The sequence below is a fragment of the Gossypium hirsutum genome, chromosome D06 (assembly GCF_007990345.1).
Source record: "Gossypium hirsutum isolate 1008001.06 chromosome D06, Gossypium_hirsutum_v2.1, whole genome shotgun sequence".
NCBI classification, from domain to species: domain Eukaryota; kingdom Viridiplantae; phylum Streptophyta; class Magnoliopsida; order Malvales; family Malvaceae; genus Gossypium; species Gossypium hirsutum.
The window spans coordinates 6,895,585-7,039,103 of record NC_053442.1 but is presented as its reverse complement, the minus strand read 5'-3'; the positions used below and the strand labels follow the sequence as shown (position 1 = coordinate 7,039,103).

Below are 143,519 nucleotides of genomic sequence, written 5' to 3'. Positions count from 1 at the left end.
TTCGTGAGAATTACAATTTTATACATTTATTTGAATTATTTACTTATAATTTTAAAAAATAATTAAAAAATATATGTAATTTATTTTACAAATTATAGAGGGTTTATCACTTATAAAGCGTTTCAGTAATAAATATTTTTATAAATAAAATGTTCAAATATTTCAAAAAAAGAAAACCAGCTATTTATGTTTTTTAAGAGTCTTTATACTTTTATTATTAACCCAAATAAACTCTCATATTTTTACTTGTTTTCAGTTAAATCTTTATATTAATAAAAAAAATATTTATATTAGATGCAGGGGCAGAGCCAAGAGAGCTGGTAGGGGCCCCGATCCCTCCTAAAATGGAAAATTTCATCTTTAGTCTTTTTATAATTTTAAAAATTGTAAATTAGTATATAGAATGAGAAAAATGATGAAATTTCACTTTTGCTATTACAAAAATATATAACTTTATTCCAACCCCTCAAAAAATTTTCGCTCCCCCTTAGTTAGATGCTTGTCTGAATACAATTAAAAATTAGAGTTTTATTTGGATTTAAATAAAAGTTATTTACTTAGTTAATCACAATAAAAATAATAAATTTTCTAGATAAAATATTAAATTGTTTTTTTATAAAAATGAAAAAGAAAATTCTTGCTGTAGCAAATGTATGTAAAGTAAATATTATTCAAATACTAACTTCCATTAAAGGTAAATATTTGAAATGGGGGAATTCAGGTATCAAAACAAATACTAAAAGCCAAACATGGAAAGCTTATTGCATCATGGAAGTTTCCTTGGAATGAAGGCAAACAAAATCCAAAGTGTACCCGCCGGCAATGACAATGAAAATTTAAAATTACCTATTTTATAATTATTCGATATATAAGTTATAAAATTAAAGCTATGACGATAAATTTAGCCCTCAATTTTTTTTGAATTAAATTTGGTCTTTCAAAAAGAGTCAGTTTTGACTTTCAATCTTTCAAAAAGAGTCAAAAAATAATTTAACGAAAATACTAATTAAAACATTAAATTTTTAAATATGGCAGCTCACGTGGAAAGCAACATGTACTTCATGCATTTTCTTAATTTTTAATTTTTTTTTATTTTTTGAACATTTTATAAATTTTATATTATTTATTGATGTGGCATATAAGTCACATATTATCATGTCAGCATAAAGTACACGTGGACTGTCATGTGAATTGTCACGCTAATATCGTTAAAAAATCAATGTTTTAGTTAACATTTTTGTTAAAATATTATTTTACTCTTTTTGAAAGGTTAATGGTTAAATTTAACTCAAAAAAAAAGAATAAGGGTGAATTTGAACATTAAGGGATAAATTTATCACTATGCCAATAAAAATGTATTTATAAATGGGCGTAATAATAAATTTAGCCCCTAATATTTGTCATTTGTGTCATTTTGGTCCCTTTTTTAAAAATTACTTTGGCCTTCAAATGTTTAAATTTAGTGTTTTTTTATACAAGCCTAGAACTAGGTCTAACCCTCCTCATCCTTAAATAGGATGATAAATATATTTCAATACGCTCGAACCCATGTCTTCTTGCACTGAAAACAATGTTGATGCCAACCGAACTAAGACTTAGTCGACAACGTCTAAATTTAGTTGAATTGATATTTTTAGATAAAAAAAACTGATTGAGTAGTTAAAATTTCAACAACTTTAACGTGCTATTTCGTGTTGCAATCCACCCATGTTTATTTCATTACTAATGTAGATACATTTTTTTTAAAAAAATTAAACTTTTTTTGAAAATTTTACTATATTTTTTAAATTTTTTATGAAATATACATGGATTATCACGCGAACTATTAAGTCTAACACCATTAACTTTTTAATGTTGCAATCAGCATTTCCATTGAAAAATAGCAGTTTGACTAAATTCGAAAAGTTAAAGACTGAAGTGATGGAAGTACCAATCTAGAAAAAAAATAAATTTAAGTACCACTTCTGACCAAAAAAAAGTTAAGTATCAAAATGAAAAAACAAGTATAGTTTGGGGGCAATTTTTATATTGAGCTAACTTAGTTTTACCAATTAAGTCTTAGTTTACAACAACTAGAAGAGTTGAGACGAGAGTTCAAGTGCGATTAAGGTCCCGTCCTTCATTGTGTTTGGGGTTTTAAAAGTGATTTTGTACCGCAAAAATAATGAAGAACACTTGGTTTTTTTGGATTAAAACTGCGATAGAAAAGTGTTTTTCCACCCAAACACAAAAGCTGAGATTTAGATGTTTTTGACTTTTGACTTTTGTGTTTAAAAGTAAAAATTATCAAAATATCCTTATTAATATTAATTATTTAAACTGTATATAAAAAATTAGATTAATTTATATTTAATGTACTAATTTATTAGATTATTTAAATATCATGTATCATTATATTAATTTTTAAAATATAATTTATCATCATATTTAAGTTTTTAAAATATTTTTTATATAATTAATTTTATGAATAACTTATATTAATTAATTAAAAGATATTTAAAATATATACATTATGTTCCATTATATTAAATTATTTAAATAGCATATAACTAAAATAATTTTTAACTTTTTACCATCATATGCAAAAATGATATTTTAACAGTTAATCTCAATTTTTTTTTGTTCAAAAAGAAAACATCAAAAGTAAAACAGAAACTTATCCGTTGTGTTTTGTCATTAAGTTGGGAGCCTCAGCCACCATAATATCCTACCCACTCAGCAAGGTTTGTAAAAAACTTTCCGTTCAACATTCATTCTCATGGCAAGGTTGGCCATATTGTCCGCTATTCTATTCTTCTGCCTTGATACATGTATCACTCTAAATTTCTCCATCCATTCCAATAAATTCTTCACTCTCTTCTCTAACAAATTTTGATCCCGAGTATAACCACTCAATAAGTTAACTGCTTTTATACAATTCATCTCTAAAATAATCTTATTAACTCTCTTCTCCTACACTAGCTTAACTCCCTCAAAAGCCCCCCACAACTCAACTTTCAACATCGGATAAATCCCTATTTTACGAGAAAACTCCCAAAGCCAACGTCCCATTTTCCCTGGCCACTCCCCTACTGTAGTAACAAACAAACTCACTCCCACAGCTACATCAATATTTAATCACAAGTTTTAACAAAAATAAAAAAACATTAAAATTCACAAACTACGGCACTTTTTTCAAAAGCATTTTTCAATTACAAAAACTAGCGGGCAGAGATAAGAGTGGGCAGAGTGGAGCGCCCAAGTACGTAATCCTTGTATAAACTTTCATTTATTAATGGTTAGTTAATGCGTTGAGCCCCCCAAGTGCAACACCATGTTTGGTGATAGAGACACCAAGAAGCCGACAGGCAAGCATGCCCCCCATATCTGTTTACAAATCAATCATTTGCCAATGGGACTAATTAATTTCAACATTTCAAAATTTTATTAACAAAGTAATTTATACTGAAACATTGTGTTTGTCTCATTGAAGAAGCCAAGAGTTAATATTCCAAACCACAGCTACATTAAAAGACAATGCTTGGGAGTTCTTTGGGACTCTCACCATTTTCAAACTAAGGCAGGATTTCAAAATATCAACTCAACCATTCATCACTTAACATGTGTTAAAATGCTGTACCCAAAAACAAATTTTTGTTAAATGGGGAATTGCATAGTGATTAGGATGCATATCTATGAAAATTACTAGATTTTTTTGTTCAATTTTGTTTAAGTACACCACCAAAATTAATTATTATCAATATTAAACTAAACAATTAATTCAATACACCAATTCTATTTATATAAGTAAGACTCAAATTTAAAATTTTAAAATTTTTAAAACTTTAATTTTACATTAAGACAAAGATTCTATTAATTTACTCAATCAACTTTATAAAATTTCAAATAACTTAATGTTCTTGTATAAATTATTTATGTTAATGTATTTGTTACAAAACATTATTTTTTATATTAATGTTCTACCATAATAAATTTGATTCGAAAAAAGTACTCATTTCTAGTGGAATTAAAGTTAAAAATGTTATAGTCAATGAATCCTTGGTTTGTTGGTTGTTTTGGGTTTTTGAGTATTTAGGTTTGAGTCTTGCCATTTCTAATTACGATGTATAGGTCTCAATCCCACCGCATTTGAATGCCATGTGTAGGTTTTGTTTGATTCTTTTTGGATTGATCCGATTTTATCCGATTCTTACACCATTTGTTATTGTAATTAATCTAAAGCAAAAAAAAAATACTGTGATAACTATCTAAAAATAGAAAGTACAAAAACTTAAGAGTCCACAATGTTATAGATGGAAAATGTTGAAGCTACATATGGGGACTAAACTAATATAATATAAAGCACTTATCTAATACATGTGAGTGCGGAACTTCTGAATTATTGGTGAGGAAAATCCCGAACACACAAATAAAACATAAACATTTACTCAAATAGAAAAACCAATCAATAGGGCAATGCTCCAAGACATGTATCAAGTCACTATCTTTAAGGTTCTATTCACCTCACTTATACTTAGTGTGCAAATGAGTTTCAAGCAAGTGAACCTCAAGGATACAATGAAACTCAATAACTATTTGCATTTTGCACTGGCAAAAATAATCTACAAAGCATTGAACAGAGCATAACAGGGAAATCAAATTCTATTCTTTATAGGACAATCTAAGAATTATAGAAGACGGAGGAAAAATAAAAATAACTTTTTTAAGAACTTTTTAGTATATCATTGATGGTCACAAAACTAACTAAAAAATTTGTTGAAAATTTTGTAATTTTTGGAAAACTTTGAGACATATTCTCAATTGGTAAAGGTGGAGAGTTGAAACATAAAATTATGGTTTTATATTCTACTCCACGAGACCTTTACAACTATATATCATATGCTCAAAATGGTTGAGTGATGAATGAGAAATTGATGCTTAAAGTAAGCCACTTGTGAATATTTGTTGAGGAAAAGAAAAGTTTAAATCCCACATTGGTTAAATATCAAGTGTAAGATATGTATGTATATGAGAACTCACTTGAAAGATGATTGAATGACTAAACTTGAAATCTTGTCTCACGTGCAAGGGTTGGGCCCAAGAACAGCTTGTAGATATTTTAAGCCCAACACGAAATTTATTTTTTCTCTCAGCAAATATTATATAAAATCTGTTTTAAAAGGACATATATCTTAATTTGATTTGATTCAAATTGATATAAAGACTTCTTTAATGCAGATTTTAATCTTTACTCATGGAAATTTTCAAAATTTCACCATATTGAATGCCTATAAAAGCCTAAAGAATTCTACAGAATTTTTTGGGGACACACATCAAACTTATTTTGCTCTAAAAAATTCTTCTTTTTCTCTCCATATTTTTCAAACGTTTCCATGATAGAGGAAGGCAAGGTTTGTTCGTTGATAACTGCAGAGGTGCTACTGCTTCGATCATCTTGTTGTTGTATCCTGGGAGACAGTTGACCAACATTTCTCCAAGTACCATAGGAGTGGTCGAATCTATCTTAAGGAAACTATGTAAAATAGGCCTCAACATATAGTAAAACTCGATTCTTTTATTTGATTTATTGTTTTCATAATCTTATTGGTTTTTCGTATCTAATAATTTAAATACAAATATTTGTTTTATTTTGTTTTATTTTATATAAATATTTGTTTATTTATATTTCTAACAGCCCGTTTTCAGTGAAATCGGAACAGTGATTTCGGGATCACAAATCTGAGTCTGAAAAAAATTATTTTAATATTATTTCATGGTTTGAGTTATGATAGGAAAATCTTATGAAAATTTTGTTAAGAAAATTTTACCGATTTGATGCTTAATTAGATGAAAAGGACCAAATTGCATGAAATGCAAAAGTTGAGTTCTAGTATCTATATGTATCAAATAGCTATGGAATTCAAAGTTTGGGGTCCTTATATGGAAATAGACCATTAAGAGAAGTTATTAGATAAGGATGATGATTCATCCATGGAAATTTAATTAAAGAAAAGGATGAAATTGGAAAGAAAAAGATGAAAAGATGATAAATAATTAAATAACCAAAAATATCATCATTTATCATCATCTTTCCCATTTTTTTATGAAAACCCTAGCTAAGAGAAAAGAGCTCAAGCAAGCTTTCCTGGCTTAATTAGGTATGAATTCTTGTCCCGTTTTTAGTAATTTTTATATTTCCGAGATCGTAATAGCTTAATTAAGCTATTTTGGAGATTAATTTGCAAAGTTATCAAAGTTATAGGATTTTTCCATGGATGAATATAGTTGAATTATGAAGTTTTATGGTAGAAAATGAAAATTTGTTGATAGATAAACATCTTTTGTTAAGGGAATTTTGATGAAAACATGATTTAGGGACTAAATTGATAAGTTGTAAAATTCATGGAAAAATTTTAATTTTTTAGAAATTCATGGACTGCTATTGTTATATGTAAAAATCAACTAGGCTTGGAATAAGGACTAAATTGAATGAATTTCATTTTTTCCGAGCCTAGGGACGAAATCGTTATTAATTAAAAGTATAGGGGAAAATGGTAATTTTGCCTAAGATGTGAAATGGATTGAATTGATTATGAATTGTATTAAATTAAGTTAAATTTACTTGTATAGATCTAGAAAGACAAAATACGGAATTGGATCGAGGAAAGGAAAAAGTATCGGATTAGTAGATTACGATTCACAAACATTTGTCAAGCTAAGTTCGTGTAACTTAATTGTGTAATTATATGGTTGAATTGATTTGAATGATTTGTATGTGAATTGTGTATTGACCATGTATATGAAATCTAATCAGATATTCGAAAAATACCCAATAAATGTTAAATCTCGTTTGAATGAATGAAATTCGATTGGATACAGGGTTCTGTTTCCCGAAATGGTAGTGGTCCTGCATATGTTGTGGACATACCATAGCTCGAAAGAGCGTCCCATTACAAGCCCTCTCAAGCTTCCCATTAAATGGTTCTTGCAAGTTTCTCATTAATAGCTCTTCGGAGCACCCCAATCGATCATGACCCTACATGTGTTGTGGGCACGCCGCAGCTCTTATGAGCGTCCCATATATTGCTCTTTGTGAGCTTTCCGATTATAGGCTCTTTGTGAGCTTCCCGTTATTGCTTGCTTGAACTTCCTGCTATATGGCTATCTAGTGCTTCCTAATTAAGTGCTCTTCAGAGTTACCCGTTAAGTGCTACTCGGAGCTACTCGTTAAGTGCTCTTCAGAGCTACCTGTTATATGCTCGCATGAGAATTCTGAATATGGCCCTTATGAGCTTCACGTTATTAAGCCCAGATAAGCTTACCGTTATATGCTCACATGAGCATCCCGTTATATAGGCTTGAGAGAGAGCTTTCTATTTATGTGCTTGTAAAAGCACTCCCTAATATGAATTGACGGATTTATAGTATTGTACACTTCATGTGTACTACCCAAGTATCCATCAAGATTTCAAACGATTCAACGAGTGAAATTTTGACATGAGAACATATGAAATCAAAATGAAATCATTATCTGTATATACATGAAATACTTGGAAACTCGATATTTGATGAGCTCATCATTGTTATTGATATTTACATGAAATACATTACTAACATGTTTGTTGAGGTTATGTGTGTTAGGCTAATGGCTAAATTGCTTTGGATGTATTCTTGTATGTTTACTATAAATGTAAATAAATTATAAGTAAATTTTCCATTATACGGGCTTACTAAGTACTAAGTGCTTATTCAGTTGTATGTCCTCTGTTTTATAATTCTCGGAGGCTCATTGGGTTGGAAGCTTGGCGAAGATCACTCACACGATCCACCGGCCCATTTTTGATACAAATATGAAACTAATTTTGGTTATAATGGCATGTATAGGTTAACTTAGCCATTGATGGCATATACATTTTTTGGTTGTAAATAGCCATTTAAAGGGCTATGTTTGGTATGTTTTGATGTGTAAATAGTTTTAATATACTTGATGTGTGTTTGAAATGGTCAAGTGATGGTAAGTACATGAATGAATGGATCAAGATAGGATATTTGATAAAATATGCTATCTTGATCCTCTGTTTTATACGAACTTACTAAGCACTAAGTGTTTATTCAGTTGTATTTCCTCTGTTTTATAATTCTCGGAGGCTCATCGGGTTGGAAGCTTGGTAGAGATCACTCACACTATCCACCGACCCATTTTCGGTACAAGCATGAAACTAATTTTGGTTATAATGGCATGTATAGGTTAACTTGGTCATTGATGACATATACATATTTTGGTTGTAAATAGCCATTTAAAGGGCTATGTTTGGTACGTTTTGATGTGTAAATAGTCTTAATATACTTGATGTGTGTTTGAAATGGTCAAATGATGATAAGTACATGGATAAATGGATCTAGATAACATATTTGGTAAAATATGCATATATGTGAATTTGATCAATTAGGTAAGATAGAGTTTATGAATACATGTAATGAAAATATCATGTATATGACTTGGTTTTGGCTTGATTTAAATGTCTTATATTGGATTGAGAATGTGTTTAAGTGTTGATGTAGGTGGAAGACAAGATTGGGTGAGAAATAGGGCTTAGAAATGACCTTATTTTGTCCACACGGGCAAAGACACGGGTGTATGTCTCAACCGTGTGTGACACATGGCCTAGCACATGGGCGTGTGTTCTGGCTGTGTGTCCCTTGTATCTTAAAATTTCAAAACAGAATCTTCAGAATTGATCACACGACCTGGCACATGGGCGTGTGACTTGGCCGTGTGACCCCTGCACTTAAAAATATTGCAAGTCAGAGAGTTACACGGGTTGGGGACACGACCGTGTGCCTTACTTCAAATACCACACAGTCTGACCACACGGGCGTGTGACCCCTACACCTTGGAAAATTTTAAAATTTTGTGAAAAATTCTATGAGTTTCCGATTTAGTCCCGATTTGTTTCTAATGTATGTTTTGGGCCTCGAGGGCTCTCATAAGGGACTTTATGAATAATATCCAACATGAATGTTAAATAATAATATGAAACGTCTGTATTTAATCTGTTTATTCTGGTAATACTCCATAACCCTATTCCGGCGACGGATACGGGTTAAAGGTGTTACAATATTTATATATTTGTTTGCCAACGTGTTTTGTCCAACAAAATTTTACTAAGGTAAGTGCACTTTTCAATTAATAGTATAATTACAGTGAGAAAATATATTGTTCCCACGAGGACTACAAGTACCGAAAATTATCGTCTTTCTATTATTTAACCAAATAATTCAGATGATAAATTAAAACTAAAATTAACTAACGAACGCGACAAAGAACAAATCATGAAAATAATCTAATAACAACCAAGAAACGAAATAATACCTAGGTAAGAATCCGCATAGATTTCATCTGTCACTATCAATCTAAATTACACAATTTATTTACTTAACACCTTGATTCGTATGAATTCCTAAATTATGTTAATATCTGTAACACCCCTAACCCATATCCTTCTCCAGAATAGGGTTATAGAGCATTACCGGAGTTTACAAATTAATTTCCAGACATTTCATTTCATCAAGCATTCATATTTATGACCAATTAAAATCAAAACATTTATGAGCTAACATTAACCAATTTAACTTATACAAGTCATTATAACTAGAATCAAATCATCCAAAATTACCAATAGAACCAATGGATAATGTAACACCCCTTACCCGTGTTCCTTGCTGAAACAGAGTATGAGGTATTACTAGAACTCAAACACTTATATTTTTTTTTTATAAAAATTTCGGTAGCATTTCTGCTTATTTTTTCATAAACCCCCTGCAAATTTTCAAAGACAATTTCAAACAACTTCAATATCTCCAACCAATTACAGTTATATGTTCAGACATAATTTATCCATTAATAAACACCAACATATTAAACCAAACAATACTGAATATATACATATTTATACCACATTACATAAAGTCATCTATACATGCCATGTTTCCAAAATATTAATTGCAAAATACCCAAAAAGTTGATGATAGTGTGGATGATTATCTGACGTCGTCCAAGTTCCGAGCTGATGTCACTATAATCAAGGGAAAATAAAAACGAGTAAGCATATAGCTTAGTAAGTAAACATATGACAAATAAATAAATTTCCCACATGATTTCATAGCAACATAATTTTAATCACACATAAATTTCAAAGTTCGTTTAGTTTCCAGCAAACTGTCTTTCTGCGTCATAGACGCTAATTTATTTTTATCTGGAGCTACAGGACTCCAAATTAAGTTCCATAAATTTTCCCAAAAACTAGACTTATGTAGCTTTCTACCATAAATTTTTCAGAATTTTTGGTTTATCCAATTATTACAGTTTATTCTTTAAACTTTCCCCTATTTCACTGCCTGACGGTTCTGACCTCCATTTACTAAAATTTACTTAACTCTCTGTAAAAAATTCAAAAAATGGTCTCGTTTGTTTCTATTAAAAATATACTAAATAAGGAATCCAGGCATATAAATTTCAGGCCATAATTATTTTTTTTCAATTTTTGGTTATTTTCCAAAGTTGGAACAAGGGATTTCGAAATCAATCCAGCCCTGTCTCAAATAAATTCAAATATCCCTAAACATACAACTCTTTTGTTTGCTATGTTTCTTTCATATGAAAATAGACTCACTCAGCTTTAATTTCATATATTATTCAACCTCCAATTAATTTTCCACCATTTATGGTGATTTTTCAAAGTTGCTCAACTGCTGTTGTTCAAAACAGTTTTATATTTAATTTGCTCTTTTGTAGTTTTTGATACTTCCTCCCATCTTATGCATGGGTTGATTAAGTATCAAACCCACCATTCCTCCCATAAAATTTTCCACCATATATAAATATTCACCTTTCCAATTTCCTCGTTGAACACTCGGAATATCAACCGTTATCGGTGGATTCAGCACTTAGCAACCACCAGTGATTCGGGGAATCAGCACTTAGCAACCCCTTTCACATTCAAAGATATGGTGGAATCAACACTTAGCAACCACCAATGATTCGGGGAATCAGCACTTAGCAACCCCCTTCACATTTAAAATACGGTGGAATCAGCACTTAGCAACCACTAATGATTCGGGGAATCAGCACTTAGCAACCCCCTTCACATTTTAAATACGGTGGAATCAGCACTTAGCAACCACCAATGATTCGGGGAATCAGCACTTAGCAACCCCTTGGGGGAATCAGCACTTAGCAACCCCCTTTATATTCAATGTACTCCGGCTTATCCCGAGTGTTCAACCGGAACCCATATTTTCAACACTTTACCACCTTTCCCAACTTAACCACATTTTTAGAATTTTTATCAAGTATTTATTCTATGTTCAAATAAATCTCAACATATATCAAATAATGTCAAAATAATGCATTAAATCACATGTTTACTTACCTCGGTGCAAAATATCAAAATTTTGCAATTTACTCCACTATCTTCTCTTTTCCCCGTTTGAGGTAGTCTTCTCATTTTTCTTGAGCTATAATGGCAAATTTAACTCATTTAATGTTCACATTTATTAAAATAATCCACCACCCAACTTTTTGAAAAATTATAATTTTGCCCCCAAACTTTTGCATAATTACACTTTTGTCCCTAAGCTCGGAAATTAAAATTCATCACTTATTCTTATATTTTATGACATGCTGAACATTTTTCCCTTCTATGACAACATCAAATTCTCACTCTAACACACACTTTTGAACATTAGGTATTTTTACCGATTATGCCAATTTACTCGTTTTCGTTTAAAATCGCTTAGCAAAAATTTTTTAACATAATTTCTAGCTTCATATTCCACCTTAAAACAACAAAATAAACACTTTTCACCTATGGGTATTTTTCCAAATATGAACCCTAACATGAATTATTGATAAAATAAGCTAAATCGAGCTACGAGGATTTCAAAAATGCGAAGAACATTAAAAACGGGGCTAGGATGCACTTACTATGAGCTTGAGAAAGCAAAGAAACCCTAGCTATGGTGTCTTCCAAAATTTGGCACCAACTATGGAGAAGATGACACCATTTTTCCATATTTTTCCCATTTTATTTCTTTTTATTACTAAATGACTAAAATGTCCTTACTAAAAAAATTCTATTTCCCTAATTCTATGCCCATTTTTGTCCATCAATTAACTAATGGTCTAATTACAACATAAGAACCTCCAATTTAGAATTTCATAATAATTTGACACTTCTAACATGTAGAACTCAACTTTTGCACTTTTTACAATTTAGTCCTTTTGATTAAATTGAGTTCCCAAACGTCGAAATTTTTGAACGAAATTTTTACGAAATTTTTCCACAAAATTGTAGACCATAAAAATATAATAATAATCATATTTTCCCTTGTCGGATTTGTGGTCCCGAAACCACTGTTCCGACTAGGCCAAGAATCGGGCTGTTACAGATAATGTGATATATCTCCAACAAGCTTCCAACCCAATCGAGCTTCCGATAATCATTTAAATGCATCAAATAATTATACATATTACCAATAATAATTCGATTCCAATAATAAAACACACACATATATATAATATTCATTACCAAATAGCATTCACTTCAATTAAAATTATATAGAATATAGCGCATACGAGCTCATCGGACTAAATTGCAAAAATACCAAAATTCAGGGACATTTTGAAAATTTTCTATTTTTCTCATATTTCCACCTAATATTGTTCTAAATTCCATTCTATTTTGTAATTTAGATAAATAACCAATCCATTTCATGCAATTTGGTCACTTTTTGACATTTTTACAAATTTACCCTTAAAGTTTCACATTTGTTCAATTTAGTCCCTGGACCTAAAACATGTAAATTGGTCATTTTTAATGAAAAATCATGCTATTTAAATAATCATATATTTTCCTCCTCCTCTCCATTCCACATCCTTAATGTATATAACATGCTTATAAGTAACATTATCTATAATTTCACCATTTACTTATATAAATTCATTCAAAGCTGTCCACTTGAGTTGTAATCACTAAATTATTTATATCTTGAGATACAGAACTCCAAATTAAGATCCGTAAATTTTATCTCAAACTAGACTCACGTATGTTCTTACCATAAAATTTTAAGAATTTATTGCTTAGCCAATAAGTATATTTTATTCTTTAAATTCATCCCTATTCTGCTGTCTAACAGTTCCGAACCTTCTTCACTAAAAATTAATTATCTCATCGTACAGAATTCTAATGATGTTTCCGTTTGTTTCTATTGAAAATAGACTCATTAAGGATTTAAAAATATAAATTTAAGCCTCTAATTATTTTTCTAAAATTTTTGATGATTTTCCAAAGTCAGTACAGGGGAACCCGAAATCATTCTGACCTTGTCTCACAAAATTTATTATATCTTATTATTTAAAATTCTATTGCTTACACCGTTTATTCTATAAGAAACTAGACTCCATAAGATTTAATTTCATATTTTATTCATCCTCTAATTAGATTTCCACAATTTATGGTGATTTTTCAAAGTTAACATACTGCTACTGTCTAAAACTGTTTTAGTGAAAAATATTGATTACTAAGTTTATAACACTCTTATTTTCCTTCTCTACACTATTTCTCATCACTTTCTCTTATTTTCTCTTCACTAACATATCAAGAACATAAAACCTTATATAATAAAACCCTACAATAACATCAATTTCATACTTTTTCAATAATATCAAACTCAAAAATATATTGAAATCTTGATGCTCTTACCTTGCTCAATTGATTTCAATCTTTAACTTGATTTTCTCTCTCCTCCAGCCTCTATTTCTTGAATCTAACTTGATATTCTAGCTCCCCATAGTCTCCTTGTTATCTTCCTCTCTTGATGGATATGGAAATTCTTTTGATTTTTAGGTGAAAATGGTAATTTTTTGAAAGAGAGACCAAATTGTAAGAAAGCAAAACTTTCTTTCTTTCTCTCTTCTCCTCACGTTGGATGCATGGAAGATGATGGTTGGTTGGTTTTTTTTCATCTTTCTTTCCACATATATACACTAAACAATAAAATAATAAAATATTATTTAAAAATCAAATTAAAATATTAATAAACTAATATTTATTTATTTAATCTAAAATATATCCAACATCATCATTATCTTCTAGATTTCTCTCTCTTCTAAATAACCATTTTGCCCTTTGTGATCTTTTAAAATTCCATCCTTGAGTCATCACTTAATTTGGTAAAATTACGATTTAGTCCCTCAAAATTCTTCACCTTTTTCAATTTGGTCCTAATCCATCCATTTTTCTTAGTTTCTAGATCATTCCACCCTTAAAATATTTACACCTTTGGTCCTTCAACTTTTTTGTATTTACACTTTAACCCCTCAAATTTTGAATATTGACTCTTGACCCACAAAACTTTTCTCACTTTTGCGATTTAATCCTTTCTTGAATTAATATGTCATAATATACTTCCCAATGTTGACATAACTCAATATTACCCTTTTTATCACTTTATTTCCTTATTTTACTATACCAAGGATAATATCTTACTGTAGAAATTTTCAAAATATTACATTTGTGGTCCCAAAACCACTGTTCCGACTAGGCCCAATTTCAGGCTGTTATAATATCTCTTTTGAGCATAATAACAACTGACTCTAGGTTGATTAATTAAAATTTCTTTTTAATTAAAACCCTTATTATCGCATTAACTCGTGCTATGGATTTCCCTATTATATTTGACTCTAATCTAGCTTATTTATGTCGTTCTATTTCTAGGATTGCATGCAACTCCACTCAATTATGCAAAATCTAATCTTAAACAGGGTTTATTCAACCACCGATTTAAGCACATCGAACATGCATGAATTAATACCCTAGAAAAATCAAACCAACAATTAAGCACACATATAATTGAGAACAAGAAACTAAGTATTTATTGCGTAAAATAGAAATCAAACGACATAATTTATCGTAAAGTTCATCTCCCCTAAGTATTTAGAAAATTAGTTCATACTCAAAAAGAGAAAAATCAAAGATACAGTATAACCGAAAGAATAAAAGAAACTAATGATAACTTCCTAAGAAATCAATTGGGAATCTTCAATCTTAATGGAAACCTACTTCAAAGTTTGTTTCAATGGTGTTTTTCAAGTTACTTTCTTGAATATTCTCTGACGGGTCCCTCCTATCTTCTTATTTTTGTCATATATATGTCTTAGAATGCCTGAAAAACCTAAAAATCATGATTTTCTGTTGTTCAATGCACAATCCGTCAAAATCGACATGACCATGTGGTTCACACGGCCGTGTGAAAAGGTGTAGCCTGTATGGCTCCTTCAGCTTGCTCCGACGCTCCAATTTTTGCTCTTTTTTTGCTCCTTTTGCTCCCAAATGCTCTATTAAGTAATAAAACATGAATTTAAAGGATTAGAAGTATAAAATTCATAATTAAAATCAGATAATCACCAAAAACGCATTAAGAATAAGGTTAAAACATGTTACTTTTAACAATTATCAATCATCCAAATAAAATCTCACTCCTATTTATAGGAATTCTCATGTCTCTTCAGAAAGACATAATTTTTCAATAAGTGTTTCTTCTAAATAATCACATTTGTTATATAAACATAACTATTCAAGTAATTAATTCTTTGTTAAAAAAAATGAAGTGATTTAACTTTCATATTCAAGAAACATAACTCATTATTAAAAAGTCATAACTCTTTATTAATAACCATAAATTATAACTTTTAGAGTACTTACACATTTTCATTTATAGTTATTGGAACACTATATATATGTTGAACATTCCATTAGTGCAAAAATACTTCAATCCTTTTATTTTGGAAGTGTTTTTAGAACAGTTTTAAACCGTGAAACTGTTGAGGAAGAGAGAGTGTATGATTGTGAAGTTAGTTGAGCTTAAATCACTTATGCTATGTTTGATAGGATTGTTATTTTTTTACACATATTTTAGTATATAGGTTAGTAATAGATTAATTTAAATGGTAATATTTAGTCACTTCCATAACTTGTTTTTAGCAAAGTGCACGGAAAAATTTCGTTTATTTTGAAGATGTCTTATTTTTATAAAAAAAAGTTCAAACTTATCTTTCTAATTTCAAGTTTAAATTTGTACTAATTATGTCGATTGAATCTTAGCTCGATTGGTATAGGCATTGTTGTCAATGCAGGAGACGTGAGTTCAAGTGTGTTGAAACGCATTATCCTCTTATTTATAGATTAGAAAAGAGTTATAAGTAGTTGTCACAAAATCCCCTACTCTTGGGGGATGTCCTCAGCGCCGAGGAACATGTACTAGGGTGTCTGTGCGACTTGTTCAGATCATGGGCTGAGAAAAAAGAAACAACTTTTTCAGTATCAACGATCCATACTAGTGAATAGAATGGGGTTCGTCTGTTCACTATCTAAAAAAGATAGATCTACCATATCCTTCTATTGTGTATGAAATTTATGGTTTCCATTGGAGCAAATCCAATCTTGGAATTTAAAATGAGAAAAAATTCTCCATTGGTAGCAAATGTTTATCCATTAAACGGGGAAAATCCTATTTAAAAAGTAAAAAGATTATGCTTCGACTCTTGCAAAGAACGGACTAACAGGGTCAGTTGCCCAATTAATCCTCATCCTTACATACCGTTTGTAGCGACCTACAAATTTTAGCATGGGGGCTAGTCGAAGTGATTATGGAAAATTTAAAAGCAGAGTCTCGATTTTATTTGAAAAAGGAGTCGCCACCGATCTTTTTTCTAGGTGTGATCGGACACCTAATAAATTCTCTTTTTTAGAAGAAAATTTTATTTTTAAATTTTTCTAAAAAAGAGGTAATTTTATGTCTACGTGAAAATCCAGAGAAAATTAGAGTTCGGGAGTCGGTTACGCGCGAGGAAGGTATTAGCACCCTCGCGACGCCCAAAATTGGTATCTCGTTAAACGCGCGTTGTCTTCATTTTCAAAAATACGAGTTCAATTTAATATTAGTCGTGATCCGATTGAAACACGAGAATTTTAAAGCACAACGACTTTTTCTTTTTTTTGAAAACACGAATTTTTTTTAAAAAATACAAGAATTTTAGAAACACGATTTTAAAAAAAAACGAAAATTTTGAAACACGAGAAATTTTTTTTTGAAAAGATGAAAATTTTTGAAACCCGATTTTTTTAAGAAGTACCGTATTTAACACGAATCAATGATATTCATCCCTACATGGCGATGAAATCATCGAATTAGTGCCAAATCGATTCAACTTAATATTTAATCGTGATTCTATTAAAACACGAGAATTTAAAAAAAAACACACAAGAATTTTAGAATATTTTCGATTTTTTTTAAAAAAAGGGCGTATCGTGTTTAACACAAACCGATGATATTCACGCAACATAGCGATGAAATCAACGATTTAATGTTAAATCGATTCGTTGCCTTATTTATTGAAATTATTTAAATTTAAAATAAAATTGAAATTAAATTAAATTTAAAATATAAATACAAAAATATAAAAATGCATAAAGTGCTATTAATATTAAAACGAAATAGCATAAAAATACGAGCATTAAATTAAAAATGAAATAAACGAAATTACCGAAAATATCCAAAACACGAGCTTGGTTGAACGAGTTACACAAATTGAACCCTTTTTCCTTCTTTTTTTTCTTCTTTTTTCCTTTCTTTCTCTTTTTCTTTTTTGCTGGATTGGCTTGTTGGGCTGCCTACTGTTGGGCCTGCGCAGGAATAGGCCTGCTGGGCTGCAGGCAGATTGGGCCTAGGCTGGCTGCTTGCTGGGCTGCTGGAATTGGGCCTACTGTTGGCCTGCCCCTTTTTTTTGCTTTGTTTTTTTCTTTTTTTTGGGCTGCTTTGGGCTTAACTAATGGGCTCGCTGGGTCGGGTCTGCTGCTCGGGTCGGGTTTTGGGCCGGACGGGTCGAGTCGGTTCGACCCGACTATTTTATTATTTTTATTTTTCCTTTTTCTTTTTCTTTTTTTTTCTCTTTTTCTTTTTTCTTTCTTTTTCTTTCTTCTTCTTCTTCTTCCTTCTTTCTTTCTTTCTTTTTTTTTCTCTTCTTCTCTCGGATCTAGCCACCTCCACCGCCGTCAACGCCGCTGCTGCTGCCCGGTGATGTGCTCCCGACGCTTCCCTTCTCTTCCTCTCCTTTCCCTCCTCTTTTCTCTTTTTTTCGAAGCTTTTTTTCTCTTTTTTTTGAAAAAATTTTGGTGATCGGGCCTCATTTTTGGGGTTAAAACCCCTTTTTATAGATTTTTTCCTCTTCTTTTTGCAGGGAGCAGGTGGCTAGGGAGGAGGGAGGCCATGCCCTAGGCCGACGATCGAAAATCGCGGGGATTAGGTGCGCAAATCACGTTTGGCTGCCAGAAGGACCAGATTGCAAACGCAGCAAAACTTTTGGGGCCAAAACATAATTTCAAGAAAATTTAGGGGTCAAAATGTAATTTCAAAAAGTTAATGGGTCAAAATGTAATTTAAAAAAGTTTAGGGCTTAAAATATAATTTTAGGAAAATTTAGGGGTCAAAATGTAATTTTTTATTTTTGTATTTTTTTGAATTTTTTTAAAAAAATGAAATCGAGCCGGACAAAATTCAGTGATTACAGCTGCCCCTCTTTGCTCATCGCTGTGAAACAGGGATAGAGCAAAGAGTTAAAAGCACTGAATTTGTTATACTATCCAAAAATTTTCTTTTTATTTGAAAAATAGAAATTGAAAATACCTCGGCGTGTGGCCCGAGGCTCAACTCACCTCTAGCAATATGAGTTGATTTTTGAAAAACAGAAATTTAAAAGAAATTCCTCAGCATGGCCCGATGCTCAACTCACCTCTCGCAATATGAGTTGATTTTTTTTGAAAAAAAAACAGAAATTTAAAAGAAATATCTTAGCGTGACCCGAGGCTCAACTCACATCTCGTATTATGAGTTGATTTAAAAAAGACATAAATTAAAAATACCTCAGTGTGACCCGAGGCTCAACTCACCTCTCGTATTATGAGTTGATTTTTGAAAAAAAACAGAAATTAAAAATACCTCAACGTGACCCGATGCTCAACTCACCTCTCGTATTATGAGTTGATTTTAAAAAAGACATAAATTAAAAATACCTCAGCGTGACCCGAGGCTCAACTCACCTCTGTATTATGAGTTGATTTAAAAAAAGACATAAATTAAAAATACCTCAGCGTGACCCGAGGCTCAACTCACCTCTGTATTATGAGTTGATTTTTTTTAAAAAAAAGACATAAATTAAAAATACCTCAGCGTGACCCGAGGCTCAACTCACCTCTTTATTATGAGTTGATTTTTAAAAAAAAAAGACCGAAATTAAAAATACCTCAGCGTGACCCGAGGCTCAACTCACCTCTGTATTATGAGTTGATTTAAAAAAAGACATAAATTAAAAATACCTCAGCGTGACCCGAGGCTCAACTCACCTCTGTATTATGAGTTGATTTTTACAAAAAGACATAAATTAAAAATACCTCAGCGTGACTCGAGGCTCAACTCACCTCTGTATTATGAGTTGATTTTAAAAAAAGACCGAAATTAAAAATACCTCAGCGTGACCCGAGGCTTGACTCACCTCTGTATTATGAGTTGATTTTAAAAAAAAGACCGAAATACCTCAGCGTGATCCGAGGCTCAACTCACCTCTCGTATTATGAGTTGATTTTTTTTTAAAAAGACAGAAATTAAAAATACCTCAGAGTGACCCGAGGCTCAACTCACCTTTCGTACTATGAGTTGATTTTTGAAGAACAGAAATTTAAAAGAAATACCTCGGCATAACCCGAGGCTCAACTCACCTCTCGCATTATGAGTTGATTTTTTTTTTTGAAAAACAGAAATTTAAAAGAAATACCTTAGAATGCAACTCGAGGCTCAACTCACCTCTCGCAATATGAGTTGACTTTCGTAAAAATAGAAATTGAAAAATAATTCTTGAAAGAAACAAAGTTTTAAAAAACATCAAGTAAAACTAAAAGCCTCCTTTTTTATTGATTCTATGCAGCTTTCTCCCAAAATCCTTGCTCTGCTGGGATACCTGTATATGTCATGTATGATGTCATTATGATATGCACATGTTTGTCCTAAATGCTTTCGTGTCTACATGATCATGCCATGCACCCTGGGCTGTTTGTCACATGCCCCACTTTTGATTTTTGTGAGGGTCCGCATTCATTTCCTTAATTCTTGACTTTTCTCTCCAATTTTGTACTCATCCTCAAGTTCTGTGAGTAATCCACATTTTCGTACACCACCTTCCTGCCCCCTGTTGAACCTTTTTCTTGCTTTGGGGCCCTCGTACTTATTAAATTCTCATCCAGGTAATGCTCAACATTCCTTTTGCTTAGAATATGTCATCTTGCTATTTATCATTTAAATGAAACAAACACGAGGTGCATGAAAATATGGCAAAGTAGGCATGAAAGAAAGATCTCACATTCATTTTTTTCTCAAAAGCAACAAACAAAGAAAATTGACAAGGAAAAATTCAAATAAAAAAACATCATAAAGAAAGGAAAGCGAATTCAATGGCCACAAATGCTCTAGATATCCAATGCATAAACTTTCCACGTTTCTTCATCCTGGATCTTTTCAAGCACGGCTTCTTGTGTAGAAGATTTTGAGCTTCTGAGAATGCTTCAAATATTGTAATCTCGCCATTCGACTCTCCATTCAAGTCGTCTTGCTCCTTTAAGCTCGAGCCCATTTCATTAAGACGCCCTTTCGGGTTTTCATCCTAATCCTTTTTGTTTATCAAGACGCCCTTTTTGGGTTTTCATCTTGATTATTCTTTTTCTTTTCTTTTCCTGTTTTTTTGTTTTTTTTTGTTTTTGTTTTTTTTAGGCATAATATTTCTTCACAACATCTGAGTTCACTGGATTAGGTAATTCTTTCCCGTCCATCTCAGTGAGAATCAGAGCCCCTCCCGAGAATGCCTTTTTCACAACGTATGGCCCTTCCCAATTTGGTGACCATTTCCCTCGAAAGTCCTTTTGTATCGGGAGGATCTTTCTTAGTACCAGTTCCCCTTCGCGGAATTCTCTTGGCCGCACCCTTTTATCTTGGGCCGTGATCATTCTTTTCTGATACATCTGTCCATGACAAATTGCCTTCAAGCGTTTTCTCTCTCAATAAGATTTAGCTGATCATATCGAGCTCGAACCCACTCTGATTCTTCTAACTTTGTCTCCATCAAGATTGCAGGGATGGGATCTCTACTTCGATAGGCAGAACGGCCTCCATCCCGTAGACCGAAGAAAAAAGAGTTGCCCCTGTAGAAGTCCGTATAAAGGTTCGATATGCGTACAAAGCGAATGGTAGCTTCTCATGCCAGTCTTTATATGTCTCAGTCATCTTCCCGAGAATCCTCTTAATGTTCTTATTAGCCGCTTCTACTGCTCCGTTCATCTTCGGGCGATAGGGCGAAGAATTATGATGCTTTATCTGAAATTGCTCACATACTTCTTTCACCATCTTGTTGTTCAAATTTAAAGCATTATCTGAAATGATTCTTTCAGGCAGACCATATCGACATATGATCTCCTTTTTTAAGAACCTACAGACTGCAGCCTTTGTCACATTAGCAAACGAAGTGGCTTCTACCCATTTTGTGAAGTAGTCTATAACCACAAAGATGAATCGATGTCCATTGGAAGCTTTCGGAGAAATGGGCCCTATAACATCCATGCCCCACATAGAAAAAGGCCACAGAAAAGTCATGACATGAAGGGGAGACGGAGCTGCATGAATTTTATCGCCATAAATTTGACATTTGTGGCACTTTCGTGCGTAGCCAATGCAATCCCTTTCCATCGTCAGCCAATAATAACCAAGTCTCATAATCTGTCTGGCCATGGTGAAACCACTAGCATGCGTTCCACAAATTCCTTTATGAACCTCCTCGAGTATCTTTCTAGCTTCAACAGCGTCCACGCACCTCAGGAGCACTTGATCTTTTCCCCTTTTGTATAGAATATCCTCGTCAAGAACAAATCCAATCGCCATTCTTCTGATTGTTCTTTTGTCTTTCTCGTTTTCTTGCTCGGGGTACCTTTGATTCTTGATGTACTCTAGGATATCATAGAACCATGGTCGTCCATTCGACTCCTCCTCAATGCTAAAACAGTGTGCGGGGGTCTCATATATGCTCATTTGGATAGGCATTATTTCAGTTTCTCTGTTTGCTTTGAACATTGAAGCCAAGGTGGCCAGAGCATCAGCCAAGTTCTCTTCTCGTGGAAACTAGTTAAAAGTCACTTTCTTGAATTCTTTGACCAATTTTGCAACGAGATCGTGATATTTGACTAATTTCAAATCCCTCACTTCCCAATCTCCACGGATTTGGTAAATGACTAATGTTGAGTCCCCGTGTACTTCTAATATTTCAATTTTCCTTTCGATAGCTGCACGAAGTCCCATGATGCAAGCTTCATACTCTGTTATAATATTGGTACAGAAGAAATTCAATCTAGCAGTGAACGGGTAATAATCCCCTTCCGACGACACTAAGACTGCTCCAATCCCATGCCCCAATGCATTCGATGCACCATCAAAGCTCATCTTCCATGATTTCTCTCTTGATGACTCACCCTCTTTTTCTGAAATGCACATCAAGTCTTCATCTGAGAAATCAAATCTCAAAGGCTCGTATTCTTTGGCTGTTCGACTTGCCAAGAAGTCAGCTATCGCGCTTCCCTTTATCGATTTCTGGCTCACATACACGATGTCATACTCAGTCAGTAAGATCTGCCATCGTGCCATTCTTCTTGAGAGTGCAGGTGACTCCATCATGTACTTTATTGGATCCAATTTTGAAATTAACCATGTCGTATGATACAACATGTATTACCTGAGCCTTCGAACCGTCCAAATCAATGGGCAACAAAACTTTTCAATTGAAGGGTACTTTGCCTCATATTTTGTGAACTTCTTGCTGATGTAGTAAATTGCCTTTTCTCTTTTCCCCGACTCATCATGTTGCCCTAGTACACAACCCATTGAGTTTTCAAACACGGTTAGGTACAATATTAAGGGTTTTCCAGGGGTTGGCGGTACTAGTACCGGAGATTAGATAGATACTGTTTTATCTTGTCGAAGGCCACTTGGCACTCCTCGTTCCATTCTCCCGGATTATGTTTTCGAAGGAGTCGAAAAATTGGATCACACTGATTGGTAAGTTGAACAATGAATCGAGCGATGTAATTCAACCTTCCTAAAAATCCTCTGACTTCCTTTTAGGTACGCGGAGGTGGCAGTTCTTGTATAGCTTTTATCTTGTCTGGATCAACTTCGATACCTCTCTCACTGACAATGAAACCTAGCAGTTTTCCCGAGGTAGCCCCAAACGTACATTTCGCTGGGTTAAGTTTCAACTGGAACTTTCTTAACCTTTCGAACAGCTTCTTAAGATTCCCAACATGCTCTTCTTCTCCCCGGGACTTGGCAATCATATCATCGACATAAACTTCTATTTCTTTATGCATCATATCATGGAACAATGTCACCATGGCTCTCTGATATGTTGCCCCAGCATTCTTTAATCCGAATGGCATTACCTTATAGCAGAAGGTCCCCCACATTGTTATGAATGTAGTTTTCTCCATATCTTCGGGAGCCATCTTTATCTGATTATAACCTGAGAAACCATCTATGAAAGAAAACAAAGAATGCTTTGCCGTATTATCCACTAAAGTATCGATGTGCGGTAGAGGAAAGTTATCCTTGGGGCTTGCTTGATTTAGATCACGATAATCTACACACATTCTCACCTTGTCGTCTTTTTTCGGTACCGGGACTATGTTAGCCACCCACTCTGGTTATTTGGAGACTTGTAGGAAGCCAGCGTCAAATTGTTTCTTGACTTCTTCTTTTATCTTCAACAGCATTTCAGGTCTCATCCTTTTTACTTCTGTTGAACAGGTTTGTATTCTGGTTTCAGTGGGAGCTTATGGACCACAATATCTGTGTTCAACCCTAGCATATCCAGATAAGACCAGGCAAACACATCCTTGTACTCATGGAGCAAAACGATCAAGTCTTGCTTGGTATTTTCTGCAATAGAAGTCTGAATCTTCACTTCTTGTTTCTTTTCTTCACTCCCCAAGTTCACTACTTCAACAGATTCTTGATGGGGTAGGATCTATTTCTCTTCTTGTTCTACCATTCTCAGTAAGTCAGGAGACGAGACACAATCTTCAACATTTTTGTCAGCTTCAAATTCTCCTAAACAAACAGTCTTCTCGAAATTGAATTCAGGACTCGTAACGGGACTGTTCATGCCATTGATATCTGAGCACCTGAAAGGTGGATGGAAATAAAACTATAGAGGAGCATCAAAGTATTGGAATCAACATACACAATGTTATGGAATGTTATGATATATGTGTAGGAGAAAGCTATGAGAAGCAGGAATAATTGCGACACTAATTGAAATGAAAAGACCATGACAAAATGCATCTTCATTAATGTTCATTGAAATGATAAAGAGCAAACATAAGCTCTTACAAAAGGAATCCCATTCTTAATGGCACACAAAATAATGGAGAATTAACATTGGGCATTACTCTGGAGAGGACTTAGAAACTACAAGGAGGTCCACAGCAGTCCAGTTGTTCAAAACATATCCTGGAGGACAAGGGTGTATCATTGAAGCCTTCTTAATTTCATCATTCTCATTGTCAATAGCATTTAGACTGATATTCTGAAGACTCTTTTCGATCAATAATGTGACTTGCGGATTGTCCTGCCCTGGGTACATCACTCCTGCTGATGTAAATATTCTTGACAAATGAGGATACGCCAACGGCTCCCATTCTAATTCCCGGCCTGAAGCTCTCGCTACTCTTCTTTCTCGATCTTTTTGCAATTGTTTTCTTCTTTGATGTATATCTGGCTTGAACCCCAAACCGTATCGACCCTTGTGGTGCGTTGGTTTCAAAGCTCTAACCATCCCTTGTTGATATTTTCCCAGGCATTTCCTCGCTCGAGCTCCTTTTCCCACAGTTAGCTTAATTCCCATATTAGTATTCCTCGGCAGTTTAGGAATGGGGATCTTATTCCCTTCAACAACAAATACAGCATTAATAAATTCTAAGGAGCGAAAAGAACATTTTACAGCATCTTTAATTATTTCGATGTAGGGTGCATCAGCAGAGATAGATGCGACGATGTCTTCCTCACCAGCGACAGTAATCAAGCGGCTATCCATGATGAACTTTACTTTCTGATGGAGAGATGAAGGAACTACCCCAGTAGAATGGATCCAAGGTCTTCCTAAGAGGCAATTGTATGAAGGCGTGATGTCCATGACCTAAAACTCGATATCATATTCACATGGCCCTATTTTTAGAGGAATTTGAATCTTTCCCATGACCTCTCGTCGTGTCCCATCAAATGCCCTTACTATAGAATGACAAGGCCTTAGATAGGACATATCAACCGGCATCCTAGAAAGCGTGGCCAAAGGCATAACATTAAGTGCAAATCCATTGTCGACGAGCACATTTGGTACTATGTAGCCCTTGCAATTGGTTGTAATGTGCAATGCTTCTGTAGAGCCCCTACCATTTGGTGGTATTTCGTCATCACTAAAAGAGATAAAATTATCTGCATTCAGATTATTTTCCCACCTATCAAGCTTTTTCACAGATACATTGTTCGCCACATAAGCTTGATTTAACACTTTTAGCAAGGCGTTTCGATGTGGCTCCGAGTTCAACAATAGAGATAATACCGAGATTCAGGCCGGCTGTTTGTTTAATTGTTCTACAACGTTATATTCGCTATGTTTAATGAACTTTAAGAACTCACATGCTTCCTCCTCATTCACAGCCTTTTTAACTTCTTGCTCGGGTGGTATTTCAACATCGTCTTCAACCTCATACATTGGTACTTTTCTTTTTTGGCTCGGACTAGTAACCTTCTTCTTTGGCTCAACCTTCTCGGGAGAATAACATCTTCCGCTGCGAGTAAAATATCCTACTCTGCTAACACCTTCACCCACAGCCTTGGACTTTTCACCCTCAGGTACAATGATATTGACATCATAATTCCACGGCACTGCCTTGTTGTCCTTGTAAGGGAAATGAGCAGGTACTTCAATTATGAAACTTGGTTTAACTTCTCGACTAACTTCTTCCTTCTTCGCCTCGTCATAAATCACCAAAGGTCTATCGGCGCTATAAGGGAAAACTGCTAATTGATTATCAAAGGCACATATTTCTCTTTCCTCGGCCCCCTCTATCCTATCAAAGACCTTGACCTCCTTGTTATCCATCATGTCCTGAAGTAACTTTCTAAATTCCTTACAAGACTGGATGTCATGCCCTTCGACACCATGGAAATCACAGAAACCTTGGTCTTTTGTACTAACTTCTTTGAGAATTCTACTAGACGGGTGGAGCAAGCCATTTTCAACCATCAACTCTCATACATTCTGCAAAGGTGTTCTTACTTTGGCAACATAACCTTTGGCTTGCCAATCGTCTTCATCTGCCACCGCATTTACATTCCCACCAGTATGGTTAGGAAGAGGATTTCCCGTCACATTGCTAACACCATCGAATCGCAAAATGCCAGTGTCAAGGAGACCTTGAACTCTCTTTTTAAAGGCCAAAAAATTTTCTGTAGAGTGTCCCTGATTCCCAACGTGATACACACAACTAGCGTTAGGATTATACCACTTCGGGTATGGGGGCTTCATGGGTGCCATATAATGTGGGGATATTAATTGTTTTTCCAATAGTTTCGGGTATAATTCTCCATATGATTCGGGAATTGGTGTAAATTGAGGTCTTTCAGAATTAGGTCTTGCTAGTCTTTGTTCATTTTTGGGTTGGTTTGGTATAGGTATGGTATTTGGTGGGAACATGGTGAATGGTCTTTAGTTGTTTATGGTATACACGGGGTAAGAAGGAGGTGTTTGATAGTAAGGACCTTGAGGAGGAAAGTAGAAGTTTGAAGGTGGGCGATAATGTGGTCGTGATTGGGCGGGGTACGGATTGGACGTACAGTGATTCTCAGTTCCAACCATATGGGCTTCTGCTTCTTTTTTCTTCACGGGTACTGCCCTCTTCGAACTCTCGGGGCCCTCCATTCTCCCACTCTTGATGGCATTTTCAATAAGCTCCCCGGATATTACAATATCTGTAAAGTCCTTTGTGGCGCTTCCTACCAATTTATCGTAAAACGGCGCTTTTAGAGTATTAATGAAAAAAACCGTTATCTCTGTCTTAGTTAATTGCGGCTCCACCTGAGCAGAGATATCCCTCTATCTTTGTGCATATTGCCAAAAAGTCTCTGTCGGTTTCTTTTCCATCATTTGTAAAGTTAGTCGATCAGGCACCATATCCGATACATGCCTATATTGCTCACAGAGTGCTGATGCCAAATCCTTCCATGATTGGTTTCTCTCTCTATTGAGCTGATTATACTATCGAAGAGCTGAGCCAACCAAACTATCTTGAAAGCACTGTACCAACAATTTATCATCGTTCACATAACCAGTCATCTTTCGGCAAAACATGATCAGATGGGCCTTTGGACATCTTGTTCCATCATACTTCTCAAAATCTGGCGCCTTAAATTTTAGGGGTAGAACAAGACCAGGTACTAAACTGAGCTCTTTGGCACTCAAAGCAGAGAAAACTTCAGCACCTTCTACTGCTTTGATCTTCTCTTCTAGGATTCTATATTTATCTTGAGCATTATTGTCATCAATTTTCAGCCTTGATATTTCTACAGGATCATCTAAGTCTGGAACAATTGGATCTGAGGGATTTGCCCCAGGGTTCAACACAAACATTCCTTGTCCTAAATGAGCAGATGGAGCAGGACTGTAGGTTCCCTTTAGGGATATCCTCTTTGCATTGTATGGACATGAGGTGGAGTGAATCTCGGAGGATAAAGTGGATCTTGATTAGCTCTTGATTGAGGCGGCTCTACGATATCAGGGATCTGCATAGGTCCCTTTCCTTTGACCAAAGCCGTCATCATTTCCATCATTTTGGCCATGTAATCCTTTTGCTCGAGTGATTCCTCTCGAGATCTCACCATCAAATCTTTTGCCTCTTGCTGTGACTTGGCTAGTTGTTCTTGCAACTCTCTTTGCGTCCTTTCCATCATTTCTATTCTTTCATTGAGTTCGGCATTCATAGCTCTAGCTCTTAGGCACATCCTATAAGAGTGACGTGATTCCAGACTCATAGTGTAGCAACTGTGGATTAAATGGTTTTAACCTTAGCAAATTATTAGGGTGATATGTACATGCAATGAATGAATGAATGACTAATGAATATGAATGTTAATTATGCAAAAATATGCTAAAAAATGGGTGTTGATTTCAAGATAGCCCCATATTTAGGCGTTTCATTAATCAAAAGAGTCTATTACAAAAAGTGTCGTCATCCTAGTTTTAATAATTACACAAATTTCTTAGCCACGTCGCCTTGTTTCTTTATACGCTCCAGGAACTTCGATATGCTTGACTTTTGGTTAGGAGGGTATTGGCAACTGAGAACTTCCGCTTCATCTGATAATTGCACTACTTGCGCAGCCGCCTTGCGAATTTTGTTGACCAAACCACCGAGATGCATATCCTTTTCTTGGACGGCTCTTTCATAGGCACGAATGTCTCTGTCATGCTGACCATTCTTCTCTTCTAGAGCTCTTAAAAGGTCATCCAAATGTTGCTGATGAGCTTGCAGTGTACTTTCTATACTTCGATTTTTTTCTTTTAGCTCTTAACACTCAGACTGACTAGCCGTTAATTCTGCAGACACAGTTTCGTATTCAACATTCTTCTTTCTCAATTCTATCATAGCACGTGCAGCTCTTTCCTCCTCCTTCTTCGCTTTGGTTTTCCAAAATTTCATCCCACCTTTGATATTGCTCAGTTCCTCTTTCCAATTTGCCGATGATTTGCCCAAACCACTATTCCTTATAGTGCCTCTTAATTTTTTGTTTTCCAAATGAAGGTCCCTTAAATCCTTTCTCGTGACCTCAACTTCTTTTTGGACTTTTTCGGTTCTGGATTTTTCAATTTGAACATCAATCTTCAACTGGTAGTTTTCCTCCTGAAGAGAACTAATATCTCGTAACAGTTTAGCTTTTTCACGTTCAAATTCATGTCTTGCCAATTCTAGCTCGGACGGTATTTCCTTTGAGAACGGATTTTGGCAAGCAACGTCAATCGGCTGGGTTAGTTGACTCTTCACTCGTCGTTGTCTCCATATGTCATAATTTGCAATGATAGTATCAGCATAGAGAGCCAGCTCCATTAGGTAGACTTTCTTCCAAGAATTCACGGTATCTCACACCTTTTTCATGTAACCCTCACTCGTAAAGGCAAACTCCGATTGTGCCAATCCATTAGTAACTGGTACAAATTGTCGCGAAGCGAACTATCTCTGAACCATCAACGGAGCATATCCCACTCCTCCTCATAATCCTAGCAAAGGCACCCAGTCTTGGTTCTCACACTTGTATAACAAGACAGAGGGACGAATCTAAGGTGCTTTCCAAGTTATATCTTCAGTACGGAGATTCTGAAAAACCGAGACCCAGTGTTGTTCAGTGACATCCCTTGGCCAATCTTTTTCAATGTGTGCTTCTAAAGGAGCGAATGTTTTTTAGAACATATGGAAAGGTGTGCGCTCCACTTTCCAAAAGTGGCTAAAAATCCAAGCATTAAGTAACTGAGCGCATCCAATAAAACGCCCTTCCCCTTTCTTCCTACAAGCATTTAGGGACCTAAAAGTCTCGGCTAATATGGTTGGGACGGGGTTGATTCCTTGCCTTAATTTTTCAAAGAAATCCACTACCGCGACTTCAATGTGCCCGAGAACCTTTGGGAATATGACTAGTCCGTAAATAGCCAAGGCAAACAGATCTATCCTTCTCAAAGTATCTGAATGATTCTGAACTAACTCTCGAAGAGGAAACCATGGAACACAACTGACTTCATTCTTCTTCATTATTTGTTTTTCAGCCCATGCATCAGTCATCCCCGTCAACTTCATTAACTTCTTCTTGAAGGTCATTGGTTTAGGCTCCTTCACATATATCTTATTGAATTGTACATTGTCGACGCGAAGCAGGGCAACATACTCTTTTATAGTCGGAGTCATATCTTCTTGATTGAAAGTGAAACACTGTTAGGCAGGGTCTCAGAATCGAACCATGGCTTGGATCAACTGCTCGTTCACATTGATTGCTACCAAGTGAGCTATATCCCCTTATTTTTCAATAAAGATGCCCCTAGTATCTGAGTCCCACTGCTTCCAAATCCCAATCAAGTCTTCAAGATCATTCTGACGCACATTCAAGGTCACACACTCGGGAAGATCAGAGGTGTATCCTTCCTTCAAACTATCCCCTTTTGCTTTTTGAGTCCTCAAAGACCAATCTCGGACTACAGTATTTTTCTCGGTTACTCGTGTAATTGACTCCTCCATCAGAAACCCGTTTTTTGCAACCAATCTCTAATCAACACCTTCCTAATGAGATGTCTATGATGCATGATGACAAATAAAATAAAAAACGAATAACCTCGGTTAGTGATCACAACAGATATAAACAGAAGAAAAAAGAACAACAAGAACTATGGAAAGTTTAACGAATTAAGCTATTCAATCATGCAATTTGGAGGAACAGACCCACATTTTTTTTTGCCCCAACATGCTTTACAAAAACCTACCCCACATACCATCAAACAATCTATCCGACCCAATTTATTTAACAGACTCAATTCATTTGCAAAAAAGTGTAAATGTAAATAAAAGGTAAGAGGCGTTTCTCCCGTGTACTTATTTTGGTAACTATCAAACGGACAGAGGTTCGATATAGCTCTAATTAGGTGGCTCGTACGGTTTACTATATGTGGTTTCGGTTCTAGATAGGTACTCGAATTGTCCATACTGTCACCTACTAAGGTTAGTACGGAGCCTCGGTTATCACCCGTCATGGGCTTGCGAGTTTAATTCGAGGGATTACATTTACTTATGCCTATGCGGAGGGACAAGTTAACTCACGAAAGCATAAGTCATATGTAACCCGAAAGTAATTACTAGACTATGCGGAGGGACGAGTTAACTCACGAAGGCGTAGCGTTTACTTCCACTTAAACGGACGGAGCCCGAGTAGAGAGCTCATGTTATGCAAAAATGCAAGTGCACGGTGTGTGGGGAGAAACTCACAAACCTTTTATTTTTTATTTACTAAAACAAAAAACGTAAAACGTAAAACTTAGAGCTGACAAAAAACAGAAAAATAAAACACGTTAGAAAAATATTAATTTAAAAACCGAATGCAAATGCATAACTTTTCAAAACAAAATTCAATGATCACGATTAAAAATTAATTTGAGCAAGAAAATTTGAAAATTTTGACAACACGCGTTTAACATCAGACTCGACTCTCACAAAAGGTCCCCAGTGGAGTCGCCAACTGTAGCGACCTAAAAATTTTAGCACAGGGGCTGTCGAAGTGATTATGGAAAATTTAAAAGCAGAGTCTCGATTTTATTTGAAAAAGGAGTCGCCACCGATCTTTTTTCTAAGTGTGATCGGACACCTAATAAATTCTCTTTTTAGAAGAAAATTTTATTTTTAAATTTTTCTAAAAAAGAGGTAATTTTATGTCTACGTGAAAATCCAGAGAAAATTAGAGTTCGGGAGTCGGTTACGCGCGAGGAAGGTATTAGCACCCTCGCGATGCCCAAAATTGGTATCTCGTTAAACGCGCGTTGTCTTCATTTTCAAAAATACGAGTTCAATTTAATATTAGTCGTGATCCGATTGAAACACGAGAATTTTAAAGCACAACGACTTTTTCTTTTTTTTGAAAACACGAATTTTTTAAAAAAAATACAAGAATTTTAGACACATGAATTTTTTTTAAAAAAAACGAAAATTTTGAAACACGAGAAATTTTTTTTTTTGAAAAGACAAAAATTTTTGAAACCCGATTTTTTTAAGAAGTACCGTATTTAACACGAATCAATGATATTCATCCCTACGTGACGATGAAATCATCGAGTTAGTGCCAAATCGATTCAACTTAATATTTAATCGTGATTCTATTAAAACACGAGAATTTTAAAAAAATACGAGAATTTTAGAATATTTTCGATTTTTTTAAAAGGGCGTATCGTGTTTAACACAAACCGATGATATTCACCCAACATAGTGATGAAATCAACGATTTAATGTTAAATCGATTAGTTGCCTTGTTTATTGAAATTATTTAAATTTAAAATAAAATTGAAATTAAATTAAATTAAAAATATAAATACAAAAATATAAAAATGCATAAAGTGCTATTAATATTAAAACGAAATAGCATAAAAATACGAACATTAAATTAAAAATGAAATAAACGAAATTACCGAAAATATCCAAAACACAAACTTGGTTGAACGGATTACACAAATTGAACCCTTTTTCCTTCTTTTTTTCTTCTTTTTTCCTTTCTCTCTTTTTTTTTTTTTGCTGGACTGGCTTGTTGGGCTGCCTGATGTTGGGCCTGCGCAGGAATAGGCCTTCTGGGCTGCAGGCAGATTGGGCCTAGGCTGGCTGCTTGCTGGGCTGTTGGAATTGGGCCTACTGTTGGCCTGCCCCTTTTTTGCTGCTTCTTTCTCTCTTTTTTGCTTTGTTTTTTCTTTTTTTTTTGGGCTGCTTTGGGCTTGACCAATGGGCTCTCTGGGTCGGGTCTGCTGCTCGGGTCGGGTTTTGGGCCGGACGGGTCGAGTCGGTTCGAACCGACTGCTTTATTATTTTTTTTTCTTTTTTTTTCTCTTTTTCTTTTTTCTTCTTCTTCTTCTTCCTTCTTTCGTTCTTTCTTTTTTTTTCTCTTCTTCTCTCGAATCTAGCCTCCTCCATCGCCGTCGACACCGCTGCTGTTGCCCAGTGATGTGCTCCCGACGCTTCCCTTCTCTTCCTCTCCTTTCCCTCCTCTTTTCTCTTTTTTTCGAAGCTTTTTTTCTCTCTTTTTTTTGAAAAAATTTTGGTGATCGGGCCTCATTTTTGGGGTTAAAACCCCTTTTTATAGATGTTTTTCCTCTTATTTTTGCAGGGAGCTGGTGGCTAGGGAGGAGGGAGGCCATGCCCTAGGCCGACGGCTGAAAATCGCGAGGATTAGGTGTGCAAATCACGTTTGGCTGCCAGAAGGACCAAATTGCAAACGCAGCAAAACTTTTGGGGCCAAAACATAATTTCAAGAAAATTTAGGGGTCAAAATGCAATTTAAAAATTTTTAGGGCTTAAAGTATAATTTTAGGAAAATTTAGGGGTTAAAATGTGAATTTTTTTGTATTTTTTTGAAATTTAAAAAAAAACGAAATCGAGCCGGACAAAATTCAGTGATTACACCGTTACTGTATAAGATAGATATCGTTGTGAAAGATCTATTACTGGAAAATTTATTAGTAGAGCCGAAAGTGTGAACTGTACAAATTACCAATTAAATGAAGAAATGAGGTCCGATGTATAAAGATGACCTTACCGTTTAAGAAGTAACCATAGAAACGATGGAACCCGCTTTTTATTTATCCATTTCTATTTACTCCTTTACTATATATTATATTGTTAAAGAAATTGTCTAACTAAACTATTCTTTATAGATGTTTGTATTGAGATTTTAGTAGTGGATTCATTTCTTTGGGCTTTCACCCAACAACATAATGGCCGTTAAAACCCACCTAAAACCTCTGAAATTCTTTAAGAAAAAGAAAAGGAAATGAAACTGCAACGCCGTTTGTTCCTTCACAACATTCATCGCCTCCAAAAGTTCTTCTTCTGTGCTCCATCATGGCCCATGCCATCTTCATCTCCTTTCTCTACCAGCATCAGCCCTCACCTCGTTCCCACCCGAACCAAAATTTCCATCGTCTCCAATTTCCTCAAAAACTCAGCCATTTCATCTCTCGACTCACCTCTGGACCAAACGGGGGTAGACCCAGATACCTCTCTTATCTCTTCTCCAAATTTGTTGCATGATTCATTTCTCTGGGCTGAAAAGAAACCTGGATTGGAATCCTCTGCGACGTTGTTTGATTCGATGATCAATATTCTTGGTAAAGCTAGGGAGTTTGAGAAGGCATGGAATTTGGTTCTTGATGAGATCGGTGATGGAAAAACGGTTTCCACTTTGGTTTCTATTAATACCTTCGTAATCTTGATCAGACGCTACGCTCGCGCTGGTAAATTCCCTTTTCATATATTTTACACAAGCCGCTTTAGAAGTTTTTTGAAGCATTCTTATTGGTTTGCAGTTGAATTTTAGTGTTCTTTTGGAACTACTGATGTTTATGCATCTTTCAGGTATGCCTCATCCTGCTATCCGTACATATGAATTTTCTTGCAGTTTAGATCAGATTTACCATTCTGATTTGAAAACTGAAGTGTTTGAAATAATGTTGGATTGCCTTTGTAAGGAAGGGTATGTTAGGTTGGCATCTGAATATTTCACTAGAAAGATGGAATCTGATCTTTGTTGGTTTCCATCAATCAAGGTTTATAACATATTATTGAATGGATGGTTTCATTCGAGAAATCTCGAATATGCAGAGAGATTTTGGTTGGATATGAAAAAGGCTGGTGTATCACCTAGTGTTGTAACATATGGTATTCTTGTAGAAGGATATTGTATGATGCATTGTGTTGATAGGGCGATGGAATTGGTTGATGAAATGAAGGTAGTCGGACTTAAGTTGAATTCTCAAGTATATAAGCCAATTATTAATGTATTGGGGGAAGCCGGTAGGTTAAAGGAGGCGTTAGGGATGATGGAAAGGGTATTGTTGTGTGAATCCGGCCCTGATATTTCCATGTATAATTCTTTAGTGAAAGGTTATTGCAAGGCTGGAGATGTAATAGGTGCTAGTAAGATACTTAAGATGATGATTAGCAGAGGTTTCATCCCAACCACTACAGCCTACAATTATTTCTTTAGGTACTTCTCACAACTTGGGAAAATCGAGGAAGCTATGAATCTTTATACGAAGATGATTCGATCCGGTCACACCCTGGATCAGCTTACGTACCGTCTTTTGTTGAAGATGTTGTGTGAGGAGGAGAGGTTGGACTTGGCAATTCAGGTTAGCAAAGAAATGAGATTGAGGGGATACAACAGGGATTTTGCTACTAGTACCTTGTTGATTAATTTTCTATGCAAAATGCAAAGGTTTGAAGATGCTTTTGCAGAATTTGAGGACATGATACAAAGAGGTATGGCTCCTCAATATAATACTTTCCAGAGAATAAATGATGAGTTAAAGAAAAATGGAATGACGGAGATGGCAAGGAAATTATGTGATATGATGAGTTCGATCCGTTCTTCCAAACAATTACCTAATACCTGTGTTGGAGACAAGGACTCATCTCGAGCAAGGAGGAAATCAATAATTCGGAAAGCTGAAGCAATGGCTGATATGCTTAAGACAAGTACAGATCCAAGGGAACTTGTTAAGCATAGAACTTTATCTGAAAATGCTGTATCGAGAGCAGGCCGGTTGATCGAGAATATTAAGAAAAGAGCTAAGGACACAAGTTTGAACCGTTAATGCCTAAGACCAAGGTAAAAAAGGCAAAGATTAGGGCAAGCTTCAAGAAATAATCGATGCATGCAGTTGTTTCTAGATAACATATGTTATCTTACCTGCCAGGGAGAACTTATGGGAAACCAGTTATGGAGAATTATGTTTTGCAATTAAGATATAAGATGGTATATGTGATGTACTGTTATGAAGCTTGTTTAATTTTGAGCATGGGGAAACAAGCAGTGTCATTGAAAATGAAAAGACCATTTTTGTACTGCACAGACTGGGATGTCGACACAGCTATAGCAAACATTGATGTGCAAGCTGGAGCAATCGGTAAAAATACTATGGAGGCTCATGTACTAAAAGTTGAATTATATTTTGCTCTTGGGCAAATTTAGTCCATTTACGTTGGAGTAAAGAGTAAATTGGTCCTGTTAAAAATTCTTTCAATTTTTACTGTTAAAAACTAGTCTCGATACACCAGCATGAGGTACATATAGCACACCACATGTAACTATTAGGTTATTCCGTCATTTACGCCAGTTTTTAATAGTAGAAATTAATAAAATTTTTAACAATAAAGACTAGTTTATTCATTGAAATAATGTAAAGAAACTAGTTCGCCCATTTTTAAGTAAATGGGGTAAAATTTAATTTGACTTCTAGTAATGGGACTTTTATGGTATTTTTACAAGAGGGACCTAAGTAAATCCACTGAGCTCTTTCTTTTGTCAGTTTCACTTATTTCATTGCCAAAAGAGCTTCTGCGTGTAATTAAAATTTTTATTTAAGAGAACAGAGAATATGATGAAAATGTATGGTTTTGTAGACAACCCTTTGTTCTTTGATAATTACAGAGTTACATATAGCAAAACAAGCATAAAATGTTAGTGTTACTCAGACATTAATATGACAAGATTTTTCTTTTTAAAGTTTTTACAAAGAATCTTTGAAAGTTAAATACAAGTACTTCAACAAAGAGTTTAAACAGCATAGATAAACACTGCTTGGAATCAAATTCGAGTCCAACAACATCAATCTTATTAATACTCACTCGCAAGTAGCAAAAGAACAAGGTCACATCAAGGCTCAAATGCAAAGCAATGATATGAAAATTGTTGAGGAGGTCCACTCTTTCGGGAGAAGCATTCGAAGCGTCATCTACTGGGCAGCTCACCAGTCCCCCAACAACCAAAGGCCCGTGCAGAATCAATTTGGTTGAAGGATAACATGCTGCAAAAGTAAAATTTCTGCTAAAGTTAAACCATGATATCCTCGGATGCACTCGATTTTTGCAGGATGTTCATTCCCACTATCAGAAACAAAGTTTACCTTAATCTGGGTCCTATTATATGTGTAAGTGATGTGAACAAGTCCATCGCTAGCCTCAATAACAGCCGGATAAGAGAATTCCATTTCCAAATTCTCTTCTAGTGTTAAAACTTCATTCCATGAATCACCATCATCTGTGGACACTGCAACTTTAAGCACACCTCTTGAGATTGTATTGTAAGCAAGTAAGATGCGACCATCGCTCAGCTTAACCCCGTCGATACCTAACAAACGTAGATCATCATGGTATAAGCCGGTAGGGAAATTGAAGGTAATAAGCAAGATTCTTTACAAAATATGCAGTTCTAGCTTACTAAATTTAAGAGCTGCAATGGCATTACTTGGCATAACTAAAACACACCTGAGTTTGGGTTGGGAAGTTGAGTAGGTTTTGCATAATCCCAGTTATGACCACCATCATAGGATTCTGACATACAAACTCTACCGATGCCCTCGAAAGATCGCATTAAAACACGCAGTGTTCCTTTCGAAGTAACATAAGGAACCGGTTGAATCACACTGAGAGACCTATTTTTAACATATATAGGGCCATACTTCTTCCAGGATATACCAGAGTCTGTTGTAACCTGCCAATGTTATAATCATCAAATATGGCAAACTGCATTTCCAAAACATCATCAGCGTCTTAACAGTTAACGTAGTTGAGTCAGTATCACAACCTCAACCCATGACCCCCAAGAATTCCAACTCTCTACGGACGATCCGCAGAGCAAAACCCCATTTTCGAGCAAGATAGGCTGCAGACAGTAAGTGGCACGTCAATATAAGAAAATGTAATAACAAATTATAGTCACATCACACCTTATTCTTAGAAGGTCCTAGTATGCCAGGAGGGAGTTGCTCTCTCTTTGTCCAAGTAACACCTTTATCATATGATCGCTTCATGCATCCACTCCACCTGGATTTATTTACAGAAAAAATGTAAGATAACATAAGACGAACATATATTCATTGTGAAGAAATTCACATATCATGATAACATGTAGAAGGAACGAGTACTTCGGGATGCTTGGTCATATTTCTTTTGGGAGAAGAAGAGAGCATATTGGCTTGAACCTAAGATCTCTACCGAGAATTTACTTTGAAAGCTTCATTTGAAAACCGTAAAGAGCTAGGAATTTACTTTTGAACCTCTTGGCCTGCTTTATAGAATAACAACAACTCCTCGGATGGAAATTTAAATAGCACAGGATTCCACATTGGAACATTAGGTTGTTCGTCAATAACAAGGGGTGGATACCAGCAGCCATCCTGCCAAATCAATTTTAATTCATGTATTCAGGGCGTACAACCCGGTTGAAAACTGAAATCCTAAGAGTATCATATAAAAAATACAAGACAAGTGAACAAATCCATGCACACATGTCATAAAAGGTGGAAGCAAACAAAAGATGAGAAGAGTTTACAAAGAGAAAAATAGGTGAATTTGGTCTTTTCTGTTCTATTTTCAGCCTTACATGATAGATACATAAGAATGCAAGCAAAGAAACAAAGAAAGACGAACACGGAGAAGTGATGCAAGGATGACAAGAAGTCCTTCCTTTCACTTGTATGTACACACACACATACATATATGAAGCACAAAATATGCAAACCAGATATGCAATCAAGTACTGATGGCAGTTTATATCGACTGAACATTCATGTTGCCCGTCTCTATCTGCCTATAAAAAGAAAGTTTAGTGAAGCAATCGAAGTCATGTCCGGCAAGTGAGTGAGACATTACTTTGTATTTCTGCAACCAAATTTTCACATCAGGTGCTCCTTCATAGCTTCCTCCAAAATAAGCAGCCAAAAAATGGTCTTTATCTACCTGCATGTATTAAATGTCAAATTCTATTAAAAACTATAAACCTACACACTAACACTCAGATAACAGAAATATGTAATGTCAATAGTAGAGGTATGACCTCAACAATAGTAGAGGCATGACAACTTTTGAAGGGAGCAGAAGTAGTGGAAAAGGTGAATTCCTCTCTAACTGGCCCCTGAATGGAATAAGCTTTCTTCATATCTAAATTCTCAGGACTTCAAATATTCCAGCTACTTTTTCTGCACAGTTTTTCCAGCACGTTTAGGCCTTCCCAAGTCTTACCAAACTATACATACATGCATATATATAAATTCACTTTGAAGCACCAGAAATAATAGAACATCAGCAGGCATCAAATTAAGAGAATTCAACCATATCTATGTGGCATTTGAATTATTTTTAAGAAATCAAGGGATGCAGATCCAGAAAATTGGGTGAAACAAACTGGAAACTGGAAAGTAAAAAGAAGAGAAGAAACTCATTTCCTTCTCCTGATTTGACAATTTTCCATATAGAAGACAATATTTGGTTTCATAGAATAGGATCTCAAAACAAAATTGATGCGTTGCTGTAAAAGTAAAACCACAAAAATAAACACATTGATATCACATGAAGAAAAGAACGAGAAGAGAAGCTAGTTACAATAGATATATTAGTAAAGAGAAGAGTACCTAGTTACAATCGTCGGCAACTCCAGCAGCCAGCAGCAGCGCGGCAGAGGGAGACAAAGAAAGAAAAGGCGACTTTTTTTTGGTTTACTACGCGACACAGACACAGGTAGTAGTTGACTATAGCTTAACCTGTTTTGGTGAATGGTAAAGCTAAAACCCAGCTTCAGAGTTCAGACTTGATGATGAAATGAAAGAGTAGAAGAAAGAATTACAAACACCATTTACCAAACTCATTGCCTCCAGCCTTGCATCAGTGTTTTCTGCTGCTACAACAATCTTCTCTATCATATCTATCTACCCTTTTTTCTTCTTATATTTGTTACAGTTTTATATAGATATATTAAGGTACTTTTTTTCCTTTATATTTACAAAAAAAAAAAAAGCCTAAAGAAATATTTGTATGCATTGAGGAAACAATCAAGTCTTGAGAATTTGAAAATTACATTTTATCAAGTGGTACCTTTTGTTAGTGCAAATCTGTCACTGCAGTAAATGTTGTTGCTATAATTCAAACAATACCCTACCTAACACTATCTGTACCATATATGAGTTGGGGGTTTTGATCAAGTATAATCTTGTTGGATATTTCATTTTTCTTAAAAGGAAGCTAGATAGTAAACGGTACCAGCTGTAAAACTAAAATAAATTTATACTTTTTTAATATTTTTTATATGATTTATATTTTAATTATCCAACTCTTGAATTTAATATTACAATAATATTTGTCATGTATGTAAATTTTCAAATTGGTCCAATATTTCTATCATATAGATCTAAAATACTCAATATATTAATATATATTCAAGAGTTTATTTACTTTTACATAAAATTGTTAAAAAATTAATTTATATTAAATTAAATAAACACATATATGATCTATATAAGTTGTTATTTTAAGTATATATTTAGTTAGTCCAAATCAAATATAAATTGTCATTCATTTGAGAGTCGGTAAGAAAGATTAGAAATTCAGATAATTCGATTTAAGTCTGCGAGAATAAAACTACAACCATTCCTAAAAGGGTTGACCTCAAATTAGTAGTTGTCTTAAGACTTAAAATTGAACTCAACTCTAAGGTCTTGCAAATATAAGAGTATGTTTGGTTGGGTGTTGGGTGTATTGCCCTAATACAGGCCTATTACGTTACGTACGCAATCCTCATTTTCTCTGCTTCAACGCTGATTTCCAATCCCTTCCAAAAGAAAGGATTAGCTAATCGGTGTCTGTTTTACCCTTCCCAGCAGAAATCGTTCTCCCCACCCTCTCCCTCTCCCTCTCCCTCCCAACATCAACAGAAGTTGCCACCGAACCAAACCTCCACCCGCTCAGATCTTTCGCCGACTTTCATCTTGGCATCTTTCACCAACATCAACAGAAGCGGCAAGTGCTTCTTCTCTTTTTTTACTTAATTTGGATTTTTAATTTTCTTCCTCATGATTGTTTTGTTGACAAAAAACAAATTTGTGTTCTTCAACTATGGTGGGTTTTGTCTGTTGAAATTAGGGTTTTTTTGGGGATAAATTATCAATTCTCCTGCATTATCATTCTATCTTGTATCCTTCAGTTGTCTGTTGAAATAAGTCTAGTTTGGAGTAGAAAGTTAAAAATGCGTGGATTAGGCTTCTGTTTTTTTTCCCTTTATTTCGCCATTCAAACTTCATGTGTGGTGAAGCCGTTATATAATGATAAAGTATGATTGAGTTTATAATGTCGTAATTACATGGTGGATTTTAATTTCTAAGCAAGAAGTTCTGTGGCTGAACTTTCTGTTTTGTCGTGGCCAAGCAGGAGTTTTAATTGTGAAATGGTCTCTGAGGATACTTTCCATGCATTAAAAATGAACAGCTGATTAATAATCTTGACAACTGCGGAGAACTTCTGATCTATTGCATTCTCATTTTTTGGAGTTTCTGTTTCATTAGATCAATTCATTTTATACAACTTTTCTTGCTTTTGTTTGAATATTTGTTTTATGCTGTTTCTCTTTTCTTGGATTTTAATTTTGATCTAAAGTCACTTGATTTTTGGATTTTAGTTTTGATCTGAAGTTACTTAAAAAGTAGCATCTATAATCTTCAAGATGTTCGATTTTTAGTATTTCTGGGTCTTATTATGGCTTGTTTGTCGAGAAATTCTAATGTGTGGTTTTGGATGTAGGTTTAGTTGAGACAAAAGTACCATGTAACCTTTTAGTTGAATGTTTTACATGTGGAGTAGTGTATAATCTATCATATGTTTTACACACTGCTGGGAGGTACTTAGTTAAGCGTTTTAGAAAGGCTCAGTGCCCCATTGTTGAGAGGCTTACAAACTCATTGATGATGCATGGCCGAAACAATGGAAAGAAACTTATGGCAGTCAGGATTGTGAAGCATGCTATGGAAATTATTTATCTCCTGACTGATCAGAACCCAATTCAAGTCATTGTTGATGCCATTATCAACAGGTGGCCTATATGACCTTTAAGAATTTCCTTTTTCAAATGTATCACTAGCTGACTTTAATCTTTAAAGTAGCAGATGATGTTAATTAAAACATCTTCCAATTCTGGGTTATCTTTGTTGGATCAATCTTTGATAATCCTTGTTGATTTTTGATTGATATAACAGTGGACCTCGTGAAGATGCTACTCATATTGGTTCTGCTGGTGTTGTGAGGCGTCAGGCTGTTGATATTTCTCCTCTTCGTCGAGTGAATCAAGCCATCTATCTCCTCACCACTGGTAATCGTGAGTCTGCATTCAGAAACATTAAAACTATCGCTGAATGTTTAGCTGATGAGCTTATTAACGCAGCAAAGGGATCATCTAACAGGTAAATAACAGCCTTTGAACTCCCGTGTTTGAACCTTATTTTGCTTTGAAACTAGGAACTGTCCTTGCAATCCCATTTATTTACCACAGCTTGCTTCATCATTCTCGTGTTGTTTGTGCAGCTATGCCATCAAGAAGAAGGACGAAATCGAGAGAGTTGCCAAGGCCAATCGTTGAGGAATTGGTAGGACTTTGCATAAACCATGGCAGTGGACACTTCTGTTTTTTATTCAGTACTTTATAAGTTACCTATTTTGTGTTCCGAACATAATATGAATGTTCCGTTATTTAAGTTGAGATGTTATTGAAGAAAGCATATCCTGTTTTGGTTATATATGTTGTACTTATTTTGCCATGGTTTGAAGCTGTTGAGTTCATCTTTGCTGCAAACAAAGAGATGAGAGTGCTTGATGTGGTTGTTTTGACCACATTAAATCGCCCTGCCTGTTGCTGATAATTAGTACTTAAAAAGAGACAATTAAAGGAAGAAATCAAATTGAGTTTTTCCAATTATTGAGCAGATGAAATTATACAAGTCTTTCAAAAATATTGTTTTGAATTTCTAACCCAGCCAATAGAAGCAAAGAAAAAAATATTAATTGGAGCAATTGTACAAACTTCTATTTGAAGTTAAATACAAAGGCCGTAACACTATTGAAATCAAGCCTTTCAACCTGCATTAACAATGGAAGAGACTGCAGTTCATCAACGTCAAATTTTATATGTTTTATGAACATGATTCTCTCTATCTACAGATAAAGAAAATTTTTTTTGGAACTTTATACTACAAAAGTCGATTTAATAATCCCCGTTCTAATACTGCTTATGTTGTTTGGCTTGTTTCAGTTGGAAATATAATTTATTAGTTATAATTATTTTAAATTTTATTAAATCATATATTTTAATTAAATATATTTAATATTAATTATTTCAAATTTTCTTTTATAGTATCATATATTATGATTTGAGTAAATTCATATAAGAATATTAATTATTAAGAATTTTATTAAATTATATATTTTAATTATAATATATTTAATAATAATTATGTTACTTTATATTTTACAGTATCATATATTATGATTTGAGTAAATTCATATAAGAATATTAATTATTAAGAATTTTATTAAATTATATATTTTAATTATAATATATTTAATAATAATTATGTTTAAATATGATTAAATTATTTATTATTGATATTAATAATCTTATTAAAATTTAAATAACAATAACAATAATAATTTACCAAAACAAATTTCTGCTAATTATAAGAATTTTATTAAATTATATATTATTAATTAAAATATATTTAATAATAATTATGTTTAAATATGATTAAAATATTTATTACTGATAATAATAATCTTATTAAAATTTAAATAACAATAACAATAATCATTTACCAAAACAATTTTATGCTAAGGGTATTCTAGTCATTTTAGTTTTTTCCATTATGCTATTACACCTCTATTCCATTCAACCAAACACAAGATTACTATTACGCCTCTATTCCATTACATTCAACCAAACAGTGGATTAGCTATTACACCTCTAATCCAATACACCTCTAATCCCAATACACCTCTAATCCAATACACCTCTAATCCAATACAGCGAACCAAACGCACCCTAAGTGTTTCACTGATATGGATAAACACTTCTATTGTTCTTTAATTTTTGTTCATGGTTCGTTATTTCATTGTTTGTTGCATATAATCAGCACAACCCTGTAGTTAGATGTTTTCAATTAGTATAAGAGTTTATCACCAAAATGTAATTGATATGATGTTGTGACTGATTAATGATCATAGTATCCATAAAAGAAACTTTGTTGGATGGTTTCTCCAAGTTTTGGTAAATTCTTGTAAATTTTCTTCTTGAAAATTTATTTGAATTGTTTTTTCTTGAATTTATTATAACTACCATCATTTAAGCAATTATAAACTTGAAAAGTTGACTTGATTTTAGACCATAAAAAGGGAATCAACTACCCTCTCCAGAAGTCTCAATTTTTGAAAGCTTAAAGAAATGGATCCAAAGCCTAGATTTCAACATCTCAATTTATTGAGATAAATATCACATTAAAATTCCATTTTTGATAAATAAATAAACTCGCCTTGCCAAATAAAACACTTTTTTTCTAACCAATTTTTCCAACTATCTCTACCACAATGCTCATGGGTTGGCTTGACTACTTTCAGGTTGAAAATAAAATAATGCTTCGGAGAGAACCTTCCCTAACAGGTTCTGCATTGCAAAGTTGACCTACATATTTCCACCCATGACCTTAAATCTTCAAGTTTAATGATGTGACTAAACCTATCCCAGCCACAGGGAGGAAGATCTGAACCCATACTCAAAACATAAAAAGAGAAACAAAAGTCAAAAGAAGTTAATCAAGAATGTCCAAGTTAAACATACAAGGTTACAACATATCATGCAATGCATACAACAGACAAGGTTAGCTACTAGGGTTAAATCACAACAAAATCAACACATTGAACAACACCCACAACAGCCACAAACCAGTGATTGTTGCTGATTACAAAGCAAACAAAAACTAATGTGTATTTTCATCAGCTACTACTTTAACAATTGTATGACTTCCACAATTTAATAAACTTGTCATGACTCGCGGAAGAAACCAGGCCTGTCACCGGTGACACTGCCAATGCAGCTATCAGTCCTTCATGAGCCGACAATGTCTTTGTCTTACCCTCCGTCATATTCCATAGCTCCAAAGACTGCAGCATATCATCAAAAACTACTTGTTAAGTAACTATTTGCAGAATATTCTCATGTCATTATTCATGCAGGTATGGTTCATGGTATGTTTTCACTTAAACTGGCTTTCGACAAGAAATCATAATAAAAACTGGCATCGTAAATATGGGCCGAACAAGATGAACAAGAAAGTTACTTGCCTGGTAACAGCCAATGACCAGCAATGAAGGACTCGTAGGATGGAAAACACAAGAGTGAAACTTGTTGCCATTACAACTCAATTCATGAACACATTCCCCTTCACTCCCTGATCTAAAGCTCCAAACTCTGACAGAGTCCTCACTGACAGATGCTAGAAGCTCACCTGACAAGTCCCAGCATACGGAATGGATCAGCTTTGTATGTCCCTGTTTCAAATAAAAAAACAAGGGTAAGGCAGTCATGCAGTAGCAGAGTATAAAATGCAGAAAAAAAAATGTTTTCTAGTGGTTTCAACTGACATAACATGCAGTACATTTACATCCAACTGACATGACATATGTGCACATATATTTATCCACAACTGATGCAAACTGATAATAACTTCCGCTTTTAGTTCTTTCTGTTACGAGATAATGCGTTGGAATTTCTTTATTACATATATGTATGTTTTTTGTAATACATGTTGACTAATTCACCTGTAATGAGTGTCGACAAGTTTGAGTTTCGGCATCCAATATTGATACAACATTCTCCGCAGCTAAAGCAAGATACTTTCCAAAGCGAGGTTGAAATCTTAACTGGGCCGTACCAGGAGCAGTACCACCCTGATCCACACAAGGGAAACAATCTTAATAGCTGCACATCATCCTCAAAGAGAGATCTGAATTCAATTTAGTCACACTGCAAGAAAACCCGATGCAAGATCATACCTTGAAAACTCTTGCACAGCTCCCGTGGTTGATACTCCAGTATCTAATTTCACCATCACCATCACAAGAGCAAATAAGGTCATCCTTAGTTGGGTGGAAGTCAAGTGACATAACGTTACCAGAATGTCCTGAGAAGGTACGAAGCGAATAACCAGGCTGCAGAAGAAGTTAACAAAAGTAAATGTTAAAATAATGGAACATACAGAGGCTAAAGAGATTCTAATCAAAAGAATGGAATAGTATTTTGATCAGTTTCTTGACCAAACATGGTAAGCCAGTACAGGCACATGATTTACTTCATTTTATTAATATAATACCATCTTTTACCATCTAATAGTATAGTCATTTTCATGCATTCTAAGCACAAAATATTTCCACTGTTGCAAAAGAAGAAAATTTAATGACATCAAGATCTAAGGTTGATTCAAACTAGAATTCAAATAAAAGCATTCAATCCTTCAGGTTTTACATTCAGGAGGAAGGAGCTGCAACAATAAAAATATTAAATATTAACTACTTTCCAGTTTCCCGTGAATAGTGAATACAATAGTTGCCCATTACAGAAACCTACTTGGTATTTATAAAGTATATAATACATGTGTTTACTGCATTCTGGAACTTGTCCTTAAATTGTAATAAAGGTGAATTTTCTTTCATTCTAGACATTTCCGATTGTTTTATTAGTAAGAACTAAACCACTCTGAGAAAATCACTTCTAGACATGCATTAAACTAGATGGCATCTTTAATTCATTTCAGTGCAATTAGATGGCTACCCAGAAGAAAGAAACTTAGAATGGCAATAGCATGAACATGTACAGAATGTTTTAGATGAAAACTTCATTGGGTTCAAACAAGTAAGCATCATGCACGAGTAGAAGAAGACATGATTAGCCCAAAAGTCAACAATTTTGAGTAAAGACAAAAAATGTCTACTAACACTGTCAGCATCCCAAACTCTGACAGTTTTGTCAAATGAAGATGTTGCGAAGCGTGACATGCTTGGACTGAAACGAACATCAGTAATTAAACATGAATGTTCTTCAAGTGTAGACTTTGGCTTCAAAGTGTCTGTATACCATAATACAGCCTGTGTTGGGGAAAAAAAGAAGGCACAAAGGATTTCACTTCTTAGCATGATTTAAAAAGGAAAACCAATTAAAAACTTGAGATTTCAGAAGTAGCAATGTTCCATCTCTCCTCAGGGTACTCACCTTTTTATCATGGCCACCACTAGCAAGCAACTTTCCATCGGATGAGAAATGACAACAGGTAACTTTGCTACTGCTCGCTCGAACAGAATTTAATTCCATAAATGTGACACCTGAAGAAAAATTCAATTTTGGCATACTGTAAAATAGCAACATTTCAAACATAAAGCACAGAACTAATCTACTTATGTTCAGATGAAAGGTATCCCTCAAGATTCCAAATAAGGATAGATACAAGTGCCAATACAATAGCTCAATTTCTTTTGGTCAGATTCAATTAGCTTTTTAGTATATAAACCAATATAGCAAACAGCCATCTGATTTGTTAGTAGAGTGTTGAACTCTTGGTTCCAGTAATAAAAAATCCAATCTCTTGTAACCTCAAATGCCAAAAAATACCAATGCGGCAAGATCATGAAATTAGTAGCAATAACCAGAAAATAGAAGATCAATTCAGTAAGAAAAACACTAAAAAGTACAAAATTCAATGAGATACACAATGTCTAGGCTTAAATGTGCGTGGTGAATTCCAAAAAGGATGTATCAATTGCCATAATAATTTCACAAACAAATTAATACTGGACAAAAATGATCAAGAGAATGGAACTACATTGTTCAAGAAAAGTGGCTATATAAGAATCCCATTTAACAAGTCATAACCATAAAAGTTATTTTACAGACCTTTAGTGACATCCACACATCGGCCAACAGCATCTCTGGGATCTGTATCATCATGGGATAAAAAAGATTCAACATTATCATCAAGCGATCCATCCTCCACAAATCGATCCATATCAGCCTGCAATTCAAGATCTTTATCATCCCACTGCCAAAATGGAATTCCATGAGAACACATGCAAGAAGTTCTTAATCCTTCCACAACATGCAAAAATAATAATGTACTCACCAACTGGTTTGATGGTGAAGTAAGCGTGCCAGCACCATCAGCACCAAACATCATCAGAGGCTTCGAAGAACTGCCACTGTGAGGCAGGGCAGGCATTGAAATCACATCTCCAGGGGTGTGCGTTGACGGTGTGGAAGGTGCTGAACTTGGGGAAGGACCAGCTGTGTTTGCTGTCCCCGAACTATTGGCAGGGCCTGAAGAAGACACTGGCTGTTTTCTCTTTCTTCCATTCTGGTTTTTTGAAACCTTAAAATTAATTAGGGAAATCATGTTAGGAACCTGCTCAGATATTTACTTAAGCCCAGGTAGCCAAGAGAACTTATAAATGCGACCCAAACTCACTCAAACGGGAAAAGAAAGAAGCTTAAAATCCTACACTAGAGGTTATTCTTGAAATGTTTCTAAGAGATAAGTATTATAAAAAATAAAAATAAAAGGACAGTAACAGCATGGGATTTTGAAGCTAATCTATCATCTTAGGGACGAGCAACACAGAAATAAAGCATTCTTGATTCAATCCAAATCTTTCTAATGAAATCGTACCATTATTCCAAGAGCAGGGGATGGAGGAGAAGAATTAATGGGAAATTCAAAAAAAAAAAAAAAGTTGGCCTATTAGCTAGAAATTTCTTCAGCGGGACAAATCTCTACCGTGCCCATACTGACCAAGAACCACAAGGAACACTCCAGAAGAGTGCCACATGGAAGCAAGATGAATTAGAAATAACCAGAAAAGGGCAGACCTGATCATTCCCTCGAAATGAGTTTGACATGCTACCATCCACAGTGACACTTCCACCTCCACCAACTTTATCTTGTTGAAGTAGACTTGGATTAGAAGTCTGTGGTTGCTGATTCAAGAGTGCATGCTGTGAGCTACTGTTCTGTTGCTGTTGCTGCTGTTGCTGCTGTTGCTGTTGCAACTGAGCCAATTTTAACTGCAAGGTGGATTAAATATCTAAAAAACTGGATGACCATAAAACTTATGTGATAGCAAAATACCTAGCAAACGAAGGGGAAACTGAAATTTCCTTTCAAGAGAAAGGGTAGGAAAAACAAACTTCGTACAGACAGTAATACCTTCATCAGCACATCAGCATCTCCTCGATGCATAAGCGGACTGCCTGCCTGCAATGGTGATACATTTGGAACAACATCACCAGCAGAATTTGAAAGGCCCATGGTCCGATTATTATTCAACAGCATTCTCAGTCTTCTATTTTCATCACTGCCAGCTGGTGATGTCAGAGTCTGCTGAGCAAGCATGAGTTGCTGCTGGTGCTGTGGTGTCAACATCTGAAGTTGGTGAAAGGGCTGAGGAGCCTGTATAAAAGGCTTTTGCTGTTGTAGTATCCCAGACCGCAGTTGGTCTAGTCCCTAAAAAACGGATAAAATGATAACCATTCAAAAGAGATACATGAAAAGTAAAATTTACAATTCATAAATACAGGTGATAAGTAAAAACAAATTATTTCCACCAAATAGAACTGTGATACTAAGAGTTATTACCACTCTAGGGTAAAGCAAATCTTTATAAAACTTACTGTTAAAGGCCATCCTTTCAAAGTCAAATTATTACCACCTTGATTTGAGCCTGAAACAAAAATGAAATCACATAATTTATGTTCCTAATTCCTATGTAAACCGAGCCCAGCATATCACAAGAACAAGCAAACAGTAGTTGAGTTGATACCATCATTTTTGCACTATTTTTGAAGTAAAGAATTGAACAGAACCTAAGAAAGTGAAACAAACCTACCTGGAATTCCTATTAAAGATCCATCTGGGCCGGTAGCCCTGGGATTCAATACTGGATTTATCTCACTCTTTATGTCCTGCTTCCAGATAAATTTCAGAACATGACAAAGAGAAGCATCAAATGAAAGAGATCAATATAAGAGATCAAATGAAAGAGATCAAACAAACCTACCGGTGTTGTTCCTGGCAATTGCTGACTCCGAGCTTGAACTTGAGGAGACATACCACCAGCAGTACCATGCAGCACTTGCCTGGAATTTGCATGATGCCAAATTAGTTTATTGCTGTAAACAACTAAGTATTGGATGCTTCAACAAACCCTAAATGTCCTACTGGCTATTTCAGATAAAAGAATGTGAAACAACTCCAAATTATTTTGTTAGAGCAAACCAACCACAAGATTGAAGGGAATTGCCCTAAAAACTATATCGAACACCTTCTGAAGCATTTTTGCAAATTGTCTTGGTCAATGTCCATGAGACTTTGTTCACATTGCTCTTTACAAAATCATCTGCAGCCAAAGGCTCTTCTGAGTAATAAAAGAAATGTAGAATAACTCACCCTGAAGGTTGGCTGGTTGCTGCAGCAGGCTTCAGTATTGAGGCATGATTTGGATCCAAGAGCTGGCCAACATTCTCACCATACCTTTGCTGTAGGGAGTTCCTTAATGGTTATGACTAAAAGAAGAACATGTTTCTACGAAATCAAAGATGATCCACCTACCTTCATGGCCGCATCATCCAAAGAATCCCTTTGAAGTGGCAACTTTAGTCTTTCCTCGTACATCTTTGTTGCCATGGCATTAGCAGTTCCAGCAGGCTGACGCATGAGAGAGTCATTCCCAACAAGTCCATTTGTACTGCCATTTAGGAGATGAGACCCATCCCTTCGTTGTTGGGGCTGTTGCGGCTGCTGGGGCGACTGCTGCTGCGGCTGCTGTTGTTGCTGTTGTTGTTGTTGTTGTTGTTGTTGCTGCTGCTGCTGTTGCTGTTGTTGCTGCTGCTGCTGCTGCTGCTGCTGCTGCTGTTGCTGCTGCTGTTGTTGCTGAGCATGCCTCTGCATTAAAAGTTGTTGCATCTGCAGTTGTTGCTGCTGCTGTTGCTGTTGATGCTGATGCTGATGTTGAGGCTGTTGAGGTTGCTGCTGTTGCTGCTGCTCTCGTGCTTTAATCAACTGCGTCTGCAATACCACAATGCACCATAAGCATCATCATATTTTAAGGACAAATCATTGGGAATGCTCAAGGATTCGATAGACTACGTGTATAAATAATTAAACTTTTTAGCAAAATTCACCAACGACACTTGCCCAGCCATCAGGCACTTCGTTAACAACAAGCTATGGCATCCCTAGGGGAAGATAGATCATAAATGAGGCTGTTTTCATAATTTTACTTCCAAGCCAGCTTTTCCAAAAGCCAAAAGCACCTACTAATCTACCATCCAGCTTTTGGGCTTGGTTTCAAGAGCCCGTTTGGAAAGTGCTTTTGATGGTAAAAGCTGATTGTTTAGCATTGCTTTTGCTGTCAAAATGTGCTTTTGGACAGCCAAAAGCAATGCTAAACAGGGCCCTAAATCAAAACTCAGAGCAGGTTACCAGTTAATGATTCGATGTAACTATTCTCACTTAAAAGTTCAACAAAAGGAAAGAGCTGACTTACTCAGAGACAAGAAGCCCTACCATATGTTCTAAACATAAAAATGGTTAGAATAGAAATGGACACCATAACAAAAGTGCAGATACCAGATGGAAATTGTTATCAAACCCAACTTCATATATGCCCCCTCTCCCCAACAAAAAAAAAATGCAAAAATAAAATGTTGATGCTAGGTTATCAAAATAAATTGACAGTTTAAAATTGAGAAAGTGAAATAAAATCAAACCAGACCTCAATATAAGATGCAGCAACCTCTGAGTGTTTCTCGTTAGTCCTGGCAATGAAGATGTCCCAGAAAACAGACCACCATTCAAAGAGAAAACCTCCAGGTGCATCAATAGCTGGATATCCAAGTTCAGAAATCAACATCATAATCAGTGAAAACATTAAATTTCTTAAGCAAATTTGTTGCTTTGGGTGAAAACAGGGAGAACCTCGAAAGTAAGAACAAGTTTTTTCCGGGTTTTACATAATCCCCGAACCCACATAGTTACTTACCTACAGGATCTGATGATACTTTTCCTTCAGCTTGAAATGCCTGAGCTGAAGCCTTTAAATCCCTCTTCACTAAATAATCATGAATATACACATCTAGCCTGTTATTGAGAAAAATAAATGACCATAATCACTCATGACAAAAGCAAATAAAATTTTACAACACTGTGAGCAAATACAATTTTTTGGAATTGAACAAAATAACACTCAGGGATTTCTGATGCAACAGTATTAGAAACAGAGTACTGAAATAGAACATAAAAAAAGGAAAAAGAAAAAACTAAACCAAATATATTTATTCAAGAAAATAAAGAACAAAATTTATGAAAAAGAGCACAACGGTAACTAAAAGTGCCAGAAAAGAAGCAAACCCTAGGAAATACCTGCTTCAAAGAGCTAAACTTGGAATCCAAAAGACTTCATAAAGAACAAGCAAAATAACACAGAAAGGGTTACATAACTAGAACCCCAAATCAAGCCAAAAAAAGTAAAAGAAATAAAAAGATTGTTGAAAAATGAAAAACCCAAAAGGTAAATTTTAATAAGAAAAGGGGAAAGAAAGGACTTACATTTTATCAGCTTCCCAGTTGGTTTGAGACATCTCGAAACACTTGAGAACAGTTCCAGATTCCTAGGTACTTGTCTGAAACAGCTTCCCTTCAAGTTTTAATGGCTACCCATGAAAAAGAAAATATCAACCCCAAAAAAAAATTATTACAGTACAAAGAAAGAGAAGAATCTATGCTGAGGAATAACACAAGGAAAGAGGCAGAACCTGTCTAGTTTTAGCAATATGAAAAATCATATATATTTATTTTATAGATTTTTAAGAGGAAAAAAAGGGGAAAAAAAACAAAGAAATTAAGAAAGGGAATGAATTGATAGAGATATACCTGCAATCCATAAAACGTTTATTAGTTTTTTTCAGAGCTTTTCATTCTTTTTCTTTTTCTCTTTCTTTTAAGTGAATTTATTTTCCTTTTTTCTCTGCTGTAGCTTTTGGTTCGATTTGGCTTGCTGTTGCAGATATCATAATGGCTTTGTTAGTTGAATTTACCCAAAAAGCCCTTTCAATTTATTTAATTTCCCAAAAACAGACTGATTTCATGATGGCAACTTTAAGTTCAAATGACTATTCTAACCTCAATGTTTGCTTCAAACTACACAATGTTTTTATATAGAAAGGTGTGAGTTAGGGTGAGGTTATTGGGGAGTAACCGTAATTTCACTAGAAAATAAAATTCTTACTCCTTTTCCCGTTGCAGGACTTGTATTCTTTACTATTTACGAATAAGCCCCAAATTTGTTGCTTTTTTATGATCTCAACCCTTTTACTTTATTTCCATTTTCAGCTGTACCCTTGTTTTAGCCCAAATCTATATTTGCCGGGTGGCCTAATTTTGATTAACAAATGTTAATATTGATTCGTTCTTCTTTTATCTTCCTTTTATATTCCAAATTTAAGATTCTGTTTGTTCCCTAAAAGAATAGTTTTTGAAATATAATTTTTTTTTGAATTTTGATTTTTTTCAGTAATTTTATATAAATATATTTTTGTTTATTTGCTTTTTCAAATTTTTGCATTCATCTTACAATGAAACTGTCTTGTAATTACAATAAATTTTATTTTTTATTGTTTGACTAATATATCATAATTTTTTTTAGAAAATGACATTACGCGATTATATTAGATAAAATCATAATAAGAGTAAATAGGCATGTTGCGACTTTTCCAACAAGTTCATAACCGAAATCAATGGGGATCTAAATATTCGTAATATATCATAATTTTTAATATCATGGTAATTACACAACTAAATAATTATAAATCCTAAAAATATATTTATTATCGATAATATTTGAAATAAAAAATATATTTGATAATATGATTACTAATAAAATTAACAAGACAAATAAACATCCTAAATAATTTTATCTAGTTATTATAGCATTTCGCATTTTTTAAGTTATTCACTTTCTAAAATTAACATATATTTTCTCCAAAAAAATATTAAACATATATTTAATATTATTATTGATCATTGACCAAATATAAATAGTTAATAATAAATAATACGTTAATTTAATTAAATCTAAAGCATCGAAATGTATAGAAAATTATCGCTAATCAATAAAATTTTCAAATTATTTAAACGATAATAGTAAAATAACATATAATTATATTTTAAAATTAATATATATATATATCCTAAAATTAAAATATTGTTCTTATTGTGTAAAAATAACTTTTAAAACTCAAATTGTTTACTAACATGTTGGGAAAGTCGTATAATAATTAGATTTGTATAATTGTTTATGATTATTCGCGTAGCTACTTCAATTATCATCTTCCTCTGAAAATTTGATAGTGTAATTAGGGTATTTCAATTACACCCAATTCAGTAAGATTCACTAATTATAATTATAATGATTATCAACCATATCATAAATGTGCAATTACACCCTAATTCAGTCATTGTGTAGTTTTTCAAACATGTTGAATTTCCTTTCTCTTCAACTTATCTTTTGATGAGAGAAACATGTCAAACCCACGTCGTAAGTAAACGAAAATGGATATAAATATATATAATTAATACTAAAAATGGAACTTACGTTTCAAAAATATTTAAAAATTTTCAACTTAATAACTAATTCATTCAAAAAATATATTGTTAATATAAAAAATATAATATATTATATTATTTAATTCGATTAATTACCCGATTTTGAATAGAATTAATCGGTAATTGAATTTTTAAAAAATTATTAACCAACTTCCGATTAAACTAAATTAGATCAACAACCGATTAATCAAATTAGATCGATTCAATCGGTTAATTCGATTTTAACCAAACATAAACACCCCTAGACCTAACACTCATGGGAGGTTTGTCTAAAGATATTATTTCAACAGTTCAAGCAATCAAAATTTTGTTATTATTAAATTCAGATTAAATTGATGTAAGCTAAATACTAATTTTTCACCGTTATTAACAATATGAAGATCTAGTTGTTGAATTCCGTCATAATCTAAAATTTAACCCCCCACAAATAAACAAAACAAATTGTACTTACGAAGTGTGATGTATATATATGGGAAAGTAGAGGTGTTCAGTCGATTAACCGACCGGTTAACTGACCTGAAATAACATTAACCGAATTAACCAAACTTTCAAAATTTTTAACCGTTAATCGAACCGAAATTTTTTAAAAAAAATTAACCGAACCAAAATTTTTTCGGTTAATTCGGTCGGTTAACCGAATTAACCGAAAATTATATGTTTTTTTTTATTTTTGGTTAAAAATTAACCGAATTACCTGAATTAACCGAATTATCCAAATTGAATCACTACATAATTAAAAACATTACATAAGTCTTTGAATCACTACATAATTAAAAATATTACATAAGTCTTGAAATTAACACATAATTGAAATATAAGTCTTTAATATTCTCCATTTGTATCCATTTCAAATTAACACATAATTGAAATATAAGTCTTTAATATTCTCCATTTGTATCCATTTCTTGTCTCCAAAATATCTCCATTTGCATTAAACCTACAAAAAAAACATGTGTCTATTTATATATTATTTTTATTTATTAAATTATTTTTATTTTTATTTTTATTTATTAAATTATTTGTAATTTTTATGATTGGGTTGGGTTGGGTTGGATACTTGGGTTTGGATTGGATTTAGGTGAATAATGGGCCTATTTATATATTATAATTTTATTTATTAATTTTTTTCGGTTAAACCGAAAAATTTTGGTTAATCGACCGATTAACCGAATCCGGTCTGTTAACTGAATTTTTTCAGTTTTACCCGAATTTTGCACACCCCTATGGGAAAGGATTGTATGAAACAGTGATGCCACATCATTGGTGTAACAGCCCGTTTTCAGTGAAATCAGAACAGTGGTTTCGGGACCACAAATCTGAGTCGAAAAGAAAAATTATTTTAATATTACTGCATGGTCTGCATTATGGTAGAAAATTCGTATGAAAATTTCGTTAACGAAAATTTTACCAATTACATGTTTAATTGATAAAAGGACCAAATTGCGTAAAATGCAAAAGTTGAGTTCTAGTAGCTATAGTATCAAATAGCTATGGAATTTAAAACTTGAGGTCCTTATATGGTAAATAGACCATTAAGACAAGTTAGTAGATATTTATGATGATTCATCCATGAAAAATTAGAAAAATAAAATGACCAAATTGGAAATTGAAATAATTAAATATGATAATAAACTAATATCATCTTATTTCATCATCTTCCCCAAATTCAAATACATGAAAACCCTAGCTAAGAGAAAGTGAGCTCAAGCAAGTTGTTTTGGTTCAATTAAGTATGAATTCTTGCCCCGTTTTTAGTAATTTTTACATTTTCGATATCGTAATAACCTAATCTATCTATTTTGGGGATCAATTTGCAAAGTTATCAAAGTATCAAAATTTTTCCATGGATGAGTATCCTGAAATTTTGAAATTTATGGTAGAAAATGAAAGGTTGTTGATAGATAAATAACTTTTGTAAAGGAAATTTTGATGAAATTGTGATTTAGGGGCTAAATTATGTAAAATTCATGAAAATTTTTTGATTTCTGTAAATTACATGGGCTGCGGATGTTATATGAAAAATTCGGTTAGGCTTGGAATAAGGATTAAATTGTATGAATTTTATTTTCCGAGCCTAGGGGACGAAATTAGAATTAATTTAAATATAGGGGCAAAATGATACTTTTGCCTAAAATGTGAATTTGATTTAATTGAATATGAATTTCATTAAATTGCCTTAAATTTATTCATATAGATCTGGAAAGATCAAATAAGGAATTAGATCGAGGAAAAGAAAATGTGTCGAATTAGTAGATCCAAGTATACGAACAAGTGTCGAGGTAAGTTCGTGTAACTAAATTATGTATATTAATATATTTGAAATGAATGTTGTGTATGTGTGAATTGTATAAATATATTATGTATGAAATTGATCACATATCCGATAATGCCTGATAAATAATAAGTCTCGTTTAAATAGATGAAATTCGATGGATATAGGATTTCTCGTATTGGTTGAGGTCCGGCAGATGTTGCAAACACACCATAGCTCGAAAGGGCATCATGTTATAAGCATTCTCAGGCTTCCTGTTACATGGTTCCTACGAGTATCCCGATCGATATTGATTCTGCATGTGTTGTGGATATACTGCAGCTCTTTTTGAGCGTCCTGTTATATGATCGGTATTGATCCTGCATGTATTGCAGACATACCGCAGCTCTTTATGAGCGTCCCGATATAGGCTATTTGTGAGCTTCCTGATATGGCTCGCTTGAACTTCCTGTTATATGGCTACCCAAAGGTCATTGATAATAGCTATTTGGAGTTACCTGATAAGCTCACATGAGCTTTCTATTATAAACTCTTATGAGTTTTCTGTTATTCAGCCCGGATAAGCTTCCCGTTACATGGCTCACATGAGCTTCCTGTTATATGCTTGAGAGGGTGCTTCCCGATTATGTGCTTAAAAAGCACCTCTGAATATGAATTGATGAATCACTAATTGGTACACCTCGTATGTACTACCCGGGTATCTATTGATATTTCAATGATTCAACAGGCAAAACTCCTGATGTAAGCAAAAAATGAGTATTAAATGAATTATATCTAGAATATTCCTAAAATATCTAGAAATTATTGTACGATGAGTTCATCTCTATTTTCTTGATATTCATGTGAATTTCATGACTAACTTGTTTGATAAGAATACATGTTTAGGTAATTGGCCAAAATGTTTTGGATGCATGTTTGTATGCTTACTTTAAATGCACGTGATTGGTAAGTTAAATTATTGTTATACGAACTTACAAAGCATTAAATGTTTACTCGGTTTTCTTTCCTCTGTTTTATAGTGCTCGAAAGCTCGTAAAGGTTGAAAATCGATCGGAGCATCATCACACTATCTTTCAGCTCGTTTTGGTATAAATAGCAAACTTATTTCGATATAATGGCATGCATAGGTCAAGTGGCCAATGATGGCATGTAAATGGTTAGTTGTGACTAGCCATTGGAATGGCTAGTGATAGTAAGCTTGATATATATGTATGAGGTTGTATCATGTTTAATATATGTGTGCTTGATAGATTGAATTAAATTTTGGTAAACTTTAATGTTTACACAAATAGGTAAGTTTGAATGCATGGATACAGGTAACGATATGTTTTGTATAAGATTTGTATTTGGCTTGATTAAATGTCTTGAATTGGTTGGTGAATGTGCTTAAATGTTGATGTAAGTGGAAGACAAATTATGTGAGAAAAATGGCCTATTTTCGTCCACACGGGCAGATACGCGGGCGTGTGTCTCAATCGTTTGTGACACACGGCCATGCGCATGAGCGTGTGGTTTGGCCGTGTGTTCCCTGCATCTTGAAAATTTAGAAACAGAATGCTTCAAATTGCTCGCATGGGCAGAGACACAGGCGTGTGTCTCAGCCGTGTGTGACACACGGCCTAACACATGAGCGTGTGTCTTGGTCGTGTGAATTCTGTACCTAATTTTTGAAAATTAAATTGTCTACACGGCCTAGCACACGAGCGTGTGGCTGGCCGTATGACCCAATTCAGAGAGTTACATGAGTATAGACACGGGCTGGGACACGACCGTGTGCCCCCTGCACCTAGGCAAAAATTTGAAATTTCGTAAAAAATTCTCTGAGTTTTTGATTTAGTCCCGACTTGTTTCTAGTGGATAAATTAGGCCTCAATGGTCTATTTAAGGGACAATGTGATTGAATATGGTCGGTTTCAAATATGAATAGTACATGACATTAATTAACTGTATCTGTTTTGTAAACTCCGGTAATGCTCTGTAACCTTGTTCCGGCAACTTATATGGATTAGGGGTGTTACAATCTGTATCTCTTTTCCAATAGTTTTATGCCACATCAGCATTTCATCCTGAATTTCAACATTTTTTATCCTGAAAGAAATCAAATCCAAATTAAAATCCTGAAATTACTGATGTGGTATAAAACTATTGGAAATGGATAATATCACTATTTCATACAATCATTTCTCGTATATATATAACATCTAAAATAATCAGATTACAATGTGATCAAATTTCTTGTCATATTAATAGAAAGACATGGGACTAACACTTATATTTTCCATTTTTCATGTGACAAGCGATGATAACACTAGAAGATGTAGTATCAAACTCCTTACCCGAAGAACGTCACATTGGTCATCAAAATGACCTATTCAAACAATCATGAAATTGATACACATTTAATCTCGAGTTTTAAGCATACAATGAATCATTTTAGTCAATTATGAGTTATATCAAACAAATAGTAAGCCAAGTATCAATACTTGAATCAATTTTCAACTATTTTAACTTTGATGTTTCCGTGTGTTAGGAACTAATGCCCTAAGTGTAGTTTATTATTCATTTGTACTTGTAATTTTTAAAACATATTGGTTTAATAAAATTCCATCATTTATGTTAATATCATTTTTATTTGTTTTCAACAATTTTATCGCACAAAGCAAAATGTAAGCAAATATTGGTTCATTGATTACCTAACGTGTAACTAATATTAAGTTGCATTATACGGTCGGATCACAATGTAAGAAGACAACTTATATTAGTAGGTAACCTAAAAGGTCCATAGTCTGATGAATTGAAATTAAGCAAATCAGTTAAAGGACTATTATGCCATCTATCAAGTCCAACTGGGGAGATACCTTTGTTGGATTTGGTATCTTAAGTGTAATGTCTATGTTAGTTTGTATTTTTCAAACAAAAGTGGTTTAATAAAATATTCATAATTTACATTATTACCCTTATATATGGTCTTCAATGGTTTTTGCACAGAAAGCAAAATATAAGCAAATATTGGTTCACTGGTTATCTAATCTTTAACTAATACTATGTCGTATTACGTGGTCAAATCGTAATACAGAAAGACAACTTATATTAGTAGATGAACCTAAACATGTCCTTAGTCTAATCGGAAATGAGCAAATCAATTGAAAGACTAATATGTTGTCTATCAAGTCCAATTGGGTAGAGACTTTGTCTTGAACATCAGAGTGAATGACTCCCAGAAGATAGAGACACACATGTGATTAATTGCTCAATTTATTTATGGATTTATTCACTTGAGGCATTTATAGTGTGGCATACATTTATCCTGAGTGGATATGTAATAGTCCGTTTTTAGTGAAATCGGAACAGTGGTTTCGGGACCACAAATCCGAGTCCAAAAGAAAATTTATTTTAATTTTATTTCATGGTCTGCATTATGATTGAAATATTGTATGAAAATTTCGTAAATAAATTTTGCTGATTATATGTCTAATTAGATGGAAAGGACCAAATAGTATAAAATGCAAAAGTTTAGTTCTAGTAGCTATAAGTATCAAATAACTATAGAATTCAAAATTTGAGGTCCTTATATGGAAAATAAACCATTAAGAGGAGTTATTAGATAAGTATGATGATTTATCCATGGAAAATTAAATAAAGAAAATGGCTAAATTGGAAAGATGAAATAATAAAAGATGATATTTTAATTAAATTAGAAATATCATCATTTTATATCATCTTTCCCAAATTAAAGACATGGAAACCCTAGTTATGGGTGTTAAACTCAAGCAAACTATTTTGGCTTAAACAGGGGAACATGACAGTATCTGAGTACGAACAAGAATTTGTCAGATTGAGTAAATATGCCAGAGAGTGTATCCCGACTGAAATCGTTATGTGTAAACGATTTGAAGAAGGATTAAACGAAGACATAAAGTTGTTGGTTGAGATTCTTGAATTAAAAGAATCTGTTGTACTGGTCAATCAAGCTCACAAGGCTGAATAACCGAGTAAAGAAAAGAAACAAGTTGAGATGGAAGCTAGAATTTCAAGTAAAAGATTTTTGGGAAAATCACAACAGTTGGTTTCAAAGAAATCAAAGAAATATCATGATCGTTTTACCACATCTACAGGGTACTCTGGGAGAGACCGAGGTATTCAACACTCTAATCCGAGATCCTAGGCTACATCTGTAGCAAGTGCAGGCAGTGTTGGACATTCCAAACCCAGATGCAAACATTATAATAAAATACATTTCGGTGAGTGCCGTATGAGAAGCGAGGCATGTTTTAGATGTGGTTCCTTTGACCACTATCTCAGAGACTGCCCTGAAAAGCTTGAAAAAGATATTGCCCAAACCTCAAGGCCGAATAATTTCGCCTCAAGAGGTAGACCACCTCGTAATTTCGGTAATGTGAGTGGTAGTCAGGGTACAACAAAAGATTCAATCGTGAAATCTGAAGCACAAGCACCGGCTAGAACATATACTATTCGTGCACGTAATAATGCCTCTGGACCCAATATTATTACTGGTACTTTTTCTTTATTTGATATTGATGTAACTGCCTTAATTGATCTGGTTCTACGCATTCATACATCTGCACGAATTTAGCGTCTATTAAAAATTTACCTATCGAGTTCACTGAATTCGTGGTTAAAGTTTCAAACCCCCTAGGCCAGTATGTGATGGTGAATAGAATTTGTAATAATTGTTCGTTAATGGTACAGGGTTACTATTTTTCAACTGATTTGATGTTATTGTCATTTGATGAATTTAATGTGATTCTGTGTATGGACTAGTTAACTCAACATGATGTCGTAGTAAATTGTAAAAAAAAAGTATATTGTATTGAAATGTCAGAATGGTGAAATGCTCTGTATTGAATCTGATAAAGTGGGCGGGTTGTTTAATGTAATATCAGCCGTGTCAGCACAAAAATATGTCAGAAAAGGGTATTATGCTTATCTTGCCTATGTGTTGGACACTAAAGTATCTGAGTTAAAGATTAAGTCAGTGTCAGTTGTTTGCGAGCATCCTGATGTGTTTCCGGAGGAGTTACCCAGATTACCTCCAGTCAGAGAAGTAGAATTTTCTATAGATCTTGTTCCGGGACAACATTGATATCTATAGCACCCTACAGAATGACCCCTATAGAATTAAAAAAGTTGAAAGTACAGTTGCAAGAATTGACTGACAGAGGTTTCACTCGACTTAGCTCATCACATTGGGTTGCACCAATTTTATTTGTTAAGAAGAAAGATGGATTGTTAAGACTGTGTATTGATTACTGACAACTCAACAAAGTTACAATAAAGAACAAGTATACATTGCCTCGTATTGATGAATTGTTTGATCAGTTGAAAGGAGTCACAGTATTCTCAAAAATTGATCTTTGTTCTGGCTATTATCAGTTACAAGTGAAAGACTCCAATGTACCAAAAACAGCTTTCAAAACCAGGTACGGACATTATGAATTTCTTGTTATTTCAGCAATTATTAACTAGAAACCACCGAAAAATATGTCTGAAGTTAGAAGTTTTCTGGGGTTAGCCGATTATTATCGGATGTTTGTACAATAGTTTTTTATGATAGCTTCACCAATGACACGGCTATTATAGAAAAATGTGAAGTTTGAATGGTCTGATAAATGTCAGCAAAGCTTTGATCGGTTGAAAGCTCTGTTGACCGAAGCACTGGTTCTGGTTCAACCTGAATTGAGTAAAGAATTTGTGATTTACACTGATGCGTCATTAAACGGTTTAGGCTGTATTTTGATGTAAGAAAGTAAAGTAATAGCATATACTTCTAGACAACTTAAACCACATGAAAAGAATTACCCGATACATGATTTAGAATTGGTAGCTATTTTTTTGCACTGAAAATTTTGCAACACTATTTGTTTGGGGAAAAGTGTCATAGATTCACCGATCATAAAAGTTTAAAGTATTTGATGTCGTAGAAAGATTTAAATTTGAGACAACGCAGGTGGCTTGAGCTATTAAAGGATTATGATTTAGCAATTGATGATCATCTTGGAAAAGTAAATGTGGTTACAGATGCGCTAAGCAGAAAGTCTCTGTTTGCCTTGCGAGCAATGAATGCCGGATTATTATTGTCTGATGATGGTTCAAACTTAGCCGGGTTAAAAACTAAGCTGACATTTCTACAGCAGATCTGCAAAGTTCAAAAAAGTGATAATGAGTTACAAGCTAAACAGGTACAATGTGAATCGATTTCTAATTCAGAATTTCAGATTGGACCTGATGATTATTTGTTATTCCGAGGTAGAATCTGTGTACTGAAGAATTCAGAGCTTGCACAGAAAATTTTACATGAAGCTCATTATGGTACTATGCTTGTTTATCTGGTGAATGAAGCGTGATATTTCTAAATTCATATCTAAATGTTTGATATGTCAGTAAGTTAATGTTGAACATCAGGTACCTTCGGGACTCTTACAGCCATTCACAATACCAGAATAGAAATGGGAAAAAATTACCATGGACTTTGTATCGGGGTTGCCCCTATCTTCGAAAAACAAAGATGCTATTTGGGTAATCGTCGACCGTTTAACGAAGTCTGCACATTTTATTTCAGTACATACGAATTTCTCCCTAGATAGCTTGGCTAAATTATATATTTTTCTAAGATTGTTAAACTACATAGAGTGCAAATTTCTATTATTTCCGATAGAGATCCTCGGTTCACATCCCAATTCTGGAATAAGTTGCAAGAGGCTTTGGGTACGCAATTACATTTCAGTACTGCATTTCATCCTCAGACAGATGGTCAATCTGAATATGTGATTCAGATTCTTGAAAATATGCTCTGATGTTGTGTTCTAGAATTTGAAGGCAATTGGGAAAAATATATGTCTTTAGTCGAATTTGCCTATAATAATAGCTATCAGTCAAGCATAAAGATGGCACGGTACGAAGCTCTATATGGTCGTAAATGTAGAACTCTGTTGTACTGGACTGAGCTCATTGAGAAAAAGATACATGGAGTTGATATGATCCGTGAAACCGAAGAAAAAGTGAAAGTAATCCGAGATAGTCTAAAAGCAGTTTCTGATCGTCAGAAATCCTATGCAGATCTTAAATGAAAAGAAATAAAATTCCAAGTTGGTGACAAGGTATTCTTGAAAGTTTCGCATTGGAAGAAAGTTCTTCGGGTTTGGCTGTAAAGGCAAATTAAGTCCACGGTTTATTGGGTCGTATAAGGTTATTGAAAGAATTTGACCTATTGCGTACCGATTGGCCCTACCACCAGAGCTTGATAGAATTTACAATGTTTTTCACGTGTCTATATTGCGACGGTATCGATTAGATGCTTCACATGTTATCTCCCCGACAGAGGTTGAGATTCAACTTGGCATGACTTATAGTGAGGAATCGATCAGAATTCTGGCACGTGAGACAAAAGAACTAAGAAATAAAAAAGTAGTTTTAGTAAAAGTACTTTGGCAACGACATAGAATAAAAGAAGCTACTTGAGAACCGAAGGAAACTATGAGAAAGCAATACCTGATCCTCTTTACTGGTAAGATTTTAGAGGACGAAAATTCTTTAAGGGGAGATAGTTGTAACAGCCCGTTTTCAGTGAAATCAGAACAGTGGTTTCGGGACCACAAATTCGAGTTTGAAAGAAAGTTTATTTTAATTTTATTTCATGGTCTGCATTATGATTGAAATATCGTATGAAAATTTCGTAAAAATTTTTTACTGATTATATGTCTAATTAGATGGAAATGACCAAATTGCATAAAATGTAAAAGTTGAGTTCTAGTAGCTATAAGTATCAAATAGCTATGGAATTCAAAATTTGATGTCTTTATATGACAAATAGATCATTAAGAGGAGTTAGTAGATAAGTATGATGGTTCATCAATGGAAAATTAAATAAAGAAAATGATTAAATTGGAAAGATGAAATAATAAAAGATGATATTTTAATTAAATAAGAAATATCAACATTTTGCATCATCTTTCCCAAACTAAAGACATGGAAACCCTAGTTATGGGTATTGAACTCAGACAAACTATTTTGGCTTAATTAGGTATGTTTTCTTGTCTCGTTTTTAATAATTTCATATTTTTGATATTGTAATAGCTTAATTTAGCTATCTCAGAGATTAATTTGTGATGTTATCAAAGTGTTAGGATTTTGGTATGGATGAATATAGTCGAATTGTGAAATTTTATGGTAGAAAATGAAAGGTTGTTGATAGATAAACAGCTTCTGTAAAGGGAATTTTGATGAAATTATGATTTAGGGACTAAATTGAAAAGTTGTAAAATTCATAGAAAAATTATGAATTTTATGAAATACATGAGTTGTTATTGAGATATGTAAAAATCAGCTAGGCTTGGAATAAGGATTAAATTGCATGGATTTCATTTTTCGAGCCTAGTGACGAAATCATCATTAATTAAAAGTACAGGGGCAAAATGGTAATTTTTCTTAATATGTGAATTGAATTGAATTCAATATGAATTGTATTAAATTGAGTTAAATTTATTCGTATAGATTCGGATAGACAAAACAAGGAATTAGATTGAGGAAAAAGGAAAGCGTCGGATTAGTAGACAACAAATCAACGAACACTTGTTAAGGTAAGTTCATGTAACTAAATTGTGTATATTTATATGTTTGAATTGAATTTGGTATATGTGAATTGTGTAGTTGCTAATTATATGAAATTGATTACATATCCGATAAAACTCGATAAATGTTAAATCTCGTTTGAATAAATGAAATTCGATGGATAAAGGATTTCCCATATTGGTTGTGGTCCTGCATATGTTGCGAACACACCACAGCTCGAAAGATCGTCCCGTTATTAGCCCTTTCGAGATTTCCGTTATATGGTTCTTATGAGCTTTCCATTAATAGCTCATCGGAGCATCTCGATTGGTTGTAATCCTGCATGTGTTATGGACACATCGCAGCTCTTATGAGCGTCCCGATTAAAGGCTCTTCATGAGCTTCCTGATTAATGGCTTTTCGGAGCTTCCCGATATGACTCGCTTGAACTTCCCAATATATGGCTATCTGGAGCTTCCTGATTAATAGTTCTTCAAAGCTACCTGTTATTGGCTCGCTTGAGCTTCCTGAATATGGCTCTTATGAGCTTCCCGTTATACAGCCCAGATAAGCTTCCCGTTATATGGCTCACATGAGCTTCCCGTTATATTGCTTAAGAGAGAGCTTTCCGATAATGTGCTCTAATAAGCATTCTCGAATATGAATTGACGAATTACAATTTTGTACACTTCGAGTGTACTACCTGTGTATCCATCAATATTTCAAGTAAATTCAACGGGCAAAGTTCCATCATGGGATAATCTGAACTTGAGATGAATTATTATGGAAATGTACATGTTATATGAATATTTGATATGGAAAGCATATATATATGAAAATTGTTACATGATGAGCTTATCATTGTTTCTTGATATTCACATGAAGTACATGACTAACATGTTTCTTAAGATTATATGTGTTTAGGCAAATTGCCAAATTTCTTTGGATAAATATTTGTATGCTTACCTTATGTGTGAAATAATAGTAAGCTAAATTTCATGTTATACGAACTTACTAAGCATTAAATGCTTACTCTGTTTTATTTCCTTTGTTTTATAGTAATTCAGAAGCTCAATTTGGTTGGAAGCTGGTCGGAACAAAATCACATTATCCCTCGACTCATTTCGGTATAATTAGTAAATTACTTTTGGTTATAATGGCATGTATAGGTTGAATTAGGCCATTAATGCCATGTATGTGATTTTGGTTGTAACTAGCCATTGGAATGGCTTGTGATAGATATGTTTTGAAAAGTATATAAGAGTCTATACATGGTTGATATGTGGTTGAAATGGAAGAGTGATAGAAACCATATGGATAAATTGATGAATGGATGAAATGACATATTTAGATGAAGATGTTTTTATAGGTAATAGGTTAACTTGATGAAAATGAAGACTTGGTCATATGTATTAATATGTCATATATGATATTTGGTATTGGCTTGATTTTGATGTATTATATTGGCTTGTGAAAGTGTTAAAGTGTTGATGTAGGTGGAATACAAATTGGGTGAGAAATAAGCTTGGAAATGGTCTTATTTTGTCCACACAAGCAGAGACACGGGTGTGTGTCTCAGCCGTGTGTGACATACGGCCTAGCATATGGGCGTCTGACTTGGCCGTGCGTCCCCTGCATATTCAAAATTTCAAAACAGAATGCTCAAAATTGATCACACGGCCTGACACTCAGGCGTGTGGCTTGGCCGTGTGACCCCTGCACCTACACATGGCCTAGAAAACGGGCGTGTGACTTGACCGTGTGACCCAAGTCAGAGAATTACACGGGTATGGACATGAGCTGGGACACGGCTATGTGAGACATACGAGGGTGTCTCTTGGCCGTGTGAGACACACGGACGTGTCTCTTGGTCGTGTGAGACACACGGCCTGACTACATGGGCATGTGTCCCTTGCACCTAGGAAAATTTTTAGATTTTACGAAAAATTCTCTGAGTACCCGATTTAATCTTGACTTGTTTCTAATGTATATTTTGGGCCTCGAAGGCTCATAAGAGGGGCAATATGATTGGTTATGAATAGATTTTGATATGATCGATAAATTATATGAAATGTCTGTTATACATTCTGTATATTTTGGTAATGCTCCGTAACCCTGTTCCTGCGATGGATACGGGTTAGGGGTGTTACAGGATAATGGACTATGTATGCGTGACTCGCATACTTTGATGTAAATAAAAGTTTGAGTTCAAATAGATAAGGAATTGAAAGCTGATGCATTGGGTATACGACTTTTATAGTACGTATCATCAGTCACAATAACAGAATTAATAACCTAATAAATGGGTAAATGATATCCTCTCATTGACATTGCATGCCACAGACCGTTTTATCTTTATGATGAATGTCTTAATTACTATTTGATAATAATTGATTTTTCATAAAGGAAGATGTAATGGTTACTATGAGATAAAATAGGATCATATTGAGAGAACAGATTTATCCCAAAGAGATTAAGAATATACTATAAGAGTAAAATACTTATGACAAGGTCATTTGACGATAATTGATCGAATAGCTTTCCTAATGGCATGTAATTGAAGAGAGCCCAATCATGATACTATAATGAAATGACTTTATGACTAAAATAGTTTATAATTAATAAGCGAAAAGTTAGAACTTAATTATACATGTCAAATCGATCACTCTGCTAGCTCATTGAAACTAGAAATAAATTGCATATAAAATCAAATGAACAAAAACGAATGAAAATAATAAAGTTAGAGAAATTGACGACATTCAAAAATGAATGTGTTTCTCACTAAGTATTTAAATGGCTTGAGAATTAATTTAAGTTTTTTAAATTATTATTTAATCAAACAATTGAAGTTTGAAAATGAAATGAAATTAATTGGTTATTATGAATCTGTTAAATATGGAAATTAAATATATTGTTTCATATATTTTTTCCAATAAAATCGTTATTACTTTAGCGGAATTAGAATTGAGTTGAGAAAATTTTTAATTGAAAATTTTAATTTATTTAATTAAATTTAATTAAATAGTATTTATTTTGGGAAATAGAAAAACATGTATTAGGTTAGATTAAATTATAGTGTATTGGATTAAAAGTCTAGAAAGTACATATAATTGGATCTAATACAAGAGAAGTGCAAAACCTCTCATCATAAATTCTACTTAGAGTAGAATGTTGGTAGAATTATTTACACAAGTTTCACACAACTTTAAGATATTGTTATTCTACCTGAAAATAGTGATAATTCATTTTCTAAGTGTAAATTCTATTTTCAGGGAATAACAATTCTATCTATTTCTATTGAGAGATAATTTCATTCCTATTGAAAGTGATAAATTGTTTTTGAATATGTGTTTATTCATGATTGTTCAAGCCCACATTTGAAGCAATTCGTGGTACAATAATGGTAGAGAAAGTTGTTTAGCTAAAAGTCGGGAATGTAAAGAATCTGTTTTGCACAAAACACAAGTATTTTTCGAGAAAAATTTATTGTTACAAATATCATAAGCCGACTCCGTTTTCAAATTTTTAATTTTTTGTTGTGATAAAAAATTAATTTTTAAACCAAAATTTTCTAGCAACCTTGTATTAGGTATCAAAGTGGTTGACTCCCAAAATATAGAAACATATTTATGATTGTCTGGATTGACAGTACATCAGACATAACCTAAGTTGAATTAACCTAGATCTATTTATGAATTAATTCACTTGTGATGTTTATAGTGTGACATACTTAAATCTTAAGTAAGTGGCTGACTATGTGTGCGTAACTCATAAACTTTAATGTATTAAAAGCCCGAGCTCAAATAAACAAAGAACCAAAAGTTGGTACTTTGAGTATATAACTTCTGCGTGACATAACTTGATTTATAATAGTGGAGTTCGTAGGTTGATTAAGGGTAAATGTCATCCTTTCCTTGACATTATTGACATATGAAAAAGTAATGTGGCCAAAAATAATTTGTCTAGTACAAATTATTTAATTTCTATGTGTTAATAATTGATTTTTTTATGAAGTAAGATATAATGGTTACCATGGGATAAAATATGATCCTATTGTCCACACTCTAATCAAGTTAGAATTCGAGGATAGTAAAAAATATTATTTGGTAGAAATCCAGAAAACAACCTAAACTACCTTGATCAAAGCATGGGTACTAATTTGGTCTAGAAATTATTATTATAAATACCACAATACTCGATTTTAAGAAAAAAATTTAAACTTTCATTGTGATACAAACACTATTTCTAGATCGATTTTCCAACAATTTCATATTCACTAAAAGCATATTTTAAGAAACGAAAAGTATGCAAGCCAAGAGCTTTTCATCAAGAACCGGTGTTATGAACATAGTGAAGGTTAGAACACTATGAGAAGTACATCTTTACTTTAAATAAAATTTGAATTTTTATTTTTTAAAGATTATTTAATATAACATATTTATTTAATGACAAATAAACTACTATATAAGATGGAAGAGATTGTTATATATTGGACAAAAAAATATTTTGCATTTTGTAAAATCAACGTTGCACAATTGTGTGAGATGGATCATATTAACTTAGAGAGGATCATGAGATTGATGAACAACAATATTAAATGATTGAGAGGCCTTTTGAAGGTAAAAGTAAAAAGGATTAAAGAACTTTTAGAACTTGTGCACATTAGAGAGGAAAAAAGAGTACGGTTAGAATGTAATATTTATATATTATTCACGTTTGTATATGTATATGCTAAATCCATGAAAGTGTTTTTTAGAATTTGTGCACATTAGAGAGGAAAAAAGAGTATGGGTAGAATGTAATATTTGTATATTATTCATGTTTGTATATGTATATGTTAAATCCATGGAAGTGTTTTGATTTAATCAGATTGGTGAGACTAAATTAGAGTGTTTAATACTTATTACGTGAGTTTTTAAGACTAACCTTACAAAGAATTGATTTCTATATGAGATAATTTATATTAAATACTTAATGTTACGTTTGGTTATTAATGTAATAACATGATGAAAAAACTTATTTAAAACACATGTATTATATTAGTACGAATTTAAACTTAAAATTAACAAGATAAGTAAAAACTTTTACGTTATGTTTGGTTCATATGAATTACATAGTCATTCTTACCTTATTCAGCACCACAAAGCCATTCAAGTGTTTAGTTGATTATAAAGCCTATTCCATTGAATAACCATTGCAGGTTAATTCTGCAAAAACACTGAATAACAATTTAGTGCCACCCTCAATGAATGGCTATTCAATGGTTGTAGGAATATACTAAATTATTTTTCTTCCTTTTTTCCCATCTCACATCCTCTAACTTATTGTCTAACCATCTCATCAGTTAATGTTTTCTCTCCTTGTTCTACTCGAGTGGTGATTGAAACCATTGCATGCCTCCACGCTTTGAAGATTGGAGTAGATTTGGGTGATCAAAATGTCATATTAGAAGAAGATGATTTCTACTTTCCAATAGGTTTCAACACATCTTTTGGCTTTTGATAACTAAAATAACTATAAAAAAAATTTGATTGTGAAATTTTTAGATTTAAGGATGATTTTTAAGAAAAACAAAATGGAGAATATGGAAGAAGACATTGAGGCAAAGCTCTTGATAAGTTTTAGGTTGGTGGTCAATGAAATGTGATGGCAAAAGGAAGCAAAAACGATAAAGAAGATGAATCTGGGGGAGAGAGAGATTGTGATGTAAATAACAAAGGAAGCAGAAACATCGAAGAAGATGAAAGGTAAATTGGTCACTTTATATATATTCCTTATCTATTCTTTAATAGCATTCTAATTAACCAAACAATGTAATACTATTACTCATATATTCTATTCAGTCAACCAAACAACATAATCCCTATTACTTCTTTATTTTATTCCCGACTATTTCATTATAGTCTTATTCCGTTCTAATGAACCAAGCGTGCCGTTAGGGTGGATGAAAGATTTGAAAGAGGGATTTCATTTGTATCAACTATCTAAGTTTTCAAATTTCAAAAAGTGAGTTTACTTGTTTCGGTAAATAATTTGGAAAATTTCAAAATTCGTGAGTAATTTTAACGAGGAATTATAATAGCTCAATTTCCCTTGTCAAATTCCATCTGAAGAGGTGGTTTTTTGAAATTTTCTATAATTTTATTTCATTTAATACACATGATCCCACTATAAGATAAATATTAAAATTTTAAAATCATATTTATTTAATTCTAATATACATTTTTAAAATCTTATTTCATTAAAAATATTTATAATTTTTTACAAGTATAATAGTAGGCATATTGAACATTTTTTATATTATTTATTTTCAATATAAATATTATTATTTAATTTAGAAAATTCCAATAACTTAATATTTATTAAAATAATTATTTATCTAAACAAAGTAACTATAATTACTAGCCTTTTGAATTAATGAAATTAAAATGCTAGTATTTTTAAAAATTTCCAAAAATTTAAAATTATTCATCCAAACACACTCTTAGTAAAATATAACACTTCTTTAAAATAAGAAGAAAATCTTATTTATTTTTTTTAAAAAATAAATCATGTGAGTCTATATTTTTAAACTGGATGGATGGTTGAACTAATTAGACCACTGGTTTGTCAATAGAACATTTCTAATTAAAATTTTAAAAATAATAAAAAATTATTCAAATGATTTAAAAAAAATTAAACAGTCAATATTGATTATCAAATCAATCGATTCAAAACCTCATTTCTAAATTAGTACTCCAATCAATTTTTGATCCAATTGATTAAGTTGGGTGCAAACAAGATTGATATAAATATCTAAAAGCTACTAAAATATTTTAATTATCAAATGAAATTAGTTTGTTGTTTTAACTCAGGTAAATTACATATAAAAGCCCTTTTTTTTTAATTTATCGAAATGGACTCGGTAAATAATTATTTACCGGAATGACCCTATTTCCTCGAAAGCGCGTCCACGTCAGCGCGATGTCAGGAAACGTGGCAGAAAAACGCGTCCCTGAGGAAACGTTTTGCCTACGTGGATAGAAATCGCTCCCTCAGGGGCGTGCTTTATGTCCAAGTAGGCAAAACACTTCCTCAGGGACGCGTTTTGCCCGTGTATCCTGCGATTATGGTTTTAGGTTAGGGTTAGGGTTTTGGTGTTTTAAAGTTTAGGGTTTTAAAGAAAAAAATTAAATAAATAAGGGATTAGAGTTTAGGGTTTGTCAATTAAATTAATTATAAATTTTTCAAAATTGGATTAGGTTTCGTGTTTATTGTTTTTTAAGAAAAAATCAATTAAATTAGGGTTTAGGGTTACTTGAGTAATTTAATTAAAAATTATTTAAAAATCAGATAAGGGTTTAGAGTTAAGGTTTTTTAAGGAAAAATCAAATAAATTATGGTTCAGGGTTACTTGAGTAAATTAATTATAATTTTTTATAAAATTTGATTAGGGTTTAGTGTTTAGGGTTTTTAAGTAAAAACTCAAATAAATTAGGGTTTGGGGTTTAGGGTTACTTAATTAAATTATTTGTTAATTTAAAGAAGCTCTCACGTGGACGCACTTTTACTACAGTAGCTCCTGAAAAAATAATTTCGAGTAGATGTTTTTGAGCAAATAGTGTCAAAAACGCTTTAAGCAATATGCTTTGTCAGCAGAAGTACTGAAAGAAGCTCCCACGTGGATGCGCTTTTGCTACAGTAGCTCCTAAAAAATAATTTTGAGTAGACGTTTCTCAGCAAATAGTGTAAAAAATGCTTTAAGCAGGATGCTTTGTCAGCAGAAGTACTAAAAGAAGCTCCCACGTGGACGCGCTTTTGCTACAGTAGCTTTTGAACAAATAATTTCGAATAGACGTTTCTGAGCAAATAGTGTCAAAAACGCTTTAAGCAAGATGCTTTGTCAGCAGAAGTACTGAAAGAAGCTCTCACGTGAACGCGCTTTTGCTACAGTAGTGTATGTTTGGCTGAGGCTATAAATGATGCAAAATTTTTTCTTAGATTGCATAACTTACAGCAAAAAAAAAATTTAGGGAGGCTAAGAAGGATAGAAATTGAAGATGAATGAACGTATTAGTGTTGTTATTTATAATGATGGTGAGGTTTGCCACACCGAGAACGGTGTTGTTTTTTATCGGAGAATACAGTGCGACTGATTTTTAACCAGAACATAGATTTGACAGAACTTCGTAAAAGAATTAGGCGTAAAATATTCAGAACGACACCAATGAAAATTCTGCCTATTACGTATCGATTTTGTTCTTCTATTGATCCGGTGACATATGACTTGTTCGACATAAAATGTGCTCGTAGCTTGGAGGCAATGGTGCAGACTCATCTCGTTAGTGGAGCACCCTATATTGAGTTATATGTACAATTTACATCACCAAATAATGCACCTACGACTGGTGTTCGAGAGGTATACGCGACCCTTGCCTGACACTCGGTTAGTGGGTTACAAAACACCGAACAACCCATATTTGGTAGCGGTGTAAAATACACATCCCCTGCACAACACTCTGTCAGTGGATGGGACATATACCTCGGTGGGTCGATGTTTGATGCTGGAAATACATACGGAGGATGTCCACCGGTGAGGGGACCTCGTACGTTGCAGATGATGGTGGGTTAGAAGATGACTCCGATGTGGATCCACCTCGAGAGCCCGGGCCTGATGGTGCAGAAGTTGCATTATTCTCTGAACCGGAGCCTATTCCAACCGAACCTGAAGATATTGAAGGGGGTTCAGATGAAGAAGAAGATCCACGATTCAGGGCATACTCACTTCCAGCCCACATGCATAATGTCGATCTGTCTGCAGATGATGCGTTGGAGTTTCCAGATCTACCACACCGGTTGCGTGATCGTACAAGTTCGGTACTGGATTTTGGTGAATTTGAAGTTGGTAATCAGTTTTCCAACAATGATAGTTTTATTGGTGCTTTGAAACAACATAGCATCAATAACGACGTTCACTACCACGTCGTTAAGTCCAAAGCTGATAAGTTTGAGGCGAAGTGTGCAGTGCAATACGGTACATGTTCATGGAAAATCAACGCCTCGTTGAGGAAAAGGACAGGGTTGTGGGAGATTAAAAAGTACAAAGGTCCACATACATGTACTGCAGGTACAGTATTTAGGGTTTCTAAATAATACTGTTATTATGTAATGTTGCATTATTTAATGTACTCCGTTTATAGGTATTTCACAAGATCATCCTAAGATGGATTCAGCTATGTTAGCTAGCTTGATACTACCCACAGTGAAGGCAGATATCATCGGTATTGCCTAAGGCACGTTGCTTCCAATTACTACAGGCAATATCCATCAAAGAGTGAACGACGGCAAGTGACCAACATCGGTATTTAGTCTCTATTAATATAATTTCATTTGTCATTTTAAATTTATTCTAATTGAATGAGTGGTATGTAATATTCGCTATGAACTTATATTGGCAGGGTATGAAATAAATAAAGATCGTTTTCATGAGATGTTGGTAGTTTTACGTTCAATTAACGGCGAAGGCGCGGACTACCTTTGTAACATACCTTTCAGACAGTGGGCACAAGCATACGATGGCGGCCTACGATATAGTCATATGACTTCAAACCTGGCTAAATGTATAAATTTTGTTCTAAAAGGAACGCGTCATCTACCGATACATCGGTTGTGCGAGAGACATATTTTCGTTTGGCGATGCTATTTCCAAAGCGAGCAGCGAGTTATGCAGGCCAGATGCAGGGAGGCCATGTATGGTGCAGTAAGGTAGTGCAAGAAGTTAACAAGTCCAAGGCGTAGGCGAACACCATGTACACAGTGTGTCACGATCGAGACAGAGTTTGACAGATCGCACCAAGGTGTTATTGGCGGGCAATATCATGTACACTTGCGAAATAGGACTTGCGACTGTGGGATATTTGACGCACTTCGTTATCCATGCGCTCATGTAATTGCAGCTTGTCAGAATCTCTGTCTGGATTTGATGAGCTATGTCGACGAATTAGAAAACATGTACAACGTCTTGAGACACGTATTCCCACCGGTCCTAGATGAACGTAAGTGGCCGTCTGTATCGCTTGCTCCCTTTAAGTTGTTACCGGATAGAGAATTGCGTCGCAAACCCAATGGTCGACCTTGCTCGACTAGAATACGTAACAATATGGATATCCGAGAAACAACCAATCAACTGAAGTTGTGCGGATAGTGTAGGAACCCAGGCCATACAAGCCGATCATGCCCAAATCGCAATAGTTGAACGTTATTGTAAAAAACTTTGTATTATTTACATTTTTTAAAATCGAAAATTGGTACAAATATTCAGAATATTTACTTATTTAAAAGAAACTCTATTTTATTAAAAATATTAAAGTAAATTGCAATTACTTTATTCAAAACAACGTTTTATTTTATTAAATGAAATAATATAGAAATATTCAACATATGCAATACGTAAAAGTATTTCTATTATATTAAAAATGTATAAGTAAATTTCTATTTTAGTACATGAAATAATATAGAAGAATTTCTATTTTATTACATCAAATAATATCAAAATATTCAAAATGTTTGTACAAATAAAAATTAATCTCCGTGCCCGCCGGATTCAGTGCCATATAGCGGTCGTCGACGGTTACGCGCTGGATTCCTCCTTTGTCCAGCTTCTGGCGGGGGTTGTGGTTGCTCCAGCGGGGATTCTGGTTCCTCCGGTAGGGGATCTGGTTGTCGGTGTTGGGACGATGAACCACCTTGATAGAATAGTGAATGTGGAGGTGTTTGCATCACCAACGGCGAAGCTGTTTGAAACTCATACGGTGATGGGGTTTGGTAAAAAGAAGAGCTCTCCGACGGTCCCTTTTGCGATCCCTCATGCGATGCTGGCCTATACATTGGCGGTCTAGAAAATGGAAACATATAAGGGTTAGGATACATAAAAGGGCTAGGATACGCACCTGGCATCATATGAAAAGGCTGTGCCGTGGGTATCGTCGGTTGAACTGCTGGGTCAGGTGACTGTGTCGGTGCTGTTGCTGGGCTTGGTGATTGTATGGACATTGATGATGGGCCGGGTGAATGTCTGGTCCTCATTGATGGGCTTGCGTCGTCGTCCCTTCTTCTTGGATTTAAAGGGCCACGTCGCTCCCTTTGGACACGCAATTGTCGCTGCCGACAGTAAATACGACTTACCATGGATCCTAAACCATGACATGTATTCCGGCACGCACGCTAACTCTGGAACGATGATCGGTTCTCGAGTTGGTATATAATCATACCGATCTTCCCACATTTGGATGTAGTATGACCAGAATCTCGGCCAATCCGTATGCAATTAATGTAGGTCGATTTTGTGATGGTCATCCAACACTTCAGGTGCCACGGAAATCGGTTGTTAGAATCCAAATTGTCGTAATACTCTGTTTGACTGGTGCATCTCCATAGTCGTAAAGTTGACCAATGGGACTTTCACATGCCAAGCGTTTGGATTTTGGAAGTACTCATCCGGAATTACTGCCCGAATTGCTGGATCCTCGTATGGTGTCCATTAAAACTATATGAACATGATGGAAATATTAGTTATATACTAAATACGGGTTATACAAATCGACTATCTCATGTTGAAAATATCTATTTTATTTAATACTTACTTGTGCTTCCGACCGTTGGTCTAATAGAAGCCGTATATGTTCAAGAGAGGTAGGTAATCAAGCATAACTTGTTGGATGGTTCCACCTAATTAAATAAATATTTAGCATTCAATTATATTTTAAATCTACGTAACAATTGTAAAATCTAATATAAAATTTACCTCGTTATGAGTGAGAATGTATATGGGTGGTCCACTTGAGGACGTGAAAATGGAAAGCGAAACCGTGCCCATGACTGCAGTAGTGACAAGCAACATCCGATTTTCGCTTTATTCGGTCACGTTGCCCCGCACATCTCCCGGTACAATGTTGCCAACACAGCAGACCCCCAACTAAATTCACTAGCTTCTCGAAAATCAACGAGTTTCAGCAGCCATCTTAGATGTACGAGGTTCCGTGACAAGTCCGACGTCAGATAACCTCCAATTATTGAAGAATGTATGCCCGAGCATATCATATTCTTTCTAGTTTGGTTGAATCATCATCAGGATTCGGGAATGTGTCTCGTAACCAGCCCATCTCGATCCGACCTCCGTTAATATTCTCCGGAATAGCGCCCAAAAGCTCGTAGTATATCGCTCCCCAATCACCAGATTGAGCAGACTTGGTGACTGCGTACTCGTCCACCGGCAATCACAATTGCAAATTGACATATTCCAAAGTGATAGTGCACTCTCCACATGGAATATGGAATGTGTGCGTCTCGGGTCTCCACCTCTCAATCAACGCACTGATAAGTTTGGGGTCCAACTTGCATCCCCGACCTACCATCGCCACGTGCCAAAAACACGCATCTCGCAAGTAATTCTTTACCAATGGTGATGGAGGACCATGCATATTAAGGATATAACATTGCAATATCCAATCTACAGACTTTTATAACAAATAATAAAATATTAATTATTTAAAATTGCATAAATAAAAAAATCTTAAATAATATTTAAAAATTAAATTTAACACTTACCATTTTCATTTGTTCGACAGATATATGCTTGTCATCAAGACGAATCAATTCTCCGGCCATTGCTAAATTGGTACAAATTTTTACGATTTAAAAAAATTCAAAAAATAAATTTAAAACTTTTTTAAAAATAATTAAAAAATTAAAGCTCTTTTAAATAGAAATTTGAGAGGAATTTGAGAGGAATTTGAGAGAAATTGAGAGAAATGATTTAGTTGTGAAAAAAAATGAAAGGGGGGGTTTTATAGTTTTTTTTTACCGTTAGGAGGGTCACCAACGGTAAAAAAAGTAGCCGTTGATACTGTTCAGGCGCGGGCAAAACGCGTCCCCAAGGGAGCACTTACGTGGCAGAAAAACGCGCCCTTGAGGGAGCGATTTCTGTCCACGTAGGCAAAACGCTTCTTCAAGGACGTATTTTTCTGCCACGTCCCCTAACATCGCGCTGACGTGGACGCGCTTTCGATGAATTAGGCCATTCCGGTAAATAATTATATATCGGGCCCATTTCAGTAAATAAAAAAAAAAGGCTTTCTTTTGTAATTTGCCTTTTTAACTCTTATCATAAAACACGGTGAAAAAATAATACTCATCGGTTTTTTTTTTAACCTTTCAAGCAATATTTTTCGCGCTTTCTTCAGTGAAATCTTCGTCAAAACGCTCCCTTCTAATCTCCTTCAACAAATCCTTTAAGAATCCAAAGAAACTCCTTCATTCAAAAGTTTATCCTAATTGTCTCATGTTTCTGATTCTGAACCAAGTAACCGATTCTCGTTTCATTTCGTACTACCGTGTTAAGGTTAGGTTTTTGATGTCGACACGAAATCGGCGTTTGGCTTCATCGTCATCATCATCGACGGCGAAGAAGCCTTCGATCACTGGGAATCAGAGCAAAAAGATGGGTGCTGCGAAGACACAATTTAGTAAGAAGAGAGTCGCTCTTAGCGATATAACCAACCAAAGGAATGGGTTTCCAAGCGGGTCACGGGCCATGGTTACTCACTCAAAACCCATGGTTCGTTATTCTTCCACCACTACTTTCTTCTTTTTTAATGTTTTTATTTCCTTATTAATTTCTTTTTATTTCCTTTGCGAGTTTCTTTCTTGAATTATAGGATCGAGAGTATTCTCGGTCAAGTTGTTACTTGTAGATGATGTATTTACAAGATTATGAAAAGGGATTTACCTTTTAGTTTTAACTTTTGGTTCAATAAAGCATTTTCCTCTGTTTAATCATAAACAGAAATGAGGTAATATGTTCTTAATTTTGTAAGTATAAAGCATTTTCCTCTGTTTAATCATAACAGAAATGAGGTAATATGTTCTTAATTTTGTAAGTTACTTGAAATTGGGTGTTGTTGGATGTTGGTATGTGTTTGATAGAAACATTTAAGATTCTCGATGTTTCTTATGTTTGAAGGGTCAAAACCGCATATCCATGTCCCCTTTGAGGTGTTGAGTATCTGTCCAAAGCGTTGGTACTTTAGGAAAAAAAATGAAGAATCGTGTTTTCAACATCATTCCTAAGTCCTAGCAAACAAAAGTTGGTTATGAGGTCTGAGTTAACTTTCTAGGTGGATGAAGGTTGATGCATGATTGATCCAAAGGAATGCATCTATGTAATTGCACATTTGTTATGGCTGTATTTATCATTTTAGTAAATTACATTTGTTTGATCTTAAATGTTTCATAACTTTGGATCTACTCGCCAACAAACTTCTATGTGAAATTTGTGACTTTATCATCGATATTATCTCCAGAACTCAATTCTTATTTCTACAAAGTCAGAAGGTTAATTACATTTGCTTTTGAAGGTTCCCTGTACCTCCAAAGTTGCCAAGAAGAAGGAAACTCCTACTTTGCCTACCACTCCGAGTTTGGAATCATTTGATGGTGTTTATTGTATAAATACTATTTGTACAAGAGATGATCACCCTACAACAAAAGTTTCAGCACTTCCTTTGCAAAGCAGCATGGATATCTCTCCATGCAGATCACCTTGTGCTTCCGTTTCTTTGGATGAGACAATGTCTACTTGCGATTCCTTGGAGAGTCCAAAGTTTGAATATTTAGAGAATGAGGATGTATCAGCAATTGAATCGATTGAGACAAAGGCAAATGACAATCTGTACATATCAGAGCTCACACAGAAAGAAGGTCCTTTCCATATCTCATGATGAATATGTTAGTTTAGGCCAAAATATTTCAATCAATTGACTTGATTTGGAAAATAAAATTACTAGCATTAATATTTTTGGCCTGAAAATGCTGTTCTTTACGCCAACCCAGGAAAGATTTCCAAGACAAACATACATTTGGAGATGGGACCAAATGATGATGCTTTTGTTGTTGATGTGTCTTCCACAGATCCACAGTTTTTTTCACCCAGTGTTCATGTCATTTATAAGAATTCGCGTGCATCTGAGGTATACCGTCCTTTTTTCTTTTTCATCATGCCATTGAGGAGCTGTTTGCTTCATTGTTAGTTATATTCATACATGGAGTCGCTAAAAAAGAATCAAATATATTTTTATATTAATATTTTCAGTACCTAGAAAACAAGCGTATTACTTTATTTCTAGTTGTCTTTCTAATAATCTTTTAGACTTTTACTTTTAGGTATGTAGAACTGAATTTGCTTCTTTTTATGCCTGTACTTTTGGTATTGACAAGTGATAACAATCTCGTTTGTGGTTAAGAAAAAAATAGTGATTCATACAGTATGTACGGCCAGTTGTATTCTTGATTCCTCAAGTTCAAATAGATTATATTTCAGTTGATTAATGATTTATCTAACTTTTGAACCGGAGGCTATTTGAAGTTGAGGATGTGCATATCTATTATCATTTTTAAAAATTAAATATTCATATACCCTGGAAGTGACCCTATCAAAGTTGTGGCTATTAATTTATTGTCTTAAACTGGGATATTGGTCAACTGGATTATGGTGTAGTTTGTTGTTGTTAGTACATTCTTTGTTATGCTGTTCAAAGTGGGATTGACTGTATTGTATTTGATGCAGAAATAGCATGTATTTATATTTGTCGAATTTTGAATAACATGACTCTTCTTATGTTCTATGTTTGCTATAAGACTCCTGCTTGATATGTTTCATCCTATTCCTGGTGTTTTGTAGGCCAAAAAAAGGCTTTCTACAGACTTCATGGATATGGTCCAGAAAGATATTGATGCCAACATGCGAGCTATTCTCATTGATTGGCTGGTGGAGGTAAGTTATGGTAGGTTGCCAAATACTAGGGCTGTTTATGTAATCCAAGAAATTACCCTTTCGAGCTACTGTTTCAGGGATATCTTTGTATCCTAATGGCCACTTCAACTATATAAGTGGGATGCTTCATTGCATTAGGATAAATTCCACAGCCAATATTGTTAAACACCTGCAACTTAAATGTTATTGTGCAGTTTCCTCCCACCCCTCCTTTATATGAACAGTGATCTTACCTCATCATTTCAACTGTAGGTAACTGAAGAATACAGGCTTGTACCTGAGACATTGTTTTTGACTGTGAATTACATTGATCGTTATCTTTCTGGCAATTCAATTAACAGGCAACAGCTGCAGTTGCTTGGAGTTGCCTGCATGATGATTGCTTCGTAAGATTTCATGGTTCTTTCTTGAGAACTCAGTTCTCACTTAATGTTCCGTGCATGCATGTGTATTTTACGTCCTGTGTGTTTGTGTGGGTAAATGTAGCTTGGTGAGAAGAGGATTTTAACTAAAAAGGTTATTTCATGCCAGTAAATATGAGGAGGTATCTGCACCTCAAGTGGAAGAGTTCTGTTATGTTACTGATAACACTTACTGCAAGGATGAGGTCAGGTTCCATTTAGGATTATTTCCATTCTTCTTTATTCACCACAATCTACATGAACATGTTTTCCCTGCTTTGGCTGCTGCAGATTTTGCAAATGGAATCTTCTGTGCTGAATTACTTGAAGTTTGAAATGACAGTCCCAACAACTAAATTTTTCCTGAGGTAATGCCTCCCTCTGTTTCCATACGATGTGCAATTTATAAATTTATTATTGAAATGATTCATGAAAAATGCCAGGCAATTTGTTTGTGCTGCTGAAATGATCAATCAGGTATCTCTCTCATGGACTAACATATTTAAATTCCTTTTTATTTTTGCTCCACTACTAGGTTCAGTTTGCAATATATTTGGATGCAAACTTGTACTAGTAGATCTTTGATTCCTAGGTACCCTAGTTAAAAAATATAACAAGATGGGGGAACCGTTGCAGTGTTCAAGTCATCACGCTTTGCTGTTAATCTCTGTTTTACCTAATGATGTGAAAAAACCGCAATGATCACTGACAGTGATATTTGGCTGCCTTCTGTAGGTTCAATTGTTGCAGTTTGAATGTTTGGCCAACTACATTGCAGAGTTATCACTTCTTGAATACACTATGCTTCACTATGCTCCATCTCTAATAGCTGCTTCTGCTGCTTTCTTGGCCAGATTTATACTCTCTCCTTCAAGAAAACCTTGGGTATGTTTTCAGGCATAGTTTATTCGTTCTATACTATGTACTGACTTGTTCAGCTATATGTTTTTCTTATCTGATGGCGATTGACTTTGTCTAATTTGGTATAACTTCTCTCAGATGATATATGTCTATTCTTTTTCATTTGTTGGACAGGATTCTATGTTGGGGCATTACACGCTATACCAGCCCTCTGATTTTGGGAACTGTGTTAAGGCTCTGCATCATCTTTGCCGTAATGGTGGTGGTGCTAATTTGCCAGCAATCAGAGAGAAGTATAGTCAACACAAGGTGAGTAGTTTCTCCATCTGTATGGTTCAAAAATGTTTACGACAATGCTCTACACAGTTGAGGTAAGTTTTCAGTAAAGTCCTACACTATGAACCTGTAAACATGCACTTTATACATATACATATTCACACACCTTGTGACTAAGAGATTGTGTAACTTGTAGAGAAATAGATTGATTAGTTTCATCATGTTAATGTGAACCTGATATTTCATTATTCTAATATCTGATATGGTCCGACATTTTTATCTTGTCTGCATCAGTACAAATTTGTGGCAAAGAAGTACTGCCCTGCATCAATACCGGAGGAGTTTTTCCAAGATGTGTGAGCAAGTAGTAGAGTGTTTCATTTTTGCTGGATATAATAGTTTTTAGATGTAAAAACGTTGAATTTTTGAAGCTTAGAAAATAGGATGTTTATTTCGCTTCCATTTTTGGGAAAAAGCATCTTTGATGCTGCTGCTGAGCTAGTGAAGTACTTCAATTCCATACTCTTGTCTTGTCTGAAAAACAGTTTCATCATGAATTTGTTTGTTGACTAAATAGTTTACCGCCTCGATTCCGTATGTACATGATCGACAACATCTATGGAGTTAGACTCGGGAGGATTTATAAGTTTTTTCCTTTGAAAATAAGAATTTATTGAAATTTTTTATTTGCCAATAAATAAGAATTTATTATAAATTATTATAGAATAAATTTTATAATTCTGTAAAAAAATGTAAAAGTAAAGTTCATAATCACAGATCTTATTGATGCCATTTTTTTCAAAAATTTGCTTCAAAATTTTTTTATTTATAAATTTAAAGTTTATTTGTTTCTTATTTTTTTTAACTATCTAAAATATGTTTCTAATGAGAAATTAACTTTTTAACAGGGTTAAATTATTTAAAACATGTTTCTAACAAGGAAGAATCTTTTTAAACTTAATTAAAGCAATCTATTTGATGCTTTTTAGATATTGTGAAAATAGGGATTTAAACCTAAAACATTATAATTTTTAAATATTTTGACATTATCATTTTAATCAAAATTATATTTCATTATATATTAATAAATTTTTTTAAAAATTATTTCATATATTTTTCGCCCTAATTGTAGATATGATGTAATCTAGTTATTATTATTATTTCAATAGCAGCCATCCTTCTATCTATCTAATCCCCAAGCCAAACCCAACCCAAGAAGCGGGAAACAGAAAAGGAGAAATAATATATAAAGGAAAAAGAAGAGGGAAAAGAGAAGTCGCTTTAAACGCAGGCAAGGCAAGAAACAGGCAAGCAAGACGAAAATGGCGCCAGTACTGCAGAGCTCCCAACCTTGGGTTGAAAAATAGTATTATCTCTTACTCTCTCTCACTTTCATTATTTTTTATTTTATTTACAAAAATGGTAAAGATTTTAGTTTCGTCTCAGTCGGCCAAAGCAAGTGAGAGATGTGGCACATCAAGACGAGGTTGTTCGAGTTCTCACCAACACCCTCGAGACCGCCAATGTAATTTCTCTCCCCTTTCATTCCTTTTAAATATATATATATATTCATGAGTTCTTTTTTTTTTCTTTTGATTACATTGAAAAACCCTAATTCAACATTATTTTCCTTTTTGGTAGTGCCCGCATATGCTCTTTTACGGTCCGCCTGGCACTGGCAAAACCACTACCGCTCTCGCCATTGCCCACCAGCTATTTGGGTACTCTTCCTTTATTTTTTTTGGGTAAAATTGTTGTTTTACGGAAGTGAAACTTTGACTTAAACCCTTCATTTCGGATTAAGCTTTTTATGGAAAAATTGTGAATTAGATTAACTATTAGTGTTGAATTGAAGATTACTCATTGGTGAACTTTTAAGTTTCTGTTATTAGTGTAATGCTTCACTGTAGTTTTGCTGATTTATATGTTCCAGACTTTTTACTATTTTAAACTTAATAGTTGTTGATTGTAGAGTTTATGATGATCTTTCATTTCATTTTACAATTTTACACTTAAGATTTTTTTTTATTTTAACTTCAGTTTGTCTGAATCCAACTGAAACCCAATTTTTGCAGACCTGAACTCTACAAATCTAGGGTGTTGGAGCTAAATGCAAGCGATGACCGTGGGATCAATGTTGTTCGTACAAAGATCAAAGATTTTGCTGCTGTTGCTGTAGGATCTGCTCAGCGTCAGGGGTATGCCCTCTTATTTTCTGGTGAATAAGATTTCTAGTTTGATTGATTGTTGTTTCTTTGCTTCTTTTTAGTGTACCAATTATGTTTTTCTTCCCTTGTATTCTCTAGGGGTTATCCCTGCCCACCATTCAAGATCATTATTCTTGATGAAGCAGATTCGATGACAGAAGATGCTCAGGCATGTTTCTTTTTTCTTTGTAGTCCTTGTGGTATTTTTCAATTCATGTTGACACATGTTAATTTCATTTCACTTAAACTTCACTGCAGAATGCCTTGAGACGTACCATGGAAACTTACTCAAAAGTTACACGCTTCTTTTTCATATGTAACTACATAAGCAGGTATATTTTCTTTTTTTATTTTTTCCTCAAGTTTCTTTTTACCCTTTTAACCACAGGTTTAATCTGGTAAATTTTTAGCACTTTAATGCTACAACTGACTTGTAAATCACAATGAAAATTTGAGAATCGGAGGGGAATTCTTAGACATTATGTTATTGAATTTTCATAGGATCATAGAGCCACTTGCTTCAAGATGTGCCAAGTTCAGATTCAAGCCACTTTCAGATGAAATCATGAGCAGTCGTATATTGCACATATGTGACCAAGAAGGCCTCAATTTAGATTCAGAGGTATGAACTGGTGTCTTAAAGCTGTTGTATGAGTGATTGTTTGTTAAATGGCCTCTTTACTAAACATATGATGTTTCACTGTAGGCGCTTTCAACATTAAGTTCCATTTCACAGGGTGATCTTCGTCGGGCTATTACGTACTTGCAGGTAAGCCTTGGTTTACAATACATTCTCATTATTTCTGGAAATATGTTGTTCCAAGTCTCATTGCTCTTCTACTGTGTTTTGTTTTGACAATATGATTGTATACTTGTTGCAATTTGATCCAGTTTTCTCTTACTGCCTCGCGTGTTGGGCTTTGGTTTGTTTTGCTGCCTTGTAAATAATACTTTCCCCAAGAAGGGTTTAGCTCTCAATTCCTACTTTGCAGCTGTAATGGTTTAGGTCAAAATGATGATCTATAACTGATTCCTGGAACCATTAGAAATAACATTTTTATCATGCTCATCTCCTATGATATGTTCCTTGTATTTGTTTATTGGTCATGCTGGCCAACTGGAATCTTTCATCCTGTTGTTGGTGCTGAATTTTGTGTTATGAAACATTTCAGGGAGCTGCACGCCTGTTTGGATCATCAATTTCTTCCAAAGATCTACTTAGTGTGTCGGGGGTAAGTTATATGATTCATTGACACTTAGGTTTTGCAGTGGCAGTGCGTATTCTTAACTAGGGCCTCCTTTTTTATCATATATTTTCATACTTTTGTCTGATTTAAAATTTGGACATCTATACCTTCTGTCACTCTGTGTTAGCTACCTTTATTGATGAAACAACTAAGAAAATTGTCCTTTGATGCAACATTTTCTTGCTTGAATATTTTAACTCCCTTTTTACGAAGAAAGCGAAATAAAAAAAATTACAATAAGGCACCTTCTCTTTTTCAGATTTTTGTTCTATTTAATTGACCTTGGCATGTCTTGATGCTTAAATTTCTATATATCAGGTTATCCCTGTGGAAGTTGTTGAAGCACTTTATGCTGCATGCAAAAGTGGTAACTTTGATTTGGCAAACAAGGAAGTCAATAATGTAATTGCAGAAGGCTATCCAGTTTCTCAGATGCTTTCTCAGGTCTGATTTTTTTGATCCATGATTTGTCACCATTTCTAATTTGTAGATATATCTGATACTAATGTAATGGTTATTCCAGTTATTTGATGTGGTTGTTGAGGCAGATGATGTACCAGATGAGCAGAAAGCTAGAATTTGCAAGAGTTTGGCTGAAGCAGATAAGGTTACTTTTCCTACATAAGTTTGCTCGTCGACATTTCTTAGTTTTGGTAGTTATAGAAGCAGAAGTGAGATTACTAAATTGCATGTTTTTTCTCTATCAAAATCATGCTTAGTGTGAAAGATGTTTTTCTTGGGTTGTTTAGCATTAGCCAGCCATGAAAGCTAAGATATGGCAGGGGCGTAGATTTTAAAATTTGTTTGCATCTGCATAACTCTGCTATCTTTAAGGAATTCTGCTTGAGTTATTCCTTCCATTATATTTTAACTGATTGAAAATTGACCTATTAAACATGGCTAACTGCATTGTATTAAAAGAGTACTTTGAAAGGTGGCCATTCAATATATTTTCTTCCCCTCTTGTCCATTGTTTCTTTAATATTTACTTATATGTATAATCAGTTTATTGGTATATATCTTATATTTCATCCTTGGCATGCAGCGTCTAGTTGATGGTGCGGATGAGTATTTGCAGCTGCTGGATATGGCCAGCAACACAATGCGAGCTTTGTCTAACATGCCTCAGGAATTCTCTTTTGAAACTTAGCGGGAAAGCCCAGTGTGAGATGGCAGATACTTTTGAAGACAAGGAGGGATTCTTCAACCCTTTGGACTGTAAACTGGTACATATTGCAACAAACCTGCTTTTCAAACTTTCTGTCATGCCTGATTGTCATAGATTGGTCCATCCTTTTGAATCTCTTGTCATTTAACATGGATTTTGTGTTAGTTCTCTATTTAACTTGTCTCTAGTCTATTGCTATAGGCGATGAGTCTTTAGCACTCCTTTTTGCATGCCAGAGTAATAAGATTGTTCTCCATTCGAAGCTAATCCTACCGTTTGCAACAGGCTTGTCACAGATATCATAGCATTTGATGACAAGTACTGACATTTTGAAGGGAAGAACAAAATATTATTAGTGGAGCTCTCAATTATAATGTCTGCTGGAGCCCCTAAAATTCAAATCTCCATAGCACATTACCACTGTCCCGGGTTTGTCAATTGGTCTGGTCTCTGATGCCTAAGATTGCCCCCTTGCAACATAGAGATTTGAGAGTTTTTATTCTTTTACCATTCTAAATTGACAATTCAAAAAGAAACCCAGAGTTCCAAAGTCCACAATCCATCCCAAATCAAAGCAAAATATCCCTCCTATTTTGGAATTGTAGGCTGAAAAGTCTAAGTGCCGACAGATGTTTAAATCGTATACCTCAAGATGGTTGAATATCAAATTGAAATTTTAAAATAAAAGAGAGATTGTAAAATAAACTGGTATTTAAATGAACCAGAAAGGGTCAAATTCAAATAAGCGGTTGGACCCATCAAGCTTACCAGCCCCACCTTCATGCCTTTAATCCCTCTTGAACGTTGTCCTTCATCACCCCAACTATATATATAAAGGTGAAACACCACCACTCTGTATATAATCAAAGCTCTGTTTTATATTTTATCAAGTCTCAGTTACTCTGGGTAGTTATTTTCGGTTAAAGAAATGGCAGTTTATAATTCCTTCATAAAGCCAGGGGCTGTTCCTTTTAAGTGGGAGATCAGACCCGGTGTTCCCAAACAACCACAGAACCCAAAACAGCAACCTCCGCTGCCTCCATTGCCCACCACCACCCTCACCTTTTATAAACAACCAGCGTTCATCACCAAATTTATCAGGACCACTTTGTCCTCCACAAAAGCTTAAACCTTCACCTGCTGGATCCTACTTGCTCCTAACTTCGGAGCCCCAAACTCATTCTTTTAGGTCTACACCACGTTCCCATTCCGAGCGTTGGCGGTTTGATCGACCTGTCCAAGTGCATCTTGAATGTGTTTCACACGGATGCTTCCCCTCACCATTGCTTAGGCGAAAAGGAAGCAAGAGGAGGAGCCAAAAATCTGAACCCGACTATGTTTCTGATCTTGAGACACTGTCGCGGTGGTTGGTGTCAAGTCGGAAGTCACTGTCACCGTTCTATGGCTCACCGGTGTCTTCCTTTTTATCTTTTAGGTCATCGCCTTGACTCGTGGCTGATGTTGAATGGGCTAGGTTTGCCCTTTTTTATGGGGAAAAGAAAAACAAAAATAGAGTTGGCATAGCTCTTCTTCAACCAATCATGACTTGCATTAATTGAGGTTTCATGATTCTCTGTTAAATTTAGTTACCATTTTTCCATATAGGTAAAAGTATCATAAAAGCCTTTGTATTAGAAGTTAGATTGTATTTTATCTCATCTGCTTAAAAAATGAGCAAATTAGTCTTTATACGTTAAATCAAAAAACAAATTGGTCCTTTTTGTTATAAATTTTATTCCTTTGTATTGTTAAAAATTGACATGACTACAAATTAATTAGACAGTGACGCTTGGCGTGTCACATGTACCTCATTCAGATGTACAAAAATAAGTTTTTAACAGTAGAAATGAATAATTTTTTTAATAGAAGACCAATTTATTCTTTAGTTTAATGTATACTGATTAATTTACTCATTTTTTAATTAAAAACTAAAATATAATCTGATTCTTAATACAATATATTGATAATATTTTACCCACCATATATCAAACAGCCAATGATACGAAGCTAAGCAAAAATCCAAGATGGAGTAACTCCAAAATTTAGAGGGCAATTTACCAATAAAAGTTATTTTTTAAAAAAAATTACCGAAATGAGCCCGGTATTTTATTATTTACCGGAATGAGTCATTTTCCCCGAAATCGCGTCCACGTCAGCGCGATGTCAGGGTACGCGTCAGGAAATCGCGTCCACGTTAGCCCGAGATGCTGACGTGGAAGGAAATTGCACTCTCAAGGACGCGATTTCCTTCCACGTCAGCATCTCGCGCTGACGTGGACGCGAATTCGGCCTGCGCGTGAATAGTACCCAACGGTCAAAAAAATAAAATACCGGGCCCATTTCGATAAATTTTAAAAATATAGGGCTTTTTTGGTATTTTGAAAAAATAAATTTTGAATCTTTTTGTACTTGTATTTATTTTTTAATCAATTAACTCTTCAATATTACATCAATAGCAACAAGTACAAAAAAGATTCAAAATTGTTACCAACAAGATTTGAACCAAGGTACTAAGGGAAAAGAGCAAGTATCTTAACCAACTAAGCTAAACTAATTAATTCACATATTATAGAAATATTGTTATTATCTTAATTATATTACTTACGTTCTAACGATTTATCGGACTTATTATATACACGTGTCAAATCAGAAAAAATAATACAACAATTCTGTAAAAAAAATCGGTGTTTACTTCAAATAAATAAGGAAAATAATGATTTGAATGTTTCAAAATTCAATTTTAAACCAAAAAAATCAAAATTTAGAGGCAAAAAAAGATTTTTTTTGACGAAAACTACGGCAAACCGCCTTCGGCTGTTTGTCAGCGCGTAGATCTCAAAAAGTTATTCGAAATAAAAAAAATCGTCTCAATCGGACAACCGAGCCAAAAGTTATGACCTTTCAAAGTTTTCCAAGCTAAAAAACATAAACTGTTCATGCCACGTCAGCAAATCGCATCCTAGTAGGCGCTATTTGTGTCCAGGTAAGCAAAGCGCGCTGACGTGGACGCGATGTTCTGACACGTCCCCTGACATCGCGCTGACGTGGACGCGATTTCGGGGAAAATGGCCTATTCCGGTAAATAATAAAATACCGAGCCCATTTCGGTAAATTTTAAAACAATAGGGCTTTTTTTTTTTGTAATTTGCCCAAATTTAGATGATATCTAATAATGAAAAATCCTAATATATTTAATGATGGAATTTGAAATATGATGTTAACTATTCAATATCGTTTTGACAAATATTAAAACATATTTTATGGTCAAAAGTAAAGATCCTTTAATAAGAACTTTGATAAACGAAGTATAATTTAATAATTTAAACATGGGTATTTATATTTTTTATTAATTTGATTATTAATTTTCTAAAAGTTAAATTTGACTTTTTACTTTAATAAAAAGTAGAATTTGACCATCAACCATTTAAAAAGAGTTAAATTGTTGGCCTTTTTAAAGGAAATAACAACAAAAACATTAAAATTCTAGAAACTGCATCTCGAATGACAATCCACATGTACTTCATGCTATTTTTTTTGAGTTTTTATGAACTTTTTTATAATTTTTTTGAATTTTAAACATGTAACATCCCTGAAGTCCCCTGACACAGGAATAGGCTAATACAAAACCACACGTGTTAGAAGTTTTGAAATAAATAAAATAGAAATTATCAATGTTAAATAGGAAGATAGTTGGATACCAGAAGGAATTGAAGATACTTGTGTATTGAGAAAAATAAATCTGAAGTATTAACTAAATTTTAAGAAAGTGAAAAGTGTTGGGCTAAAAGTGAGAAAATTAAAAGTATAAAAGATTAAATTGAATTGAAAGTAAATAGACGAATGATTAGAGGTGTAATATACCAAGAAAGTGTCGTAAATGAAGGATGGAGAGAAAGTTCAAGGGCAAAATAGACATTTCATAAATTGATATTTATGAGAAAAACTCTCATAAATTATGGCACATTCTAAGCCCTTGGATTTTGATGAAAATTATGAATATGGTCCATTGGATGAAAATAATTATGTTCGGATTTTTATGATATATTTTAATATTTTAATTATATAATAGATTTTTATAAGAGAATATGATAGAGTTCTCTCCATCTTTCTTCTCTTCCAACGCCATCATCATTTTATGAAAGGAAAGTTTTCTTTCTTTTATAATTTGACCCTTTCCACCATTTTTAACAAAATCAAGCAAATCTTTCAAAATTTTCTATAGATTTTTAGTAAAATCAATAGAGAAACTTTATGACAAGTTTGGTTTCATGAGAAGAGAGAATATGTTCATCTTGGAGGAGAGAGAAAATATAAGAAAGGGTTTGAAGTAAAGAAGCAAGGTAAGAATGATGAGGTTTTGTCACGGATTTCCTATTAGTTTCATTCAAAGTGTGTGAAAATAATATTTTTTTTATAGAAAAGAGAAGGTACATAAAGCCTTAAATCAACATATTACATGTAGAAATTCCTAGTTTATCTTCTAAAAGAAACTTTCTAACAGAAAACATGGGAAAAGCAATGATTTCAAGTTCAGTCGCACTAGACGGACAAGTTCGTGCCAGCCAATCAGCCACCATATTACCTTCCATAGGGATGTACTGGAATTTAATAGCTTGGAAATAACTACACAACATCTTAACCTTTCGAGCAACATTCAAACTTATGTGTACGTGGTATGTTAATAAAGTGAAAGAGAAGAGAAGTGATTGTCAAAGGGTTGATGAAGGAAAGAGGTAGCAAAGGAGTGAGAGAAGGAAAGAGGAAATAAATCCAAGAATTTAAGTGTAAGTACTCCAAGAATTTTGTCTTACCCAATTAAATCTAAGTGTAGGATACATTTAAGTTGTTATAATGATTGTATGATTAAATTATTTGAGAATATGATTATATTTATTATGAAATTAAATAAGAAGTATTATTGAAATGAAATAAATTTCAATGATAAAGTGAATATATTAAGTGTAGTGGAATTTTGGTAAAAAAGGGACTAAATTGCAAGGTGTACAAAAGTTTTATATGTGAAATAAATAAATATGTTAGTGGACTTAAATGAAGTGTTTTATGGTAGTGAGTTAAAATTAAAGTCATATTGAAGTGGATTTATAGTGGTTATGAAATTTCATATTGCTAAAGACTAAATTATAAAATATTCAAAAGTGACTGTGTACTAAAATATTGTAATAAAATATTTAAATGAAGCGATATATGGAAATGAAATGTATTTTGAAGTGAGAATAAAGTGATTATTGAATTATATGTTAGCAAGGACTAAATTGAAAAGATTGTAAAGTTAAGTGTAGTGAAATTGATGTAAAGATGACTAGTTTGCAAAGAGTGTAAAAGTTAGAAGTGTGAAATAAAAATAATTGAATTGAGAGTTTAAACAAAGTGTTCATGATAGTGAATTTAATTCTAAGTGATATTAAAGTGATAATTTAATGAATATTTATTTTCATGAAAATAAGGACTAAATTGTTATGAGTGTAAAGTTTTATATGTTATTAATTGATAAGTGATAGTGATGAAAATGACAATATAAATGCCCAAGTAGACAAGATACGAACATGTTGGATATAGATTACATACAATTAGGAAACTTTCAGCGTGCATAGCGACAGTAACACTTCGATGCAAATCAGTGATAGTGGCACTTTGGTGCAACTTAATGATTGTGGCACTTCAGTGCAACATAGTGATTGTGGCTCTTCGAAGCATTTCAGTGATTCTGCGCTTCGGTGTATTTCAATGTTCTTTTTGTATATCTTGTAATACCCCTAACTCATATCCGTTGCCGGAATAGGGTTACAGAGCATTACTAGAGTTTACAGATCAAGCACAAACATTTCATATTATTTCTCATTCATATCAGAAATCAACCATAATCAATCATATTGTCCCTTATATGAGCCATCGATGCCCAAAATACACTTTAAAATCAAGTCGGGACTAAACCGGGAACTCAAGAAATTTTTCGCAAAACTTTAAAATTTTTCCAAGGTGCAGGGGACACACGCCCGTGTGGCCAGGTCGTGTGGCTCACATGGTTAAGAGACACGCCCGTGTCTCAGGCCGGGTGGGCATTCGAAATAGGGCACATGGCCGTGTTCCAGCCTGTGTCCAAATTAGGGTGCTCTCTGACTTGGGTCACACAGCCAAGCCACACGTCAGTGTGCTAGGCCGTGTGAACAATTTTGAGCATCTATTTTGAAAATTTTAAGATGTAGGGGACACACGGCCAAATCACACGCCCATGTGTTAGGCCGTGTGTCACACACACCCATGTGCTAGGTCATTTCCAAGGCCACATTTCTCACCCAAACTTGGCATCACCTAACCAAACATTTTTAGACATCAATAGACCATAATAAGGCATTCAACCAAACCAAAATTAAGCTTATTACTTAACATATTACCACAACCATTCAAGAATCTTTACTTACCAATTTTAGACCAACCATCAACATGTTTATAAATTAACCATCATTCAACTATACTAGCACACGTTAAACTTGATAAGGCCATTACTCACATCAAAACATGTTCATCACAAGCCATTCCAATGGCTAGTTACAACCAAAACATTTTCTTGCCAAAATTGGCTAATTGGCCTATACATGTCATTATAACAATAATGAGTTTGTTATATATATACTGAAACAAGCTGATGGATAGTGTGTGATATCTCCACCAATCTTCCAATCCAATGAGCTTTTGAAGTACTATAAAATAGAGGAAATAAAACAGAGTAAGCATTTAATGCTTAGTAAGTTCGTATAACGGGAAATTAACTTACCATTTATTTACATATAAGGTAAGCATACAAAAATACATCCAAAGCAAATTGGCTAATAGCCTAAACACATAACTTTACCAAACATGTTAGTCATCTATTTCACATGAATATCAAGAAACATGTATGAGCTCATCAAACATCAAATTCCCAAGTATTTCGAGTATATACAGATAATGATTCATTTCGAATTCATATATTTTCTCATGTCAGGATTTTGCCCGTTGAATCATTTAAAATATCGATGGATACACGGGTAGTACACACAAAGTGTATAAATCTATAATCCGTCAATTCATATTCGAGAATGCTCATACGAGCACATAACGGGAAGCTCATGTGAGCCATGTAACGGGAAGCTCCAGAGAGCCATTAATGGGAAGCCCTAGAGAGCCATTAATGGGAAGCTCATATGAGCCAATATCAAGAAAGTTCAAGAAAGCCAATATCGGGAAGCTTCAGAGAGCCAATTAATCGAGAAGCTCATGATAGAGCCTTTAATCGGGAAGCTCCGAAGAGCCATATATCGGGACGCTCATAAGAGCTACGGTGTGTCTACAACACATGTAAGATCACAACCAATCGGGATGCTCCGAAGAGCTATTAACGGGAAGCTCGCAAGAACCATATAACGGAAAGCTCACGAGAGCTAATAACGGGACGTATTTTTGAGTTGTGGTGTGTCCGCAACACATGCAGGACCACAACTAATTTGAGAACCCTGTATCCATCGAATTTCATTTATTCAAATGAGACTTAATATTTGTTGGACATTGTCAGATATGTGTCTGATTTTCATACATGTCAATTTCACAACACACATACATAACATTCAATTCAAACATATAGTTATACAATTTAGTTACACGAACTTAACTTGACAAGTGTTCGTGTACGCAAAATCTACTAATCCAACACCTTCTCTTTTCCTTAATCTAACTCCGTATTTGGTCTATCCGGATCTAATTGAGCCAAATAAGTTTGCTAGAGCTCAAGTTCTCATTAGGGTTTTTATGTTTTAATTTGGGAAAGATGATATAAAATGATGATATTTCTTATTTAATTAATTTATCATCTTTTATTATTTCATCTTTCCAATTTAGTCCTTTTCTTTATTTAATTTTCCTATAACGAATCATCATACTTATCTACTAACTCTTCTTAATGGTCTATTTTCCATATAAGGACCTCTGATTTTGAATTTCATAGCTATTTTAGCTACTAGAATTCAACTTTTGCATGTTATGCAATTTGGTCCTTTTATCAATTAAACATATAATCGGTAAAATTTTCTTAACGAAAATTTTATACGACATTTCTATCATAATGCAGACCTAATATTAAAATAATTTTCCTTTCGGTCTCGAATTTGTGGTCCCGAAATCATGTTCCAATTTCACTAAAAACGGACTGTTACATATCTTGCTTGTTCAATTGAGTTTACTATGGGGAAAACGAAAAGTGTTAAGTGAAATCAATAGTGAATTGGTAAGTGAAATATGGTAAGATTGCAAGTGAAAATAAACATTTAATGATTATTTAGCTAAATTCATTATGTTATATTTAAAGTATTGACATGTTAAATTTAATTAAGATAATGGTAAGTTTAAATTCTCGATGTACTTACTAAACTTTTACAAGCTTAATCATTCTTTTCTAACGCGTAGGTGAAAAATTAATTTGAAGCATTTAACGAGGATTCAATTTCAACACATCTCATCACATCTCAATGTCTAAAAGTGAATATAAAATATTTATTTTGGAATTAGTTATAACATGTACATAGGTATTGTTAGGATATTTATGAGTATCAGTGAAAGAAACTTAAATAAGCTTGAAGAATATGGTAGTGTAGGAAATTTTGTTTGGTTATGTCTTGAACATATGATGATATATATGTTACTTTGAGATGTTTTAAGGTTTAAATTAGTTGATGGATGTTTGGGAATGAATTGGATTGATCATAGCATGAAAATGAATGTTTTGGGCATGATTTAGGTCCCTTACAAAGAAGTATCGATACTTGTATAACTTGTATCGGTACAATTTCTCCAAAGAGCAAAAATGAACAGTGTCAGCAGTGTTGTACTGATACTTGGAGTAGTGAGTATTGATGATGTAACGACTCGATTTTCAGCGGTGTCTAAAAATGCAGTTTCAGGACCTCATTTTCGTAAACCAAGTTCGTAAATATTACATAGAAATATTTACGAAGTTAGTATGTTGATGAATTGAAATTTGATTTAGTAATTTAGCCGAATTTTTGACTAATTAAATTGAAAAAGTTTAATCGCTATAGATTTTTAATTAGAATAAGGCTTGGGGACTTAGATATCAATTATACAAAGGATTAAAATGACAAATAAACCCATTTTAAATGGATGATAGTGAGATGTGATGTTAATTGTCATTATTTTAAGTTAATTAAATATTAAAGCCTAATTAAGCATGATTAAGTTAATTAATCAAAATTAACCATAATATAAATAGGAAATGTTAGTGGAAAAAGATGGATCATCATCTTCTTCAACCTTTCTCATCGTCCACCATTGAAGAAAGCTTAAAAAAACCTAAGTTACATTCGACCTTAATTACAAGTAAGTCCTAGCCATTCCATGGATTAATTTGATCAATTGGTGAAATTTTAGTAAGTTGCCATTGTTGAGAATTGAATGATTTAAATGTGAAATTGATAGAAATTAAGCTTAGTTTAAGAAAATGACTAAATTATAAAGCTTAATTGTTAGTTTCATACATTAGGGACTGAATTGAATAAAATAAAAAATTATTATGAAATGTTGGTAGGAATAGAAAGTAGAAGGTGCCTAATGAGTAAATGTGAAATCGAATTTTAATCTGAAGTTTTAGATTGGAAGTTATGCTTGTCCCGATTTTAGGGACTAAATTGAATAAATTAAAAAATATGTATAAATTGATATTTGATTTTGAATTAACTGGAAATTGATTATGTGATGTGTTTTGTGAATGTACGTAGCTAAAGTCAACGCAGAACCTTTGAGAGGGAAAGGAAAAGTGAAAACGAGTAATCGAAAACTTTGGTTTTTAAATTTATGATTTATGGTCGTATTAATTGATTGCATTCTCATTATATCTACATTTGGGAATGTCAAGGTGTATATAGCAATAATATGACCTATTGGATTGAGTTGGAATGTGAATTGCTGAGAGTGAGGACTTAAATGAATAAAATGTAAAATAACATGAATTGCTTGAAAATGTATTGAATGTTATGAAATATATTTGATATGTTAATAGATTGGATTGTAATAGTGAATATGATTGATAAATGATATATGTATTAAATTGTAAATGGAATTGAACATTGATGTCCTATTAACTAGTCAGACTGAGTTAGATATAGTTGAAGAATTGGTTTGTGTACGTGTTATGTGCTTAATGCACCAAAATGCAGCTCGTGAAAATCAAATACTCATTAAAATTTTATACTCTTATTCAATATCATGACTTAATTCATTTAAAATGTCAAAATCGAAAACTTAACTAATAAAGCAACTAAATCTAACATACCAATTTTTTTTTTTTGATATTTTAGGTTTAGATTTTTTTTACAAACACCAAAATAAAGCTAACCTTTAAGTTGTAACCCAGCATGGGCTTTTATCTTCGCTGTTTAACTTCAAACATTACACTGCTTTTATGTTTCTGCCATGCAGCTCCACAAGATTTCTATTGCAATGCATAATAAGTATCATTCTTTAGCTGTTATGTGAAAGAAAAAAAAAAAACCTCAAACACCCACTGAAGAAATTGAAAGCAAAAGAACTGAATTTTTTGAGCAAACTTCAGTAGAAAGATGTTTCCAACAAAGCCTTTGCAACGCAGCTCCGATGGCATAGTCCACCAGGTAATGTCAATGATGGTTCAAAACCGACCCTTCGATGCTCAACTCGCTTCTTCAACAATTTCAAATCCATGGACAACTGATTCAGTTTCAGATATCTTAAGATCCGTTCCCAAGTTCTTTTTTCAATCCCTTCGTTCCATTGGCCGTCAAAAAGGCTTCCGCCACCGTGCTCCTTTAAAGCAAAGAAACCTTAAACAAGAGAAATTTAAGATTTCCCATAATGTTCTTCTCCTTGGGCCTGCTGCTTATAGAGACCCCGAAAGGGTAGCTTTAGGACTATATAAAGCAATGGAATTCTATTTATGGGTGGAAAAGTTTTTCGGGTTTTCTCATAATGAGAAAACTTGTAAAGAAATGGCTTTTGTTTTGGCTAAAGGTAATAATTTGAAGGGTCTTTGGGATTTTCTAAAGGAAATGTCTAGGATTGATAATGGGAGTCTTGTTACTACTTCTTCTATCACCTGTTTGATTAAAGTCCTAGGAGAAGAAGGGTTAGTTAATGAAGCATTGGCTTGTTTTTTTAGAATGAAGCAATATCATTGCAAACCTGATGTTTTTGCATATAATATGATTATTCGTGCCCTTTGTAGAGTTGGGAATTTTAATAAAGCAAGGTTCTTGTTGGAACAAATGGAATTACCAGGTTTCAGATGTCCACCCGATGTGTATACATATACAATTTTGATAAGTTCTTATTGTAAGTTCAGTATGCAAACAGGATGTCGAAAGGCAATTCGAAGGAGGCTTTATGAGGCGAATCACTTGTTTCGTGAGATGTTGTTTAAGGGTTTTGTCCCTGATGTTGTGACTTATAATTGTTTGATTGATGGTTGTTGTAAGACGAATCGAATTGAAAGGGCTTTGGAACTTTTTGAAGATATGAATAAAAGGAATTGTGTTCCAAACCGGATCACCTATAATTCTTTCATTAGGTACTATTGTGCTGTTAATGAGATCGATAAAGGTATTGAGATGATGCGGAGGATGCAACGGATGAATCATGGCGTAGCAACAAATAGTTCGTATACTCCGATTATACATGCTCTGTGTGAAGCTGAAAGGGTGTTGGAGGCCAAGGGTTTTCTTTTTGAGTTGATCAGAGGGGGATCTATCCCAAGAGAGTATACATATAAGTTAGTTTGTGATGCACTGAATTCAGTAGGAGCAGCCAATTTGATCGACGACGAGATGCATAAAAGAATAAGAGATGGTATCGGCAGCAGATGTAGACAAGTTATGAAAGTGAAACATATAACAAGTCACATACGGACAACGAGGATGGTGGAGGAAGTTTAGCAATCAAGGAAAGCTATTTATGCTCAACCATGTAAAGCAAAGCAGACAAGAAGTCGGTCGATTGTTGGGGCACTCTGGTGGTAAGTATTACAGAGTGAATAACGAGGATGGTGGAGGAACTTTCTTTCCGCAGATTTTGAAGTTTCAAATTATCATTGGTTTTACTTACGGTCTTATTGTTGGAGAATAATGCTCTCATTGTTGCGGCTCAGGAACCTTTTTCACCTGCAAAACATTCATGCATTTTGGTTTTTCATATCAGTTTCTACTGAGTTCCCCTACTTCCAAGTTGTCCATCTATTGTATGGTCTTGTATACTACAAAATATTTGTGTACAAGAATTTGAACTAAGCATGTCAAAACCTTTGATGCTAATTATGGGCTGATGGCCAAGTTGAAATCACTTCAAATATTAGGATGTTTAGTTGGCTTCATCAAGACTGTCATTATTTCATATATCTTGTTGCTTGCACAAAAAGAAACTATACTTCAAGCCCCCAGTAAGAGATGAACACATTTGCCATTTTTGTTATCTCTATTTATTTTATTTTAATATTTATTTTTGTCCTTGTAACTTTATTTTTTATGGTCAGTTTTCTGCTTCATATGCATGTCCAAGAAAAGTGAAAGCACTGGTGACAACCGTGGAGGCCACTGCATGGTGGAAGTGTTGCTAATCCAGGGGCAACCATTACTGCAGTAGGTGTAAATGGTGGCACGACAGCTGGCCGTGCTTGTGGGGCAGGCGTTAACAATGGTGAGGGTGGCTGCAGTGGCTGCAGTGGCGACAGTGGTGGTGGCTATCACTAAGTATGCTACTGGTTTCCCAAGGGGAGGAAAAAACAATAGAAGTGCTGTTATGGGAATAGAAAGGTGTAAATGTTTCCTTTTTCTTGCTTTTCTCCATAGCTTTTTGATATTATGAATTCTAAATTTCAATGGAATTAAACTAAAAAAATTGTGGTTCTTTATATAAGTTGAATTATTGTTTATAGATTAGGTGAAATTACCAAAGATTCTGATAACTTTGCGGGCCACTAGTACTTGATTACCTGTATGTAAACTCTGTTTTCTTGATGTTCACTTTCACTGCCTTAAATTCCTCAAAGAAAATTTTCAGGCATAATTTGATCTAGGGCCTTATTTATTTCTGGCTTTACCTTTGATTTTCTTTCACTATATGTGCTTCTAGTTGTTCTTCACATATCAGGTGTAACCGCTTCAAGGTTATTCATTTTTCTGATTGGACCTCTGGATTTGGTAGTTATATTGGGTTTTGACTAAATAGAGGACAAACTCTCTCAACGCATTTGATCCACAAGACTTGAGCCATTGCTTAAGGGACATCTTACTACTGAAGACGTTTTGAACAAGTTATAGATGATGACAATATTTTTTTCATTTGGTCGGAAAAGTAACATATTTATTAATAAAAACACTAACATAGAGTTTGATACATAACTACCCTTTGAGCATCATCTAAATGAAAACGATGTAAACAGTCAGGAGGATTAGAATAGACAAAAACAAACTTAGAAACATAGAGTTCATCTAATGGAAACAACAAATGAAGGTTATTGCCCACACTCGCTAAAGTATCTGTACACACTTATTCCCTTCCCGCAATATATGTTTCCAGCAGCTAGAACTCATCGAATAAAAGAGCTTCTTGCACTCATCAACCAAATGAGATAACAAAATATTTCGATTAGTAGAAGACTGCATAAAGTAAAGCACAGGAGTAGCATCTGCTTCAATCTCACGGAGTGCCCAAAGCTCAACTTCTACACTGGCCGCTCTTCGTATATGGCGATAGGCATCGATCACCCAATTGCCATTGTGGTCTCGAATGAGAGCGTCGGCCCCTATTCTCCCCGGATTATCCAAAGAAGAACCATCCGCGTTTAGTTTGAACTATCCTAATCAGAGAGGCTTTCATAAGATAGGGACCAAATCTAAAAGCCCTCTATATTTTAGAGGGAGGGATAGAGCAGTGAATTCACAAGCATTAGAAAGTACAATTTGGACAAAACCTTCAAGTGACCCATTCTGATTAAAGATGATGAGAATATTTTGCAGCATATGAATTAGAATATACAAAATTATCTACTCTCTATATCAAAAGAAATTCCTTGGGCACCTGTCCAAATACATAAACAAACCTTTTTTATTTTTATTTTTTTAGATTATGTAAGAAGTATCAAATTATAGTTTTGGTCTTTATATTGTGCTCAAATTTTAAATTTAATTTTTATGCTGTAATTTTTGACATAATTTAGTACGTTATTGTTAATCTGAATTCTTCATTTGGATTAAAATGTTGATGTATACATACTTTTTATTTAAGATTATATAATAATGGTTAAATTTTAATTTTGGTCTCTATATTATGCTCAAATTTAAAATTTAATCTTTATATCTAATTTTTGACATAATTTGATACCTTAACTTTTATATTGTTATAGTTAGTCTAAATGTTTTATTTTGATTAAAATGTTGACCGGTGCCCAAATACACAACTTTTTTTGAGATTATATAACAATGGTCAAATTTCAAATTTGATCCCTATACTATCCTCAAATTTGAAATTTAATCTCTATACTTTAATTTTTTTACATAATTTGGTACCTCAATCTTTTTTTAATGTCACTAATTATTCTAAATACCTTATTTTGATTTGTGAATTTTTAAGAATTACCAACACCGTTAAAACTATCTGTTAAATTCAGGTCCGTTATAATATTTTTTTTATTACATGACTACCAAGTGTATATTTCTCAAAAATTCATCATATTAGAATAGTGAATTTAGCAGGTGAATTTAAATAATATTAATATAATTAAATTTAAATTTTTAAATTTTAAAAATAAAAAAAAACTAAATTCTTAAAAATAAAAAAATAGAGATTAAATTTTAAATGCACCAACCATTTAAATTTTATAATCTAAAAAAATCATACTAATGAATATGAAAGGAAGACATGTTTAATTATAAAAATAATATGGGCAAGGGGAATAGCAGCATGAGACGCACACACTTGTATATTACCAAATGGGCATTGCCGCCATGCTAACTAACCAGTTGTCCGATTCATGCAATCATACATAAAGCTACATTGGCTCCAAATGTAAAGCAGAAATATCCCATGCATGCCATTTTTGGGTCCTAATTTACTTTATTTTACTAATTTACGCCTCATCTGGTTTGTTAATTAAGCACATTGACAATGACTACGCAATTTTTTATTAATTAATTAATTAACAGAGATGAAGTGGCATGAACCTGTCCTCCTTTGTATAGATACATCATAACAATTGGCATGTCATGATATCACTAATAAAATTGAACAATTTTTTATTTGCATGTTATGTAAAGATAGTAACTGGCTAGTCAGCACCTCAAAAAAAAAACATGTATGCAAATATTGGATAAGTTGTACATATTGCACTATAAATGCAATGTTTCAGTTTCTTCAATATATGTGTCACTGTAACTATACAGTAATCAGTAAACTTAAAAAGAAAAAAGAGATATGGGAAGTTTGCATCAACAGCAAGGAGGCGATGTTGCAGTAATTCCTCAATCATGGGGTGGAGGAAGCAACCGCATAGCTGCTCTCAATGTGGAGCCCGACACCACCACCCCACAATCCTTCTCTGATAACAACAGCAAACGTTTCAATGATAAACATGATGGCCCCAATCATGATCAGGTTCCATTTCTTTATATATATAAAGAGAGAGAGAGGGAGAGGCTGTTTATTTGGTTTGTGATTGATGTTTCTATGGGATTATTTTTTAGAAACCTGGATGGAGAAAGTTTTTGTCATTTATAGGCCCTGGTTTCCTTGTTTCATTAGCTTATCTTGATCCTGGAAACTGTAAGCCATTTCCACTCTTTCTCCTTTGATTTTAATGTTTCCTTATTTGATCATAATCTAATTGACGTCATGTCACAGTGGAAACTGATTTACAAGCAGGAGCCAGCCATGGATATGAGGTAATACTTAAGTTCAAGATAAAGCCTTTATATTTATAATATTCTTAAATGCAACAACATGAAACCTTTGCAATCTTCAGCTGCTGTGGGTGGTTTTGATCGGATTAGTCTTTGCTCTCATAATCCAATCTCTTGCTGCAAATCTTGGAGTCAGCACTGGTAATTGATTATATACATATTTTATACTAATAATTAACAAAATCTCCATTTCTGATGTTATAATTTAGCTTTATTTAACTTTTCAGGCAAACACTTATCAGAATTGTGTAAGGCTGAGTACCCAAGAATGGTGAAATATTGCTTATGGATTCTAGCAGAGATTGCTGTCATAGCTGCTGATATACCTGAAGGTTTCTTGTTATTTAAGTCATCATTTACATCATGAGTAAATAGTTCAAAAACCAAGTACTGAAAACAAGATATATGATGCATTTATATATATGTGGCAGTGATTGGGACAGCCTTTGGATTGAATATACTGTTTAACATCCCAGTATGGGTTGGAGTTTTATTGACGGGTTTAAGCACTCTCCTCCTCCTTGGCCTGCAGAGATATGGGGTAATTAATTTGTGTTTGTATATGTAAATGTTAAATTAGAGAAGGTTAATATTTGCTAATGGTTTTGTTTTGTTGAATATGATGTATATAATGAAAAGGTGAGGAAGCTAGAAATGCTGATAGCAGTACTGGTGTTTGTAATGGCGGGATGTTTCTTTGGGGAAATGAGTTACGTAAAGCCACCAGCATCAGGTGTGGTTAAAGGCATGTTTGTTCCTAAACTTAATGGCCAAGGAGCCACCGGCGACGCCATTGCCCTCTTGGGTGCCCTTGTTATGCCGTAAGATGAACATTATAACATCAATCACTTTCTACTTCACTTTTAAAATTTTTATAAATATTTTGAATTTTGAAAATTATTTTAAATTATTTTGTAATTTTTGTTGAAAGAGAAATTAATTTGTTCATTTTCAAAATTGATAGGGACCAAAAGAGTATTTACACCAATTTGTTATTCGAATTATTCGAATTGCAAAATTCAACCCGACTTTAACTTGAAACTCAAATTTGTTATTTGAGTTGACTCGAATAACTCGATTCAATTAATTCGAAATTCAATTTTTTTTTTCAAATTGAATCTAATTTTGCTCGCCCTACATATATTGTTATATAATTTCTTTTGAAAATCTTGCGGATAGAAAGGTTCCTTAGAAGATTTTCATGTGCACTTCACATGAGCCACTAATAAACTCTCATAAAATCTTCGAAACCTTTATCACTGACTTTATAACAGCAGGACCAAATCTCATTATATCACATTTCAATAAAGCTCTTAATTAATTCTAACTACAAAAAATGGTGTGAATTACAGGCACAATCTCTTCCTTCACTCAGCTCTGGTGCTCAGCAGAAAAGTACCAAACTCTGTTCGAGGTGTTAATGTAAGCCAAAGTAAACAATATCATCATTGAAAGTTGAATGCTATAGTTCTAGTTTGTTAATGCATGCTAAGTTATGGTTGCTTTCATTGATTTGGTCAGGATGCTTGTAGATATTTTCTAATAGAGAGTGGCATCGCCTTGTTTGTGGCATTTTTAATCAACGTGGCGGTTGTCTCGGTATCCGCCGCGGTCTGCACAGCTGATAATATTTCCAGTGCTAACCAGAAACGTTGCAACGATCTTAATCTCAACTCAGCTTCTTTCCTTCTCCAGGTCCAAAATTACTAATTAAACATACTAAAACTTTTCATTAGCAAACCAAAATTGAAGGTAAGAAACTCTGTTTTGGCCAATATTGCAGAATGTGTTGGGGAAATCTAGCAAAGCCCTTTATGCCGTTGCACTTTTAGCATCAGGGCAAAGCTCTACCATTACAGGGACTTATGCAGGACAATTTATCATGCAGGTTTTGCAATTTAAACCCTTTTTTAAAAGTTGTGTTAATTAATCATTTATCTAATGACACTTAATTAACTTTATCATATGATGTTTGTTTCTTTTTAGGGTTTCTTGAATCTTAAAATGAAGAAATGGGTGAGGAATATAATGACTAGGTGTATTGCCATTACACCTAGTCTCGTTGTGTCCATCATTGGTGGATCTCAAGGGGCCGGTCGACTAATTATCATTGCATCGGTTAGAATATATCTAAGATCAATTTTTTTTAACAAAGCATATCGCAACCCCAAGGGATTCTAAATAACGGAATCGAATCCCAAACTTATTAAATTCTTGGTAAACCTGTTTATGGGCTGGGTCACCTGCTTAGGTTTAAATGTCTGTTCGAAAAATAGGAGGGTTTAGATAAAATACAAGGCCTGAAAAATGGATTTGGCTAAAATTTAAGGCCCGTTTTTTATATGGGTTTGGCCTTGAACAAGATTTTTTGACCTGACCCCGGCCTAGTCCAAATATTATGTTGTAAAATAATATTATATTAGTTATATACTATAAATAATAATTATATATATTTATATTTATATTAAATCACTAAGCTAATTATGATTAAACCCGTTGTCCATGACCTAAAAGAAACTTATTCAACTAAATAACTCAACCCAAAATATAAAATTCTAAAATTTATATTTAATATAATAAAATATTTATTATATTTGTTTGTGTTTTTTAATATAATACATTTATTATATTTATGATCGTACGTTTTTAATATAAATACTTTTTAATTTATTAGAAAACTTTTATTTTAAATTTTTTAATGCATTTAGTGTATTATATTTTTAAAAAATTTAATTTTATATAAAAATAATCTAAAAAATCAAATATGGACGGGCTGATTGGGCTCGAGTTTACTTTCCTTAAATCAGGTCGAGCTTAAGCAAAAAATAAACCTATTTTTCGAGCTGAGCCAAAAAAAAAGTCTAAATACCTTGAATAGGCCTAGCCCATGAGCACTTCTAATTCGATGATCGAAGAATTATTTTATCAATGAATATATTTTAAGCTAAAAATATTACTTGTAAATTTGGTAATGGATTTTGCAGATGATTCTTTCATTTGAGCTACCATTTGCTCTAATCCCACTCCTTAAATTTAGTAGCAGCTCAACCAAGATGGGACCTTACAAGAACTCCATAATTGTGAGTTATTTCTAGATAAAAGTATAATAGATGTTCCTGTATTAAAAATCAGATTGTATATTTTCATATTTATTAAAAAATAGGTAAATTAGTCTCTATATGTTAAATCATGGAGCAAACTTGTCATTTTGTTAAAGTTTCCATCCATTTTTACTATTAAAAACTAGTCCCTATACATTAGCATGAGTTACACATGACCATCCATGTGTTATTGTTTGGTTATTTCGATAACCATGCCAGTTTTTAATAGTAAAAATGGATAAAATTTTTAACATAAAGAGATCAGCTCTTTGATGAGTAAAATGCAATCTAACTCCTAATATAGGAGCCTTTAAGATACTTTTACTATTATTTCTCTCTTTAGTATCTTTTATTTTTTGCTTATTTATGTTCTTAGCTGATAATTATATTTTTATTGCATCGCAGATAATTGTGATTTCATGGATTTTAGGCATTGGAATCATTGGCATCAACGTGTACTATTTAATAACATCGTTTGTAGACTGGTTGATTCACAATGATGTACCAAAAGTAGGGAATGTATTCATTGGAATCATTGTGTTTCCTTTAATGGCGATTTACATTATTGCAGTCATCTATCTAACATTCAGAAAAGACATTGTTGTTACATATGTGGAGCCCCAAAAAGATGAAGCAGCAGATACCCAAGTTGTTTGATTTGAATGCAATGATATTGCCATATTAGGTAGTTTCGATCTCTCAATTCAAGCTTAAAAAAAATACTATTATGTTCGTTGAAGTTAAAATATGAATCTTGGGTTAGATTCCCTTCTTTTGTTTTTTTTTTCTAGGTTTGAAACTACCTTCATTTGTAACCTTTATGAGCTAAGATTTTATACTTGTCCAAAAACATGTCATAATGCTTTGTTATATTCTTGTTGTTTGTAGTTTAAGTTAATGAATAAAGATGAACTCTTCATCACTTGTTCCAAGTGTGTTTAGCAATAGAAACTATAAATTAATATGCACAATTAATGGTAGAAACCATAACAATTTTTTATTAAAATTGGACAATAAAAAGTTTGGTTTAACCTAAAATTAGGGAAATGGAGTGAGGTCGGAGTGAATATGGTCAAATCTATCGTCTTTCAATTGTTACTTGCTTTATTTTAAATTCTGTTTTGTTCGCTATGGATATTGAAGTTTGAATATTATTACTAATTTTTGTGAATATCAAATACATTCATAATCGTCTCATTTCGTTTTACCCTATCGTTTCACCCTATTTAGGGATGTCAAAATTTGAAAAGCCTGAGAAATTTTGAGTTAACTTGCCCGATTGATACAACTGGAACCGGTGCGAACCAACCACCATGAGTTAGACAATCATTTGAAAAGGAAGTAGTTATAGAGAACAAGCCTGAGTCGAATTCTAATTGGGAAAACATTGCTAAAGTTGAAGCTCTTTAACCCATCAATCCCTCCACAACTGTTGAAAAACTCATCTGGGATTGAGTTAAACAAGTTGCTGGAAAAGTCAAGCGATTGCAAAGCATCAATCTGGCAAAGCATGGGAAGGAAAGTGGAGTTAGACCAAACCCCGCCAAGGAAAGGGAAAGTATGGAGTTGTTGAGGGGGGAGTTGCATGTAACTCCTCTCCAATGGCAAAGGTTTGGCTCCATTCCAACATTCTAGGATGAAAATGGGGTGTCTAACTCAAGCTGCTTAGAAATAGTTGTAGCAGCCCAATTTCGCCCGGCCCAGGCAAACAAACCCAAAATAACCCAATTACAAACCCAAATCAGATGGCCCAATAAATACCCAAATCCCAACCCACCTAAATCAAACCCAATCAGCCCAAATCCTAAAAAAGAAACCTAATCCCCCTAACCCTAGCCTAGCGCCGCACGTCCCTAGCTCTGCCACTGCCGCACCGCACGTCCCCTCACCCACTTGCTCCATCAACGTCAATTACCTGCAACAAAGAAGAAAACACGCAAGCAGCAATAGCAGAGAAAAATAGAAGCAAAATCGGCTATAAAGAGGCCGAATATCATCTTTGTATAGTCTCTTCCGATTTTTGTAAAAAACAAAAAAAACCACATTAACAGAAAGAAATAAAAGGAAAAAATAGATTCAAGGTTATTTTTTTATCAGATTTGCATTTCTTTTTATTTTTTTATTATTTTCTTTATTTTGTATATTAAATAAAAAAGGAAAAGGAAAGAGGCCGCACCTACTCGCCTGTGGCTCCGTCGTCGGAGGACCTCTTACCGTTGCCGGAATCAGTTTCTAGGGAGGGATCTAAAGCCCTCGGTCCTTCGAGTTGTTGGCCGAGCTTTGGTGCGCTACGATGGGAGGGCCGAGTAGCCCATTTCCCTTGCCGTCGGCCTAGGGCCACGATGGCGGTGCGCCGGAGGCCGAAAAGGCTTTAATGGCCGGAGTTTTGATAGAAGGGAGGGGAGGGGTCGTCGTTCTTTTTAAAAGGAAGCAGAGGGGAAAATTTTTTTTTTGAAATTTTTTTGTTTCTCTTCAACTGAAAAATGAATTTTTTGTAAAAAAAAATTAGTTTTAATGTGTTAACAAAACGGCGCCGTTTTAACCTTAGGGGTCAGGTGCCAAAACGACGCCGTTTTGGCCCTGACCCGCGCGCGCGACCCGACCCGCGTCTCAGGATCCGCGTGTTTTGATGATTGGGTTATTTACCCATTTGGCCCTTCCGCCCTTTTGGGGTGTTTCAATCTAGTCCTATTTACATTTTTAGATTTTATAATTTTTGCCCAAATTATTTTTAGCGTTTTTGATTTAGTCTTGCACTCATAGAATGGACACGTGTCCTAATAATTGGGATATTTTCCGTTTTGGCCCTCCGTCCTTTCGCGTGAGTCACATTTTGGTCCTCTTCGTCCTTTTTATTCCAAATTCGCCCAGTATTTTTATTTTATTTTATTTCGATTTAGCCCTTTTTTTTTGTCGCTTTATTATTTTGTTTATTTTATTATTATTATTATTAATATTATTTACTATTATTATCTTTACTATTATTGTTAGTATTATTACTACTATTATTATTACTATCATTATATTTATACATATATTTACTTATATAAATCTTAGATAATAGGTGATATATTATATTATTATAAAATTGCGTATATACGTACATGTATATGTATTCTTTTAACTTATTTAATATATACATACAAAATCATATTTTCGTATATTTTATAATTTGTATATACATATACTTATATCTATATTTTCTAATTCTTATAAATATATTTATATGTACATACTTATATTTTTTATATACTTTCTAATTCGTATATACCTATTTACATCTATATTTTTAATATATTTTAAACATATATATAAATATCACTATTTACTTTTTTATTTTATTTTTATTATTATTTTCAAATTTTGATGTATACTTACATATATATATCTTTACATTTTTATAATTTTATTCATTTATTTATTTACATTTTCATTATTATTTTGAACGAGTGCTTTAATTTTATTTGCTTGTATACATTGCTATTTCGTATGTTATTGGTCTGTACCTTTTATTTATCTTATTTTCGTTGCTATTACTTGCATTGTTTTTACATCATCGTATTCATATTTATTTAGTTACGCATATTAACATCGTATCTTATTTTTACTATTTCGTGAATAAAATATTTCATTCAATGTATGAATTATAACTTTTTGAGTAAACAAAATTTCGTGTTTAGATTTAAGAAAGTCGTACCCTAACTTACTGGGTTTCGACTTTCACAATAAATCTAAAGACACGAATCTTTTTAAACTCAAATTTTAAATGATCTCGGGATTAAAAAATCGCGTCCTAACTTACTGGTCGTGATCTCATTTTCAAATCCGAGATGGCTAAACCTATCTTTTAAATAAGCATTTTTATTCGCGTATCGAGAATTCGAGACATTGTATCCTAACTTACTGGATATGATGTCTTTTCTCGATTAACGTGAAATATGCCACTTTTTCCAAGATTTTCAACTTTTTAATACAAGGATCATATTTTTAAAATTCTTTTAAATTCTCAATTTTCGACATTAAGACATTAAGTAATCAACTAGGTACCAATTTTGGGCGTATCGAGGGTGCTAATCCTTCCTCGTGCGTAACCAACTCCCGAACCCGTTTTCTAAATTTCGTGGACCAAAACCGTTGTTTTAACAAAATCAAACCGTTTGTTAAAAACAACCATTTTTCAAGGTAATCCAATCACACCTCATAAAAAAGGGATTGGTGGCGACTCCCTATTTTTGTTTTCATTTCCAAAATCCAAATTGACCCCGTTTTTCATCCAAAAAAATGGTGTCAACAATAGTGATCATCGTCTTCCTCTGGTTTGAAGCTAGCTGAGAAGGAAACTCCTAATTTTAGATGTATGGGAAGCTCTGTGTTTTTGCTATTATTTTAATTTAAAATTTAATTATTTGCTTTTATTTAAAAGTTTTAATAAAAAATAAATCAATTAAAATAAAAAGAAAAAAATAAAGTAAAAATAATTGAAAATATAAGTTGACAAAACAAGTGGTTGGGTGCAATGATAAGACATATTGCACTTTTAAAGGGAGAATGTAGGTTCACATATTGGAGACAACATAGTTGAGAGGGGCAACCCCGAACCCTGAACATGGACGGTAAAATGGATATGTATAATATCAAAAAAATTATTTACATAAAAGAACATTAAAAAAAAGGAATTCCAGTTTCTTAAAAAGACAATAAAATCTCATAATTTATAATCAACTCATTCAAATTTTTTGAAGGACAAATTTTCACATTTAAATTATGTGTTAGAGGCACTAAAACCTCATCCCATCCATCTAGAAATCTTAGTTCAAGCCCTTTGCTATTGGGTAAAAGATGCTTCTTCTTTGCATTTGTTATTGTTCTCTCTCTAATTTGAAGAGTTTTATTACTTCAAAGAAATCTATTTCAATTTTTAATCTAAGATTATTCTTGTTTCCATATAATTTTCATGCATGTGAATACGAATTCATTTTCCTTTTTCTATATAATCAATCTTCTCATTTATGATCAACATCTTCCGAAGTCTTTCTTGAACGGATTTTTCTTTCTATAGAAAAATAAATTATCTTGTCGAAATCTTTTATAATGATTTTCAGAACAACATATGGTTGTTCAAAGACTCTTTCATACATTTGATTAGGTATCAAGGAAAGTCAGAGGATATGCCTCTTCATATCAATAAGTGGAAATATTACTTTGTCGATTTATGACAATATTATTTATACCTATGGTCTCAATATAAATCAATTATCTAAGAGGCTCAAAGAACATTTAATTGTTCATTGTGAGGAACTAATTTTAGTGCAATTACTTGGTAAATAAATTGTTCTTGATGTTTGTTTGCAACTTGGTAAGTGAGTTAAACTTAAGTCACATATTGTACTATAGATTGATAATGGATTACTCGCTAGTAAAGATATCATGAACATACGAAAGTCTTCTAAATTGTGTAACGAATTTTTATGTCTGACCATATTGTTACTCTTTCGATTGTTATTTTAATTACAAATAGATAAATTAAAAAAATTATGATTTTGGTTGTTTGAATTAAATTTGGAATTATATAATAAGAAACATTAATCAATCATAATATAATTGCAATTAATTTATGTTTAATATGCTAGTTTATTTTTTTAATCATAGTATTCTCAATTTCATTTATAATTTTAAGAATTTATTTAAGAAATTAAGTATTACAATCATCAACGTTTTTCCCCTTTCACATGCATACACTTGTAGTCTCAACATACATACATATGAATACATAAAAAAAAAGCACTACTAATATTTAGCATCTTTTGTAATTGAAACACTGTCCAATGTGATCCCCAGAGGATCCCCATATTCTTCTTCCACTAAAACTAACTGGTTTTCTTCAGGTTTCAAAAAAGATCGAGGTATATTGTACCTGAAAAAAGAAAACTAAAAACATAATTCGAATCTTGAGTTAACTCAATCGGTTCATGTTTCTATTAAGACAGAAACTTTTAGTACCATGTTTGTGAAGGTCTTTGTTGTGGTGTATGAATTGAGACCCAATATCGTCCAATGCTTTTGCCATTCACCCACACTTCACCCTTTCCCATTGAGCCAAGGTTCAATGCTAGTGGATCATTTCCACCAGGTGCATCAAACACAGTCTGCAAATAAAAAAAAAAATGAAAGTATCATGAAAGTTTTTGCATTAAGAGTTAGATTGTATTTTTTTCCTCTACTCAAAAAGTAGGCAAATTAGTTACTATAAGTTAGATTAAAGAGCAAATTTGTCATTTCTTTTTTAAATTTCATACCTTTATACTATTAAAAACTGATGTGACTGACAAAACAATTAAACAGTGACATGCTGTACGTGTACCTCCTGTTGACGTGCAGGACCAGTTTTTAACAGTAAAAATGAATAAAATTTTTAATAAAATGATTAATTTACTTTTTACTCTAATGTATAGGGATTAATTTGTCCAACTTTTTGAGTATAAGGGCTAAAATGCTCTCTAACTTCTAGTATAGGGGCATCCATGATATATTTACCAAAAAAATAACAAGGAAATTGATGACATCATAAATATGGTTAAACCCCATTTGAATAACTTCATTAGTTAATTACCTTATACCAAATTAGCCGACTATGTCTGCCTTGGAACCTACTCCATTCAACTTTATTCCTTCCATTATCAGTAAATATGCTTAAATTTTCTCCTAATAACCCAATCTTCTTCAACAAAAAAACTTTCATCAAAACTTATGTAGTAACAAACAGGTAACATCATGGAGAAAAATGTAATTAAATTACCTGATATCCCCATTGATAGTTATTGAGGTATCTGTTTTGAATCCTAACACTTCGTATGCCTGCAGTTTTACGTTCAAGATATGCTCCCGAATTCTATACACCACGATCCATTTAGGTGATTATTGATCATCAAACTTAACCGAAACTTTGAGTTTTTAGAGATTTGGGATTTAAAGTACCGGAAATCCAACCATTACACTAAGTAAGGTGATGTGATTTGTTCCATTTTTCAACTCAATAGGATTCTCCAATGCAAAGTTGTGTTTCCCGCCGTGTGCGTATCCTAGACACCGAATAATATGAATGGTTTTCGGGTTTAAATGTTCAAATCTTCAGCTAAAACCGTGAAAAAGGAGGTTAAAAAGATGGATGTGGTTCACCTTTGTATGCTCCGTTGACGAATGCATGTACAACATGAGCGTTGGATACTACAGAAAGTTCGGCTTCAGCATCGGATTCATGTTGAAAGCTGCATTTTTCGGGGATCAACTGCGGTTCAAAACAAACAGTTTGTGATCGAAGCTTACCTGACAGTGTACCAAAGGTAATCCGATGTATCTTTCGTGGTACTCATATGATCTAACAATGCATTAGCTTTCAACAAAGTATTCGAAAAGATCGGGATAGGCTCATTGAACTCTTCCCATCTCTCCATTGAATCAAACTTGTATTTCACTGTCCTTGACCTTGTATTGTACTGTGTGCTTACCTGTTAATATAAGCAAAGCTTGAACTATGATAGTATGATTTGTTTCTTGTAATGAAAGAAACCGAAGACCGTGAATCTCGAGTCTTACTTTCGCAGTATTAAAGGCTACGTTCTTGCAGTCGGGAAGGATGCTTATCGACATTGAAGGCAACTCGAATGAAATATTCTGGAAACGAACTCTAGCATTTGAGGTATTATCATTGTTCACCAGAAATGCAGCACATTTCCCTGATTTTCCTTTGAATACATAAGCCTTTAACATAACAGATGAAACAATGTTTCAATTCAATGCATATACATACATACATATGTGTATATATATATATATATGTAATACACTATGAAATGTACTTACAATTTGAAGATGACCCAAAGAGGAAGTTTCATAAGATCCAGCAAGGAGAGGAACTTTGCATAATTTTATTGCAGCATGCAATTCCTTAAGGTGACCCCATAAAGGTTGCCTAATTAAACCTGAAATACTAATTTAGTTTGAAGCTGAAAATTATGGGTTAAATAAATAGAGGTTAAATTATGCTCTAAGTCCCTATACTCTTTATACATTTGAAATTTAGTCCCTCTGTTTTTCAAATTTAAAAATGTAAATATAATTGTAAACACCGTTTTTTCTGTCAAATTCATGTTCATTACAACATTATTTTTTGTTATATGGCTACAAAATAAATGTTTTTTTTTTAATTTCAAAATGTCACTGAAAATTTTAAAGTGACACTAACACTTGGACCTAAATTTTTTAATCTAAAAAATATAATGACTAAATTCTTAAAATTAAAAATAAAGAAATTAAATTATAAATTACAAAATATAGAAACTTCAAAGTATATTTTAACTTAAATGAAAATTTAAATTGGAAGCATACCATATTCATCAAGAGGGGCTTGATCGTAGTAACTTGTAATTACATTTGCAGCAGCTGTTCTTCCAAAATTGGTTCCTCCATGATACTGTTTAAACAGTAACAAATATTATTGGAAAGATTGTGACATTTGGCATTAAGCATATATTATTGGGACAGCTATCAACAGAAGACTTGAGAAATGTAAAAATCTTATGAAAATATTTAAAAATTAATTATAAAATGTAAAAATCAATTTAAAAAGATTAAAAGAAATGTGGTTACCATGTAGTAATTTACATAAGTTCCATTTTTGGCAACGAACAATGCAACATGGAAAGCAATATCTGCGGCAGACCTTATGAACGGCTCCTCACCATACCTTTGCACGCTGAAACCGAAAATCTAAAAAAAGTTACTTGGTAATGATTGAGTATTAACTCGATTGACATCGATATTGTTGTTAATATGGGAGGACGTGAGTTCAAATATGTTGAAACACATTATCCTATTATTTAAGAGTTAAGGAGAAGCTATAAGTAATTCTAGGTATTGTATCAAAAAGATTAGTTGATATTTCTTCGTGATTAATATATTAAATAAACCCTTAAAACTTTTATTCGAGTATATCTTCTATATATTAATCACAATTTAAGTTGAATTGTTTTTGACCCAATTTAATCAGATCTCTAACTTATGAATTGTTTTATTTATTTCTTAAAACTTTTAAGTGCAAACTTATTTTTTTTCAAATTAATTTTAGTTTTTTTTCTATGGTGAAAAAAAATTATGGTTTTATAGAAAATTGCATGGGTTTTTATAGGAAAATCATTTTACCTTTTCAATTCTTTTAACTTTTTTTTTTGTTTTTTTAGAATTAATTTTTAGTTTTATTTCCTATAAGAGGGGGAAATATAAGTTTTTATCGAGAATTGAGTTATAAGGAAAAATTTAAGTTTCATTTCTGCAACTAAATAACTCGATTTTCTGTAAAAACTCAAGTTTTTTAAAAAAAATAAAATTAATTTTTAAAAAGTAAGTGAGTGATGATAATGAAAATTTATTAAAGTTGGGTGACTAAAATAAAAATAATTGTTAACGGCAATGCCCAATTTTTTTTAAAATAAAAACTTAAAAAAATTAGATGACCAACCATGTAATTTACCTATAAAATAAGTATCCATTCTTTAATTCAGAAAATGGTCTAATTAAAACTTTCAATTGTAAAGGAAAAGTTCAAATTATATATACTATTTAAATTTCTGATTGAGTTAGTCTCACAAGTCAATCAAACACCAATTCGATTCGAGAAATTATTAAAGTGTCTTTTCATATTTAAAATAGGGTAAACTACAATAGAAGTCAACAGATTATTTTTTTTTTGTCCCCAATTATGAAAAGTTATAAATAATCATCCAACTATTCAATTTTGTCTTTTTTGAACGCTAGTGACAAAATTAAATAGTTGAACGATCATTTTATAATATTTCATTATTGGGTGATAAAAAATCATAATTGGGTGATTAATAATTTAGTTTATCATTTAAAATAAGTTATATTGTTACAATGATACTTTTTTCTTATTATTTCTTAATAAACCAGTAAACATCTTACATGTTGCGAGATTTAAACTCATGTCACCACCAACATTTACAGAACTTTGCCTTTACTATTTCAACTAAAATTTTATTTTAATATATTTTATACATTTTAATATTATCAGACAAACATTTTCAACCATATTGTTTATTTATATTGATAATATTGTTGATCGAGTTACTGTCACATATCAACTTGAGACCAACTTAAGATTGATAAGATAATTTTTTTTCTTTTAAATAATTTAACACTTTACCTATGATTCAATTGTTAAATAAACCTTTTATAAATACATTAATATTAAATTTTTCTTTCGCCAACATGATGATATTTTTTTATAACATGGTAAATAATACTACCTAACATGATAATATTTTAATGCTCTATAGAAAAAATGGTAATACGAGCTTAAATGTAATTGGAGTTCATTTAATATTCTTAATCACATGTATTTAGTTATTTAAATATTATATATATATAAATCATATTAGTAGATTCTTAAAATCTAAAAAAAAAATCCTTAAAATTCTGAAAAAAGAAAAAAACGTACAAACTTGTCCAGTTTTCAGTCCACAAGGATGGCTTATTGGGAGAGTTGGGACCTTCGAATTTTACTCCACACTCAAAGCCATTGCATGTGTTTATCTGCAAATCCCAAATATTAGTGTCAAACTGAAAACAGATGAAACCATATTATTATTTCTCTTTTTGATAGATGGGCGAGTAATCATTGCATATTGGTTGAGGATCGATGCTACTAATGGTGATAATGGCTATTCCTTCTCTGTTGCTGTTTCTTGCCCACCAAGTATTTGTAGGAATTACAATCAATGAAAACATTAGGAAAAAGAAGAGGAAGAAACAAATACCACAGGGTCAGGAGCGTCTTGCTGGCTGCACATTATCCAGGGCACCCCTGTTTGAAGTCCCACAGCCAAGCCTGCAGCCCACTGAACATAACGTGATCCTTTCCCATTGAAAGCTGATTCTATCCTTTGATACTCATTCTCTATCTGAAATTTGTGCATAAATCTTCTCAGATCAACCAAAATTCCAAAACTAAACTTTGGGTTTTCTTTCTCAATCCCAAAAAATCAAACCTGTGATAATATGATTGGCCCTTCTTGTGAAGCATATAGTTTCTCTGATTTCATCATGTTTACCACTTTTCTCACCCATTTTTGCATATGAAACTGTTATTAAAGAGACAATTTTTCATTTTTGTTAGGTTGCTTTAATCTTTTAAATTATTTGTATCTCAAGTTTGGTTTGCACTTTTACCTTGAATGGTCCATTATCGGATCGAAAAACAATCCCAGGGACATCGTGCAACCAAAATGGCAGTCCCCTGCACCCATCAACAATCAGTTGCACCCATCAACAATCAGTTTTAGCATAAAATGCCGATGAAGAAGAAATGAATGAATAGCAATGGCAATGGTTATTACCCGTAAGTCCATTCACTTTCAATGAAAGGTCCAATTCTAAGGCAAACATATAAGCCATGAGCTTGAACTTCTCTTATGAACCTTACTATATCACGGCTTCCACTAAAATCGTACTGAAAAATTGTTGAATTTCAAAGCTTGAATTAAATCAAAATTAACTTTTTCATGAGTGAGAATCTCGCTCAATCCCTTAGGCTCACCCAAAATTTGAAAAATTGGACAAAAATATTTAGGCTAGCCTTGGGTAGTTTGGAAGTGCATCCGCCCAGAGCTCAGAGTTGTAAGGGGCCAAATCGTTTCATTATAAGTAGGAAAAGAAAAAAAAGAAAACAAAATAAAAGGGGCCTTAATTTTTTTTAGTTTATTACTAGCATATGTTTTTATTTTATTGTATTGCATTTTATATTTTTTTAAAAGGGCCCCAATTTATTATTTTGGCTAAGACTCAAAAATATCAAGAACGAATTTAAAAATATTAGAATGGACTTGAGTAAAAAGATAAATTTATTTAAAATATTGGTTGGATTTGGGCTCAATCATTCAAAGCTCGAACTTGACCCATTTTCTAGATTTGTAATCTATTATATTATATTATATTATATTATTTTCATATACTATATAATTTATAACACATAAATGATAAATCTATAGTAATATATAATACTATAATGCAAAAATATTAAAAAATGTTAAGTTACTTATCATATATAAAATTATTAAGTATTGAATTAAAAAATATATATAAATATTTTTAAAAAAAATTAAAAATAACATGGGTGAGATTAAAATGTACTTAAGTTAACAATTTAAAAAAATGAGTGAATTTAAATAAAATTTTAAGTTTATATTTTAGATCAAATCGAATTTAAACAAACATAAAACGTATTAAGATTATACCTAAATCCAACTCCATCCATCAATACGTCTAAAGCAAAATTAGCCTCACCTGTCCTTGTTGGGGTTCGTGGAGGTTCCAAAAGACATAAGTTTGAATCACATCTATCCCTCCTTGTTTTGCTTTGGATATAAGTGATGGCCACATCTGTAATTAATGGTTATTTTGGAACAATCCCCATTGGTTAATATTCTAAACAAGCCCTTAAACTTTACCGCCTTATTTAGATAAAGTCTTGTATTTTAATTACACTCAAAATAAGCCCTTAAACTTTATTTGGCACCAAATAAGTTCTTAGACTTTTATTGAAGAATAATTTTTCTTTATCTATTAATCGTGCCTCAACCTATTCAATTTCAATGTCTATAGTTTATTAAAATATAAAATTCCAAATATTGAAAGCATTTAGCAAGATTTTTGTACAATAAAAATAAAAATAAAAATATAAAATTTATTGATATATTAGACCAATGGGTGTAAAGGTCAAGGGACGATCATTCTAGTCCAGAAGTAGAGAAGAATAAGATCCCCTAAAAATGGAGGTTTTTCCCCCTCCCCTCGAGGGTCTTTGGAATTGAATTTTTAGGAGGGTTTTCTGAATCGATTTGTAGATCGAATTTTGGGTCGTGTTATTTTTTCTATCATTGTATAACAAATACATATAAAAGTAATGTGTCTTAAATTTTATATAAATATAATTATACATGATTTTAACATAAAAATTTAATATAAATTTAGCCATATACTTTAATTTTCATTTAAATTAGCATTTATTTCAAATGAATATTGTTTTATATTAAGACTTTTATTTGGATATAAATCAAAGCTTCATACACGAGAAATGAAAATTGAATAATCACATTTTTATTATTATAATATTACACTTTTTTTTTTGAAAAGAAAGTGTACTTTATTTGATATTTTGATAGAAAGGTGGTGGAGTTTCTTAACTACACAAACTCGGTTAAAAGACGTTATGTGTTTCATTTATGTATTTTTTTATAATTTTTTTAAATATCAATTAGTGATACTTGTTACGATATTAACTTAGTTTGTAGAATTAAAAAATTTTATTCCATAAAGCAGTTTTACGTTTTTTTATAATTTTATATAATTAATATTTTGATGATTTAAGCGTTGAATTCATCAGTATAATTGTACTTATTATGCATATACATTTTCGAACTAGTTTGATATCTCTAAAATATTGATCTAAAATATTATATATACATATAAATATTTATCAATCAAAAAATTTTAATTTACGTCAAATTTAATATACGATCTATATAAATAAAATACGATGATTCAATTGTTAGAATATTAATTATAAAAAAAATATATTCTCTTTTCCTAAAAGCAAACGTTTATCTTTCAGTTTTAGGTTTGGAATATTATTATTAATTATAATTGGAATATTCTTATTACAACCCAAAATGAAATGGACTGACAGAAATTAAAGTACATGTGTACCTATTTGGATGAGGTTTGTTTGTAGAATTTGTCTTATATACCCCCCAAAAAAGGAAGAAACAAAAAAATGTATATAATTATATAAAAAAGAAAAATGGCAATGTTTCAATTTTGGTCCCCCTTTTTTCACCTTAAAATGGTAAAATGTTAAGTTTGGTCCTTATGCTATACTCAAATTTAAGATTATATAACAATGGTTAAATTTCAATTTTGATCTCTATGCTACACTCAAATTTAAGATTTAGTCTATGTACTTGAACTTTTTTGACAAAATTTGGTACCTTAACTTTTACAATATCATTGATTAGTCCAAACACTTTATTTTGATTAAAATGCACATGTAACTTTTAAGAGTTGTAAACACGGTTAAAATTATTTGTTAAATTTAAATATAAGAGAATTTAACGGTGTTAACAATTGGGTTGGGATTTTTAAATTTGAAAAATAGAGAGACTAAATTCCTGAAAATAAAAGTATAAAAAGTAAATATTTTAATCTTCAAACATTCACTCTATAATTTAGCTCCGAAAATAATCAACCAGCGTGAAGCATGATAGAAACCATACTAGTAATATTCGTTTTTGTTGCGATTCGATTTTAAATTGTTTTAAATTTAAAAAAAATAAAAAAATTGAATTTTAATAAATTTAGATGAAGTTTATATATGTATATACCTGAGGAGTGCTACGAGGATAGTGAATAGAACCGGAGAAAAGAAGCAAATGTTGGCCGTCGATCATCAAGGATCTTCCATCGAATGTTACAGGTTTGCTATAACCATAACTGTTGCCAAAACCAGCAGTAGCTAAAACAATAAAAGTAATGAACTCTAACATCTCTTCTAAATTTTTTGCGCTTCTTTTGCTTTCTGTCTTAACTTGTATATATAAGGCATAATATTTTTTTTTAGCCCTTTAACTTTATAAAAATATTATTTTAGTATTTATTTAATTTTTCGTCTTTTTAAACTTTTAAACTCCTGTTTTTATCAAATCACTCTAAAAAAAAAGAAAAAATTATCATTTTTTAAATTTGTTGATGTGGCATGTACATGGATTGTCATTTAATTATTTAATTAATTTTTAAAAATATTAAAGAATAATTTCTTTTTCATTTTTATACTTTTTTTAATAATCTTAATTTTTTTGAATTTTTAAAAATTTTAAAAATTAGTTAAATGATGAAATGCCATCTACATGGAAATTTATGTGTATGCCACATCTGAAAAGTTAAAACGAAGTTAATTTTTCCATTCAGTATGAGGTGATTTCACAAAAATACAAGCTTAAGAACTTAAAAAACGAAAAATTAAATGAAAGATTAAAATAACAAATTTTTTTATAAAGTTAAAAGAGTAAATAAATTATTATGGTTATATATAAATATATAAACCTTTGGAGGATTTTATGGAGAAAGAAATTTGACAATATTTAATTATATGGGAAAATTTTATTTTTGATAAGTGTGCACGAAACTATCTTCTGGAAGTACGTATATTATGTTGTTTAATGGTGAATGGCAGAGAAGAACATGACAGAATTATTTGGCCAACAGAGACCTAATGGTAAATACTCAAGTGAAATCAGGGTATCATATTTTGAAAGAAAGTATGGATACTAGAGTTGTAGAGACTGCATCATCTTCTCGAAACATTGATAGGAATGGTTTGGCTACAAATGAAAATTTGTGGAAGAGAAAAATAAAGGTTGAACCTATTTGTCAAATCTGTAATCTAGATGTAGAAACTGTTTGTTATATACCAATAATAATCAACTTGGAACTCGGATAAGATTCGGGTTGTCTATCCTGACCCTACCGGGCCTCACCAAATGGATATGTGTGAGGCATACAGCGAAAGGGCAGCCAATGGAGCTTGTGATCCCAGCTCGCATATACTCAAAGAGTTCGCATGTAGGGGACTGCGAGGTCTAGTAAGCGACTCAGAACGGTACACGTGTTCAACATGCCCAAAGCCTACTCAGAATGTCAATCCTATGAATAGTGGGGTCAAGTCCATGAGTAATAAAGTCAAGTCATAAGCAGTGATAATATGTATAAATATTTGAGTCAATGATTAACTATAAATTAAATACAATTGATAATTTTTAGTCACTAATATAATTTATTTATGAGAAAAATATAATATCGGTAATGACAATATATTGCAAAGAAAAAGAAATAAAAAAATAAAGAACACACAGATTTTATGTGGAAACCCTTTCAGGAAAAAACCAGGGGCAGAGGAGAAGAAAATTCATTATGTCGAATTCGAATTAATTACAAGAAGAGTAAACTATGCCTATTTATAGGCTTGTAAACCTTATTCTAATAGGAGTGAAACTCCTTATTCAAATAATATCAAATAGATGAAGTTTAATAAAGTTTAAAAAACATTATTCTAAAATAAAATAAAAGAAATATAATTCTATAAGGATTTTACTTTTATTTTATTTTACCACAGTATTTTATTTAAATAAGGATTTGGGTCACTTAATTCTAACAATCTCCACCTTGACACGAATTCTTAATGAACAAGTTCTTCATCGCGAACTCTCAACGAACAAGTTTCTCCACCTCTTCCATAAAACCCCTTAAAGGTTTATCTTCAACAATGAACACCAACCAAGTCTAAGCAATGCTCAAACTTGGTTATAGGAAGTGACTTAGTCATCATATCTGCAGGATTTTCATGAGTACTAATTTTGCTCACAACAATATTACCACGAGCAATAATATCACGAACAAAATGATACCGAACATCAATGTGTTTTGTTCTCTCATGAAACATTTGATCTTTTGTAAGGAAGATGGCACTCTGACTGTCACAAAATACTGTATTGATTTGAAGGTCTTCATTGAGTTCACTAAAGAGTCCCTTCAACCAAATAGCTTCTTTACAAGCCTCAGTAATCGCCATGTACTCAGCTTCAGTGGTAGACAAAGCGACTGTAGTTTGCAAAGTGGCTTTCCAACTAATTGCACAACCTCCGATTGTAAAGACATAACCTGTGAGAGATCTTCTTCTATCGAGGTCTCCAGCAAAATCAGCATCAACATACCCAATGACTCCATCTCTAGTTCTTCCAAACTGTAAGCAAACATCGGTAGTACCTCGTAAGTATCTTAAAACCCACTACCTTGTAAGTATCTTAAAACCCACTGAACTGCTTTCCAATGTTCTTTACCGGGATTCGCCATGTATCTGCTAACTGCACTAACTGCATATGATAAATCTGGACGTGAACAAACCATGGCATACATGAGAGATCCTACTGCACTAGAGTATGGAACATGTGACATGTACTCAATCTCATCATCTGATTGTGGAGACAAAGCCGATGAAAGTTTGAAATGGGCTGCTAAAGGAGTACTAACAGGCTTAGCATTCTGCATATTGAATCTGCAAAGAACTTTCTCAATGTACCTCTTCTGACTTAGGTACAATTTACTTGCTTTTCTATCTCTGTGAATCTCCATACCAAGTATCTTCTTTGCTGGTCCCAAGTCTTTCATCTCAAATTTTTCACTTAATTGGGCTTTGACCTTTCTTATCTCTCCTTTATCTTTCGCTGCTATCAACATGCCATCAACATAAAGGAGTAGATACACAAAAGAACCATCACTGTTTTTCTTAAAGTAAACACAACTGTCCAAGCTACTTCTTTTAAAATCATGAGAAGTCATAAAGGAATCAAACATCTTATACAACTGTCTTGGTGACTGTTTCAAACCGTAAAGGGACTTTTTCAGCAAGCAAACATAGTCCTCTTTTTCTGAGACTGTAAAACCCTCTAGTTGTTGCATTTAAATATCCTCCTCAAGTTCTCCATGCAAAAATGCAGTTTTTACATCTAACTGCTCAAGCTCCAAATCATGCATGGCCACAATACCAAGCAAAGCTCGAATCAAACTATGCTTCACAACTGGAGAGAACACATTTGTGAAGTCCACTTCTAGAATTTGACTGTAACCCTTTGCAACAAGCCTTACTTTATATCTGGGTTCTTCAACTCTTGGAGTTCCCTATTTCTTTTTAAACACCCATTTACAACAAACAACCTTTTTACCTTTAGGAAGTTTCACAAGATCCCATGTTTGATTTTTGTGTAGTGATTTCATCTCCTCTTGCATAGCAAACATCCACTTTTCTGAGTCTTCGTAACTAACCGCCTCAGAATAATTAGATGGCTCTTGGTTTGCATCTATATCTTCAGTCACATTTAAAGCATAAGCAACTAGACCAGCCTCGGCATACTTCTTTGGAGGTTTAATTTCTCTTCTAGTTCTGTTTTTGGCAAGAGAGTATTGTGGTGAAGAAGTAACTTTATTTTGAATTTTTGTACTGGCTTTAGTAGTCGACTCTTTTGTAGATTATAGATTAATCTGATGCTCTACCTGCTTTTAATTTTCTTTATTGGAAGAGTCTTTAAGAGATAAGTTAGGTAGCATAGCAGTTTCATCAAAAACAACATCTCTGCTAATCACAACTTTTCTATTTTTAGGACACCATAACTTATACTCTTTTACACCAACTTTATAACAAAAAAAAACACATTTAATAGATCTTGGTTCCAATTTTCCATTATCAACATGAGCATATGCAGGACAACCAAAAATCTTTAAATCAGAATAGTCAGCAGGATTACCAGACCATACCTCTTGTGGAGTCTTTTTCTCAATGGCAACGGATGGAGATTGGTTGATCAAAAAACCATGCAGTAGAGGCTGCTTCGGCCCAAAATGACTTTGGCAAGTTGGCATTTGACAACATACATCGAATCTTCTCCATGATCGTTCTGTTCATTCGTTCTGCAACATCATTTTGCTGTGGAGTATGACGAACTGTCAAGTGTCTCACGATCCCTTCTGACTGCACAATTTATTAAACTCATTAGAACAGAACTCTAAGCCATTGTCTGTGCGGAGGTATTTTATTTGCTTTCCCGTCTGTTTTTCAATCATGGTTTTCCAAGACATCACTTTTCTGCTTCAGGAAGAACACCCGCACTTTTCTGGAAAAATCATCAATAAAAGTTAGTATATAATTAGCTCCACCTCTCGAAGGCACTCTGGATGGCCCCTAGAGATCAGAATGAATATACTCCAATGTTCCCTTCGTGTTATGGATTCCTCTGGTGAATTGAACTCTCTTTTGCTTCCCAAAAATGCAGTGCTCACAGAACTTCAGTTTGCAAATTCCTTGCCCATCAAGAAGTCCTCTTTTGCTCAATTCTGCCATACCATTCTCACTCATATGCCCTAGGCGCATATGCCAAAGTTTAGTAATATCATTATCTGACAAGGAAGAGGATCAGACAGCTGCATCACCAGTAACAATAGAACCCTGCAAAACATATAACTTGGCAATCTTTCTCTGCCCTTTCATCACAATGATGGAACCTTTGGAAATCTTCAAAACCTTACTTTCACCTGTGTATTTATACCCTTTTGAATCAAGAGTACTCAACGAAATTAAATTTCTCTTTAATTCTGGAACATGTCGTACGTCACTTAGTGTTCTGACGACTCCATCAAACATCTTAACTCTAATTGTTCCAACACCTTCAATTCTACATGAAGCATTATTTCCCATCAAAATAATACCTTCAGACACTATTTCTTTCGTAAGTTGTAAACCAATCCCGATTGGGACTCATGTGGAAGGTGCAACCCGAATCAAGGATCCACTTCTCGCTCGCTTTAGAAATATTGACAAAAGCGACTAGAAGTTCACCATCGCTGTAGTCTTCTACAACATCAGCTTTACCGAAATTTTCTAGTTGTTTTTCATTTTGATTCGCAGCCTCCCTTTTGATCTTATTCTGTAGCGTATAGCATTCAGATTTAATGTGCCCTTTCTTCTTGCAGAAGTTACAAGTTTTACCTCTGTTTAAAGACTTCGATCTACCCTTAGATTTACTGCGAGGATTCCGTTCATGTGTCCTTCCACGATCATCATCAACATTCCGATCTTGTCTCTCACAAACAATAAGACCCTATCCTTGAGAGTCAGTTTTAACTACAAGATGCTTCATCTTATCATACGAGGTTAAAGAATCATAAACCTCATCAACTGTGAGAGACTCGCGGCTATATAAAATCGTATCTCTAAAGGTTGAATAAGACGGGGGAAATGAACAAAGTAGAATCAACCCTAGATCTTCCTTATCATACTGAACCTCCATGGCCTCCAAGTTTGAGAGAATTTCTTTAAACACTGTTAAGTGTTCGTGCACAGATGTACCTTCCTCCAAACGATGAGCATAAAGACGTTGCTTCATATGCAGCTTGCTAGTTAGAGCTTTCGACATACATATTTGTTCCAACCTCTTCCATAATCCAGCGGCGGTCTTCTCCTTCATCACATCCTGCAAAATTTCGTTAGACAAATGCAGATGTAACTGTGTTAACGCCTTTCGATCCTTGCGCTTCTTCTCTTCCTCCGTCAATGTTGAAGGCATCTTATCTACCCCTAGCAGGGCTTCCTCTAAGTCCATCTGTGCAAGAACTGCCTGCATCTTTATTTGCCACAACGCAAATATGGTGTTGCGATCTAACAGCAGAATTTCGTACTTCAAAAACGTCATTACCGTGATTTGAGATGAACAACCCGGAAGCTCTGATACCAATTTGAGAAAAATATAATATCAGTAATTACAATATATCGCAAAGAAAAAGAAATAGAAAAATAAAGAACACACAGATTTTACGTGGAAACCCTTTCGGGAAAAAATCACGGGCAGATAAGAAGAAAATTCACTATGTCGAATTCGAATTAATTACAAGAGGAGTAGACTATGCCTATTTATAGGCTTGTAAACCTTATTCTAATAGGAGTGAAACTCCTTATTCAAATAATATCAAATAGATGGAGTTTAATAAGGTTTTTTTAAACCTTTATTCTAAAATAAAATAAAAAAGTATAATTCTATAGGGATTTTACTTTTATTTTATTTTATTTTACCACAGTATTTTATTTAAATAAAGATTTGGGTCACTTAATTCTAACAATTTTTAAAAAAAATGAAAAAATTCGACTATCTTGAAGTCTCATTTTTTATAAAAGTTTTTACAAGTTTAAATTTGTAATTTATTATTTATTTTATATTTAAGTATTTTAAAACATATATATTAAATATATATATTTACTTGTATTATTACATTAATAACTAAATGTAGCATAAGCATTCGATATTATAAATTCTAATAATTAACATCTCATTTATATCTGAAAACCAAAATATTAATAATAAAAATCACATCACATCACATGTTAAAAAATGCATTATTTTTATTTTTAGTGTTATATAAAATCACATCACATCACATATTAAAAAATGTATTATTTTTAATATTATATAAAATCTGATTCTTATGTATTTGTTTTTTTTAGTTTCCGTCACTCATGTATTTTAAATTAGATATGTGGTTAAGTTATTGATTCATCAGTTTAATTGATATAATTGGTTTAATTAAAAATTTTCAGATCAATCGATTTGACTGTCAGTTCAATTAATTTTTAGTAGATTCAATCGATTTTTTAGTCAATTTAATCAAAACGTAATTTTTTCTAATTTAATATATTCAAAATCAGTACTCAATTAATTCGCAATCTAACCAATTTAACCAGCCAATCCAGCCCTTCTCAGATAACATTCCCCCAATAATAGAAAGAAAAATCTGTTTATCAATGCCGGAAAGTCACAATCTTGGATTAAAAAATGTTTATCAATTCCGGATAAAGTCACAATCTTGGATTAAAAAATGGAAAACATTTACTCAAAAGTCATTTTTGAAAGTGGATTAAATTTGGGTTTTAAATTCAGTCAATTTGCCTAGAAAAAGAAAAGTGCTCTTTTTCGTATTTTTAATCATGTAAAAACCATGGAAATGGCAGCAAGGACATGACCAAGAGTTGCTTTACGACTTTAATTTTTTATTAACAACAAATTTATATATATCTATTAAAATGAAAAGGTTTATATTAATTAACATCTCTAAGTCTAACTTCCAAGAATGATATGAGAATCTGTTATTGACCATACAAAAAAAAAAAAAAAACTGTGATCTCTTATGTGCACTGTGCATCAACCAACAGAGTTTTGGGTATGCCTGGACATGGATCATTACCAAATTTCTTTCTCCAAACAGGGATGGTACAAATCCTCTTTCCCATACAAGCCTGTCAAGTGTCAAAGTCAAATTCCATGAAAACTAGAAAGGCATATATATATACACATATTTGAAGTGTTATTCTCAAGCTAACCTCTTCAATGGTAGGTAAAGAAGTGAATGAATGACAGCTTCCAATGGCATAGTTTTCACAATCCCCAGTAGGGTTACCATAGCTTGCAAATAGTATCCTAGAAATGTTCCTTCCAGGTGGACATTGGAGCTGGACTTTAGGCCGCCTTCCGTGGAGCTTCTTGCTGTTGTTATGTTCTGTTTTATTCTGTCCTTGCCATGAAATTACCGGTGGGAGATGTGACTCGGACACGTGACTGCACACTTTTGTTATCGATATGGTGTCGATGGAAATCCCAAGAGGGTATCCATTTTCTTCTTCTTGGATAACAAGTAGGTTATCGGTTCGTTTGAGGAAGGATCGAGGCACATTATACCTGAAAGGAAAGGACATTAAAGATCAAAACAATGGAACAAATCATGAAATGCAAATGAATATCTAATTTGCTGTTACCGTGTTTGTGAAGGAATCCCTTTTGGAGTAAGAAATGAGACCCAATATCGACCTATGCTCTGGCCATTTATCCAGGCTTCACCCTTTCCCATGGATTCAAGGTTCAGTGTCACAGGATCCTTCCCAGCTGGTGCATCAAACAGAGTCTAAAAACAGGATTTTGAATAGAAATTAAATGATATGATTATCTCAAGTGAAGTTCATAATTTTGAATCATTACTAGGATAAAACAGCCTTTCATACCCTGTACCATGTTAACCGCTGATGAGTCGAGCTTCCGTATGTATTCCATTTTACTTTATTTGATCCAGAATCTGTATATACTTGTAATTTCTCACCTAACAATCCAACCTTAAGAAGAAATTCATTTGTATCAGTAAATTCTTCAGTCATTAATCTGTTTAGCAACTCTGACATGAATCATTAGTACCATATTAATACATGCATGCTTGCATGCATACCTGATATCCCCATGAGTATCTGGTAAAGTCTTTAATTTCATGTTCACCCTTAACCCTCACAGTGTTAATTCCAGCCACCCTTCTCTCAAGGTATGCTCCTGAATCCTATAAAGACAATCAAAGGTAAACCTATAAGGATTAAGCTGACATGTGATGTATACACTTATACATAAATTACTCATTAAGATATGAGGAAACAAGGGAATAGCATTTGATGATTACCGGTAATCCAGCCATTCCGCTGAGCAAGGAGATATAGTTTGTTCCTTTATTTAAAGTAATTTTACTCTCTAGGATGGGAGTTTTAGTCTTAAAACTTCCATGAGTAGAACCTAAAGAAGAAAGTACAATGAAGGAACAAAACAAAAAGATTCTCATCACATTGTTGCAGGATCAAAAGATTAAATTCAAATATATAATCTTCAGGAAAAAAAATGCTTAAAGTGATTATTATAAGACTCACCTACAAATGATCCATTTACAAAGGCATGTAATACATGGGCAGAAGAGGTCACATTAAGCACATATTCAGCATCAGAAAAATCATTCTGAAACCTAACATATTTAAAGAAATATATAGATTATATGGTAAGTATTTTCAGACATGAAGGCAGGTTACATCTCAAAGTTCACAATCAAATTTGATTAATGAAGTAAAACCCCTTTCGAACCTTACCTGAAGGTGTACCAAAGATAATCTGAATTGTCTTTTGTCGTATTCATGTGCTCCAATAACATGTTGGCTCTTAAAGATGTGTCTTCAAAAGTAGGGATAGTTTCCTTATATTCTTCCCATTTTACAATTGAATCTAGCTTCTTACTTGTTTCCACCGCTCTGGTGTTGTATTGTGTGCTTACCTGTTATCCAGACTTTGAAGTGAGTGTTAGATATAGGTGGCTGTCTAATATGGTATGCTTTTGAGGATCACACCCTCATATCCATGTATGGGTATGTATTTAAGAAAAAACTTGGCATAAGATGACAATATTCATGTATGATTTAACTCTCAAATCATGAAAAATTGATCAGTTTGGATTTTAACTACACCTTAGCAGTGTTGAAGGCCACAGTCTTGCAGTCTGGTAGGATGCTGATTGATTTCGGAGGCAGTTCATACAATGAATCTTGAAATGTTACTACAACAGTCTTCCTTGTGTCATTATTTACCAGAAAAGCAGCACAGTCGACTGAATTCCCTCTGTAAACAAAGGCCTGTTACCAACAAAAGTTTGAAATATGTTCTTGATTAGTTGGTCCCCAAAAGTTTAAAAGAGAGAAAATTCTTGAGTTCGATTTTGATCAATGTTCTTACTTCTTGTGATTTTCCCAAAGCCATAGTGGTATATACTCCAGAGAGCATAGGGTTTAAACATAATTTGATTGCAGCATGTAACTCTTTAAGGTGGCCCCATTTTGGCTGCCTAAACAAACCTGAAAGACGCCTTAACAAGTTAAAAAAGCTTTCATTCTAGAGATTTGAATAGAGGTTAAATGTGATTTATTTGTACTTACCATACTCATCAAGAGGAGCTTGATCGTAATAACTTGTCAGTACATACGCAGCAGCAGTTCTTCCGAAGTTAGTTCCACCATGGTACTACAACAAGGTATTAAAGCTATACAATTAGCTGGATTCATATTTCATCTCCATATGACTATGAACTTAAATAATATGTGAAATACAAATTTAACCAAGTGGTGAAGATCTAGAAAAGATTTTCATACCATATAATAATTCACATAGCTGCCTTTCTTTGCAATGAACAGTGCAACATGGAATGCTATGTCTTCAGCTGATCTGATGTCTGGTTCATCTCCATATACTTGATAACTTCATCAAAATTTAAAAAATATGTCTTTTCAAAGATCTCATCTATAAAAAGGGCTCAAATAGTATATGTTTGTATACTTTTAACTCGGTAAACATCAATGCTAAAAAGGGAAAGATAAAAAGATATCGACAAAAACATACAAGCTTGTCCAGTTCTCTGTCCATATTGCTGGCTTATTTGGTGAGTTAGGCCCAGGAAATGTCTCCCCACATCGCCTCCCATTGCATGCATTAATCTATCACCACTCAATTGTACACAAAAATGAAAAGCTGATGGGGAAATTCAACTCAAAGAAAGAGTTCAAATTATTATGGAAGGTCAGTCAAAATTATTATCATGGGAACGTATAATCAGGGTTATAAAATCTGTCCGAAGTGATTGGAGACCAACCACTGGGTCAGGAGCATTGTTTTGCTTGCACATCACCCATGGTACACCAGTTTGAAGCCCCACCGCCATCTCTGCAGCCCAACGAAGATATGGAGGCCCTTTATCTCTAAATGCGGCCTCTACCATTCCATACTCGTTTTCAATCTGCATTCAAAAAAACAGCTAGTCACAAAAAAAGTATTAGTTGAAAACAAAATGATAAAATAGTTTCATTTTTCTGGACTTAAACCTGTGATAGAATAATTGGTCCTCCTTGAGAAGCATATAATTTTTCTGCTTTCATCATGTTCACTATCTTGGACACAAACTTCTTCATTTGATACTGCCATCATACCAAAAAGAAGGGCAGCATCAATGATTGGTACTGTCTTTCAGAACCCTGAACTGAACATTTCCATAGCAAGTAAGAAACTGAAGTACTCACCTTGAAGGGCTCATTATCGGATCTATAAACTATGCCTGGAATATCATGCAGCCAAAATGGCAGACCCCTGCAAACCTCTAGCTTTAGGCCAAGGAAGATTAAGTAGGATTTCAGGTTTTTTAAGTACTGCAGAAAGTAATCTAATTACCCATAAGACCATTCGCCTTGAATAAAGGGTCCAATCCTAATGCATGCGTATAGACCTTGTGCTTGAATTTCCTTAATGAACCTTACTATATCCCGTTGTCCACTAAAATCAAACTGCAGAACAATGATCTCAACCGCTTTACAATCTATGGGGTTTTTTCTTCCTTTTTTTTTTTGCTCAACAATACATATAAAGATAAAGAACATTATAGTTATCAATGGCAACCTGTTCTGGTTGGGGTTCATGTAGGTTCCAAAACACCAAGGTTTCAATGACATCTAATCCTCCAGTTTTGGCCTTGGCTATCAAAGATGGCCACATCTGCAAGTTATTTAGCATTAATCCATGTTATGATTATTTTAAAGAAAATGTAAAAACACCTAAAAACCAAAATTGCTATACAAGATCTTGTTCAACCATAGTTACTAGTTTAAAAAAGCCAAGGCATGTTTTAGGTGCTTAAAATGAATGAAATTACTCAGTGAGCTACTCAAAAATTCAAGTGAATCCCCCTGAAACCATCATAAATGAAACTCAATTTGAGTATTTTAATATTCTATCTGTCAGTAAAGAACAATAAGCATTTTAGTCATGATAGAGAGCAGTCAAACCGGGAATATTGATACCACCAAATGTAGAAAAAATGTCAAACCGATTTGGTGAACTGTTGAGATCAAGAAACAATAAAAGAAAAAAAGTTTGGCAAGAACTTGAAAACTTGTAGATTAAGTATTTGACTATTTTACCAAACAAGTTCTGTTCTTCTTTTTTCCAGGCTAAAACCCAGTAAATCATTCAAGAAAGGTTCAAAGATTAATGTAACAGTGAAGATTATTGTACATACATACATACATACATAGATACATACATACCTGAGGAGTACTACGAGGATAGTGAATTGAACCAGAGAAGAGAATCTTGTGTTGGCCGTCGATGATCAATGACCTTCCATCATACGTTACATTACGAGAGCCAACGCCACTAACAGAAGCAGCCAAAAACAACCCAACAAGAAACAAAAACAACCAACTTCCCATTTCTTTTTGTTTAAAACTCTTTTATGCTGCTTTCAATCATATCTAAGAGTATAGACCAGCTACTAAATGAAAAATCCCAGAGAATTTGTGAATTGGTTTTTGAGGTTGAGGGAGGGTAATGGAAGAAAAACATAAGAAAAGGAAAGCCGGTAATCTGGTTCACTTTACAAACACTATAATTTCAACAAAAAAGAAAGGATTTTTTTTGGGGCGATTGCATTTGCCTTTTAAGCGTAATGGAGGTGATGCTTTGCATGGGAAGTTCATTAAAGCTTTTATAACCTTCTCCCTTTCTTTCCTTCAACTTTCTTACTAGTTTCCTTTTATATAGATTAAATCTAATTTTTTTGGTAAAAATACCAGTTTAGTCCTTCTCAATTTCTATATTGAGCAAATTTATCTCTCTAAAAAAATCAGAACAATTTAATCTCTGTTAATTTTTTGCTTACTTTTGAAATTGATGAGATTAAATTGCTTGACTTTTTTAAGAGGGACCAATTTGTTCAATATTAAAATTGAGAAGAACTGATGAGTTTTTTTACCAAAATTTTCCAATAATAATTAAATATAAGTTTCAAGGAATCAAAATTAAAAATATTTATTAGAAGAGTTTAAATTGAATTATCAACTTTTTGAAGGGTTCAAGATATAAATTTTTTATTAATTAAAGGCTTAAAAAATCAAAATTAAATGATTAATTATTAATGGAAGTACCCCATTAAACAAGGTTGCCAAAGGCCTGCCCCTGACTTCACCCTGGTTCTGGTTGAAGTCAAATTTGGGTAAGTATTCATTGAATGTATTTTTTTTAATAATTAAATAATGTTTAACCATCAATTAAATCAACCTTAATTATTTTTCCTAACTTTACAAATCACTATATTAAAAAAAAGTAACTAATGGATTAGGAAATAAAATTAAAAAAATTAGGAGGATTAAAATTAAAATTAAAAAAATAATATTTATTAAAACGGTTTAAATTGAATTATTGATTTTATTTAAGACAGAAAAAAAATACACTTTTTCCATTAATAAATAAAAAATAAATTAAATAATTAATTATTAAAAGATATAAAAATTGATATTATCCCATTAATAAGTTTGTGACTTCACCCCAGGTTGAAGTCAAATTTGGGTGAGTATTCGTTTCACCAAAATGAGAAGCTTTATTGAATGGATTTTGGTTAATATTGTCATTAATATGGAAAAAGTTAATTAATGAATTTGATTAAAGTAATATTTATAAAATAAAATTTATTAAATTTAAATATAAAAATTAATATTAATAGATGTACCCAATATTTTTTTGTGAAACAAAGTAAAACAACTAAAAGAAATTAATCTGATACCTCTGATGAGGATCTTCCAAAAAGCGAAGTCTTACTATCCTATCACGAATTGTCTTAATCAGGTCATCTGCACAATTATTTTCTTCTCGAAGAACATGTTGAATATTCCAATGCTAACTTGGGACTCCCTAGATTTTCTTTTTGAATGGTGTGAACAACTTCAAAGCTGTTAGTTTGAATTGAAATGCTCTCAAAACTCCGGTCTAATGAAAGATTCAACCCATCCAAGATGCCCAAAATTTAGCATCCAAAATAATAATATTTTTTTAAATATTAACAAGATGCTTAATTCAGTTTTCGACTATATATAGATATTAATTTTAAACACGAAAATCAATTATAATTTTGTAAAAAATATTTTATTTAAATATGAAATGGTTATAATTATGATAAGTGATAGCTATAAACTGTAATATTTTGCTTTGAAAATATATAAAGTCAATTAAATTGTTATTTTAAATATATATAATTTATACATTTTTTAATTTAACAAAAACAAAGTATTGAATTTTATTTTTGTATAAAAAAGTATTAAATTTTATTTTTATAAAATAATAAAATATTTTTAATTGTGTCCATATTGGAAACTTAATTGAATAAAGTATTAATGTAACTGAACTTTTCATATTTGAAGAATTAAATAGTTTTGAGGAGATAGTGGTTCGTATTTATTGCACTTTAGCAAGCCATTATACTTTTATTTAAGAAAAGGTTTGTCATTGTTTTATTGATGAGTTTAGACAGAACATTTAATTCTGTTCAAGTTTACAACTAAGCTTTCAATGGGAGAGTTTCAGAGGGGAGATTGATCTAAATTGAGTATAGGGGTGATGTTGCAACTTTGTCAGTGAATTGAACTTAAATCTCATCTTCTACTTGTCGAGGTTTTCAAAACCAAGTTGGTGCTTAAACCAATCAGATCATCAGTTCCCAATTCAATCGGTTTGTGCGATTCAATTAAATAAATTATTAAAAAAATTTAAAAGTATATTAAAATAGAGAAAATCAGTTCAACATGTCTCATTGGTTCGCAAGTCAATCGATCCAACCCCTTATTCTAGACTGGTACCCCAATTAATTCTCGATCCAACAATCTAATTGTTTAGTCTAGTTTGGTTTTGAAAACAATGGTACTTGTTTATTTATATTGGACTACTTTTTAAGCAAACGTAGGAAGTTTCCGAAAAGCATAATCAAACTTTAGTGTTCCATTTATAATTTATAATTGTAGTAAGTTTGTCGAGTTACGACTAAATGAAGATCTAAAAGGCAAAACCACTGAATTCATAATTGGTATCAGAGCTAATCTCTTGATGCATTAAGTACAGAAATTGATATAGAAGGAACACCAATCTCGAGACTCCCTATGTTAGATGGCAAAAATTATGCCTACTAGAAGGAAATGATGAGGGCTTTTATCAAGTTTATGGATGAAAAAGCTTGGTGCTCGATATTGATTGGTTAGGAACCCTTAAACTTGAAGTGGGTTGAACTAGCGATAAAGAAAAACTAGTTAATACAAACTCCAAGGCCCTTAATGTATTTTTCTATAGAGTAGACTCCTATAAATTCAGGTACATTTCTAAGTGCACCATTGCTAAATAAGCTTGGACTATATTATAAACTGCTCATAAAGGAATCAATATTTTGAAACAATCCAAGCTTCAAAAGTTGACGACAAGGTTTAAGACCTTGAAGATGCAAGATAATGAAGTCTTGTATGAGTTCTCTACAAATTTGTGTGATATCATAAATCAAACATTTGCACTTGGTAAAGAATAGTCAAATTTGAAGCTAGTTAGAAAAGTGCTTCAATCTTTGCTTGAAAAAATTACAATTAATGTGATTACTGTTGATGAGACAAAGGACATCAAAAAAATGTGAATTAGTGAACTCATTGGTTCGTTAAAAACCCTTAAGATGAACCTTGATGAGACAAATAATAACAAAGGTAAGGCTAAAAAAAGTATTGCATTCAAGTTGCATCTCTAGTTACAACTGAAGGTGAAACTACCATGGAAAAGCTGCAGGAGTAATTGGCTTTACTCACTCAAAATTTCAATAAGGCGTTTAAATAGTTGATTAGGAAAAATAGGAGATTTGATGCAAACAAAAATTTTGGTAAAGAAAAGGGTAAGGGAGTTATGATTAATGAAGATGCATCTAAGGAGAAAAGGAAGGGAATATCATATCATGAGTGCCAAAACTTTGGCTATATTCAAGCTAAATGTGCCAATACTTTGAAGAAAAAAGTTACTTTGTGTTACCTAAAGTGATGAACATTCTTCAAGCAGCTTAGAAGAAGATGATGAGTGTTTTAACAATTATGATACATTTACCTCCTAAGTTGTTAGCAGATGCAATGACTCAAATAATTCAAGTGATAGTGATACTAAGTCTATTGACAACTTTATAAAAACCTACAAATCCATGCTAGATAAACGAGTTCAAGCGTGTAAGGTAAATGAGAGACTCACTAATGAAAACTCCTTGCTGAGAGGTTATGCCATGTTCACTTCAAAGGAATATAATGTTTGGTGAGGTATAATGTTGTAAAGGGTTTGCCAAAGCTAGGGGAACCATTCTCAAAGCATGTGGAGTTTGCATGAAGGTTAAGCAACATCATGAGGCACATTCTCAATTGCAACTAATACAAACATCTAAACCTCTAGAACTTTTGTATATGGATTTAATTAGACCTGTGCAAACTAAGATCTTAGATGGAAAGAAGTATGTCTTGATGTGTGTAGATGACTACTCAAGATACAATTGGATAAAGTTTTAAGGAAGAAATCTGAAACATTTAAAGCCTTTAGGAAGTTGTACAATAAGCTAATGAATAAAAAGAGCTAGCTAATTGGAAAGATAATAAGGATCTAAATTATCATGCCAGAGAATTTGAGAATGAAGAATTCTCTAATTTCAGTGATAACAAATGCGTTCAAAATGAGTTTTAAACACAAAAGACTCCCTAGTAGAATGGTGTTGTTGAAAAAAAAATCGTAGGATCCAAGATATGCCAAAGTCATGCTTAATGCCAAGGGAATTTCTTACATGTTTTAGGCAGAAGTTGTTAACAAAATTACCCATGTGATTAATAAGGTGCTATTAAGGCCCAAGACAAGGATGACTCTGTATGAGACGTGGAGAGTGAATGAAACCAACACTAAGTGATTTCTATGTATTTGAGAGTACATCTTATATTTTCAAATGTTAAGTATATCACAAGAAATTTAATGTACGTAGTGGTGAAGAAATTTTCCTTAGGCACCCCATCAAATAGCAAGACATTTGAGATGTTCAACAAACGCACAATAGTTGTTATAGTCATTTTGTGTAGTTATCAAATATGAACCAACTACAATCAAACTAGTGGAGATGCAAATGAAGAAATAACAGTTGCAAATGTAGACCCAATGACCATTTCATAACAAATAAAAAGCTTTGTGAACAAAACATTACAAATCAATAACATTAATGATCATTTCATAACAAAATAAAATTTAGTGACCAAAATGTAATTTAAATCATACATAGGTGACTATTCCTGAATTTTACCCAAATTTAAAAGCTTCCCTTTCTCTTGAAAAGAAATAACCCTTTTCTTATTTGTGCTGGAAGAGAAGTGCAAAGCTTTTGAACCATTGCAAAGTGGAGTGATCTCCAAGAAATTTTGCAGTTTCTTCATTTAAAGCTCACATCACATTTGCTAAACAAAATTTTAGTTAGTTTATCGCAACTAAATTTCATTTCAAATACCCCCTTGATTCTCCGATGTCGGTTCGTCATTTCTCTGTTGTTAATTTCCTTTGCTAAGCGTAAAACCCTAAACCTTCATAGCTTAGTTTTTTAAAAAATATTGATTCTTGTGTATGGTGGATGTTTATGCAGATCTTCGAGTATAATGGGAGTGCCCTCGTAGCCATGGTAGGTAAGAACTGCTTCGCTATCGCCAGTGATCGGAGACTCGGAGTTCAACTCCAAACAATCGCCACCGATTTCCAGAGGATTTCAAAAATCCACGATCGACTCTTTCTCGGCCTCTCTGGCCTCGCCACCGATGCTCAAACCTTGTAACCCCCCTATCTGCTTATTTTCTTTTTATCTTTTTGAATTATTAGCATGTCTTTTATGCTGATATTTTGGCTTTTCTTTAAAAAAATAAATATTTGAAGGTATCAGAGGCTTGTGTTTCGGCACAAGTTATATCAGCTAAGAGAAGAGAGGGACATGAAACCTGAGACTTTTGCTAGCCTTGTTTCTGCTATTCTTTACGAGAAAAGGTTAGTTTAAAACGCCCAGTTAAATATATATTTTGGATTAGTCCAATTGATTACTTAAATTAGGGTTTTTCTTTTTATTTCACATTTGAGCTAATCTTTAAAGATTAATTGAAGAAATAGAGAGCTTTAGTATTGTTTTATATTGCCAAATATTAATATTGACGGATACTAATTAATTAATGATAGCAGCAGGTGCATGAGATAGTCGGAATAGTGAAGTATTGGCATGAGATTTTTTTTTTCTGTAACTATCCCAAAAAAGGGTTTTGTTTTTCCTAGATGGTATTGTGCAAAATACTTGTTACTGTTCATGTCAAGGGGATAGACTTGTGTCTTTATTTGTCAAGCAATGCTTCATTGTATTCCGTTTCTTGAAGGGAATGATCCACTTTGTCTTATGATAAAATAATCAAAGTTATTCTTGGCCTGCCCTTTTCGTGTTTAGCCTTGGGATGTAATAGATGGACTCTTCTTTTCATAATGAATTCAATCCCTTCCTTGATGATATCTCAAGGTTGAGAGGAATCTCTAGGAAGGATTAGATTTGGAATAGGAGTTAAACTTGAAAGAGAGCACCTCAATATATGTGAGTTGTGAAAGAGATGAGATTTATGACATATTTTCCTTTTTATTATAGGTTTGGTCCATACTTCTGCCAACCAGTAATTGCTGGATTGGGAGATGAAGACAAGCCCTTCATTTGCACCATGGATTCCATTGGAGCCAAGTAAGTTGAAAATGCAGTGCACCTTTTTTCTTTTTATTTATTTTTTGATTTTCAAGAAACAAACTGGATATATCACATTGATTGCTTTGCAAGACTAAATAATTAATTTCCTTCTATAAAGATGTTTATTTGCTATCTTGTAGGTTGATGTTAACAGGTTTAGGAAATATAGATGTTAAAAATGTACTGCATTTTTATTTGGGTGTCAAGGAAACTCAAAATTTATATATTCACTTTGATTGCATTAAAAAGAAGATTTTAAAAAGTTTGTTGGTTAGTATCTCCGCAATGAAATAGCTATTTGACTTGATTCTCATAGGCCAAAATGTGTCCATAGAGAGCTGTTGCCTTATTCTGTTCTGATTTTATATTTAGAACTGAAGTAGCTATTTGGCTTATGTTCGTAGATAACTGTTGCCCTATTCTCTTTTCTGATATTATATTTATATCTTCTCTGTTGGAGGAGAGGTGCAACTTCAGTCCCTAAAATAACAATAACAAGCTGAAGAGGTATCCAAGTTACTTAGTAGTAGTGATCTAGGTTTTGGATTTGAGTAGCATTTATATCAGCATTTGCAATTTCCTTTTCCTCCTGATCTCTTGCACGTTTTTCAACATACAAGGAATTCTGGATGATATCATATTTTGTCCTGCTTCATTATCGCGTGCTTGTTAGCGTAGCCATACAGGCTTGATCACTTCATTAGTGCTCATATTGCATGTACATGTGTTTATTATTTTGGGTTCCAATGAGTTTGATTAGTACTTGAAAATGCTATTTGTGTTTATGGTTGTCAGAACCGGACCAGTTGAACTAGAAATCAGTGGTTCAACAGGTTCAATCAATACCATGAAACTAGAGAAGGTTTAACCAATAAAAAACCAGTCAAACTGGGTTGAAATTAGTTTAATTGTTAATTTTTTTATTACAATTTATAAAATGAATGTCTATTTTTCTATTATTGTTTCTTTATCTTTTTTAATGAATTTTCTAAAAAAATTATTTTGTAATGGTTGAACTGGGATCTGTCTGGTTTGACCACTGGTTCAGATCCTTACAACATTGGTTGTGGTTTGAATTATTTCTTCATATTATTTGTTTCAGTTACTGAGCCTCTTGAGGCAAATGCTGAGTTGCCAACACTATTTTGGTTTATGATTTCTTTCTTTGAAATGCAGGGAGCTGGCAAAAGATTTTGTTGTAGCTGGCACTGCCTCAGAGTCTCTTTATGGTGCCTGCGAGTCTATGTTCAAGGAGAACATGGTTTGCCATTTTCTTTTTCTTTATTTTCCTTTTGCTCAAATTGAAATACATGGTAGTGGCTTTAAGAAGTGCAGAATTCCATCCTTTACATGCAACCTAAAAGCTAAGACATTTTTGGATTAGATTAGGTTACAATTCTTCATGCCAGTAAAACAATTCATGCTTTATGGACTGGTTTTTTCTTACTATTCAGGAACCTGAGGAATTGTTTGAAACGGTCTCCCAAGCTCTCCTTGCATCAGTAGATCGTGACTGTTTGAGTGGGTGGGGAGGGCATGTGTATGTTGTGTAAGTATATATACACTAATATCATTTGTTTAAATTCTTGCTAGCATCGTCTTTTGTGGAGTCATATTTGATAAAGTAGAATAAGGTTATTGTTCTAACCGTCCAAAGCCTTCCCTTTTTGTCATAGAGATAGAAACTGAAGAGTATTTACTTGTTTCTTGAATAATGGCATATCTTGATAGCTGAAACCTTTCACAATTGGTGTCATGTATTTACATTTTGCAGAACACCTACAGAAGTAAAGGAAAGGATTTTGAAAGGAAGGATGGATTGAGTGGGACCAAGTGTTTGTAAGATTCTTCATCGCTGAACTGTGGAACTTTAGGTTGATTAGTCGTTAGGTTTGATTGACCAAGTTGTGTACATTATTGGCAGCAGGGGTGAATCTCTGGTGCATGTGATGGGGTAAAATTTGTTGGATCAATGCATGCATTAACCCAAAGTTTAAATGAGATGCAGGAACTGATTTATTATTATTATTATTATTATTATTATTGAGAAATTATCCCTTTAAATTTTATCATCAAGCACTCTTTCTTTATTTGCTAGTCCTTTTAGGGTGTGTTTGGACGACAGATTTGAAGATTAATTTAATTTCTATTAAGGTTTTTAAAATTTTAAAATTAAATTTATTTAGATAAAAATAATAATGAATAATAATGAAAGAATTTCAAAACTTCAAGATGAGATTTTAGTAGATCAATTTTTTTTAAATAATTTTATTTCATTTAATATACATAGTTTTACTGTAAAACATAAAAAAAAAAGCAATTTTTAAAATATTATTTTTATTTAGTTCTAATATGTTATTTAAATTTTATGTTATTAATATTTGTAATTTTTTATAAATATAATGATATGCATATTGTTTGGTATCATTAATTTTCTTTTATAGATATCTCACTCATGAAATTTCGATGGATTTATTTTTTTAAATAATTATTTAATATTTGGAACAAATCTCAAAATTGTACATAATTTTATGGGTTAGATTGTTAATTTGGATCGACGAAAGGGGATGCTTTTTCGGGCTTCTTACTCGAACGTCTTGCAGGTACAGTCATTTTGGTTTTGCTACATTCTATTTGATGAACAGCATCACTTCAAATATGTGAATGGGAATCCTCCATTGTTTTCTTCCTCTAGTGGAAGTGTTGGATATAGATATGTATTTTATGCATATATATTTAAGCTTTTTTACGCATGAAATATATATATTGAAGTTTAATAAGTACAAATATAAAATTCATTACAAACTAATTATTCGAGTAATCATTAAATAGAGTCAAATTATTATAGTACAAATAGATTAAGAACTGATATAATTTAGATTAAAACTAATAAACACCAAAATATTGAGCATATGAAATATTTTTGAATGTTAGATCTTCATACTCATTTTTAAATATGTATTAAATTAGAATATTGTGCACAAATAATTCAAGATAAATGAAAAGTACATTTACTTTTTCTTAGTTCCATATTAGGAATTAGGATGATAGCAATGAATTTCCCTAAACTGGTAACTTAGACCTACCCATATGAAGCATTTCTTTCTCTCTCTTTATTTTTTGGGCTAAGTTAAAGGATTTATTAAGAAAAGTAAGTCTCAGAAGATTGTCAAAATTACACCACATATCTTTAGTCTAAAATTCAGAGTGTAGATCTCAATTGGGTTTCTTCAATGATGTGTACTTTTTTATCTGTTATGTATATGAAGTGGGAGTATGTTGCAGTTGCAGTTGCAGTTGTAGATGATAAAACCTTTTGCATGTCATATTTTGTACATCAATGGAGTTAAAGCAGTCTATCGTTATCAGGTTGATGGAGACCGCTACATGTGATAAGGGTTTCCACCATCGACCCTCAAGTATGATGAAATTGCGTTCAAGTCCTTTCAAAAATTGTTAAATCATATGATAATAAAATTATGTTTTAACCCCTGAAAAAGTTTATAATTCAATTTTGACTCAATTTCATTTCTGGCATCCAAGTTTCAGCATCTTTCGTAGAGGAATTTTGGAATTAAATCATCCACTGCCCTTTTGTTCTTTCATATCTTAAAACTTGCACTTTCCACTCTCACATGCAAACACTGCCACAATGTTTGACTGATACATTCAAATACGAATATTAGTCCAAATACAAATAACATTGTCTAAGAATTAGGATAATTCTCTTAAAGCTCTTCACTGGAATGCATTATTACATTGGGATACAGTCGTTATCTTGATTTCATATTGTGCTCTTTATAAACAAGAATCAAGTTCTCTACCATATCACATTTTTCCCATACTTCCTTTTTCTACCTAATTTCTCAATCTCATTTCTGGCATGTGTAGCTATCGATTTGTCTATTTTTCTTTACATAATTTCATTTCAACCATTACGGGAATTTTCCTTCTTTTTACTATTACATATTGTAATTAAATTATAGATTAAATCCAACCAAGCAT

The 143,519-nt window shown here is 33.3% G+C and overlaps 12 protein-coding genes across 25 annotated transcripts; 8 read left to right on the top strand and 4 right to left on the bottom strand.

The window, feature by feature from the left end:
- Positions 1-33,684: 33,684 nt before the first annotated feature.
- On the top strand, positions 33,685-36,314 carry LOC107901384 (pentatricopeptide repeat-containing protein At5g11310, mitochondrial). Its single transcript, XM_016827374.2, has 2 exons — positions 33,685-34,207; positions 34,329-36,314. Exons 1-2 carry the CDS (start codon positions 33,745-33,747, stop codon positions 35,567-35,569), a joined length of 1,704 nt encoding a protein of 567 aa, XP_016682863.1. The 5' UTR covers positions 33,685-33,744; the 3' UTR covers positions 35,570-36,314.
- A 121-nt stretch (positions 36,315-36,435) lies between these two features.
- On the bottom strand, positions 36,436-39,761 carry LOC107901390 (uncharacterized). Of its 2 annotated transcripts, none has more exons than XM_041095181.1 (10): positions 39,611-39,761; positions 39,386-39,514; positions 38,812-39,000; positions 38,628-38,714; positions 38,025-38,152; positions 37,703-37,799; positions 37,561-37,638; positions 37,242-37,467; positions 36,881-37,104; positions 36,436-36,781 (listed from the first exon to the last, which is right to left on the bottom strand). In XM_041095181.1, exons 3-10 carry the CDS (start codon positions 38,911-38,913, stop codon positions 36,758-36,760), a joined length of 966 nt encoding a protein of 321 aa, XP_040951115.1. In that variant the 5' UTR covers positions 38,914-39,000; positions 39,386-39,514; positions 39,611-39,761; the 3' UTR covers positions 36,436-36,757. The 2 variants fall into 2 exon arrangements, with proteins under 2 accessions (XP_040951115.1, XP_016682874.1); XM_016827385.2 differs by having other exon boundaries at positions 38,812-38,953; positions 39,611-39,760.
- Positions 39,762-40,477: 716 nt separating this feature from the next.
- LOC107921762 (40S ribosomal protein S5) lies at positions 40,478-42,530 on the top strand (the record flags this gene model as incomplete). The annotated part of the gene is made up of 4 exons (XM_041095180.1): positions 40,478-40,766; positions 41,544-41,832; positions 41,996-42,199; positions 42,321-42,530. Coding segments are annotated over 4 exons (837 nt in total), but the record flags the coding sequence as incomplete, so codon positions are not given.
- A 2,043-nt stretch (positions 42,531-44,573) lies between these two features.
- Positions 44,574-52,918, bottom strand: LOC107901393 (transcriptional corepressor LEUNIG). Of its 6 annotated transcripts, XM_041095178.1 has the most exons (20): positions 52,757-52,854; positions 52,433-52,536; positions 52,247-52,280; positions 51,867-51,964; positions 51,600-51,709; positions 50,435-50,890; positions 50,273-50,361; positions 49,884-49,962; positions 49,713-49,788; positions 49,498-49,547; positions 49,034-49,330; positions 48,697-48,891; positions 47,954-48,199; positions 47,728-47,872; positions 47,050-47,159; positions 46,776-46,925; positions 45,837-45,992; positions 45,603-45,731; positions 45,126-45,332; positions 44,574-44,945 (listed from the first exon to the last, which is right to left on the bottom strand). In XM_041095178.1, exons 6-20 carry the CDS (start codon positions 50,786-50,788, stop codon positions 44,790-44,792), a joined length of 2,439 nt encoding a protein of 812 aa, XP_040951112.1. In that variant the 5' UTR covers positions 50,789-50,890; positions 51,600-51,709; positions 51,867-51,964; positions 52,247-52,280; positions 52,433-52,536; positions 52,757-52,854; the 3' UTR covers positions 44,574-44,789. The 6 variants fall into 6 exon arrangements, with proteins under 6 accessions (XP_040951112.1, XP_040951108.1, XP_040951110.1 ...); XM_041095174.1 differs by lacking the exon at positions 52,247-52,280 and having other exon boundaries at positions 52,757-52,918; XM_041095176.1 differs by lacking the exon at positions 52,247-52,280 and having other exon boundaries at positions 47,728-47,845; positions 52,757-52,918.
- A 25,767-nt stretch (positions 52,919-78,685) lies between these two features.
- LOC107901386 (cyclin-A1-4) lies at positions 78,686-83,247 on the top strand. Of its 2 annotated transcripts, none has more exons than XM_041095172.1 (11): positions 78,686-78,921; positions 79,721-80,063; positions 80,274-80,332; positions 81,043-81,135; positions 81,388-81,521; positions 81,667-81,742; positions 81,828-81,904; positions 81,980-82,013; positions 82,272-82,421; positions 82,572-82,706; positions 82,968-83,247. In XM_041095172.1, the coding sequence occupies exons 1-11, from the start codon at positions 78,718-78,720 to the stop codon at positions 83,031-83,033; spliced, it is 1,371 nt and encodes a 456-aa protein (XP_040951106.1). In that variant the 5' UTR covers positions 78,686-78,717; the 3' UTR covers positions 83,034-83,247. The 2 variants fall into 2 exon arrangements, with proteins under 2 accessions (XP_040951106.1, XP_040951105.1); XM_041095171.1 differs by having other exon boundaries at positions 80,196-80,332.
- A 559-nt stretch (positions 83,248-83,806) lies between these two features.
- Positions 83,807-87,562, top strand: LOC121218260 (replication factor C subunit 4). Its single transcript, XM_041095169.1, has 12 exons — positions 83,807-84,039; positions 84,120-84,198; positions 84,315-84,394; positions 84,749-84,871; positions 84,980-85,049; positions 85,139-85,212; positions 85,382-85,502; positions 85,587-85,649; positions 86,053-86,112; positions 86,446-86,571; positions 86,651-86,734; positions 87,173-87,562. The coding sequence occupies exons 1-12, from the start codon at positions 83,996-83,998 to the stop codon at positions 87,275-87,277; spliced, it is 1,029 nt and encodes a 342-aa protein (XP_040951103.1). The 5' UTR covers positions 83,807-83,995; the 3' UTR covers positions 87,278-87,562.
- A 535-nt stretch (positions 87,563-88,097) lies between these two features.
- On the top strand, positions 88,098-88,870 carry LOC107900018 (uncharacterized). Its single transcript, XM_041095170.1, has 2 exons — positions 88,098-88,327; positions 88,365-88,870. The coding sequence occupies exons 1-2, from the start codon at positions 88,224-88,226 to the stop codon at positions 88,741-88,743; spliced, it is 483 nt and encodes a 160-aa protein (XP_040951104.1). The 5' UTR covers positions 88,098-88,223; the 3' UTR covers positions 88,744-88,870.
- Positions 88,871-97,572: 8,702 nt separating this feature from the next.
- On the top strand, positions 97,573-100,350 carry LOC121218259 (pentatricopeptide repeat-containing protein At1g77405). 2 transcript variants are annotated; one of them, XM_041095168.1, is made up of 2 exons: positions 97,573-99,347; positions 99,861-100,350. In XM_041095168.1, exon 1 carries the CDS (start codon positions 97,921-97,923, stop codon positions 99,265-99,267), a length of 1,347 nt encoding a protein of 448 aa, XP_040951102.1. In that variant the 5' UTR covers positions 97,573-97,920; the 3' UTR covers positions 99,268-99,347; positions 99,861-100,350. The 2 variants fall into 2 exon arrangements, with proteins under 2 accessions (XP_040951102.1, XP_040951101.1); XM_041095167.1 differs by having other exon boundaries at positions 97,705-99,767.
- A 2,400-nt stretch (positions 100,351-102,750) lies between these two features.
- LOC107901394 (metal transporter Nramp5) lies at positions 102,751-107,309 on the top strand. The gene is made up of 13 exons (XM_016827387.2): positions 102,751-102,979; positions 103,069-103,147; positions 103,226-103,266; positions 103,347-103,425; positions 103,512-103,616; positions 103,716-103,825; positions 103,924-104,105; positions 104,637-104,706; positions 104,806-104,979; positions 105,068-105,172; positions 105,271-105,402; positions 106,269-106,364; positions 106,791-107,309. Exons 1-13 carry the CDS (start codon positions 102,800-102,802, stop codon positions 107,040-107,042), a joined length of 1,605 nt encoding a protein of 534 aa, XP_016682876.1. The 5' UTR covers positions 102,751-102,799; the 3' UTR covers positions 107,043-107,309.
- A 4,689-nt stretch (positions 107,310-111,998) lies between these two features.
- LOC121218258 (beta-galactosidase 16) lies at positions 111,999-121,014 on the bottom strand. Of its 5 annotated transcripts, none has more exons than XM_041095162.1 (18): positions 120,836-121,014; positions 118,740-118,835; positions 117,794-117,906; positions 117,627-117,693; positions 117,446-117,538; positions 117,215-117,358; positions 116,896-116,990; positions 115,032-115,137; positions 114,771-114,855; positions 114,246-114,364; positions 113,979-114,143; positions 113,709-113,890; positions 113,562-113,650; positions 113,361-113,464; positions 113,182-113,274; positions 112,996-113,100; positions 112,386-112,531; positions 111,999-112,299 (listed from the first exon to the last, which is right to left on the bottom strand). In XM_041095162.1, the coding sequence occupies exons 1-18, from the start codon at positions 120,995-120,997 to the stop codon at positions 112,173-112,175; spliced, it is 2,091 nt and encodes a 696-aa protein (XP_040951096.1). In that variant the 5' UTR covers positions 120,998-121,014; the 3' UTR covers positions 111,999-112,172. The 5 variants fall into 5 exon arrangements, with proteins under 5 accessions (XP_040951096.1, XP_040951097.1, XP_040951099.1 ...); XM_041095163.1 differs by having other exon boundaries at positions 111,999-112,313; positions 120,836-121,007; XM_041095165.1 differs by lacking the exon at positions 112,996-113,100 and having other exon boundaries at positions 111,999-112,313.
- A 7,071-nt stretch (positions 121,015-128,085) lies between these two features.
- LOC121218257 (beta-galactosidase 16) lies at positions 128,086-133,428 on the bottom strand. The gene is made up of 19 exons (XM_041095161.1): positions 132,988-133,428; positions 132,341-132,436; positions 132,116-132,228; positions 131,968-132,034; positions 131,773-131,865; positions 131,544-131,687; positions 131,294-131,388; positions 131,047-131,152; positions 130,834-130,918; positions 130,634-130,752; positions 130,369-130,533; positions 129,997-130,178; positions 129,784-129,875; positions 129,543-129,652; positions 129,321-129,425; positions 129,103-129,210; positions 128,860-129,005; positions 128,428-128,782; positions 128,086-128,343 (listed from the first exon to the last, which is right to left on the bottom strand). Exons 1-19 carry the CDS (start codon positions 133,150-133,152, stop codon positions 128,233-128,235), a joined length of 2,457 nt encoding a protein of 818 aa, XP_040951095.1. The 5' UTR covers positions 133,153-133,428; the 3' UTR covers positions 128,086-128,232.
- Positions 133,429-138,052: 4,624 nt separating this feature from the next.
- On the top strand, positions 138,053-141,539 carry LOC107944674 (proteasome subunit beta type-3-A). 2 transcript variants are annotated; one of them, XM_041095159.1, is made up of 7 exons: positions 138,053-138,281; positions 138,393-138,574; positions 138,677-138,784; positions 139,422-139,511; positions 140,691-140,775; positions 140,969-141,063; positions 141,289-141,539. In XM_041095159.1, exons 1-7 carry the CDS (start codon positions 138,276-138,278, stop codon positions 141,335-141,337), a joined length of 615 nt encoding a protein of 204 aa, XP_040951093.1. In that variant the 5' UTR covers positions 138,053-138,275; the 3' UTR covers positions 141,338-141,539. The 2 variants fall into 2 exon arrangements, with proteins under 2 accessions (XP_040951093.1, XP_040951094.1); XM_041095160.1 differs by lacking the exon at positions 138,053-138,281 and having other exon boundaries at positions 138,387-138,574.
- Positions 141,540-143,519: the final 1,980 nt, after the last annotated feature.

Excerpts from the sequence above, each read along its gene's own strand:
- LOC107900018 (XM_041095170.1), top strand. The coding sequence starts at position 88,224 with ATGGCAGTTTATAATTCCTTCATAAAGCCAGGGGCTGTTCCTTTTAAG. Across the intron at positions 88,328-88,364 it reads AACCCAAAACAGCAACCTCC|AAACAACCAGCGTTCATCAC; the intron begins GCTGCCTCCATT and ends CTCACCTTTTAT.
- LOC107901390 (XM_041095181.1), bottom strand. The coding sequence starts at position 38,913 with ATGAAGAAAGCTTATTCCATTCAGGGGCCAGTTAGAGAGGAATTCACC. Across the intron at positions 38,715-38,811 it reads ATGCCTCTACTATTGTTGAG|GTAGATAAAGACCATTTTTT; the intron begins GTCATACCTCTA and ends TAATACATGCAG. Across the intron at positions 37,468-37,560 it reads CTTGGGGGTCATGGGTTGAG|GTTACAACAGACTCTGGTAT; the intron begins GTTGTGATACTG and ends TAACATTGGCAG.
- LOC121218258 (XM_041095162.1), bottom strand. The coding sequence starts at position 120,997 with ATGTTAGAGTTCATTACTTTTATTGTTTTAGCTACTGCTGGTTTTGGC. Across the intron at positions 114,365-114,770 it reads AGCCCCTCTTGATGAATATG|GTTTAATTAGGCAACCTTTA; the intron begins GTATGCTTCCAA and ends TTAGTATTTCAG. Across the intron at positions 113,465-113,561 it reads CGTCAACGGAGCATACAAAG|GATACGCACACGGCGGGAAA; the intron begins GTGAACCACATC and ends TTCGGTGTCTAG.
- LOC107901394 (XM_016827387.2), top strand. The coding sequence starts at position 102,800 with ATGGGAAGTTTGCATCAACAGCAAGGAGGCGATGTTGCAGTAATTCCT. Across the intron at positions 103,148-103,225 it reads TTATCTTGATCCTGGAAACT|TGGAAACTGATTTACAAGCA; the intron begins GTAAGCCATTTC and ends GTCATGTCACAG. Across the intron at positions 104,980-105,067 it reads CAGCTTCTTTCCTTCTCCAG|AATGTGTTGGGGAAATCTAG; the intron begins GTCCAAAATTAC and ends CCAATATTGCAG.
- LOC121218260 (XM_041095169.1), top strand. The coding sequence starts at position 83,996 with ATGGCGCCAGTACTGCAGAGCTCCCAACCTTGGGTTGAAAAATA. Across the intron at positions 84,199-84,314 it reads ACACCCTCGAGACCGCCAAT|TGCCCGCATATGCTCTTTTA; the intron begins GTAATTTCTCTC and ends CCTTTTTGGTAG. Across the intron at positions 86,572-86,650 it reads TTTCTCAGATGCTTTCTCAG|TTATTTGATGTGGTTGTTGA; the intron begins GTCTGATTTTTT and ends TGGTTATTCCAG.
- LOC107944674 (XM_041095159.1), top strand. Across the intron at positions 138,575-138,676 it reads GCCACCGATGCTCAAACCTT|GTATCAGAGGCTTGTGTTTC; the intron begins GTAACCCCCCTA and ends AAATATTTGAAG. Across the intron at positions 139,512-140,690 it reads ATGGATTCCATTGGAGCCAA|GGAGCTGGCAAAAGATTTTG; the intron begins GTAAGTTGAAAA and ends TTTGAAATGCAG.
- LOC121218259 (XM_041095168.1), top strand. The coding sequence starts at position 97,921 with ATGTTTCCAACAAAGCCTTTGCAACGCAGCTCCGATGGCATAGTCCAC.
- LOC107901386 (XM_041095171.1), top strand. The coding sequence starts at position 78,718 with ATGTCGACACGAAATCGGCGTTTGGCTTCATCGTCATCATCATCGACG. Across the intron at positions 82,422-82,571 it reads CTCCTTCAAGAAAACCTTGG|GATTCTATGTTGGGGCATTA; the intron begins GTATGTTTTCAG and ends TTTGTTGGACAG. Across the intron at positions 82,707-82,967 it reads AGAAGTATAGTCAACACAAG|TACAAATTTGTGGCAAAGAA; the intron begins GTGAGTAGTTTC and ends TGTCTGCATCAG.
- LOC107901384 (XM_016827374.2), top strand. The coding sequence starts at position 33,745 with ATGAAACTGCAACGCCGTTTGTTCCTTCACAACATTCATCGCCTCCAA. Across the intron at positions 34,208-34,328 it reads CAGACGCTACGCTCGCGCTG|GTATGCCTCATCCTGCTATC; the intron begins GTAAATTCCCTT and ends TGCATCTTTCAG.
- LOC107901393 (XM_041095174.1), bottom strand. The coding sequence starts at position 52,464 with ATGTCTCAAACCAACTGGGAAGCTGATAAAAT. Across the intron at positions 51,965-52,432 it reads AACTGGGAAGCTGATAAAAT|GCTAGATGTGTATATTCATG; the intron begins GTAAGTCCTTTC and ends TCTCAATAACAG. Across the intron at positions 50,362-50,434 it reads TGGATGATGCGGCCATGAAG|CAAAGGTATGGTGAGAATGT; the intron begins GTAGGTGGATCA and ends AACTCCCTACAG.
- LOC121218257 (XM_041095161.1), bottom strand. The coding sequence starts at position 133,152 with ATGGGAAGTTGGTTGTTTTTGTTTCTTGTTGGGTTGTTTTTGGCTGCT. Across the intron at positions 131,389-131,543 it reads ACAATGCTCCTGACCCAGTG|ATTAATGCATGCAATGGGAG; the intron begins GTTGGTCTCCAA and ends GAGTGGTGATAG. Across the intron at positions 130,179-130,368 it reads TGGCCTTCAACACTGCTAAG|GTAAGCACACAATACAACAC; the intron begins GTGTAGTTAAAA and ends TCTGGATAACAG.